This window comes from Ranitomeya variabilis, chromosome 6, assembly GCF_051348905.1.
Source record: "Ranitomeya variabilis isolate aRanVar5 chromosome 6, aRanVar5.hap1, whole genome shotgun sequence".
Classification (NCBI taxonomy): domain Eukaryota; kingdom Metazoa; phylum Chordata; class Amphibia; order Anura; family Dendrobatidae; genus Ranitomeya; species Ranitomeya variabilis.
The window spans coordinates 75,372,197-75,516,375 of NC_135237.1; positions in this window are offsets into that span (position 1 = coordinate 75,372,197).

Genomic DNA, 144,179 nt, shown 5'->3' on the forward strand with positions numbered 1-144,179 from the left:
TGGGGGAAACTGGAGAACCTGGGAGAAAACTATGAAAACATGGGGAGAAGATACAAATTCCTTACAGATCTTGTCCTTGGTGGGATTTGAACCCAGGACTCCAGTGCTGCAAGACTACAGCGCTAACCTAGATCCCTGCGTTGCATTATTCTTGTTTCTCCTCCTGGAAATGTATGGATAAATTGCCATGTGTATTGACGTAGATAGTTTGTATTGTCAGCCATTTTGCACATCATAATTAGTTCCCATTTTTCACGCATCATTTTTTTTACTAACATTCATTAGCTTTAGCCAATGCTACATCCTTCATTCTATAATAGGTATCTTCACCCTAGCTGAACTGCAAGTTCCAATTTTGCTATAAATTCCAAAATTGCAGTCACAAGTTTCTTGAGAGAATGAAAACTATAGTTTTAAAACATCTTAAGATCTCCAGGTTGACCACCTCTTGTATAGTCTCTCATTTTGTTGGACAATGTTATTTTTAATTGAAACAATAGTAGCATTGTATCCAGTTATGCAGTCACAGTAAGGCCCCTGATCTAAGAACATACAATCTATTCTCGGTGTGAAAAGCAATGAGAGGTGAAATGATTTCCCCAAGGAGCTGACACGCAACCTAAACCAGATACAACATTAAAGCCCCTGTCCTAACTTTTCCAATGTTATTTACTTCACAAGCCTTAAGGAAGTCTAAAACAGACCTCTGACCTTGTCCATTACAGCAATACAGGATCTACACTTCAGTACACGAAACCTGACTCTGTCGCCAGAAAGGAGAAGACAAAAAGATTAAATACTGTATTACTGTAACAAAGCTAACTCCAATACTCGGAAAGAAAAGACTGAACTTTGCAGTTGGAATGCGACATATAGAAATCTAGATAAAGTGCTACTTGTATGTAGTTATAAAGAGCGCATTGTCCTGTATTTATGTACGCTGAATGGATGAATGAGTTTTGTTCTTGAACTGCACCTCTATGCAGATAGAAATGACTTAGTGAAATCTGCATTCAGTAATTAACTCTAACTTTATAAATACATTAAATATACAGTGCATTTCATTTAAAGTGAACCTGACAGCAGGATTTACCTCTGTAATGTATTAGGACTTTATCAGCCCCCTGATATAATTGTTAATGATCCCTGTTACTGCAGTTTGTTAAAACAAAAGATGTTTAATGCTGGTGTGCCCGTACCTGGACTAGTCCGGAGCCGCTGTCATTGATTTCAACAGTGCGCTGACATCACACCCACAATGGTTTAATTGAGCAGGAAAAGTAGGGAGCAGGAAAAAGGGACTTGTTCTTTGGCCTGTGTGAACAAACAAAATCTATATAAACATCACACCTTTGGGGGTTTTTATCACAAAAAAAGTATATATTTTATCAAATGCGCGTTAAAAGATTAGGTGCAAATTATCAATAAAAACAAGTGTTTAAGCAGAAAAACGTGTACACTAAGTAAATAGTGTAAATAGGGAACAGGATGCGACAGAGCAAAATTATCCCTAAGTAATCGTCCAGGGCTGCTGTAATCACCTAAATTGTAGGGGACGGTCCATATTAAACCTAAAAGAAACAAGTTATTTCTGGTAACTGATGTTGGCACACTAATAAATGCAATATGATGCCCTCGCACATTGTAGACTGACCCTATGTGTGACTCTTGTATGACACCTGACTCATAGCAAACACTAACAATTATCAATACCAAGTACGTGGTTATGTCCACAAAAACATCAAGTAGTAGATGGGAAAGAGATACATAAAAAATTATAAAGAACAATGAGTTATCTCCTTCCATAAGGTCCATGTTTTTCCTAATAGTCTGAAGGCTCTCTAGAGCCTGTCTAGGGAAGAAGCAAGATAGTCAAGCTGAGGGTGTGGACAGGGAGCACTATTTCCCTCTTGTGGCTGCAGAATCGATGAATGGAATGCATTGTGCATTCCATAGCCTCTGTGCATGTCTCAAGAAGCCGGGACTAGTGACATCACATCCTTGGTGACAGGGGCGCCATCATTTATCAACATAAAGCCTATACTTAAATACAGCTTGTTTTATCAAATGAGCCCTCCTACCTTTTATGGCATGTCTTGTCCCAGCTCCCTGCTCAGCATGCCATATAATATTGGGAATGACGCATCTTTGGTCACCACCTCCTGTTGATGTGTGTTTTCTCGGTTACCGTCTCCATTCTGAAGTGTGATGTAGTGGTGTTCTTGATCACTGCCTGCTGCCTGACATGTCATGTAGTAATGTGGAGTAAGCAGCCAACCCCTGTCATCAAGAAAAGGATGTCACTTCCCCCGGCTTACTAAGACATGTGCAGAGTCTATGGAAAGTACGATGCTTCCAATCCATTGACTCTGCCGCAACAGGAGTGGAACAGCATTCACTATCAGTGCACTCCAGCCTGTTTGTCTTGCAATCATATGGACCTGTAATGTTTGTTTAAGCTTGTGCAAAAGGATATTAAAGTGAAGATGTCATCAGAACATGATCTATTGTTTAAACACTTCTGTGGCTGCAGCATATACATCACATAGGATATAGGAAACACTGGAGCTGGAGCATATACTGTACATCACATACAGTTGTGTTCAAAAGTTTACATACCCCGGCAGACTTTTTGCTTTCTTGGCCTTTTTTCAGAGAATATGAATGATAACACCAAAACGTTTTCTCCACTCATGGTTAGTGGTTGGGTGTAGCCATTTATTGTCAAACTACTACCCGTGATCACGTAACGGGGTCACCGATGGGCAGGATGGGCAGGATATCGGTCACACTTGCCGGAAGCGCAATTTACATGTCGCTGTCAGAGATTGACAGCAGCATTTAACAGGATAACAGCCACGGGTGGATCGCGATTCCACCCGCGGCTGTTAGAGGCACATGTCAGCTGTTCAAAACAGCTGAAATGTGCCAGAAAAGATGAGGGCTCAGTGCCGGAACCCACATCACAGGGAGGGAGTCCGACATTGGCATACTATTACACCCAATGTCAGAAAGGGGTTATTCAATAGATCTTGGAATAATAATAAGTTCCAGAATTGAATGTGTTGAAACATATTTTCCTTTGCTGAGATAATCCTATAAATTTGCCCCTGCTGTATACTGTGTTATGGCTCATAAGAAAATTCAAACCTTCATTCATAAAAAAGAATTATTTCCATGAATAGTAGAATATGTTGTTTAGACATGCTTTCACACCATCAGGTAAAAAAGGGTCCGCTATAGGGTTGATCTCACATTGGTGGTTAAATTATGGTGATGAATAACCGCAACTATGCATTCTAGAGAAACTTTCTATCATTGTGTTCAACTGAGGCAAACACTTTGAATAATATTTGCCTTTAAAAAGTCTAACCAGCCCAGATGATTGAGGGATATTATGACTCACGTACAAGACACAGCGGTCATCGACAGAACCTTCACAGTTCCTTGCTACAGATGAGTACAGCTTCTAGATGTTGCCATATGGGTTCCTTCAGTTTCTTTTTGTGGAGAATTATCTTTCCAAGAAAATATTGTGCAATAACTATAGGGGATAGTTCAGGAGACTCTTTGCGTGGAACAAGACAACAGGACACAGTTTTATAAGTGGTAAAGTTTATATTATCACACGGTGATTCAAGCAGGTGCAGAGAGAAACTCAAGTCCACAACACTTGGTGCAAATAATAAACGCAGCTTGGCAGTCAATAGGAAACTTCAGAGGTAGATGCAAACAAACAGAAAGTCTATGAAGCACAGTTATTCTTTAGGAAACTTGACACAAATAGATCCTTGACTTAGTCCAGACACAGATAGATATGCTATTAGGCAGTTCAAATCATATCTTAGCTCAACCAGGGAGGCCTGGTTAATAGTCTCAGGTTTTCCAGAGCAGAAACAGCTTACATGTCCAGCAAATGCAGATGGAAGTAACACGAGCAGCAGATGAAGGAGGATTACTGAACACTGGTGTATGCAGCAGGAACTCAGAGCGGCAGGATCTCCAACACAGGTTCACAGGAGCAGGTGCAGGTGCAAGGCCAGGGAGTAATCAGGAGCTGGATGCAAAGCAGAATAATCTAGCACAGACTGAAGGCTGGGGTGGAGCTTTATAGCAGGAAGACAAGTGCACATGAGACCAAAGACGCCATGTTGGAAAAGGGCAGTAATGCACAAAAGGTAAAAAATGTTCAGAGTCCTGACATATTGCTAAGATTGGTAAGATAGAAAGTTACATTAATTGCAGTGTTCAATTGATCTCAATTTTAATTCAGTTTGTATGAAAGCCCAGCTCAAAATGGGCACATAAGACCTCCGTAGATACGTTCTAAGATTTTGTCTCTAGAGACAGAGGTGCATATTATTAAGAGAGGAATGTAATATTCAATTCTACATCTGTTACATACCTGTCCCGGGTATCCCGGAATCTGCTTCCTTCCCTTGCAAGTTGCTCGGTGTGGATCAATGACATCATCTCCCAAAACCTTTGTAAGGACTCCTAAGACTCCTAGTCCTATATTAGGTGTGCTCCATCTGTGCTATTTGTGTTTGTGCTGACATTCATCCCTGATGGGTTCCTCTTCATCCATCCTACTGATCCTGCGATTACTGGTGAGCCTTTACAGTCCTCAATGCCCTTGTGACTTCTTGCATTGATGCCCAGGGTCCATGTGCCCACACAGGTCTGAGGCTTAGAGGATCCACCTGACCTGGTGAGCCCTAACAGCATCAGCATATGAGCCATAAAACCATCAAACACTAGCGCACAATCATTTTAGCAGGCAGAAAAGCTCATTTATTTGCCATATTCATTAGTATACTGTTTACTGACAGCACAGAACCTTGAGTATGTACAGGAAATGCTTTGTATCCTATCGTATTTTATTATGCTTATAGTACTTGTACCGTTATGTTCTTGTCCATACTTTCCCTTATTTTAGACATTGCAACAAAAGATGATGATGAATCTTCATAAATGAGGAATAATAATAATTTTCGCCATTTTAAAGCATGTTGACTATATCATGCCTATACTTGATAACATTGTTCAAAACACAGCCCAATGTGTGATTAGTAAAAAGAAACAGACTGTGACGTTCCTAAGAAAATTCACATCAAAGACAGTGTCTAACTGAAACATATGCAGAACATACCAGCTGTAAGATCAATGCTCTCAGCGGTCCACATTCTGCAAGCTGTCTATCGTCAAATTACCAGGCACAAAACATGAAACTGGGGTATAGCTTGAAATTAAGCTCCTAAACTAAAAATTACCATCTGTATTTCTATGGTTTAACATCTTGCTTTAGAAATAAAACCAAAAATATGTCAGTGTAATGTAAGAAACTGACCATGGTACTCGGGGCCAGGCTTTGACCGTTGTACTCAAAGAACATTTATGACAGAGGTTCTTGGAGAGTGGAACATGATTAATATAATCTGACAATGCAGTTTTCTTATGACCCTCAAATGCCATGAGATAGCTTTACTACTTGGCATAAAGTTTATGTCGCGATCATTAGTACCCCTGTTGTCCCTCAGGGTCCATCTTTTATATAGTTACACCCTTTACCTCTTTTGGAAGTTTGTAGTATGTTACTCATACATCTCACTCAGGGCAAGTTACCTAGAAGAAGAGTTGCCATTTTGAATTCAAGGGACGGACACACCAAATGTTGATTTAAACTAGATTGCTTTTTTGTTCATTTTTTACTCCACTTTAAAGAGTGACAATAAAACATTCAAAACTGATGAGAAACTGCATTTTCCAGGGAAAAAATGTTAAGAAACATTTTTCCTATATCATGACTTGTATGTATAGGCAAAATTTAAAAAGAATGTAAAAATATATAATTTAAGTCAACCAAAATTTATTTTTTTAAATTAAAATATAACTCTGAAACGCTTCAACGGATCCTGGTGATTCTGAGATTTCTCATGACATATTGTACTTTATGATAGTGGTGAAAAATTTTCAATATGACTTGCGTTTATTTGTGAAAAAAATGGAAATTTTGTGAAAATTTTGAAAATGTGGCAATTTTCTAAATGTTAGTTTTTCTACCCTTAAATTAGGGAGTCATATCACACAAAATAGCTAATAAATAACATTTCCCGCATGTGTGCTTTACATGAGCACAATCTTGGAAACATATTTTTTTTTGTTAGGAAGTTATAAGAGTTAAAAGTTGACCAGCAATTTTTCATTTTTACAAAATTTGCAAAACCATTTTTTTTAGGGACCACCTCACACTTGAAGTGACTTTGAGGGGCCTTTATGACAGAAAATGTCCAAAAGTGACACCATTCTAAAAACTTCACCCCTAAAGGTACTCAAAACCACATTCAAGAAGTTTATTAACCCTTCAGGTACTTCACAGGAATTTTTGGAATATTTGAAAAAATTGAACATTTAACTTTTTTGTTTACAAAAAATTTACTTTAGATCCAATTTGTTTTATTTTACCAAGGGTAACAGGAGAAATTGGACCCCAAAAGTTGTTGTGCATTTTTTTCCTGGGTATGCCGATACCCCATATGTGGGGGTAAACCACTGTTTTGGGTGCATGGCAGAGCTTGGAAGAGAAAGAGTTCCTTTTGACTTTTTCAATGCAAAATTGGCTGGAATTGAGATCGGACGTCAGGTCGCATTTGGAGAGCCCCTGATGTGCCTAAACAGTGGAAACCCCCCCACAAGTGACACCATTTTGGAATGTAGACCCCCTAAGGAACTTATCTAGATGTTTGGTGAGCACTTTAAAACCCCAAGTGCTTCACAGAAGTTTATAATGTAGAGCCGTAAAAATAAAAAATCATAATTTTTTCACAAAAATTATCTTTTCACCCCCAAATTTTTTATTTTCCAAACAGTAACAGGAGAAATTGGACTCCAAAAGTTGTTATGCAATTTGTCCTGAGTACATTAATACCCCAATCAAATTAAGACTCTCAAAATAGATATATTTTCTTTTTTGGGGGGGCTGCATCACCACTATGCCCAAAAAGTTGACGTTCACGCCGGTATTGGTCCCTGCAACTCCGCCAGCGTCTATTGACATCATTCATCATTGCAAAGAAACACAAGAATTGCTTTAACTATCAAGCACATAACTCCACAGGTACAGGGTTTGCAATCGCACAAGGGCCCTGCAGCCTAGAGGAAAATAAAAGTCCCTTTGTCCTATATAAAAGGACTATTGCTATTAAATGTAACACATATTTGGGTGTCATGTTGCTGATTTCATATCCGCAAACAAGAGTTTAACAGTGACCTCACTAATAACCACATCACATGTGATGTGTTCATGGTAATTTTTCTCATGAAGGCAATTTTTAAGATATTTTGGTAAAGGAAGGTACTCACAAATTTCTTGCTGCACCTCATGAGGTCACTCATCAAAATCGGGGAACATGTGGTGACAGATTGCCCTCCATGCTGCGTCTTTACGTGCACGGTCCGCATAATGTGCGTCGCGTTAGTCCCATAATTCTGGTCTATCATGGACCAGAGCTATCAGCATCTCTACATTTATATTTTTTATCGCATTGCACTCGGCCGTATTATGCTGTAGTGTGACTCCGTCCTTAGGCTACTTTTACACTTGCGTTTTATGCTGTACGTCGTTGTGCAGCAAAATGATGTATCGATGGACATGCTGAAAATAGGGAAAAACATGTGTGACGCATCCAGTGTAATGACGGATGCGTCGTCCACAAATTCCAGGAAAAAAAATGTCCGGGGATGAGAGAGAGATTTTTTTTTCCCCAGATTTGAAAATCCTTCTGGGCATGCTCAGAAGGGAAAAATGTGATCCGTCGCGGGATTCCTGTGTGTGACGGTCAGCGACGGATCCTGCGTCCATAGGCTTCCATTATAGCCAACGACGGGCAGCGTAGGATGCGTCGCTGACCGATTTTCCGACGTGCAGAAAAAACGTTCCTATGCACGTTTTCTCCACACGACGGACCACTATTTTCCGATGGATCCAGAACACGACGGATGAAACGGATGGCCATCTGTCGCTAATACAAGTCTATGGGAAAATGCAGGATCCTGCAAATTTATTTGCAGGATCCTGCATTCTCAAAAATCGACGGATTGTTATGGAAGCTGAAAAACACAAGTGTGAAAGTAGCCTTAGTATGATGCCTCAGCTTCAGTTTCAGAATCAAGACTACAGGTTTCTCATTCGTTAAACTGTGCACACAGGCCTTGACAAGCACTCTCTTCCACCAATACGAGGTGTCATAGAGATGTTTAATGCTGTCTGTATGCCAAGCCAGGTGGTGCCTGTCCTGGAGATTCGAGCTTGAACTCAATCACCAGCCATTGCTCGCCCATTAATAAGCATATCCGAGCAGTCTGATACTCGTGTGATAACCGAGTATCACCGAGCATGTTTGCTCATCCTTATAGATAGATCTATCACTCTTAATTCAACGAGAATGGTTTCTGTTTTGCTATTTTTGCAAGAAAGAAAATCAACATCTAGCTTGACCTGTTCTATGAATGTCCAAGATGATTGAAAAACTGCTTGAACACTCCATCATTATGCCAAGATATCTTCACACATGCAAGAAGGCAATTGCCTATTGATCTGTGCTCCCAACAACATTTTCTACATTTCTAATTGACTTTGCTGACATTTAGCACAGAATGGCAATAAGAAGCACTGGGTAATTTGATAATGAATAGACAAACGATAGAAGATGCATGATGCATACGGGATATTAGCTAAATAAATGATACTTAGCAATAGCTAAAATCTCTGCACTCGTATAAGCCTATTCTGCAGAATCCATAGTAGCATCACTCTGCTCTAGACAACATTCAAGTCTGAGCATAATAAATCAATATTACATAGTGTAGTCTGCACTGAAACAACTGAAATACAGGTATTATATAGTATTTTTCCATACACTTATAAGCACACATTTTACAGTAAATGTAGTTTATAATTGCAAAGGTAATGTCATCAACAGGTCTTCATTGTTCACTGTGAATGCAACCTAATAAGACATTGATATTTATGCATTAAAGAGAATCTGTCAGCAGGTTTTTGCTATGTAATCTGAAGAGAGCAGGATATAGAGGCTGAAACACGTAATTTAGGGATGTGTCACTTGTCAAAGTGCAGTGCTGTTGTTTACTAACTGTTAAAGATTTATCACTACGAAATTAGCATTGCCAGACTAGTCCAGCAACTAAGCACCTTTCTACCTATGTAGAAAACTTTGTACATGGAGAGCCTGATATGGGCGGGGGCAGCTTTCTCAGCTCTGCTTCATTCTAAATCTAAAAGCTCTGATTGTGTCAGAACAGCTGCACCCAGTAATCTAAATGATACATCATTGGATTCAGCTTCTCTTCGCCTACATAATGTTGCTGTAATGACATCTAAAGTGTCACTAGCGCTGTCCAGGGGGCACTATCAGGCAGCAGGAGCACAGTGCACAAGGACCTTAAACTAGTGTAGTGAGCACAGGACCTGGCACTAAGCGATCACATGACCAGGGGACGGAGCCACCACATGTGAGTGCAGGGAAGGACACTGAGCATGCAGAGCACAGGGCAAAGACAGTAAATGTGGTCAAGGAGAGCCGAGAGTCAGAAGCCAGACGAACATGCAGTACCTAGGGACAAGACAAAGAGTAAACCGGGACAAGCCAAGGGGGTCAGATAACCAAGAGAGACAGAGCAGTACAAAAGCGGAATTCAGAGGCAGAAGTCAGGAGACAAACCGAATCATACACAGCAAGGCACACAAGCACAGAGGTACACGTTTAAGGACAAGTCACCTGGGTCAGCAACCACTAACCGAGTATATGGAAGTATCACCGACACTAAATGCAGGTACTGCCAACATTAAATAACCACCCCAAATCCAAAGAGAGGCAGACTGAATTAACCCTGGCCTGACCAGGATGGAGGCGGAACCATCTTGTCCAGAGTCATGACAGTACCCCCTCTCAACGGGGGGGCCACTGGACCACCAGGTTTCCCAGGAAACCGGGCATGAAAGGAGTGCACCAGACGATCGGCATGAACCGATCGGGCAGGAACCCAGGATCGGTCTTCAGGTCCATACCCTTTCCAATTCACAAGATACTGGAGGGAACAGTGGACCAACCGGGAAGTGCCTCGAAGTGGCAAGGCAAGGCAAAATCTGCTCTAACGACTGATTGGTCCATTCGGTCTGACAATTGGTCTCTGGATGGTAAGCAGACGAGAAAGACAACTCAAAACCTAATCTTTTACAGAATGCCCTCCAAAAACTTGGACACAAACTGCATGCCACAGTCAGACACCACATTCAAGGGCACACCATTCAAACGAACCAAATGTTGAACGAACAACCTAGACAAGGTCTCGGCAGAGGGTAGTGCCACTAAGGGTACAAAGTGTGCTTGCTTGGAAAACCTGTCCACCACCACCCAGATGACAGTCTTACCCTAGCAGGGAGGAAGATTGGTGATAAAGTCCATGGACAGATTTGTCCATGGTCTATCAGGAACTGGCAAAGGCAACAATTCCCTGGCCGGGGCGGTTATGAGAGCTCTTAGTGTGGGGACAAACTTCACAGGCTGAGGCAGACCAGTTCTTAACCTCAGCCACCTTCTGTGTCAAGTCAGTGAGGGGCTTGACCACCTCAGAGAACCCTTTAATAAACTTCTGGTAGTAATTGGCAAAATCCCAAGAAGCGCTGAAGGCCCTTCAGGTCTTGGGGTTGAACCCAATCAACAATGGCCTGCACCTTTTTGGGATCCATACGAAAGCCCTCACTAGAGATAATGAACCCCAAGAAAGGAAATTCCTGGGCAAAAATGAGCATTTCTCTAGCTTGGTGAAAAGTTGGCTCTCCCTGAGTCTCTGAAGAACCGCCCGAAGGTGACCAATATGTGATTGCTTATTAAGTGAATAAACCAGAATGTCATCCAAGTATATAACTAGAAACCTCCCAATACAATCAGAGAACACATGATTGATGATGTTTTGGAAAACCGCAGGGGCATTGGTCAGACCAAACGGCATAACTAAATTTTCAAACAGCCCTTCTGAGGTGAGAAACGCAGATTTCCACTCATCCCCCTCCCACACCCAGGAGAGGTTGTATGCCCCCCGCAAATCCAATTTTGAAAACCATTTGGCCCCTGGCAATTGGTTACATAATATAGAAAAACACGGCACTCTGAGGTTATGGTGTTGTTGGTGCCCAAGTCAGGTATACAACCCGTCAATATATAATAACGAACTTGGCACTCAGGATATGCAAAAATAGAGATTCCTTTTATTGTGCATCCATCCTGACCTTCATCAGAACATTCTTTAACATAAACTGGATGTTTAGGAATGCTCTGTATGAGCAATTGAGCATCTGTATAGTGGGAGCCTGCTGTAGTAGGTATGTGCTGGAAGGCTGCTGGATACCGCAAGGCAAGAGGAGCACTTCAGACAGGGGCAACAGTTGCAGGCGAAAAGCGCTATATGTCCTGGTTAGTGTTGAGCATTCCGATACTGCAAATATCGGGTATCGGCCGATATTCACTGTATCGGAATTCCGATACCGAGTTCTGATATTTTTGTGATATCGGAAATCGGAATCGGAAGCTCCTGGGATCCATATTCATGTAAAAAGTAAAGAATAAAAATAAAAAATATGGATATACTCACCCCTCCGACGGCCCCTGGCTCTCAGCGGTGCAACCGGCAGCCTCCGTTCCTAAGAATGCAGTGAGTGTAGGACCTGCGATGACGTCGCGGTGTTGTGATTGGTCGCGTGACCACTCATGTGACCGCTCACGTGACCACAACGTCATCGAAGGTCCTTCACTCTCTGCATTCTTAGGAACGGAGGCAGACGCTTGCAGCGGTGACAGCCAGGGCTCGTCCGAGGGTGAGTATATCCATATTTTTTATTTTTATTCTTTATTTTTTACATGAATATGGATCCCAGGGCCTGAAGGAGAGTTTCCTCTCCTTCAGACCCTGGGAACCATCCAGCATCACTTCCGATATTTGTGTCCCATTGACTTGTATTGGTATCGGGTATCGGTATCTGCGATATCCGATATTTTTTGGATATCGGCCGATCCAATCCGATACCGATACTTTCAAATATCGGAAGGTATCGCTCAACACTAGTCCTGGTCCATAGTGCAGAGATACCTGCTCGACGAGTCATGACAGTTGCCTCAGATGAGGTAGCAAAATCCTGCTGATAGATTCCCTTTAAGTATGCGAAATGAATACTTGTTACTCATGTATTTTAAAGGTAGTAGCCTATAGGTTCTTGTGTCTAAAGGCCCCCCTACACATTAAACTGAAGTCAGTCAAGCTGGTTGATATGAGCGACATCAATTGTCAATCTAAAATGTTTGTGCACCTTAAGGCTCTCCCTTGACACCTGGACAGTTGATGTCAATTGGTCGGGAGTTTTTGAATTTTAACATCCAACCCTTTTGTTATTCAGTAGATGAGCGAGTGCCAATGCATTTCCTTCCCCCTATCTCCCCTTTGAAAACAGTTGAACGTTCACTCAAGCAGAACATTTATGTGTATGGGGAATTTGGGAGTGAGCTGATTGTGAAATGAGAGCTTGGCCACCAGCTATCATATGTAAATGGTGGGTTTTAGCTTGTTCATTAAGGGAACCTGTCACTTGATTCATTCTGCTCAAACCTCGGGCATCATGAATCAGAGCCTGGCAGCCCAATTACAGCCAGATCTATTTTTCTCTGAAACAAACCAGCATTTTAAAAAAATATACTATTTAATAATCTGTACAGGGTCTTTGCAGACACCAGATTAGTTTAACGCCACTCCAAGATGCCTCTTCCCAGCACTGCTAGAGGTGATTGGTAGGGATAGACCTGCCAATCACCTGCAGCAGCGCTGGAAGAAGCCAATGATGGACAGAGCCAGACTAGTATTATATAGTATTTGCCCATATAATCTTTTTATTATAACTGTGTATTTGGTGATACTCTTTTTATATTGATAACTAATAAATATTTGATATATTTTATATGGGTAGTCTGGTACTCCTCGTCACCGGCTATGTTCCCCAGGCAGATATTTAAAGTCAATATTTTTTCTGTCCGCTGACATCAAACCCACGAGTTAGTAATGAAGGGGTGTCTATCTGATGCCCCCATTACTAACCCTGTAGTTAAATGTAATTGGAGCGCCCACAGACGCAGGGCCGCGGGGTACTCGGTACCGGGCCTCTCTGTCTCGGTTCTGGGGTTGTCACGGTGGCTAGACCCGGTCCGTGACCCTGCTAAGGGGCGTCCAATGAAAGGGGTGATGATGGTGCGTGGTGCAAGGCGCGATGAATAACGAGGACACAGGGTTGCAGTCTCTTTACCTCTTTACTGAAGGCTTCGGGATCCGCAATCCAGAGCACTGCTAACAAGGCTGGCTGAGACCGGCCAGTCCAAAGGCACATCCAGAGTTCCCTTTGCAGGTGGAAATCAGTGCCTACCTACTAGCGCCTGTGTGTTGTAGTACTTCCCTGCTGAGCACCACGGGATAGTCCTCACAACTGTTGTGTCTGTTTCTGATGTTCTTTCTCTCTCCGTCCCCCAGATGATATGGCTAGGACGCACCCGTATGACGGGGTAGGCCTGGAGTTATTTTATAGGGACCCTAGAGACGCCCCTCTCCCACAATTGCCTCCGTTGTCTGCTTAGGTGATTTAGGTGAGACAGCCAACCTATAATTAACTGTCCTGCCGCTGTTTGAAGTAATGCTTAGAGCCCAATACTTCCTCGGTGTTCCGGCCACCGGTTACGCGCCTCAGTAGGATGTTGCCACGATCTCAGGGGCACGACTCCTACTGTTTCTATTCTCCTTTGTGCTGTGATCTCGTTTCTCACTTCTCCACAATAAACCTTGCTTCGTGTCCTTTCTTAAGATGCCGCCGCAACAGGTGCAGGCGCGGCTCTGTAACGATCTGTCCTTTTCGCTAGGCCACTGTCAGGATCCCACCCCTGACAGAGACCCCCCTGAACCTTCCCAGGAACTCCCTCTCTCACAGGATGTTGCCTGGGCAAAACCCAGTCAGCTTCTCCCTAACTTCCTATCTAACCACCAGTTTTACGAAAGTGTGAGGAGTGGCCTAATACATAGAACCCTTTGCTCCCCGTGGTGGCCAGAGTGTGAAGTGTAATGTGTGACTGTGATACCTGGTCAGGTGAACTCCTTTAGTGCAATCAGATATAACATCACTCCCCTTAGTGGCAGAGCGACATTACTGCAACAACCAGGACTCTGGGCCACTGCATAATAAAGACAGAAAGAGAGTGAAATCCCTTAATTGAAATAAATAAACAGACTTCTTTATTTGAAATAAAAACTCCCCAGTCTATTTTATCCATTTTTTTCACCAAAAATTAAAATAGAAAAGTGCATACTCACCTTTTCGCCAATAATCCATTAATGGCTATGTCCCATCTGGATGGTTTAGAGAGCAGTCACATCAGTGACGTAACCTCTCTCCATGCCAGCTGACACTGAGCAGAGCATGAGAACACTGCTGCATGTAACCTGCGTTGATGTCATTAATGCTACCACTGGTCAAAAGCGGGCATCTGATCCATTACTGACCCATGGGCTTGATGTCAGCCGATAATACAGCTGACAACAAACCCACAACTATTGCCCCACTTGCTATCACACCAGGGCAAGTAGGAAGAGCTGGCCAAAGCACCAAAATTGGAACATCAAATGGATGCGCCTTTTCTGAGATGCTGCAGGCAGCTATTTTTAAAAAAAATGGCATGGGGATCTCTTCTATTTTTGATAACCAGCCAAGACGAAGCTGACAGCTGGGGGCTGCAGCCCGCAGCTGACGGTTTTGCCTGAGCTGGTTATCAAAAATAGAAGAGACCGCATATTTTTTTTACACAGTGTGCACAAGTAAATCACAGCCATGCGAATACTTGACATGGCTGTGATTGAGCTGGAAGTGCCCACACAGTAAAACTTGTTGATTAGCTGCAGCCTTTCAACAAGCTTTGTTTGGGCTACCAAACCCAAACAGTAACCCAGATTTCCTAAATAAGTCCTTTTCAGGGCACATGCACGGACACTAGGTGTTCGGCATGGACCCCAAACTTTACTGTTTGTGTTCGCCCATTCCTTAATACAGTCAGTGTTTTTTAAGCAGATTATCACTACATAACAAGATGCCTCTTACCTCCTAGTCCAACCCCACTCCCAGCACTGATTAGCAGCTCTCTGTCACTACACATTGTATACAGAAAGCTGTGGTATGGGCAGGGTTATATACAACTTAACTACTGAGCTGTGCTAGATCTGCAGCATGATGGAAATCTAGCATTACAGTTCACCTAGGATACAGGAGAAACCAAATGATGAGTAGAGTATGTGATTACATTTAAAGGGAACCTGTCACTTGAGACAAACATTTTTTTTTCTATTATTTATTTTATTTTTGGAGGTCAATATATGATGTTCAAAACATTTTCATTGAACTTTAATCAAGGTCTGTAAACCATGAAGTAAAACAAGTATATTTTACTGTTTGGTAACAAATAAGAAATTCTCATTAGACGATTTCATTGTAAAAATGTTAATGGTAATTCACAAATAAGAATCTTTCCAATATTAATAATGGAAATAAAAATACTAACGGTAAATTGAATAGCAATTTGCCTGATACTTGATATGGATTTAGTCTAGACAAAACACAACTAAGGCTACTTTCACACTGGCGTTAACTGCATTACGTCGCAATGCGTCGTTTTGCCAAAAAAACGCATCCTGCAAAAGCGCTTGCAGGATGCGTTTTTTCTGCATTGACTAACATTAGCGACGCATTTGCGACGCAATGACACACGTCGCAACCGTCGTGCGACGGTTGCGCCGTGCTGTGGCGGACCGTCGGGAGCAAAAAACGTTACATGTATTTACATGCAATATTTGACATTTTTAATTAAAGTAATAAAAAAATTGTTCTTACAGTTTTTATAAATAGTTAAACCAAAGAAAAGGAATATTACACCGGTCATTTATGATATAAAAGAGGACTGGATTAAATTATTTTGGGGAACCCGATATCATGCTTTGCTTGTGGGACTCAGGCTGCACTTGCTGTCAGACTAGAATAATAAAATAGCACCATTTTAGGTCTCGTTCAGACATTCAAATTTTTGCGTACAGGAAAATCTGATCGAATATTGTGATCAGAGTTTGATCGGAGTGTAGTACAAATGTCTTCAGATTTTCTCAGACTTTGAGAAATTTAAAAAAAAAAGTCTCCACCGTCTCCAATCTGTCAGTGGGTGAAAATCGTACCACATTCGGAGGTAATCTGAGTGCTTTAGGATTTTTTCACGGACCCATTGACTTGCATTGCCGATTATGATCCGACCCTCGCATCAAAATTGGACATGTTTTTCTGCTGACCACTCGATCCGAGGAAAAAATCTGACATATGAATTTCCTCATAGACTATGATAGGTCGCAGTGGTACGTAAAAATTGGATGTCTGAATGAGGCCTTAAGGAAATAGAGTAAAATGCTGTTCTGTGCAATAAATGCAACAAATACTGTAAACAAAAAATCTCTTGTACTGTATGGCTATGTGCACATGCCCTGCATTTTACCTGCGGATTCACCACGGATTACCTGCGGATTTTGTGCTTTTTTAATGCGGATTTCACCTGCGTTTCCAATTATGGAACAGGTATAAAACGCGCTGAATTTTCCGCAGTATGTGCACTGCAGATTTTGTTTTCGATAGGTATACGTGGTACTGTACACCACATGGAAAACTGCTGCGGATCCGCAGGGCCAAATCCGCTGCGGATCCGCAGCCAAATCCGCAACGTGTGCACAATCCCTATATCTGTATTGGAATAATGTAAACTGGGCCCCATGCCATATATGTACCTATACTTATGAGTGCCATAAATCTACCTACATTCATTCTTCAACACTGCCTGGTCACCAACAATTAGAAAGCCATTAGCAATTCATTTTGAGTGATGCCACAAAAAGCTGCTGAGACATTAAAGGGGTGGTCTGAAACTAACATTTATTTTAATCCTAAATGTCTAGGATTCATGCTCTCAAGTAGTGATGAGTGAATTTGTTTGGAAAATGATCGCCACACATAAATTCAGCATGAATATGGCACATTCGGATTCATGATCGGAAACACGATTATAGTGTTATAAAATCGGGAAAAATCGGAAACGTTCGGTAAAAAGTGCAGGAAAATATTTGCGCTGCCACTAAAGTATTTTCAGCACTTTTCCTATGATAATGGTGGTGTATCATGAGCGTGAGGCACGTGTTTGATGAGGGGAGGGAGTTTGCAGAGCTCAGAGCCTTGATGAGCTTTTAAACATTAATTTTTGCTTTCTATCATTATGTGTGCACATTGCGACTAGCCAATCAAGGTGCAGGAAACATCCACAATGGCTAGTGTCATTGGCTGCTGAAATCTCATGTCCCTCTCCATATAAGAAGCGGACATTTTGTTTTAGCGCCATTTTGACACTGTAACAGCGCAGAGAGGTTGCTCTGTCCTGATGCTTGCAGTGTAAGCAGCTAGATTTTTAGGTACTTAGCTAGGCGGTTGTTTCTTACTCAGATAGTTCAGCTAGGTAATGTCCAGTGTGGCTGTGAAATTGACCTTACAGCATTTTTTTTTGCCATTACTGAGGTACACAGACAAAGACAGCAGGACACATGTCATACAAGTGTGTTGTGCACTGCTTCTATTGTGCCCCATGCACAAATATAGTGTTCTAAATCTTATTTTTTGACTAGCTAAATGTGAAACAGCATGCCATATCCCACTTTGTCATTTAGTGCTGTGGTGACATTGTTCTGTGATTTGAGCTGTTGAGCATGAAGAAATATTTTTTTGGTGCAGTTGCTAGCGTGATTCACCATGCCATATCTCACCTTGCTATTTAGTGATGGTGAAATTCCACAGTGTGCATAGCTCATGCACATTAAAAAATAAATCTGTTGCTAAACATGATACAGGCCGACATACTGCACATTGTAATTTTGTGGCTGTGATATTAAGCTGTCTGCAGCCCTCACGCACATAAAAAAATATATTTTTTTCTGTTTCAAAACGTATTACAGCCCATCGTATTCAACTTTGTAATTTTGTGGTGTGATATGAAACTGTCTGCAGACCTAACGCACATTGAAAAAAAATTATAATTTTTTCAGTTGCAAAATGTGATACAACCTGCCATCTCCCACATTTTGTTAGGTTGAAATTAAGCTGCCTCCAGACCTCAAGCACACAGCAAAAAACATTTTTCTGTTTCTAAACGTGATACAGCCTGCTATATCCCATGTTGTAATTTACTGGTGGTGAAATTGTTGTGTGTGCAGAGGAAAAACAACAATTTTGGGGTTTTACAAACGTGATTGTTATGATCCGGTGAAATTGGAGCCGCATGAGACTTTCTCAGGAGAAGGTGGAACCTGTACTGACCGCAAACCCTAAACTGACACTGCAACTAGAAGTAGCCGTGGGGTGTACCTAACACATCCTAGACACCTCGACACAGCCGGAGGACTAAATACCCCTATAGATGGAAATGGGAATTCTATCTTGCCTCAGAGCAGAACCCCAAAGAATAGGCAGCCCCCCACAAATATTGACTGTGAGTATTAGAGGAAAGACACACGCAGGCAGAAATCAGGATTTAGCAAAAGAGGCCACGCTAGCTAAATAGGAAAGGATAGGACAGAATACTAAGCGGTCAGTATTAAAACCCTAAAAATATCCACAGCAGATAATACAAAAATTCCACCATCTAACTAAAGACATGGAATGTACTGTATATCTGCATCTCCTGAGAATCCAACTTGACTGAAATATCCAAACACAGTCTAAGCTGGACAAGAAAAAACTTTGAATAGTACTGAATTGTAAAGCACACAGCATGTGTGCTGTAAAAACAAAAACCAGACACTTATCTTTGTTGATTTGGCAGCAGGGCAGGAGGAACCAGACAGAGATGCAAAACCTCCAAGAACAATGGACAACTGGCAAGGGCTAATGAATCCTGCACACCTAAATACCCCAGTCAGAGCTGCAATTAGCAGGGACACCTGCCCAGGATTGCAACCCAGGGACAACTGCACTACCACCAACAACCACCGGAGGGAACCCAAGAGCAGGATTCACAACACGTGATACAGCAGGCTAAATCCAAATTTGAAATTGTTTGGAACATTTCTTCTAGGATATACTGGCGTCACCCACACTAAAAAACATTATTCTGTTACTAACGTCGTACAGTAGGGGACATGTCACTTTCAAATTGTTTGTAGCATCTAATCTGTTATAGAGGCATGATCCACAGGCCCCAAAAAATTCTTCTGTTACTAACGTCATACAGTAGGGGACATCTCACTTTCAAATTGTTTGCAGCATCTATTCTGTGATAGAGGCCTGATCCACAGCCCCCCAAAATTCTTTTCTTACTAATGTCATACAGTAGGGGACATCTTACTTTCAAATGGTTTGTAGCATCTAGTCTGTTATAAAAACCTAATCCACTGGTAACAGAAAAATTCTTCTGTTACTAATGTCGTACAGTAGGAGACATCTCACTTTCAAATTATTTGTAGCATCAAGTCTGTTATAGAGGCCGATCCACAGGCCCCCCAAAAATTCTTGTGTTACTAGTGTCATTCAGAAGGGGAGAGCTCATTTTAAAATTGGACATACTTAGCGATCACTTCCGCCTTTGTGCGTTCCATTATTTGGAGCGCACCATGGTCTTGGTATATCCGGAAGTGACGAGGGTAAGATGGCGTCATTGGTTCCGGTGTTCTAGCGCTCTGTGTTTGGAAGCGCGATTATCTTTTACAGGTAAATGGTCGGAAGTGACGCGCACATAATGATGTCGCAACTTCCGGTAAGTATGTGCTCCAGTTACTGGAGCGCATCTACCGGATGGGAACGCTTGTGCTTGCACGTGTTGTAAGTACTTAACACCCCCCTCTTTTTATCCATATGGGGAACAGCCGCAGATATTAATGGTTGGGATAGTATACAATGTCACACACTATGGGCAGACCTTAAATCTCGGACGCAGTTTAAAGGGAGATTACTTTGAGACGGCATTAAGGATTCACTTTAGACTGCAAATACACACAGTCATCTTGACCCATGGGCACCTAGCCACTGCAGGACCCTATGATACATACGGACTTTTTGCTGGACTTTTATGCCTATTGGCACCTATTTCTGCATGAACTCCCCTGATGATTCTCCATTATTGGAGTTGAAATGCGTAGCGAGAAGAGAAACATCGGGTATCTACATTTTATGGTGGTGGTCCATATGAGGGTCCACTTGGGGCCTGTCCTTCTTAGGACAGGCGTCTTACAGAGGCATACAGGGAAGATAGCATAAACAACCCTACACCTCATTTATACCCGTGGACCTGTACTCTCCAACATGAGAGACTAAGAAGCAAAACTACCACATTGATTTGTTCGTCTACTATTGGTGAGACCGATCCAATTTTAATTTTCGAGCACTGGTTCACTTTGTCTTTGTTTGTGTTGTTGTTGGGTGTCCAAGATTTGTAATATATTACTAAAAGTTATGTTTTAATATTTGGATATCCTCCATAGCTATATTCTACTGTTAATCCATAGGGTATTTGTATGGTGTAGCTCCTGCACACTATTGCTCTCTATAGAGGTAAAAAGTGCAATAATTTGACAACTACATGTATGAATCTTCACATGCGCAATCAACATCCCTTACTCTGGGAATCCCACTGTCCTAAAATGAGGACCAATGAACCTCAACAACCATCAGCGCCCCATCAATTGCATTTGCTGCTTCTTCCTCCTCCTCGCGATCCACCAATAGCTGTTAATTAGTAAAATGCAGCTGTCAATTTCTGACAGCTGCATTTAACTCACGCTTACCGGAAGAGAATCACTAATCTCGCTCATCAGTGACCCCGAAACATGATCGCGGGTCACCTATGGGTCAGCACGACAACCAGAGTTCTCCAGCAGACCTCTACGGTTGTCATAACCAAATTGCGATGAGCACCGCCCCGTCGTCGGCATTCATAGCAAGTGAGCATTTCTGCTACATACAGGCGATCTGATCATCGCCTGTGTGTAGCAGAGGCGATCGAAGTACTGCAGCTTCTAGTCTCCCTTGGAGACTATTGAAGTATGCAAAAAGTAAAAAAAGTTTTTAAAAATATAAAAAAAATAAAAAAAATATAAAAGTTCAAATCACCCCCCTTTCGCCCCATTATAAAGCAATAAAAAAATTCAAATATGCACATATCTAGTATTGCCACATTCAGAATCTCCCAATCTATCAATATAAAAAATAATTAACTCAATTGCTAAACAGTGTAACAAGAAAAAAATTCAAAATTTTAGAATTACAGTTTTTTTGTCGCCACTACATTGCAATAAAATGCAATAACGGACAATCAAAATATCTTATTTACACCAAAATGGTGTCAATAAAAACATCAACTCACCGCACAAAAAATAAGCCATCACCTAGCCCCAGATCACAAAAAATAGAGATGCTACAGGTCTCAGAAAATGGCACAATTTTGGGGGGATTTTTTTCACCACTGTGAAAGGTCAACTCACTTAGCTGTTCCTCGAGGTAGACACAGGACCACATTTGGTTAAAGTCTCTTGGTGGGTTATTACTTCATAAACCAAAAACCCAAACTGGTAACAGCAAAACAGCCTTTTTGGCTCAAAAGAAAGCAAACAGTTCATACACTGTCCTGCCCAGTACTTTTGGGACATCACATATGGCAGCTATCTCAGTATGGAGGCTTTCTGTCCTCCACACAACACTACAGAGAAAAAAAAACTGGCTGGACATTTAAAGCCTCTTTCACACTTCCATCTTTTAGAATCAGTCACAATCCGTCAAAGTGTTGAAAAGACGGATCCTGTGCAGATTGTAAAAAACGGATGCACTGGATTCTGTTTTTTGATGGATCCGTCGATAAAGCAGCTGCAGGAAAAATGGGTTAAATAAGGCTACTTTCACACTAGCGTCGTCTGGCGGCCGTCACAATGCGTCGGCGCAACGTATCGACGGATGCGTCAAAAATAATGAAAACCGGATGCAACGCATACAGTATTTCGACGGATCCGTCGCAAATCCGCCAGACGGTTCCGTCCAAATACTGTATCCGTTGCATCCGTTGTGTCCGTTTTTAAATGTGATTGACTACTGTAAAATAGGGAAAACTATATACTGACTGTTTTTACATCCCATCTTTGAAAGGGTTTACAGAAAGTGGCAGAGATGGAGGGAGTGCTTGTGAGGATTGCAAATGTGGTAACTGATGTGATTTTTGAGACAAATCGGCTGGATATCATAGTTCGGGAGAAGGAGGAAGCAGCAAGACGGAGGATGCTTCTGCAGCGACGTCGTAGACTATGGATTCATCCAATAAATGCACTGCGGATGACCCGGGGCGTCTACTCTACTCTGTACATGGAGTTGCGTCAGAACCCAGACAAATTTTTTAATTATGTCCGGATGAGGCAGGAGCATTTTGATTTGTTGCTGGAACAAGTTGGGGATGTCATCAGAAGGCAGGACACACGCATGAGGTCTTCCATCGCACCGGCGGAGCGGCTGATGGTGACACTGCGGTAAGCGTTTTTGTTTTGTTTTGTTTTTTATATCATTGCTCATATGTAATGTCATGTACACATGTTTTAACCTATAGAAAACAACATCAGCAGTGAAAATGCTGCAGAAAATACTGCATTGAAACTTTGCATTGCATTTTCTGCAGCATGTTAATTTTTTTATTGTTTGTGGCCATTCCAGTGTTTTAACACCTGCTCCACAATAGGAATGCACAGATGTTAAAATGCTGGTTGTAATGTGCATCACAAAAGAGCAAAAATGTCCTATGTGCCATTTTTTTGAAACAAAAAAAAAAAGTGATATTTGTGGAAATTGCTTAAAAATGTTATGTTGGTCTTTGCAATTTTTACTAACCTTTTTATTTGTTTTTCACAGATTCCTGGCTACAGGTGAATCCCTTACGTCACTACAGTACCAGTTCCAGCTTGGAATTTCTACAATTTCCGGAATTGTCAAAGAGACCTGTTTGGCTATCTGGGATAACTTGCACCAGGAGTACATACCGCAACCAACAAGGGACATCTGGCTGCAGAGTGCAGAACTTTTTGAGAAACTTTGCCATTTCCCAAATTGTGTGGGTGCTGTAGATGGGAAACACATCAGAATAGCAAAACCGGCAGGATTAGGCTCAGAGTACTACAACTATAAGAACTACTTTTCTATCGTACTCATGGCTATTGCAGGTGCCAACTGCAAATTCCTGGCTGTGGACATTGGAGCCTATGGCCGGTCCAACGACTCCCAAGTATTCAAAAATTCACCGATGGGCCTTTGTTTGTATGGAGATATGTATGAGTTTCCACCAGCTAGACCACTCCCGGGAACAACTGGACCAGCTATGCCATATTTATGTGTTGGTGATGAGGCTTTCCAGTTATTGCTACACCTCCTAAAACCATATGCAAGCAGAGACTTGACCAGAACAAAAAGAATATTCAATTACCGCTTAACAAGAGCAAGAAGAGTGGTGGAGTGTGCATTTGGCATTCTCACTGCAAAGTGGAGCGTGCTGCTCACCACCATAAGACTGCACACACACACAGTGGATGAGGTTGTCAAGGCCTGTGTGGTCCTGCACAACTATGTACTTTCCAAAGAGCCTGTTTCCATCGACGGTGAGGACTCTGAGACCACGTTGTGGGATTACCACAGCAGCACTATTCATTCCACAGGTTCTGTTGTTACCAGAATGAGGGACCACTTTGCTGAGTATTTTGTGTCACCTTTAGGCAGAGTGCCATGGCAAGACAACATAGTGTGATTTATTTTATTTATAGACTTTTATTTCTTGTCTCGGTGATTTCAGTTTCTGTACAAAGTGGTTTTATTGACACCAAGTTTTATTAATTATTTTCCAAAAGTGTGGTATTCTTGGTAATAAACCAAATATGTTATACCTTTCAACATGTGGTGTGTAATTTTTTTTAACTTTTTTTGGTTACCATACCAGCGTATTTACCTAAATGATTGCACTGAAACAAATACTTGACTTTAAACCAAAATTAAGTTTATTTAAAATTTTTGAAATTTTTTTTTTATCAAAACATTAATACTTTTTTTCATAAAACTTTGTGTAAAATCTTTTTTTTTTTTTTTTTGTTTCTACATTTTTTAAAAAAAGATTACATATTAAAAAAATAAATTTATTTTTCTATGTAACACTTATTTAGTGTTAACTTTTTTTCTTCAATTTTTTTGGTAAAATATTACATAACACAAACAATTTTTTGTTAACATAACAAACCAAAAAAAAAATCACAGGTCGGTAAACTGTGGGGAGGAGATACTAGCGGAGGGGCTGGAAGGTTGGACCACGTCGATAGGTGGTGAAAGCCTACTGGGTTGTGGTGTAGTGGAGGGGGGTGAAAAAGCAGGAGGCTGAGCAGGGGAGGGTGTTGTTGGGGTAGGTGGAATACTAAACGGGGAAGGAAAGCTTGACGAGGAAAACATTGGGGAAGACATTGTGATTTGGGGCCGGGATGGGAATTGGGACTGGGCTTGGTTTTGGGACTGGGTTTGGTATTGGGACTGGGGTTGGTATTGGGACAGGGGTTGGTATTGGGACTGGGGTAGGTATTGGGACTGGGGTAGGTATTGGGACTGGGGTAGGTATTGGGACTGGGGTGGGAATTGGGACTGGGGTGGGAATTGGGACTGGGGTGGGAATTGGGACTGGGGTGGGAAAGTTGTAGTGGTTGTGTGGGGAGGTGTGGGAGTTTGGGTTTTACATAGTTACATAGTTACATAGTTATTAAGGTTGAAGGAAGACTGTAAGTCCATCTAGTTCAACCCATAGCCTAACCTAACATGCCCTAACATGTTGATCCAGGTGAAGGCAAAAAAACCCCATGTGGCAAAGAGTAACTCCACCATGGGGAAAAAAATTCCTTCCCGACTCCACATACGGCAATCAGACTAGTTCCCTGGATCAACGCCTTATCAAGGAATCTAGTGTATATACCCTGTAACATTATACTTTTCCAGAAAGGTATCCAGTCCCCTCTTAAATTTAATTAATGAATCACTCATTACAACATCATACGGCAGAGAGTTCCATAGTCTCACTGCTCTTACAGTAAAGAATCCGCGTCTGTTATTATGCTTAAACCTTCTTTCCTCCAGACGTAGAGGATGCCCCCTTGTCCCTGTCTCAGGTCTATGATTAAAAAGATCATCAGAAAGGTCTTTGTACTGTTCTCTCATATATTTATACATTAAAATAAGATCACCCCTTAGTCTTCGTTTTTCCAAACTAAATAGCCCCAAGTGTAATAACCTATCTTGGTATTGCAGACCCCCCAGTCCTCTAATAACCTTGGTCGCTCTTCTCTGCACCCGCTCCAGTTCAGCTATGTCTTTCTTATACACCGGAGACCAGAACTGTGCACAGTATTCTAAGTGTGGTCGAACTAGTGACTTGTATAGAGGTAAAATTATGTTCTCCTCATGAGCATCTATGCCTCTTTTAATACATCCCATTATTTTATTTGCCTTTGTAGCAGCTGCCTGACACTGGCCACTGAATATGAGTTTGTCATCCACCCATACACCCAGGTCTTTTTCATTGACGGTTTTGCCTAGAGTTTTAGAATTAAGCACATAGTTATACATCTTATTACTTCTACCCAAGTGCATGACCTTACATTTATCCCCATTAAAGCTCATTTGCCATTTATCAGCCCAAGCTTCTAGTTTACATAAATCATCCTGTAATATAAAATTGTCCTCCCCTGTATTGATTACCCTGCAGAGTTTAGTGTCATCTGCAAATATTGAAATTCTACTCTGAATGCCCCCTACAAGGTCATTAATAAATATGTTAAAAAGAAGAGGGCCCAATACTGACCCCTGTGGTACCCCACTGCTAACCGTGACCCAGTCCGAGTGTGCTCCATTAATAACCACCCTTTGTTTCCTATCCCTGAGCCAGCTCTCAACCCACTTACACATATTTTCCCCCTATCCCCATTACTCTCATTGTATGTAACAACCTTTTGTGTGGCACCGTATCAAAAGCTTTGGAAAAGTCCATATATACTACGTCCACTGGGTTCCCTTGGTCCAGTCCGGAACTTACCTCTTCATAGAAGCTGATCAAATTAGTCTGACATGAACGGTCCCTAGTAAACCCGTGCTGATACTGGGTCATGAGGTTATTCCTCTTCAGATACTCCAGCATAGCATCCCTTAGAATGCCCTCCAGGATTTTACCCACAGTAGAGGTTAAGCTTACTGGCCTATAATTACCGAGTTCAGTTTTTGCCCCTTTTTTGAATATTGGCACCACATTTGCTATACGCCAGTCCTGTGGTACAGACCCTGTTATTATGGACTCTTTATAAAAATAATGGTCTATCAATGACTGTACTTAGTTCTGCAGTACTCGGGGGTGTATCCCATCCGGGCCCGGAGATTTGTCAATTTTAGTGATTTTTAGACGCCGCTGTACTTCCTGCTGGGTTAAGCAGGTAACATTTAATGGGGAATTTTTATCACTAGTCATTTTGTCTGCCATGGGATTTTCTTTTGTAAATACTGATGAAAAAAAGTCATTTAGCATATTGGCTTTTTCCTCATCCTCATCCACCATTTCCCCCAGATTATTTTTAAGGGGGCCAACACTGTCATTTTTTAGTTTCTTACTATTTATATAGTTAAAGAATATTTTGGGATTATTTTTACTCTCTCTGGCAATGAGTCTCTCTGTCTCAATCTTTGCTGCCTTGATTTGCTTTTTACAGAATTTATTTAATTTTCTGTATTTATTTAATGCCTCCTCACTACCTACTTCCTTTAATTCTCTAAATGCTTTCTTTTTGTCCCTTATTGCGCCCCTTACAGCTCTATTTAGTATTCAGTAATTTATTATTTTTTCCCCCTCCCCTTATCTCCACCCACAGGGACTCTACCTTTTCATTAAATACACCTATATTATCACGCAGGATGGGTTTTAAGGAAGATTTTACATATAGACACACCCCTCCCCCTCGCTTATCTGTACGGTCATTTCTGAACAGGCTATAGCCCTGCAAGTTAACAGCCCAGTCATGGTCTCATCCAGCCACGTCTCAGATATCCCCACCATGTCATAATTATGCTCCAACAACATTAGTTCTAATTCGTCCATTTTTGTTGGCGAGGCTTCTGGCATTAGTATACATGCACTTGATGTTACTCTCTGTACCTCTATTCTTTTTTAAATTACTAACTGTTCTAACCCCACCCCCCATGCCACCGCCACCCTCAACTTCCTTATTTGTGCCCAGGTCTCTATCTGCACTATCTTCCCCTCCTATAAAATGAATACCCTCCCCCCCAATCCCTATTTTAAACACTCCTCCAACCTTCTAACCATTTTCTCCCCCAGCACAGCTGCACCTTCCCCATTGAGGTGCAGCCCGTCCCTAGCGTAGAGCCTGTAGCCAACTGAGAAGTCGGCCCAGTTCTGCAGGAACCCAAACCCCTCCTTCCTACACCAATTCTTGAGCCACTTATTAACCTCCCTAATCTCCCGTTGCCTCTCTGGCGTGGCGTGGCACGTGGTACAGGCAGTATTTCGGAAAATACCACGTTGGAGGTCCTTGCTTTCAGCTTGCAGCCTAATTCCCTGAAATCATCTTTAAGGACCTTCCACCTACCTCTAACTTTGTCATTTGTGCCAATGTGCACCATGACCGCTGGGTCCTCACCAGCCCCTCCCAGTAATCTGTCCACCCGATCAGCGATGTGTCGGACTCGAGCGCCAGGTAGGCAGCACACCGTCCGACGATCCCTGTCTTTGTGACAGATTGCCCTATCTGTTCCCCTAATAATTGAGTCCCCCACTACCAGCACCTGTCTGGCCTGCCCTGCTCTCCTTTTTCCCTCCTTACTGGAGCAGTCACTCCTCCGGCTTTCAGAGGACATGCCTGGCTGCAGCAGTGCTACCCCTGTACTGGCACCCTCCTCATCTGCCAACTTAGCAAACTTATTGGGGTGTGCCAGATCAGGACTAGCCTCCCTGGCACTCTTCCCTCTACCCCGCCTTCTATCTGTCACCCAGCTAACTGCCACACTGTCCTGCAGCTCCATCCTACCATCCCCCTCCTCATCTATCCCATTGAGCGTCTGCTCTGTGAGCAGAAGACTCCTCTCCATATTGTCTATGGATCTCAGTGTTGCCAGCTGCACATTTAGATCCAGTATCTGGGTTTCCAAATGCACAATGCACAATGTGCTCACATCTCGCACAGCAGTATGCACCCTCGACCGGCTGGTCAAGGACTACATACATGTGGCAAGATGTACACTGGATGGCATTAACAATTGTGGAGCACATTTCCTAATGGGGATTGCACCACACAGAAACGTTAATTAAAAATAAATACAAAGTATTAAATAAACCAAAAAAAAAAAAAAAACAGAAGCAATTCCTCCCTTGGAAACTCCCTGATTCCAAAGTCACTGAATCACAAGTCACACACTTACCGCCGTTCACACTTACGCTCAGGTCACACTCAGCTCGCTCACACTCGCTGTGCTGAAGATTTATAGATTTTTTTTTTTCTCTCTCTATCTCCCCTCAACAGCAATCCACCTTGCTGTTCAGATGCACTTCCAAAAAGGTTTGGGTCATGACCCGCAGTAGAGCAGCATGGCAGTCGTACATTACCTGCATCTGCTGGTCAAGAGAAAGCTTTTCCATGCTCCTGAGTAGGGTTGAGCGAAACGGGTCGATCATTTTCAAAAGTCGCCGACTTTTGGCTAAGTCGGCGTCTCATGAAACCCGATCCGACCCCTGTGCTTGTCGGCCATGCGGTACGCGACTTTCGCGCCAAAGTCGCGTTTCAATGACGCGAAAAGCGCCATTTCTCAGCCAATGAAGGTGAACGCAGAGTGTGGGCAGCGTGATGACATAGATCCTGGTCCCCACCATCTTAGAGAAGGGCATTGCAGTGATTGGCTTGCTGTCTGCGGCGTCACAGGGGCTATAAAGGGGCGTTCCCGCCGACCGCCATCTTACTGCTGCTGATCTGAGCTTAGGGACAGGTTGCTGCCGCTTCATCAGAAGCAGGGAGAGCGTTAGGCAGGGTCCACTAACCACCAAACCGCTTGTGCTGCAGCGATTTCCACTGTCCAACACCACCTTCGGTGTGCAGGAACAGTGGAAGCTATTTTTTTTTTTTTTTCCCCTCAGCGCTGTAGCTCATTGGGCTGCCCTAGAAGGCTCCGTGATAGCTGTATTGCTGTGTGTACGCCACTGTGGAAACCAACTGCTTTTTTCAAAGCACATATCCTCTTGTTCCTTCCTTTCTGCACAGCTATCTTTTTTGTTTGTCCACACTTTTTATTTAATTTGTGCATCAGTCCACTCCTATTGCTGCCTGCCATACCTGGCTTACATTACTGCAGGGAGATAGTAATTGTAGGACAGTTTTTTTTTTTTTTTTGATTTTTTTTTGGGGGAGATTAAGATTGGCATTTCTGCTACAGTGCCATCCCTGTGTGTGCCATCTCTCACTGAGTGGGCCATAGAAAGCCTATTTATTTTTTCCGTGATTTGTGTTCTAAAATCTACCTCAACACAGAAACACTACATCAATCAGTGGGAGAAAAATATTGGCCTCAGTCAGGGCTTGTGTGCCACTGCTGTGTGTGCGCTATCTCTCATTCAGTGGGCTATAGCAAGCCTATATTTTTTTTTTTTTTTTTTTTTTAATATTATTTGGTTTCAAAAGTCTCCCTGAAAAAAAAAAAAAACCTAAAAAAACAGTGGGAGAGTAATATTGCCCTTTCAGCTTGTGTGCCAGTCTTGACTCCTGGGTGTGCCACCTCTCTCCCTCTCATTCAGTGGGCCATAGAAAGCCTATTTATTTTTTTTTTTAAATATTATTGGGTTTCTAAAGTCTCCCTGAAAAAAACAAAAAATACATAAAAAAACAGTGGGAGAGTAATATTGCCCTTTCAGCTTGTGTGCCAGTCTTGACTCCTGGGTGTGCCACCTCTCTCCCTTTCATTCAGTGGGCCATAGAAAGCCTATTTATTTTTTTTTTTAAATATTATTGGGTTTCTAAAGTCTCCCTGAAAAAACAAAAAAAACCTAAAAAAACAGTGGGAGAGTAATATTGCCCTTTCAGCTTGTGTGCCAGTCTTGACTCCTGGGTGTGCCACCTCTCTCCCTCTCATTCAGTGGGCCATAGAAAGCCTATTTATTTTTTTTTTTAAATATTATTGGGTTTCTAAAGTCTCCCTGAAAAAAACAAAAAATACATAAAAAAACAGTGGGAGAGTAATATTGCCCTTTCAGCTTGTGTGCCAGTCTTGACTCCTGGGTGTGCCACCTCTCTCCCTCTCATTCAGTGGGCCATAGAAAGCCTTTTTTTTTTTTGGTTTTTTTAATATTATTTGGTTTCTAAAGTCTCCCTGAAAAAAACAAAAAAAAACATAAAAAACAGTGGGAGAGTAATATTGCCCTTTCAGCTTGTGCGCCAGTCTTGACTCCTGGTTGTGCCACCTCTCTCTCTCTAATTGTGGGCCATAGAAAGCCTTTTTTTTTTTTTAAAATATTATTGGGTTTCTAAAGTCTCCCTGAAAAAACAAAAAATACATAAAAAAACAGTGGGAGAGTAATATTGCCCTTTCAGCTTGTGTGCCAGTCTTGACTCCTGGGTGTGCCACCTCTCTCCCTTTCATTCAGTGGGCCATAGAAAGCCTATTTATTTTTTCCGTGATTTGTGTTCTAAATTCTACCTCAACACAAAAACACTACATCAATCAGTGGGAGAAAAATATTGGCCTCAGTCAGGGCTTGTGTGCCACTGCTGTGTGTGCTATCTCTCATTCAGTGGGCTATAGCAAGCCTATTTTTTTTTTTTTTTTTTTTTTTTTAATATTATTTGGTTTCTAAAGTCTCCCTGAAAAAAAAAAAAAACCTAAAAAAACAGTGGGAGAGTAATATTGCCCTTTCAGCTTGTGTGCCAGTCTTGACTCCTGGGTGTGCCACCTCTCTCCCTCTCATTCAGTGGGCCATAGAAAGCCTATTTATTTTTTTTTTTAAATATTATTGGGTTTCTAAAGTCTCCCTGAAAAAACAAAAAATACATAAAAAAACAGTGGGAGAGTAATATTGCCCTTTCAGCTTGTGTGCCAGTCTTGACTCCTGGGTGTGCCACCTCTCTCCCTTTCATTCAGTGGGCCATAGAAAGCCTATTTTTTTTTTTTTAATATTATTTGGTTTCTAATTCTCCCTGAAAAAAAAAAAAAAACCTAAAAAAACAGTGGGAGAGTAATATTGCCCTTTCAGCTTGTGTGCCAGTCTTGACTCCTGGGTGTGTCACCTCTCTCCCTCTCATTCAGTGGGCCATAGAAAGCCTATTTATTTTTTTTTTTAAATATTATTGGGTTTCTAAAGTCTCCCTGAAAAAACAAAAAATACATAAAAAAACAGTGGGAGAGTAATATTGCCCTTTCAGCTTGTGTGCCAGTCTTGACTCCTGGGTGTGCCACCTCTCTCCCTCTCATTCAGTGGGCCATAGAAAGCCTTTTTTTTTTTTGGTTTTTTTAATATTATTTGGTTTCTAAAGTCTCCCTGAAAAAAACAAAAAAAACATAAAAAACAGTGGGAGAGTAATATTGCCCTTTCAGCTTGTGCGCCAGTCTTGACTCCTGGTTGTGCCACCTCTCTCTCTCTAATTGTGGGCCATAGAAAGCCTTTTTTTTTTTTTTTTTTAATATTATTTGGTTTCTAAAGTCTCCCTGAGAAAAAAAAATAAATAAATTAGGTGGGAGATTAATATTGACATTAGTGCTTGAGTGACAGTCCTGCGTGTGTGTCATCTCTGTGATTTTGTGCCACAGAAAACAGAGTGTGTAACATTGTGCCTGATTTTCCTTGTGGTCTCACCAACCTGTTAAGGGATATTGAAATCATACTGAAGTTATAGCTCACCGTGTAAGTTGTTTGATAGCAACAAATAAAGTTACTTTGGTTAAGATTTTAAAACAATGAGGAAGTCTGGTGCAAGAGGTCGTCGTGGGCGTTCATTGTCAGCTGGTAATGATGGTAGTGGTAGTGGAGCATCAGGTGGTCGTGGGGATAAAAATATTCCACCTAAGTCTGGAGCTGTGGAGCCAGTTTCGTCGTCAGGCTACACAAGGCCTCGAACGCTCTCTTTTCTGGGAGTAGGAAAACCGCTTTTAAAGGCGGAGCAGCAACAGCAAGTTTTGGCTTACATTGCAGACTCAGCCTCTAGCTCTTTTGCCTCCTCTTCCGAAACTGGTAAATGTAAAAGCAGCGCGTCGCTTGTGGATGTTCACGGTCAGGGACAAGTCGCTTCCTTGTCCTCCTCAGCAAAAACTACAACAAGAGAGAAGGATGCAGCAGGCGACACAACGGGTCACTCCATGGAGCTCTTTACACATACCGTCCCTGGCTTAGAAAGTGAAACATTTAACAGGCCATGCCCATTACAAGTATATTCTGACATGGAGTGCACTGATGCACAGCCACAGCCAGAGTACTATGCTGCTCCTTTGACTCAGACCACCACATTGCCCTCTCAGGGTACAGATCCACAATCAGACCCTGATGAGACTATGTTGCCCCGCCACGAACGCTATACCACCGACCGACACAGTGACACAGACGAAGTTGCACACGAGCTCGAAGAGGAGGTAATAGATGACCCAGTTATTGACCCCGATTGGCAGCCATTGGGGGAACAGGGTGCAGGCGGCAGTAGTTCAGAAGCGGAGGTGGAGGAGGGGCCGCAGCAGGCATCAACATCGCAACAGGTTCCATCTGCCGGGCCCGTATCTGGACCAAAACGCGTGTCAAAGCCAAAACCTGTTGGAGCACAGCGTTGCCATCCGGTTAAAGCTCAGTCTGCAATCCCTGAAAAGGGATCAGAGTCTAGGAAGAGTGCAGTCTGGCATTTTTTTAAACAACATCCAACTGATCAGCGCAAAGTCATCTGTCAAAAATGTTCAACTAGCTTAAGCAGAGGTCAGAATCTGAAAAGTCTAAATACTAGTTGCATGCATAGACACTTAACCACCATGCATTCTCAAGCCTGGACTAACTACCAAACGTCCCTCAAGGTTGTAGCACCCTCGGCCAATGAAGCTAGTCAGCAACGCAACATCCCTTCCGTCACTGTAAGGCCACCATTTTCCGCACCACCGGCAGTATCTGTGCAGGTTTCTTTGCCAGCCAAAAGCAGTCAGGGTCAGGGAATCACCAGTTTTGTAGGAGGAAATATTGCATGTAGGGCACCGGCGGAAACAATACCGTCTCCAACCGTCTCTCAGTCTGCCATGTCCACCGGCACACCCGAAAGTTCCACGATCTACAGCTCTCCAGTCCAGCTCACCCTACATGAGACTCTGGTTAGAAAAAGGAAGTACTTATCCTCGCATCCGCGTACACAGGGTTTTAACGCCCACATAGCTAGACTAATCTCGTTAGAGATGATGCCCTACCGGTTAGTTGAAAGCGAAGCTTTCAAAGCCCTGATGGAGTACGCTGAACCACGATACGAGCTACCCAGTCGACACTTTTTTTCCAGAAAAGCCATCCCAGCCCTGCACCAGCATGTTAAACAGCGCATCGTCCATGCACTCAGGCAATCTGTGAGTACAAAGGTGCACCTGACTACAGATGCATGGACCAGTAGGCATGGCCAGGGACGTTATGTGTCCATCACGGCACACTGGGTGAATGTGGTGGATGCAGGGTCCACAGGCGACATCAATTTAGGGACAGTTGTGCCTAGCCCACGGTCTAGGAAACAGTTGGCTGTAGGCGTTCGCACCCCCTCCTCCTCCTCCTCGTCCTCCTGCAGAAGCTACAGCTCTTCCACAGAACGCAGTCGGCCAACCACTCCATCGGCAGATGACACTGTTGCACACCAGTTGTCCCATTATGGGCCAGCTACTGCCAAGCGTCAGCAGGCTGTATTGGCTATGAAGTGTTTGGGCGACAACAGACACACCGCGGAAGTTCTGTCCGAGTTCTTGCAACAAGAAACGCAGTCGTGGCTGGGCACAGTAGATCTTGAGGCAGGCAAGGTAGTGAGTGATAACGGAAGGAATTTCATGGCTGCCATCTCCCTTTCCCAACTGAAACACATTCCTTGCCTGGCTCACACCTTAAACCTGGTGGTGCAGTGCTTATTGAAAACTTATCCTGGGTTCTCCGACCTGCTCCTCAAAGTGCGTGCACTTTGCTCACATATCCGACGTTCGCCTGTACACGCCAGCCGTATGCAGACCTATCAGCGGTCTTTGAACCTTCCCCAGCATCGCCTAATCATAGACGTTGCAACAAGGTGGAACTCAACACTGCACATGCTTCAGAGACTGTGCGAACAGAGGCGTGCTGTTATTTATTTGTGGGAGGATACACGGGCAGGCAGTAGGATGGCAGACATGGAGTTGTCAGGTGTGCAGTGGTCGAAGATACAAGACATGTGTCAAGTCCTTCAGTGTTTTGAGGAATGCACACGGCTGGTTAGTGCAGACAACGCCGTAATAAGCATGAGCATCCCCCTAATGCGTCTGCTGATGCAAAGTTTGACGCACATAAAGGAGCAGGCGTCTGCACCAGAGGAAGAGGGAAGCCTTGATGACAGTCAGCCATTGTCTGGTCAGGGCAGTGTACAGGACGAGGTAGCGGGCGAAGAGGAGGTGGAGGACGAGGAGGATGATGGGGATGAGTATATTTTTAATGCGGAAACTTTCACGGGGGCACAGGAAATTGGTTGCGTGTCACGGCCGGGTTCTGGTTTTTTGAGGGACACAAGTGACGTAGATTTGCCTGCAACTGCCCCTCAACCAATCACAACCGGAGATTTGACAAGTGGAACTTTGGCCCACATGGCGGATTATGCCTTACGTATCCTACAAAGGGACACACGCATTACGAAAATGATGAACGATGACGATTACTGGTTGGCCTGCCTCCTTGATCCACGCTATAAAGGCAAATTGCAAAATATTATGCCACATGAGAACTTGGAACTAATATTAGCAACCAAACAATCAACTCTTGTTGACCGTTTGCTTCAGGCATTCCCAGCACACAGCGCACGTGATCGTTCTCACACGAGCTCCAGGGGGCAGCAGACTAGGAGTGTTAGGGGTGCACACATCAGAAGTGGCGTTGGACAGAGGGGTTTTCTGACCAGGTTGTGGAGTGATTTTGCTATGACCGCAGACAGGACAGGTACTGCTGCATCAATTGAAAGTGACAGGAGACAACATTTGTCCAGTATGGTTACTAACTATTTTTCATCCCTTATCGATGTTCTCCCTCAACCGTCATTCCCATTTGATTACTGGGCCTCCAAATTAGACACCTGGCCAGAATTGGCAGAATATGCATTGCAGGAGCTTGCTTGCCCGGCAGCAAGTGTCCTATCAGAAAGAGTATTCAGTGCTGCAGGGTCAATATTAACCGAAAAAAGGACTCGTCTGGCTACCCAAAATGTTGACGATCTAACATTCATTAAAATGAACCACAACTGGATTTCAAAATCTTTTGCCCCACCTTGCCCGGCCGACACCTAGCTTTCCTATGAAAAGCTCTTGCCTGTGAATTACTTTTCTAATGTCTAATTTGCTGCTGCAGATTGTACAGCATACGACATGTTTACACCTCCCTAAATGGCCAAACTCCCCACACGGGGCCGTGGTATCGCGACTTGGCGCAAGCACCCGTGAGACTGCTGTTTGTCTGAAGAGGTGGGTGTGCTCGCTTTTGGTTGACGGCATTGCTACTGGGTCCCTCATAGTACAATGTAGTGTCTCTGGCGGTGGTGGTGCGCACCCAACGTCAGACACACCGTTGTAACATGAGTGGCCCTGGGGCGGTCCCGCCGGCCTCAAGAGAGTTCCCCCCTACCCCAGCTCAAACTGGGCTCTACTACGTGCAAAATTATGTCGCACAGCTCCACCAATCTTTAGTCTATTCGCTGACATCATTCAATGTCTGGCACTGACAATACAAATTTGTAGACATCTATGATGCAACTTAAAGTAGTCTGTGTCTGTGTCCTATATTGGCACCATTAAATAGTTACTGCCAAATTACTATGTCAGAAACACAGCAGATGAGCCCACCCCTGTACCTAAGTATGCCATCTTTTTTTTTGTTTTGGTTGTTTTGCGAGACATTAACATCTATTTATATTTTGGGAGTACTGGGACAGACACTCCTTGCACTACTCCTCCACTCAGCACCAAGCTGCCTGCCCGTGTATCCATGTAACCGCTGTAAAACTGCCATGAGCCTATTGTTTGTTATTTTAGGCCTTTGATAGCCTGTCTGCGGTCCCTACTCCTCCACTGACCACCAAGCTGCCTGCCCGTGTATCCATGTAACCGCTGTAAAACTGCCATGAGCCTATTGTTTGTTATTTTAGGCCTTTGAAGCCTTTCTGCGCTCCCTCCTTCCACTAGTCCTCCACTGACCAGACCACTGCTGCCCGTGTACCCCTGGAACCAATTTTAAAGTGCCTACAGCCAGCCCATTTTATTGTGTTAGGCCTTCGAAGCCTGTCTGCGGTCCCTCCTTCCACTAGGCCTCCACTGACCAGACCACTGCTGCCCGTGTACCCCTGGAACCAATTTTAAAGTGCCTACAGCCAGCCCATTTTATTGTGTTAGGCCTTCGAAGCCTGTCTGCGGTCCATACTTCCACTAGTCCTCCACTGACCAGACCACTGCTGCCCGTGTACCCCTGGAACCAATTTTAAAGTGCCTACAGCCAGCCCATTTTATTGTGTTAGGCCTTCGAAGCCTGTCTGCGGTCCCTCCTTCCACTAGGCCTCCACTGACCAGACCACTGCTGCCCGTGTACCCCTGGAACCAATTTTAAAGTGCCTACAGCCAGCCCATTTTATTGTGTTAGGCCTTCGAAGCCTGTCTGCGGTCCATACTTCCACTAGGCCTCCACTGACCAGACCACTGCTGCCCGTGTACCCCTGGAACCAATTTTAAAGTGCCTACAGCCAGCCCATTTTATTGTGTTAGGCCTTCGAAGCCTGTCTGCGGTCCCTCCTTCCACTAGGCCTCCACTGACCAGACCACTGCTGCCCGTGTACCCCTGGAACCAATTTTAAAGTGCCTACAGCCAGCCCATTTTATTGTGTTAGGCCTTCGAAGCCTGTCTGCGGTCCCTCCTTCCACTAGGCCTCCACTGACCAGACCACTGCTGCCCGTGTACCCCTGGAACCAATTTTAAAGTGCCTACAGCCAGCCCATTTTATTGTGTTAGGCCTTCGAAGCCTGTCTGCGGTCCATACTTTAAATACTCCTCCACTCACCACCAAGCTGCCTGCCCGTGTATCCATGTAACCGCTGTAAAACTGCCATGAGCCTATTGTTTGTTATGTTAGGCCTTTGATAGCCTGTCTGCGGTCCTTACTTTAAATACTCCTCCACTCACCACCTAGCTGCCTGTGTATCCATGTAACCGATGTAAAACTGCCATGACTGCCTACTGTTTGTTATTTTAGGCCTTTGATAGCCTGTCTGCGGCCCCTACTTGCAATACTCCTCCACTGACCACAATGCTGCCTGGAGTGCCTGCCTGTGTATCCATGTAACCGCTGTAAAACTGCCATGAGCCTATTGTTTGTTATGTTAGGCCTTTGAAGCCTTTCTGCGCTCCCTCCTTCCACTAGTCCTCCACTGACCAGACCACTGCTGCCCGTGTACCCCTGGAACCAATTTTAAAGTGCCTACAGCCAGCCCATTTTATTGTGTTAGGCCTTCGAAGCCTGTCTGCGGTCCATACTTCCACTAGTCCTCCACTGACCAGACCACTGCTGCCCGTGTACCCCTGGAACCAATTTTAAAGTGCCTACAGTCAGCCCATTTTATTGTGTTAGGCCTTCGAAGCCTGTCTGCGGTCCATACTTCCACTAGGCCTCCACTGACCAGACCACTGCTGCCCGTGTACCCCTGGAACCAATTTTAAAGTGCCTACAGCCAGCCCATTTTATTGTGTTAGGCCTTCGAAGCCTGTCTGCGGTCCATACTTCCACTAGTCCTCCACTGACCAGACCACTGCTGCCCGTGTACCCCTGGAACCAATTTTAAAGTGCCTACAGCCAGCCCATTTTATTGTGTTAGGCCTTCGAAGCCTGTCTGCGGTCCCTCCTTCCACTAGGCCTCCACTGACCAGACCACTGCTGCCCGTGTACCCCTGGAACCAATTTTAAAGTGCCTACAGCCAGCCCATTTTATTGTGTTAGGCCTTCGAAGCCTGTCTGCGGTCCATACTTCCACTAGGCCTCCACTGACCAGACCACTGCTGCCCGTGTACCCCTGGAACCAATTTTAAAGTGCCTACAGCCAGCCCATTTTATTGTGTTAGGCCTTCGAAGCCTGTCTGCGGTCCATACTTTAAATACTCCTCCACTCACCACCAAGCTGCCTGCCCGTGTATCTATGTAACCGCTGTAAAACTGCCATGAGCCTATTGTTTGTTATGTTAGGCCTTTGATAGCCTGTCTGCGGTCCTTACTTTAAATACTCCTCCACTCACCACCTAGCTGCCTGTGTATCCATGTAACCGATGTAAAACTGCCATGACTGCCTACTGTTTGTTATTTTAGGCCTTTGATAGCCTGTCTGCGGCCCCTACTTGCAATACTCCTCCACTGACCACAATGCTGCCTGGAGTGCCTGCCTGTGTATCCATGTAACCGATGTAAAACTGCCATGACTGCCTACTGTTTGTTATTTTAGGCCTTTGATAGCCTGTCTGCGGCCCCTACTTGCAATACTCCTCCACTGAGCACAATGCTGCCTGGAGTGCCTGCCTGTGTATCCATGTAACCGATGTAAAACTGCCATGACTGCCTACTGTTTGTTATTTTAGGCCTTTGATAGCCTGTCTGCAGCCCCTACTTGCAATACTCCTCCACTGACCACACCAATGCTGCCCGTGTACCCCTGGAACCTATTTAAAAGTTCATAGAGCCTAGTTATATATTTTATTTACTATTAATAAGGCCATGATGGACTACGCTGTACCACGCTACAAGCTAACCAGTCGACACTTCTTTTGCGAGAAAAGCCATCCCAACCCTCCACCAGCATGTAGAAGACCGCATTGTCCATGCACTCTGGCAATCTGTGAGTACAAAGGTGCACCTGACAACAGACGCATGGACCTGTAGGCATGGCCACGGAAGATTACGTGTCCATTACGGCGCAATGGGTTAATGTGGTGGATGCATGGTCCACAGGGGACAGCCTACTAAGTCTGTCTGCAGTCCCTAATTCAAATTGTCCTCCACTGTCTAAATCGGAACTTCCACCTTCTGGCTTTCGGCCTATAGTATCAGAAATTAAACTGCATTTGGCCTTCAACTTTGGTTAGGGCCTACTAACGGCTTCTGCCCCTCCCTGGTGTTGCCCTCAACTAAATAAAGCTGAGCTTCAACCTTCCGGCTCTCATTATGTGGTTTTAAAAAAAAAAATGGTGGTTAGGGCCTACTAACGGCTTCTGCCCCTCCCTGGTGTTGCCCTCAACTAAATAAAGCTGAGCTTCAACCTTCCGGCTCTCATTAAGTGGTTTTTAAAAAAAAATGGTGGTTAGGGCCTACTAACGGCTTCTGCCCCTCCCTGGTGTTGTCCTCAACTAAATAAAGCTGAGCTTCAACCTTCCGGCTCTCATTAAGTGGTTTTAAAAAAAAAAAAATTGGTGGTTAGGGCCTACTAACGGCTTCTGCCCCTCCCTGGTGTTGTCCTCAACTAAATAAAGCTGAGCTTCAACCTTCCGGCTCTCATTATGTGGTTTTAAAAAAAAAAATGGTGGTTAGGGCCTACTAACGGCTTCTGCCCCTCCCTGGTGTTGTCCTCAACTAAATAAAGCTGAGCTTCAACCTTCCGGCTCTCATTAAGTGGTTTTTAAAAAAAAATGGTGGTTAGGGCCTACTAACGGCTTCTGCCCCTCCCTGGTGTTGTCCTCAACTAAATAAAGCTGAGCTTCAACCTTCCGGCTCTCATTAAGTGGTTTTAAAAAAAAAAAAATTGGTGGTTAGGGCCTACTAACGGCTTCTGCCCCTCCCTGGTGTTGTCCTCAACTAAATAAAGCTGAGCTTCAACCTTCCGGCTCTCATTATGTGGTTTAAAAAAAAAAAATGGTGGTTAGGGCCTACTAACGGCTTCTGCCCCTCCCTGGTGTTGTCCTCAACTAAATAAAGCTGAGCTTCAACCTTCCGGCTCTCATTAAGTGGTTTTAAAAAAAAAATGGTGGTTAGGGCCTACTAACGGCTTCTGCCCCTCCCTGGTGTTGTCCTCAACTAAATAAAGCTGAGCTTCAACCTTCCGGCTCTCATTATGTGGTTTAAAAAAAAAAAATGGTGGTTAGGGCCTACTAACGGCTTCTGCCCCTCCCTGGTGTTGTCCTCAACTAAATAAAGCTGAGCTTCAACCTTCCGGCTCTCATTAAGTGGTTTTAAAAAAAAAATGGTGGTTAGGGCCTACTAACGGCTTCTGCCCCTCCCTGGTGTTGTCCTCAACTAAATAAAGCTGAGCTTCAACCTTCCGGCTCTCATTAAGTGGTTTTAAAAAAAAAAAAAATGGTGGTTAGGGCCTACTAACGGCTTCTGCCCCTCCCTGGTGTTGTCCTCAACTAAATAAAGCTGAGCTTCAACCTTCCGGCTCTCATTAAGTGGTTTTAAAAAAAAAATGGTGGTTAGGGCCTACTAACGGCTTCTGCCCCTCCCTGGTGTTGTCCTCAACTAAATAAAGCTGAGCTTCAACCTTCCGGCTCTCATTATGTGGTTTTAAAAAAAAAAAAAATGGTGGTTAGGGCCTACTAACGGCTTCTGCCCCTCCCTGGTGTTGTCCTCAACTAAATAAAGCTGAGCTTCAACCTTCCGGCTCTCATTAAGTGGTTTTAAAAAAAAAATGGTGGTTAGGGCCTACTAACGGCTTCTGCCCCTCCCTGGTGTTGTCCTCAACTAAATAAAGCTGAGCTTCAACCTTCCGGCTCTCATTAAGTGGTTTTAAAAAAAAAATGGTGGTTAGGGCCTACTAACGGCTTCTGCCCCTCCCTGGTGTTGTCCTCAACTAAATAAAGCTGAGCTTCAACCTTCCGGCTCTCATTATGTGGTTTTAAAAAAAAAATGGTGGTTAGGGCCTACTAACGGCTTCTGCCCCTCCCTGGTGTTGTCCTCAACTAAATAAAGCTGAGCTTCAACCTTCCGGCTCTCATTAAGTGGTTTTAAAAAAAAAAAAAATGGTGGTTAGGGCCTACTAACGGCTTCTGCCCCTCCCTGGTGTTGCCCTCAACTAAATAAAGCTGAGCTTCAACCTTCTGCTCCAAATTACCATTTTAAAAAATGCAATAGGCTTTTCCGGCCTACTAAAGGTGTCTGCCCCTCCCTGGTGTTGTCCTCAACTGAACAAAGCTGAGCTTCCACATTCTGGCTTTCGCCCTATACTATCAGATATTAAACTGCATTTGGCCTACTAGTGTGGTTAGGCCCTTGAAACAGTGTCTGCTGCTCTTGGGTTTGCTACTCCACTGAACAAAGCAATGCCGCCTGTTTAGTCCTGTTACCAATTTTGAACTGCATGTAGCCTACTTTATTCTTTGGCCCTATATCTGTTTCCTCCTCATCCTGCCCATTGCCCAGCCACTGCTAAATGAGTCTGCTGGTACATTGACCTAGACCACTACATTCCCCTTGTACTCTACACAGCCAGAATCTGTCCCTGCTGAAAGTAAGGTTCCCCTTCCCGCATGTTATACCACCTTACACAGGGACAAAGAGGAAGGTGCAGATGAAAGTGCAGGTTCCTTCATCAGGTGGGGGGGCATACTCGTTGGCGACGTCACTGGCACAGGGCCCCTCAGAGTACGCAAAAGTGTCGCTGCTGGTGGGAGGCGCCCCCGCCATGCAAACACACCGCCGTACTTTGAGGGGCCCTGTGCCAGTGGCAATGCGAACGAGTGGGCCCCCCCTGCTTGCTCAGGATCACAGCACTTGCAACTTTTAAATACTTACCTTTCCCTGCAACACCGCCGTGACGTAGTCCGCATTTCCTGGGCCCACGAAAAACTTGAGCCAGCCCTACTCCCCCCACAACTTTCCCCCAATTCCCTATGCCCAACTATTATTATACAGTTAATTAAGATTGGCAAGCTTCAGAAACAAGAATGGATGTTTTTGGCATTAAAATGGGCACTGTAGGTGTTTTCCTGGCCTCCACTCACTGCCGACTATGCTTCCCCATTGACTTGCATTGGGTTTCGTGTTTCGGTCGATCCCCGACTTTTAGCGATAATCGGCCGACTGCACTCGACTCGACTCTGGACAAAATCGGGTTTCCCAAAACCCTACTCGATCTTAAAAAAATGAAAGTCGCTCAACCCTACTCCTGAGCATGGATTGAAAAAAAAGGTTTGGTGGAGCTTGACTTGCATCTGAATGCAGCCTATCCAGGCGACTGCTGGTTTCACTGATGCGTGCTTGCACCATGCTGAAACCAGCAGTCACTTGCTCTCCCAAAATTTTGAAAGAGCTTTGGAAGGATGCATGCAGATGCAAGAACTCAGGAGCATAGCTCCTTTCCTGACCCCTCTGTCGCTGCCGCCACAAACCTAATGGTGGTCTAGAGGTGGCAGGATCAGAGGGGTGGGGTAAAGGGAACGCTATGTCTTGACCAGCAGCTTCAAGTAACGCAGGCTGCGATGCTGCTCCACTGCTGGTGGCGGTGGCGGTGGAGGTGGATGGGGCAGTGGTACCTGAAGGGCCAGGCGAGGGGTCAGAGGGGTGGGGTCTACCAACGTGGCCCTCAGTGGCGGACTCCTGAGAGATCACTCCAGAGGGATCCAAGGTCGATGCAGGCGCCCAATGGCTGCAGATGGTGCTGTGAAATAGTAAAAAAATTTAATATATTGAGAGGAAAAAGCCCTGACTGAAACCAAAAAAGTTAGACAGGTAAACATGGTGATTTATTCAATGGGATGTTGAATACTTACGTTCTACTAAGCATGGTTTCCCTGAGGAAGGACAGGGCTGGGCCATATTTGTAACGGGTCCTTCTCCTTCCTGCTGAGCCACTCGGGGCCTGCATCTCTTGGTTAAACTCCCTCCTGAAGCGATGCCTGAGTGACCACCACCAATTGCTAACCCTTTCACCTGTAAAGATAAAAAAAAAACATGGGATAAGTACAACACATTCCGACCTGCTCCAGAAATTACTGAAATTTGACTACTTACGCTCTAGAGTCTGCTGCCTTGAATCTAGGTCCTCCCAGTTGCTGATGACATTATGACAGACTTCCAACCAGAGCCAACGTGTGACAAACTTGTCTGAATGCCTGCGGTCAGTCATGTTCCACAGCGGCTCCCGCTCGCGGACCTCCTCGATGAGAAGGTCCACATCGAGTCCAGGTTCGTCATCGGAGTCGGGAGCACGCTGTGAAACCTGTGAAAAGAGAAAAAAAATAAAAAAATATTAGTACACTGAACCTAAAAAGTACCAAGCTCCCCAAAAAAAAACAACTCACTGCTGGCCGACGGCGGCGGCGATAACGACGAGCTGCTGGGAGGAACTTCATGTGCAGCAGACTAAAAGAAAAAAAAAGAATTATGTTGGATGTAGGCATATATTGTATGTGTACTGTGATGTATGATGAACTGTTTTGTATGTGTTGGGTGCACTGTTATGTGTGAAGCGACTTTTTCGGCACAACTTACACTCTGTGCGCCCGCTCCTGGCATTTCTCCACCCATCTCGTCTCCTTCAGAGAGGCCCTCGGCTGGTTCAGCTTCCTGTGAAAACATAATGCATATAGTGGGTTACAGAAATTGAAACTAGAACACCAAAAACACCAAAAAATAAAATGTACCTCAATATGCTGACGCTGTGGAGGAGGGCTCCCAGAAGAAGACATTTTTATTTTTTTATTTTTTTTTTATTGCCGGCTCAGTGGTCCCTGGTGTATCTGAAAAAACAAAACACTTGTAGGCTACTATTCAAATGATATTCCAAGGTTTGTGGTCTGTAATACTTACATCCGGAAACTGGCTGGATGGCTCACAGTGGTCCCTGGTGTCTTTTTGGCTCGGTGGTCCCTGGTGTCTTTTTGGCTCGGTGGTCCCTGGTGTATCTGCAAAAATAAAACACTTGTAAGCTACTATACATCAGGAAACTGTCTTGATGGCTGTCTGGACGCTGGCTGTTTGGACGCTGGCTTGCTGGATGATGGCTTGCTGGATAATGGCTTCTTGCTTCTTGCTGGCACATTTGGGGTTGAAGGCCCAGGCCAGGTTTATATAGATTTGGGGGTGTCTGGCCAATTGGCTATAAAATCCTGTTTCTTAGCATGCTCAGTGTAAAAAAAGTATTGCAGCGCTGCATTCCGTCATATGACGTGTCACGACGTATACTGCGTCCATAGGCTTTCATTATAGCCAACGACGCATGCCGCAGGATGCGTCGCGACACGTTTTCCCGCCGCAGACAAAAAACGTTACAATCAATGATTTTTCCAGACGACGGGTCTCCAAATTCCGACGCATCCAGTGGACGACGGACACGACGCGTGACAATCCGTCGCGATGCGTTGTCAATACAAGTCTATGGGGAAAAAACGCATCCTGCGGGAGATTTTGCAGGATGCGTTTTTTTCACAAAAAGACGCTTTTTGACGTCCGACAAACAGCGCTAGTGTGAAAGTAGCCTTAAAGGAATAGAAATCCTTCCAGGCATGCTCAGTGTAAAAAAACGGAATCTGTTGCTGGATTCCGTCATTTGACGGACAGCATCGGATCCTGCGCCCATAGGCTTCCATTCTATCCAACGACGGACACCGCAGGATCCATCGCTGTATGTTTTTTTGACGCAGACAAAAAATGTTACATTGAACATTTTTTCCAGACGACAGTCCGCCAAAACACGACGGATCCGTCACACGACGGATCCGTCGCAAGCCTATGGGAAAAAAACAAATCATTCGGGCACATTTGCAGGATCCGTTTTTTTCCCAAAACGACACATTGCAACGGATCTGAAAAGACGGAAGTGTGAAAAAGGCCTAACTCCCTCCACCCACACTCTTGAGGTGGAGATATGGTGGAAGGGGTCCTGCCCATCTCTGACCTACCCACCATGGAAGCCAGGCCCTTATAGTAACTGGATTGCTCTCAGCACATATCATGCTGAAGAAAACACGTATGGCTTTCACATCACGCAGGAAAGCAAGCTTTGCGACATATATCTCCCCTCACGTACTGCCCCAGTGACCCTGTCACAACACTTAAGTAAAAAAGAACCTAGACATCTTTGGTATCTATCAACTCGCAATGATCTGTAGAATCATAATGGCAAGTCAGTTTTAGCATTTAGTGAACATGTTAAAAAAAAAATCTGTGGAACTGCACTTTTTTTGCAATTTCACCGCGCTTGGAATTTTTTTCCCATTTTCCAGTTCACGATATGTTAAAAAAAAATTGTGTTGTTCAAAAGTACAACTTGTCCCACAAAAAACAAGCCCTCACATGACCAAATTGACAGAAAATTAAAAAGGTTATGGCTCTGGGAAGAAGGGGAGCAAAAACGCAAAAACAAAAATATCTCTGGCTGTGAAGGGGTAAAACAAAAAACTGCTTTTTTTTCCAGCACACATGTAACAACAAAGACACAGTCCCTTTTCAATGAAGGCGAAGGAATGCAAAAGTCTCACACAGAAAGAAATTCAGGTCCTGAGATTGACAAGGCCACGGTTAGGTGGATTCATAATTGGATTAGGCTACTTTCACACATCAGGCACAATCCGGCGAATTTTGAAAAAAACGGATCCTACAAAAGTAGTTTTTTTTCTCATTGAGTTATATTAGTGTCGGATTGGGATGGATGACCTCACGTTTCATTTGTTTTTTGCCGGATCCATTGAAAATTAGTTTTCCGACGGCCGTAGGAAACGTACATAGGAACGATTTTTCTGTCCGGCAAAAAAATGCACAGCGACGGTTCCAGCGAGAAACGGATGAAACGTGAGGTGGAATGATGAATCCGGTGACCGATTCCGAATTTTCATGCATTTTTCCATTCAAATCATCTCTCTCTCTCTTTTCCCTGGAACAGGAAGTCCAAACTCTATCCCCGGGTTAAAAAAAAAAAAAAAGGATCCTGCAAAAAAAATGGATCCGTTGCATTTTTTCAAAATTCGCCAGATTTTGCCTGATGGCAAAAAACTGACATTAGAGAGTAGCCTTAGTGATTGTACTCAAATTGTGGTAACAAATGATTGCACATCTAATTGTAAGAGTGTTGTTCCACATTTTTATAAATGATTTACATAAGGGAACTGAAGGTAAACTGTGCAAGTTTGCAAACAATGCAAAGCTAGGAGGGGTAGCTAACATTTAAAAAGATGTCAAACGAAGGATTCAGAAGGATCTTTCTTCGCAAGAAAAACGAAAATTACATCTACAGAATAGGAGTAATAGAACTAAGCAACAGCATGTGTGAAAAAAGACTTGGGTATACTAATAGATCACATGAGTCAACAGTGTGATGCAGCAGCAAAAAAGCAAACAGTTCTAGGATGTATTAACCCCTTAGTGACCAAGCCAATTTTGACCTTAACGACCAAGCCAATTTTTACAATTTTGACCACTGTCACTTTATAAGGTTATAGCTCTGGAACACTTCAACGGATTCCACTGATTCTGGGTTAATTATTTTTGTGACATATTGTAGTTCATGTAATTGGTTAAATTTATTCGCTATGACTTGCGTTTTATTATTTTAAAATCAGAGAGTCATGTCACACAAAATAGTTAATAAGTAACATTTCCCACACGTCAACTTTACATCGGCACAATTTTGGAAACATAGCTTTTTTTGTTAGGACGTTATAAGACTTAAAAGTTGACCAGTGATTTCTCATTTTGACAACAAAATTTACAAAACCATATTTTTGGGACAACCTCACATGTGAAGTGAGTTTGGAGGTCAATATGACAGAAAACACCCAAAAGTGACACCATTCTAAAATTGCACCCCTTAAGGTGTGCAAAACCGCATTCAAGAAGTTTATGAACCCTTCAGGTGCTTCACGAGAACTAAAGCAATGTGGAAGGAAAAAATGAACATTTTACTTTTTTCACCAAAAATTTACCTTAGACTCAAATGTTTTTATTTTCACAAGGGTATCAGGAGAAAATGGACCACTAAATTTGCTATGCAATTTCTCCTGAGTACACCAATACCTGATATGTGGGGGAAAACCACTGTCTGGGCGCACGGCAGGATTCAAAAGGGAGGGAGCACCGTTTGACTTTTTGAATGCAAAATTGGCTGGAATCAATGGCAGGCACAATGTTGCATTTGGAGACCCCCTGATGTACCTAAACAGTGAAAAAAAAACTATTTTAACTCTAACTCTCACACAGCCCTAACCTGAACCCTAACCCCAACACACCCCTAACCCTAATCTCAACCCTAACCCTAATCCCAATCCTAACCCTAATGATAACCATAGTCTTAACCACCACCCTAACCCCAACGCCCCCTAACCCAACAGCACCCAAACCCCAACATCACAACCGAAACCCCTAAATAACCCTAACCCCAACAAAAACCTAACCCTAGCCCCAACCTCAACCCTATCCCTAGCCCCAACCCTAACCCTAGGCCCAACCCTAGCCATAGCCCAACCCTAACCCTAGCTATAACCCTAATCACAACCCTAGCCCCAACCCTAACCCTAGCCCAACCTTAACCCTAGCTCTAAATCCAACTCTAACCCTAGTCCCAACCCTAACCCTAGCGCTAACCCCAACCATAACCCTAACTGCAAAGAATAGAAAATAATACTTTTTTTATTTTATTATTTTTACCTAAGGGGGTGATAATGGGGGTTTGATTTACTATTTTTTTAATTTTGATAACTGAGGGTCTATCACAGTGATCAAAATGAACCAATAGGAAAAATCTACTATTGTTGCTGGGTACGGGGGATGAAGAAGGAGGGTCTGGGGATAACATAGGTACCGCGAGTGCTCGGGGATCCCAATTTCTCTCTCCTCTGATATTCTAGATCGTATCAGATATCAGAGGAAGAGAAATGAATGGAAAATCTGACTTTTTTTGCGATTGCCGTTATTTGTTGAATAACGGTGATCACGAGACTGGGAATGGTAAAAACCTACCCGAATCATGTTCTCTGGGGTCTCAGCTACAGCCGGTAGCCGAGACCCCGGAGATTTTTTCGACGCTGGTGGGCACTATACCCTTGTTTCTCAGTGCCGTTAAAAAGTGGCACTGAGGAATTAGGCCCTTTAACTGCCACCGTTAAAAAGCGTATCAGCAGTAGTGTTGAGCGATACCTTCCGATATTTGAAAGTATCGGTATCGGATTGGATCGGCCGATATCCAAAAAATATTGGATATCGCCGATACCGATACCCGATACCAATACAAGTCAATGGGACACAAATATCGGAAGTGATCCTGGATGGTTCCCAGGGTCTGAAGGAGAGGAAACTCTCCTTCAGGCCCTGAGATCCATATTTATGTAAAAAATAAAGAATAAAAATAAAAAATATGGATATACTCACCCTCGGACGAGCCCTGGCTGTCACCGCTGCAAGCGTCTGCCTCCGTTCCTAAGAATGCAGAGTGAAGGACCTTCGATGACGTCGCGGCTTGTGATTGGTCACGTGACCACTCATGTGACCGCTCACGCGACCAATCACAAGCCGCGACGTCATCGCAGGTCCTACACTCACTGCATTCTTAGGAACGGAGGCTGCCGGTTGCACCACTGAGGTCCAGGGGCCATCCGAGGGTGAGTATATCCATATTTTTTATTTTTATTCTTTATTTTTTACATGAATATGGATCCCAGGGCCTGAAGGAGAGTCTCCTCTCCTCCAGACCCTGGGAACCATACGCACCGCACACTCCTGGGAGCTTATAGGAACTTCCGATTCTGATTTCCGATATCACAAAAATATCGGAACTCGGTATCGGAATTCCGATACAGCGAATATCGGCCGATACCCGATATTTGCAGTATCGGAATGCTCAACACTAATCAGCAGTCATTAAAGGGTTAAGAGAAGCAGAGAGTCTAGATCGTGTGAAGTAATTATCCCCCTCTACTCCTCCTTGTTCAGGCCTAATCTGGAATACTGTGTCCAGTTCTGGGAATCACATTTTAAAAAAGACACCTGAAAAGAAGGAAACCGCTGACCAGAGTCCAGAGTAACTCTGCTGCCTCATTATATTCAATTGATTCCTCAGGAGTATCATCTGAATCATGTCACTGAGAGATTTAGATGGAAACCACAAAGTACCGTAAGTGCTCAGCGTAGAGCGCTGGATAAATATGATTCCATACATTATGTAAAATGTTCCAAGTAAAAGCTTCAACTCAATCAACAAAAATAGCAAGTCCCCACTCAGGTCTCTCACCTATCAATGGAAATATACAGGTCTTCCACGTTACTGGTAGTACAAAGTCTCTGGAAAAGGGCTATGGCTCCTCGCCCCCAAAAGAAATCCAGCAAATTCTGCACTCCCAAATCTAAATGCTCCCTCCCTTCTGATCACCACAATATACCTAAACCACATTCAACTTCCACATATTTGGCATTTCTGTAGTGATCAGAGCTCCCTCTCTGTTAAATATTATTCTCATAGGAAAGATGGGGAACATATTTTGATATGGACAAATAGACAATCTCTTTGTAACTTTTCACTTCTTTTATGTTTTGCTGCAATGATGCATTTTGATGGACAATCCAAAAAATCCCCAAATTTTTTACAAGAAACATCGTGACATTTTATTTAAAGTATTGCATCTCTTAAAGAGTCCTTAATAAATAAATGTACTAGATACCGTAAGTATATTTAACAGTCTCCAGAAGCACAAGCTGGGCAATAATGTACTGGGCTCTACAACGGCAGTTTGCATTTTCCTCAGTAACATACATTGCTGCCTGTTTCTGGAAAACAGCCATTGAGTCAAATTATCACTAGAGCTGTAGATAAATTCCCAAATAAGTATAATTTCCAGAAATGTGGTTACTTGAGGTGGGTATTATGCGCTTCTATCACTTAGGGGCTTTGTATATGGAGTCTGTAACTATTCTAGGAAAATCTGCTCTCCAGGAGGCAAATAGAACTCCATCCCTGTTGCCGTGTGGCTAAACAGCACTGTACAGCCACCTATGGGGTATTTCAGCAAAACTTTTGTTGATATTTTGACCCATTTCCTCTTGTGAAAATGTAAAATCTGGGGCTAAAACAAAATTTTTGTGATTAAAATGTATTTATTTTTTCTTCACTGCCCAATCATAGAAAATTCTGTGGCACACCCGTGGTGTTAATATGATCCCTGCACAGCTAGATTAATTTATCAAGAGAGGCAGTTTGTAAAATAGGGTTATTCATGAGGAGCTCTGCTGTTCTGGCACCTCTGGGGCTCTCCCAGTGTGTCATGGCACTCGCAAACCATAATAGTAAAATCTGCTCTATAAAAGGACGCGCCTCACCTTCTGAGCTTTGCATTGTGCCGAAAAAGTATTTCCTGTTTATATGTTGGGTAACGGCGCAATCAGGAGAAATTTTTGCAACTAATGAGGTCCATTTTTCCTATTAGCCCGTAGAAAAATTAAAAACTTGCGGCTAAAACAAAATTTTTGTGGTAAAAATAAAATGATTTTTTCTTCACTGGAATATAGGCTGAACTGGATGGACAAATGTCTTTTTTCGGCCTTACTAACTATGTTACTATGTTACTATGTTCACTGCCCAATGGTATAAAACTCTGTGACGCACATGTGGTGTCAATTCGAACACTGCACCCCTAGATGACTTCATTGGGTAGTGTAGTTTGTAAAATGAGGTCATATATGGTGGGGTTCTACACTTAAGGGGCTCTGCCAAAGTGACATTGCACTCTCAAGCCATTCCAGCAAAATCTGAACTCCAATATGGTGTCTCTTCCCTTCTGAGCTTTGCACTGTGCCTCAAAGTAGTTTTTAACCACATATGGGGTTTAGGTGTTCTCATTAGAAATTGCACAACATATTTTAGGTTCCATTTTCTCTGGCTATCCTTGTGAAAAAGAAAACAATTGGGACTAAAACAACAGTTTTTTGGGGGAACAAATTCACAGAAATTCCTTGAAGTGTCTGCTTTCTAAAACTGTGTCACTTGTGGTGGTTTTCCTCTGTTTAGGCACATCAAGGAGTCTCCAAACGCGACATGACACCCGCACACAATTTCATGAATGATTATGTTCCAAAACATCAATTCTACCTTTCTGAGCTATGCCGTGCGCTCAAACAGTAGTTTTCCTCCACATATGGGGTATAATCTTTCTTTTCTTTATTTATTTTTTTATATAGCGCTAACATATTCCGCAGTGCTTTACAGTTTGCACACATTATCATTGCTGTCCCCGATGGGGCTCTCAATCTAAATTCCCTATCACTATGTCTTTGGAATGTGGGAGGAAACCGGAGTACCAGGAGGAAACCCACACAAACATGGGGAGAACATACAAACTTCTTGCAGATGTTGTCCATGATGGGACTTGAAACCAGGTCTCCAGCGCTGCAAGGCTATTGACTGAGCCACCGTGCCACCCAAGAGAATACTTAGGAGAAATTGCACAACAATTTGTATAGTGCAATTTCTCCTGTTGCCCTGATAAAAAAATTGGTACTAAAATAACATTTTTGTGCAAAAATGTGATTTTTAATTTTCACAGCTCAATGCTACAAACTTCTGTGAAGCACCAGGAGGGTCAAAGAGCTCACCACACATCTAGATCCTTGAGGGGTCTATTTTCCAAAATGGGGTCACCTGTTTGGGGTTTCCACTGTTTAGGCACATCAGGGGCTCTGCAAGCAAACATGGCATTTGCTAATGATTCCAGCAAATTTTGCATTTAAAAAGTCAAATAGCACTCCTTCCCTTCCGAGCTCTGCTGTGCGCCAAAACAGTACTTTTTCCTCACATATTGAACATCCATGTACTCAGGAGAAATTTCACAACAATTTGCATGCCGCAATTTCTCCTATTACTCTTGTGAAAATAAAATAAATGGGGCTAAAATAAAATTTTTGTGGGAAAAATTTGATTTTTTATTTTCACAGCTTAATGTTATAAACTTTGGTGAGCACCTTGAAAGCTCAACACACATCAAGATACTTTCCTTGAGGGGTCTAGTTTTCAAAATGGGGTCACTTGTGGGAGGTTTCCATTGTTTAGGCACATCAGGGCTCTCCAAACACGACATGGCGTTTGCTAATGATTCCAGCCAATTTTGCGTTCAAAAAGTCAAACGGTGATCATTCCCTTCCGAGCCCTGCCATGCACCCAAACAGTAGTTTCCCCACACATATTGGATATCTGTGTACTGAGGAGAAATTGCACAACAAATTGTATGGTGTATTTTCTCCTGTTAGCGTTATGTAAAGGCAAAATTTGGGGCTTAAAGAACATTTTTGTGGAAAAAATGTGATTTTTTTTATTCTCACAGCTCTACATTATAAGCTTCTGTGAAGCACCTCGGGGTTTGTGAGTGGTTTTGAACTGTTTAAGAACTTCAGGGGTTCTCCAAACATCCGCCCTCAATTCCAGCCATTTTTTTAGTTAAAAAAATCAAACGAGGAGTCCTTTCATGCAATCAAATAGTAGTTTTCTCCCCATACTCAGGAGAAATTCCATAACAGTAAATTTTTTGTGATAAAAAGTATAATGTTTTTCCTTCCACATTGCATTAATTCCTGTGAAGCACCTGAAGGCTTAATAAGCTTCTTGAATTTGGTTTTGAGGATTCCGAGGCATGCAGTTTTTAGAATGGTGTCACTTTGGGGTATTTTATTACATACAGTTAGGTCCATATATATTTGGACAGAGACAACATTTTTCTTATTTTGGTTATAGACATTACCACAATGAATTTTAAACAAAACAATTCAGATGCAGTTGAAGTTCAGACTTTCAGCTTTCATTTCATTTCAGCTTTGAGGCCTGCTTTGGTTTACATGTACTCCTCAGTCTTTTTGTCTGTACTGTTGTTGGGGAAGAACTTATGACTCAGTCTTTATGACTATTGGTCGATGGCTGTTGCTGGGAAGAGTGTGGATTCTGCCTGACATGGTAATGTGATCCTGGAAGGGAGATCCCCTCACAAAGTAACGTGATTATGATGTCAGTACTAGTGTTGAGCGATACCGTCCGATACTTGAAAGTATCGGTATCGGAAAGTATCGGCCGATACCGGCAAAGTATCGGATCCAATCCGATACCGATACCCGATACCAATACAAGTCAATGGGACTCAAGTATCGGACGGTATTCCTGATGGTTCTCAGGGTCTGAAGGAGAGGAAACTCTCCTTCAGGCCCTGGGATCCATATAAATGTGTAAAAGAAAGAATTAAAATAAAAAATATCGCTATACTCACCCTCCGACGCAGCCTGGACCTCAGCGAGGGAACCGGCAGCGTTGTTTGTTTAAAATTCGCGCTTTTACTTGGTTACGTGAAGTCCCGGCTTGTGATTGGTCAGGGCGGCCATGTTGCCGGGACGCGGACCAATCACAGCAAGCCGTGACGAAATTACGTCACGGCTTGCTGTGATTGGTCCGCGTCCCGGCAACATGGCCGCCATTAACCAATCACAAGCCGGGACGTCACGGGAGGCTGGACACGCGCCCATTTTAAAAAGCGCGCGTGTCCAGCCTCCAGTGACGTCCCGGCTTATGATTGGTCACGGCGCCATGTTGCCGGGACGCGGACCAATCACAGCAAGCCGTGACGAAATTACGTCACGGCTTGCTGTGATTGGTCCGCGTCCCGGCAACATGGCCGCCATTAACCAATCACAAGCCGTGACGTCACGGGAGGCTGGACACGCGCGCTTTTTAAAATGGGCGCGTGTCCAGCCTCCCGTGACGTCCCGGCTTGTGATTGGTTGCGCCGCGGTCAACCAATCACAAGCCGGGAGGCTGGACACGCGCGCATTTTAAAATTTTAAAATGGGCGCGTGTCCAGCCTCCCGGCTTGTGATTGGTTGATCGCGGCGCAACCAATCACAAGCCGGGACGTCACGGGAGGCTGGACACGCGCCCATTTTAAAATGCGCGCGTGTCCAGCCTCCCGTGACGTCACGGCTTGTGATTGGTTGCGTCTCCCATGTGACTGCGACGCAACCAATCACAAAGCCGGGACGTAATTTTAAAATCCTTAAGGACCTGAAATTACGTCACGGCTTGCTGTGATTGGTTGCGTCTCCCATGTGACTGCGACGCAACCAATCACAACGCCGGAACGTAATTTTAAAATCCTGAAGGACCTGAAATTACGTCACGGCTTGCTGTGATTGGTTGCGTCCCGGTCACATGGGCGGCACGCAACCAATCACAAGCCGGGACTCACGTAAAGGAAAGAAAAGCGCGAATTTTAAACAAAGAACGCTGCCGCTTCCCTCGGTAAGGTGCAGGCTGCGTCGGAGAGGTGAGTATAGCAATATTTTTTATTTTAATTCTCTCTTTTACACATTTTTACATTAATGTTGTTTCGATACCGATACCCGATATCACAAAAATATCGGATCTCGGTATCGGATTTCCGATACAGCAAGTATCGGCCGATACCCGATACTTGCAGTATCGGAATGCTCAACACTAGTCAGTACAGGTCCTTTAGTCCTAAATCCTAGTTTTTTGCTTCAGAAACAACTAACACGTGTTGGTACAATGAGACCAAACCGCCGCGAAATTCCACCAATAATGAAGCACAATGCACAGCGACCAATCTACGAGAGTGTATTCGGTTTCTGCAATGAGGCAACAATGGTGTCCTATAAAGCCAAGAAAGAAAAATCTGTGATATTACTGAGCACAATGCATCACGATGAAAGTATTGACACCAATGACAGGAAACAAAAACCTGAAATTATACTTCATTATAATAAGACAAAAGGAGGTGTCGACAAGATGGACGAAATGATTACTGAATATTCGTGTAAAAGGCAGACTAAACGTTGGCCTGTTGCCCTTTTTTCCAATATCCTTGATGTGTCATCCCTCAATAGCTATATTGTTTATTGTCAAACTAATCCAGAATTCCATGCCAACAGGAAGGACAATAGACGTATATTTTTGACAGAACTTTGTTATGAACTTTTGATGCCTACTATGCTAGAGAGAAGCAGCACAAAATGCTTATCAAGGCAAATTACAGAGGCAATGATCCAATGTGGAATATGCTTTCAGGAACAGCCAGAGCAAAGAGAAAAAAAAAGAAAGCGCTGCTATATTTGTCCAGCAAAAAAAGAAAGAAAATCGGAGCGTTTCTGTTCTACTTGCGGACAAAATGTATGCAGGGAACATTCTGAAGAAAAAATAATATGCAAGAATTGTCGGGGGAATATGTAAAGTGGAAAATAAATATTCCTGCACCAAGTTTGCTACAGACTTTATGTAAAAACTTTTTATAAGAAAAAATATATCCATCATAAAAAATTGTACTGAGTGAATATATTGGGCGTGCCCGTTTAGTTACATTTTTGTTGTTTTATGTACATAATTTTTTTTTGGAATTATACACATCTTAGGCTATGTTCCAAGTAGCGCTGGGGTTCACCAGAATGGGATCCATAATGGATCTGACCTCCTGGTAACTCCAGCTAAGGCTGATGGAATGCCGGGATTCCACCAGCCTTAGCTGAGGTCACCAGGAGGTCAGATCCATTACGGATCCCCTCCTGGTGGACCCCAGCGCTAGTGGGAATGCATCCTTACTTTGCAAATTTAAAATAAACTTTGAAAAGTATTTTTATTTGAGTTATTCCATGTTATTTGCACACAGGCCTAAAAGGCCCCAGGTACGTGAATATGGGGTAGTCACAAAAAAAGCGTTGCTATACGAAATGCCTATAACATAAAAATATACGAACAACTGGAAATTACTAACAACTATATAGCTGAGGAATACCTAGAGTTTCAAAATTGTAACTAAAGTAGTTTTACAGAAAATAATAAAAAAGTAACCTGACAGGCCTGCGAGGCCCCAGGTACACGTTCTACCAGCCTTAGCCGGGGTCACCAGGAGGTCAGATCCATTACGAAATCCCGTCCAGGCGGACCCCAGAGCTAGTGGGAATGCATGCTTACTTTCAAATAACTTTGAAAAAAAAAATGTTTTGAGTTATTCCATGTTATTTGAAAACAGGCCTCAAAGGCCCCAGGTACGTAATAGTGTAGATTTCTATGGTCATGCATTCTAGGGTTAACATGTGCCACCCTGTTTTTAAAGGGACCAAAAGTAATTGGACAATTGACTCCAAGGCTATTTCATGGACAGGTGTGGGTAATCCCTTCGTTATGTCATTCTCAATTAAGCAGATAAAAGGTCTGGAGTTGATTTGAAGTGTGGTGCTTGCATTTGGAAGGTTTTGCTGTGAAGTAAACATGCGGTCAAAGGAGCTCTCCATGCAGGTGAAACAAGCCATCCTTAAGCTGCGAAAACAGAAAAAACCCATCCGAGAAATTGCTACAATATTAGGAGTGGCAAAATCTACAGTTTGGTACATCCTGAGAAAGAAAGAAAGCACTGGTGAACTCATCAATGCAAAAAGACCTGAGCGCCCAAGGAAGACAACAGTGGTGGATGATCGCAGAATAATCTCCATGGTGAAGAGAAACCCCTTCACAACAGCCAACCAAGTGAACAACACTCTCCAGGAGGTAGGCGTATCAATATCCAAATCTACCATAAAGAGAAGACTGCATGAAAGTAAATACAGAGGGTTCACTGCACGGTGCAAGCCACTCATAAGCATCAAGAAGAAAAAGTCTAGACTGGAATTTGCTAAAAAACATCTAAAAAAGCCAGCACAGTTCTGGAAGAACATTTTTTGGACAGATGAAACCAAGATCAACCTCTACCAGAATGATGGAAAGAGAAAAGTATGGCGAAGGCGTGGTACAGCTCATGATCCAAAGCATATCACATCATCTGTAAAACACGGCGGAGGCAGTGTGATGGCTTGGGCATGCATGGCTGCCAGTGGCGCTGGGTCACTAGTGTTTATTGATGATGTGACACAGGACAAAAGCAGCCGAATGAATTCTGAGGTATTCAGAGCCGCCATACTGTGTGCTCAGATCCAGCCAAATGCAGATAAACTGATTGGTCGTCGTTTCATACTACAGATGGACAATGACCCAAAACATAAAGCCAAAGCAACCCAGGAGTTTATTAAAGCAAAGAAGTGGAATATTCCTGAATGGCCAAGTCAGTCACCTGATCTCAACCCAATTGAGCATGCATTTCACTTGTTAAAGACTAAACTTCAGACAGAAAGGCCCACAAACAGACAGCAACTGAAAACCACCGCAGTGAAGGCCTGGCAGAGCATCAAAAAGGAGGAAACACAGCGTCTGGTGATGTCCATGAGTTCAAGACTTCAGGCAGTCATTGCCAACAAAGGGTTTTCAAACAAGCACTAAAAATAAACATTTTATTTAAAATTATTGAATCTGTCCAATTACTTTTGGTCCCTTTAAAAACAGGGTGGCACATGTTAAGAAGCTGAAACTTCTAAACCCTTCATCCAATTTTAATGTGGATACCCTTAAATGAAAGCTGAAAGTCTGAACTTCAACTGCATCTGAATTGTTTTTGTTTAAAATTCATTGTGGTAATGTCTATAACCAAAATAAGAAAAATGTTGTCTCTGTCCAAATATATATGGACCTAACTGTATAGGCCCCCATAAAGTCATTTCAAATGTGATGTGGCCCCTAAAAAATGGTTTTGAAAATGTTGTTGCATTTTGTCACGTTTTAACCCTTCTAACTTCCTACCTAAAAAAATATGTTTCAAAAATTGTGCTAATGTAAAGTAGACATGTGTGGAATGTTATTTTTTAACTATTTTGTTTGTGACATAACTCTCTGGTGTAAGGGCATACAAATTAAAAGATTGAAAATTGCAAAATTTTCTACATTTTTGCCAAATTTCCACTTTTTTTGCAAATAAACCTAAGACATATCAAACAAATTTTACCAATATCATGAACTACAATATGACTAAAAAAAAAAAAACAATCTTAAAATCAGTGGAATCTGTCAAAGCATTCCAGAATTACCATATAAATTGACACTGGTTAGAATTGTAAAATTTGGCCTGTTATGAAGGTGAAAACAGGTTCGAGGGTGAAGAAGTTAAAAAATAAAAAATAATTAAAAATATATACATACTATGAGGGATTGACTCTGTGGCAGACGTTAGTTCACACACGGGACTTAGTTCCTTGATTCAAACAAACAGGTGATTTATTAAAATGTTCAGCAGTATCAAACTAAAACAGCCTCTTCCAGGTAAATGGTATATTAGAGCAAAACCAAAAATAGCCAGTCCATATAACACATGGCTCAGCCTCAGACTCCAGCAGGGTTTGAGCAGCACAAGCAAATGCCTCCTCACCTTGAAAAACACAGAGACAAAATGAGAAAGCCCCAGTTGCCTTATATCAGACCATCCAAAACCTAGACTGGAGGTGAGAAGCTGATCCCACCCAGCTCTTCCAGCTGCTCATAAAACTTGGACCCATAATACAGGCCCATTAAAACACCTCTGAGCAATAAGTGTTCTGGAGCCTGCTTTTCTGAGTCCTACATCAGTGAAGCTTGGCACCTCGGGAACACATACCTCTCATCCATAACCTGTCCAGCTGCCACCTTACAATACATATTTGGTACTGCTGCGTTTAGTAATGTCAAAGTATAACATAAATTAATCCAATCAGTGAATGGCGTAATGAGAAAAAAAAAATCAAAATCCCAGAATTATGTATGCAATAAAAAGAGATCAAGACATCATATCTACTCTTAAATGGTATCAATAAAAATATTACCTCTGGGTGCAATAAATAAACTTTCACCTAACCCCAGATACTGAAAAATTAAAATGTTATGAGTCTCTGAAAATGGCGACAAAAATCCGCCATAATTTTTTTACAAATTTCAGAATTTTTTTTAATCTAAAAGAACCTACACATGTTTGGTATCTGCGTACTCGTACTGACCTTGGGAATCATATTACCTGGTCAATTTTACTGTATAGTGAACATGGTAATTAATAAACCTCATAAAACAATTGTGGCATTGCACTTTGTTTGCAGTTTCCTAGCACTAGACTTTATTTTCCCATTTTCCTGTACACTACAGTATATAGTAAAATGAATGGTGGGCTTCAAAAGTACATCTTGCCCAGCAAAAACAAGCCTTCATATGGCTATAAGGGCATAAAAGTAAAACACGTATAGATCTTAGAAGAAGAGTAGAAAAAAAACCTGAAAATTGCTGGGTACTGAAGGAGTTCAAGTATATCAGATATTAGATCATGATATTAAATTTATAAACATTTAGAATTCAAATAAATGCTCTAAACCACCTCTTTAAGGAATCAGCTTCTCAGCAGCTGTACTTCAGACTTGCACGACATGCGTGCTGACCCCCACCGGACCCATTAATTGCTTCTTGACATATTGGGAGTGCCATTCGCCTCATCCTCCTAGGACACCAAAATACCTTGTCCCGGCCCTGTCTAAATATGTATGTGTATATAGATTTTCTGTTCTATGCATACAGTTCATCGTTTGCAGTAAGTCACAGAGGTCAGGGGAAATGTATAAGATCAGTAACAATATCCATATCACAAAACAATAATCCTTCCTTGAAAATCTTTCCATCCAAACCATTTTTACTGCAAATTGCCAGAATGAAAACAGTATGCATGCTACAGAAAAATAAAAAGAACGATTCATGAATTGCACAGTACTTCTGGACTTCAGTGTGACATCTGAACATGAACCTGGTATAAATTGATGTAATGTAATTAAATCCAACTGCTCGCATTATATTACAGTATTTCAATCATGGGCTCTTCTGACAGGTGCGCCGGGTACTTATTCTAAATTACTGAAGATAAATGATGGTTTGTGCAGTAGGCAGTGCATTCGTTCGTTTTGTCTTCTTCAAATGTGTTCCTTCTAGTGATCTATAATCGTTATGACCAATTAAAGCACAGAACTAGCTTACAGTTTCAAGAGAGACTCATAAAATATCTTCTGCAAGAAATTGCGTTTTATATTGTAAATAGAAACATAAATAACTAATCTGCTCTGTAAAACAATTACCTGCTGTATTAGAAGATTAAAGATTTTTTTTTTCAAAAGTTGTAAGTCAGCAAGTTCTAAAGGTACGGAGGAAAGTTATCCCATGCATCCATGCTGCGCAATTATGCTATTTGTACTCTGGGTCAATTGACGCCACTCTTTCTGGTGTCTGTCCGTAATTTGAGCTTTTTTTGGCAGCTTTTTGGCCCCCCTGAAGGTGTCGTTTATGCGTTTGGTTTTGTCTCCCATTGAATTCAATGGGGTTCAGGTGTGTTTGATGAACTTTTCAGCGAACATGTCTGGTGAACAACGGGCCATTTGCTGAAATCAAAACAAACCAAACCTTGAGAGGTCCAATCTTCTCTAGTTGGTATGACTCCCCACTTGGATCCTGAAAGTTCACTGCTCTCCGTAGGAGAATATAAGTCTCAATATGGGGACCATTGCCTAATTTCAATATACACATTTGAGCTTCCTTTCACCGTTGATAACTGTTCACTAAGGTCTTTCTGATATAATTCCTTCTCATTCAGTCTGCTTTAAGTGGAGCTCCTACATCCCCTGAGATAAGTTCTGTACCACTTAAGTGGTCTCCCTGACCAGGGTTCCAATCTTTCAAATGTCTTGTTATGTTTCCTTGGTCCTTTGAATGTATTTTCTGATGTCCTATGGTCCTCCCTCTTTGCACACTATAACATGTCAGCCTGCCAACTGTCAGACCTTAGGTATTTCTCAAATTTTATAAAGGTGTCCAAGGTATATTGTTATAGGCACTTCATCCATACATATTACACATTAAGATCCAAGTAAAGGGTCAACCACTGAAGAGATCCTTATAAAACATGATTTTATTCAATTAAATTTAAAACATAATAAAAAAGCAGAAAAAAATGTTACAATAGGGGACACTAAGATCAGTCTAAAAAAAGGGGTGTGCAAAGAAGCCAATATAATAAATTAGTTGTAATAATGCACCGATTAATGGAAAAGATAAATAATAACACATTTTGTTAATAATTGAATCTTTACATAATCATTGCCATTTCTTGTTCCTAATGATGGTATATTCAGAAGCTGCCTTCATATTTTATACATAAAAGGATAAATCCAAATTATTGGCAGTCCTGAATTGACCTGCTATATAATGTCATCCTAAGGAGGTAATAATCTATCCACAGATGAACTGCTAGATATTATATTTAATGCATACCTCCTCCTCTAGAAAAAAATAAATAAAATAAGTCACATGATCCAATTACGCCTGCTAGCAAATGCTGCCTCTACCTTGCAATTAAATGTTCACATCGGCTGGTATGGTATAAACTATGGTGCCCGGCAAGGTATAAGCAGATAAACATATTCAATTAAAGTGCAAAAGTGCTGTGCATATTATACCTGATACTCAAAAATTAGTAGTGGCTCTGCTGCCTGAGGTCTGCTTAGCGTCCCCTCATCCCGACGCGCGTTTCGCCACCAGCTTCTTCGGGGGGCCAATTAAGTGGTCTCTCTGACCAGGGTTCCAATCTTTCAACTGTATTGTTATGTTTCCTTGGTCCTTTGAATGTATTATCTGATGTCCTATGGTCCTCTCTCTTTGCACACTATGACATGTCAGCCTGCCAACTGTCAGACCTTAGGTATTTCTCTACAGAACACTGGGCTCTATCTGACTCACTATCAGGAAGTCTTCTGTCTTCCCACATAGCCCCTCCCCTTCTGGGCTAGTCCCAACTGTTAACTCTGTCTATTACCCAACTAAGTGCATGCAAATTACTAAACAGACAAAATCACAACATATATCTTCATGGAGGAGGGTGGTCAGCATGTCCACTTCCTTACAAATGAAAAACACACTACAAGAATATCAAAATTATCACTTTGCTAAAAATTGAATACAGTGATCATTTATTGGTCTGATAGCAATACATCAAATATTCATCAGAAGCAATCAAAGGCAAAATTCCAGTTGCTAAATACAAACAGACCTCAATGGTCTTAGGGAAAGAGGCCCTGAACCATCCCTAAGACTGTGGCCCTAACTATCCCTTCTCCCAAAGGTACCTGTGAAGGTGAGGAGGTTTTTAAGCCACCAGCCTTACTGTTCTCCTGTTGTTCCCTGAGCTGTCTGCTCCCCCTTTGCCAGGAGGCTTGGGACCAGGGCCGGACTGGGACTAAAATTCAGCCCTGGCATTTGAAGTTATACAAGCCCACTTATCACATAGTGACTGTATAAAATCTTTGTACACGTGTAGGCAGGGCCGGTTTTACGCAAAGTGGGGCCCTAGGCAAAGTTTAAAATGGGGACCCAAATGCTAACATATTGCACATCACACAAAAGCATTTTGGTTGTATTTACATGCGCTGATCTCAGGCCGCTAAATGAGTTTGATCGACAATACTGAAGTTGTTCAATGCTTGTTTCCCGACCTCTTTACACCAACTGAGGAATAATGATGGGACAGAATGATCACTAATAGATCACTAACAGATCACCATACAGTATCAATGTTATCAGCACAGTTTACGCTGGCGATGTGCTGCTGAGAACAATGATTTTTGTTCCAGCAAAAACAATCTGAATATGCAGCATTTTACTTGTTTAGTAAAATACACCCCATAGTCATCCATATATTATAATGTGCACCACAGTCCTCCATATAGTACAATACACTCCCTATAGTCCTCCATATATTAAAATACACTGCTCAGTCCTCCATATAGCATAATACACTCCTCATAGTGCTCCATATAGTATAATGCACAGCCATAGTCATCCATGTAGTACAATTCACTTCCCATAGTATAATGCACCCCATAGTTCTTCATATAGTATAACGTATTCCCCATAGTCCTCAATACAGTATAATGCAGCCCACATATAGTATAATGCAGCCACCCCAGAGTATAATACAGCCACCCCATAGAATATAATGCAGCCCCCCTCATAGTTTAATGCAGCCCCCTCATATAGTATGATGCAATCACCCCTCAAAGAATATAAATATAATACAGCCCCCGATAGAATATAATGTAGCCCTGAATAGAATATAATACAGCCCACCTCCCCACAGAATATAATGCAGCCGCATCAAAGAGTATGATGCAATCATTCCTCATAAAATCTAATACAGCCCCCATAGAATATAATACAGCCCACCTCCCCATAATATATAATGTAGCCCCCATAGAATATACTGCAGCCCCCCATAGTATATAACACAGTCTCCCCCATAGAATATAACACAGCCTCCCCCATAGAATATAATATACCCCAATAGTATATAACACAGCCACATAGTATATAACACGGCCTTCCTCATAGAATATAATATACCCCCATAGTATATAGCAAAGCCTGCATAGCATATAGCACAACCCGCATAGTATATAGCAAAGCCCGCATAGTATATAGCACAAGCTGCATAGTATATAGCACAACCCGCATAGCATATAGCACAACCCGCATAGCATATAGCACAACCTGCATAGCAGATAACACAGCTCACATAGTAGTATACAGCACAGCCCATACAGTAGTATATAGCACAGCCCACCCAATACTGTACAGCACAGCCCACATAGTAGTATACAGCACAACCCACATAGTAGTATATAGCACAGCCCACACAGTAGTATACAGCACTGCCCACACAGTAGTATACAGCACAGCCCACACAGTAGTATACAGCACAGCCCACACAGTATTATATAGCACAGCCAACATAGTAGTATATAGAACTGCCCACACAGTAGTATATAGCATAGCCCACATAGTAGTATACAGCACAGCTCACATAATAGTATATAGAAAGCCCACACAGTAGTATACAGCACAGATCACATAGTAGTATGTTGTGAATTGAACTTTTTGGCTCCCTCTTGTGGTCACTAGCAACATGACACTTTGATTTTCTTTCCCCAGCTTGGTACCCACCTGGTTCGTTAGTCCAGGGGTGTTGCTATTTAAACTCCCTGGATTCTCAGTCTGGTGCCTGGCATCATTGTAATCAGTTACTTTCTGTTTGCTCCTGTCTGCTGGTCCTGGTTCTTTGCAAAATAAGCTAAGTCCTGCTTCCTTATTTTTTGGTTATTTGCATTGCTCTTATTTTTGTCCAGCTTGTACTAAATGTGATTCCTGATATTGCTGGAAGCTCTAGGGGGCTGATATTCTCCCCCCGTGCCGTTAGACGGTTCGGGGGTTCTTGAATATTCAGCGTGGAAATTTTGATAGGGTTTTTGCTGACCGTATAAGTCATCTTCCTATATTCTGCTATTAGTCAGTGGGCCTCTCTTTGCTAAAACCTAGTTCATTCTTACGTTTGTCTTTTCTTCTTACCTCACCGTTATTATTTGTTGGGGGCTTGTATCCAACTTTTGGGGTCTTTTCTCTGGAGGCAAGAAAGGTCTATTGTTTCCCTTTAGGGTTAGTTAGTTCTCCGGCTGGCGCGAGACGTCTAGAACCAACGTAGGTACGTTCCCCGGCTACTGCTATTTGTTGTGCTAGGATCAGTTATATGGTCAGCCTAGTTACCACTGCCCTATGAGCTGGTTTTTTGTGTGTGCAGACTTGGTAATAACCTCTGAGACCCTCTGCCATTGGGGTCATAACAGTAGTATACAGCACAGCCCACACAGTAGTATATAGCACAGCCCACATAGTAGTATATAGCACAGCCCACATAGTAGTATATAGCACAGCCCATATAGTAGTATATAGCACAGCCCACATAGTAGTATATAGCACTGCCCACACAGTAGTATATAGCACAGCCCACATAGTAGTATACAGCACAGCCCACATAGCAGTATACAGCACAGCCCACACAGTAGTATATAGCACAGCCCACGCAGTATATAGCACTGCCCACACAGTAGTATATAGCACAGCCCACATAGTAGTATACAGCACAGCCCACACAGTAGTATATAGCACAGTTCACATAGTAGTATATAGCACAGCCTACACAGTAGTATATAGCACAGCCCACACAGTAGTATATAGCACTGCCCACACAGTAGTATATAGCACAGTCCACATAGTAGTACACAGCACAGCCCACGCAGCAGTATACAGCACAGCCCGCATCTCTCATCCCCCCAAAAAAATGGCCCCACAGTCCAGTAAAACAAACAAAAAAAACACACTCCTCCCCTCTCCTCGTGCCCGCGTTGCTCCCGGCTCCTGTCTTGGCGGGTGTACGCACAATCACTGTGTCCTAGGCAGTGCAGCGGCAGCCGTGTCAGAGTGTCAGAGGCAGAGCGGGGAATGATGGGAGAGGGAGCATCAGCAGACGGCGCGCAGCGGCCCACTACTGGCACCGGCCCTTCTGGCATTTGCCAGAACTGCCCAATGGCCAGTCTGGCCCTGCTTGGGAAAGAAATGCTAGTGCATTAACATGTAAAACAGATAGGGATAACAGAAAGCAACAGACATACAATGTTAGAATCTGTTTAGTTTGTTACTATCCGCCATTTTCTTGTGGAGTTCTGGCTGTTGGTCTTTTTCCTCTGGTGCTGGGTTTGTCTTTGGTCAGGTGTTTGTTTCACTCTTTATTAACCAGCACCTGCCTCCCACTCCTTGCTGGACAACAGTGTTAATCTGCTTGAGCTCTAGCTTGGTGCTTTACTTAGTGTTCTGTGTGTGTTATTTGTGCAGTGCTGGTACCTCTGGTTCTGCTTGCCTTAGTTTCTGTTTTCTATTGGTTTCTGCAGCCTTCTCTGTGTTTTCTACTAGGAGGTGACCCATTTTTTGCACCCAGTCCTTAGTTCTTTTAGGGTACCCCTTCCCCTTATCTATAGGTTTTCGCTTGAGATTAACCTAGGATCGTCGGTGGGTCTATTCACAAGGAATGGATTCACAAGGATTCAGATATTTTTGGGGTTTGCTAATTATTATAGAAAATTCATAATGAATTTTTCTGTTATCACAAAACCCCTTACTGATCTTACTAAGAAGGGTTCCAATACTGTCCAATGGTCCCCGGAGGCTGTTAAGGCTTTTGAGCAACTCAAGGAGAGGTTTAGCTCTGCTCCTGTTTTGATCCAGACAGATGAGACTAAGCCCTTTCTGGTAGAGGTGGACACCTCATCAGTAGGAGTGGGGGCTGTTCTGTCCCAGGAGGGGGAGGATGGGGTGCATCCCTGTGCTTTCTTTTCTAAAAACTTTTCAGAGGCGGAGCTCAACTACGATGTTGGGAACCGAGAATTGCTGGCTATTAAGCTTGCATTTGATCATTGGCGACATTTTTTGGAGGGCGCTAGACATCCTATACCAGTCTTTACTGATCATAAGAACCTGATCTACCTTGATGCTGCTAAACGTTTGAATACCCGTCAAGCTAGGTGACCATTGTTTTTTGCCTGGTTCCATTTCTCTGTGACATACGGTACATCCCTGGGACAAAAAATGTTAAAGCTGATGCTTTGTCTCGAAGTTTCTCCCCAGTGGTTAATACTGAAAAGGAAGAATCTATTCTGAAGAGAGGGGTGGTCGTGGCAGTATTAGGTTCTGAGTTTGAAAATAGCATTCTTAAAGCCCAGGATGCGGCACCAACTAACACTCTGTATGGGAAATTATTTGTGCCTAAAGCCCTGAGGAGAGCTTTGTTTATGGAATGTCATGAGTCTTGTTTGGTGAGTCATCCACGGATTGCCAAAACAAGAAAGTTGATCAGTCGGAGTTTCTGGTGGCCGTGGTGGCTAAGAGAAATTGTCAAGTGGGTGCATCAGTGCACCGTGTGCGCTAGATCTAAGGCTTTTAATGCTCTGGTTGCTTTGCCCGTTAGAGATGCCTAGTTCTCCATGGACACATCTTGCAATGGATTTTATCATGACCTGCCGATCTCTAAGGGTTTTTCTGTTATCTGGGTCATTGTGGACCGGTTTAGTAAGATGTGTCATCTGGTCCCATTCAATAAATTACCCTGCGCTAAAACACTTGCCAGGGCATTTGTGAAAGAGATTGTCAGATTCCATGGTGTTCCCACGGATATTGTCTCCGATATGGGACCACAGTTTGTGGCTCACTTTTGGCGTGCCTTTGTGACAGACTTAAGGTTCATTTGTCATTTTCGTCGGGCTATCATCCGCAGTCCAATGGACAGACCGAGAGGAAGAACCAGGACGTTGAGCAGTTTTTGAGATGTTTTGTAGCGGACAATCAGGAGATGTGGTCGGAATAACTACCATTAGCTGAGTTTGCTCTCAATAATCATACGTCTTCTTTGGCTGGGTGTTCTCCTTTCTTTTGTTGTACTGGGAAGAATCCATTTTTCAGTCCTTTTTATAGGATTGGGGCGGCGGTGCCCGAGGAGGAGAGTTTTTCTGGAAATTTGGAAAGGGTTTGGACCAGTGTGCGCCATAACCTTAAACAGGCTAAGAGGAGGTCTAAGAAATGTTTTGACTAGAGTAAAAGGGAGGCGAGGTTTGTTGTTGGGGGACATGGTTTGGTTGTCCTCTAGGTATCTGCATTTGAAGATCCCTTCTAATAAGTTGGGGCCGAGGTTTGGAGGACCTTTCAAAGTGGTTCACATTGTCAATTCGGCAGTGGTGAGATTAGACATTCCTTCATCCTGGAAAATTAGTTCAGTTTTTCATGTATCTTTGCTGAAGAAGGTTGACACGCCAGATAAGGTGGCTATGCCGTCTGCCGCTCCAACTGATGAGAACTGCGAGTTTGAGATTTCACGCATTCTTGATTCCAGGTGGCATAGAGGAGGGTTACAGTATCTTGTGTCCTGGAAGGGTTTCGGTCCCGAGGACAATTCCTGGGTGAAAGCTGTGGACGTCTCAGCCTCAAGGTTAATTAAGGCTTTTCACAGGAGATTTCCGAATAAGGCCCGGCCTAGAGGAATTGGGGGATCCTCGTTAAAGGAGAGGTACTGTTAGAATCTGTTTAGTTTGTTACTATCCTCCATTTTCTTATGGAGTTCTGGCTGCTAGTCTTTTTCCTCTGGTGCTGGGTTTGTCTTGGGTCAGGTGTTTGTTTCACTCTTTATTAACCAGTACCTGCCTCCAAGTCCTTGCTGGAGAACAGTGTTAATCTGCTTGAGCTCTAGCTTGGCGCTTTGCTTAGTGTTCTGTGTGTGTTATTTGTGCAGTGCTGGTACCTCTGGTTCTGCTTGCCTTAAGGTACCGTCACACTAAGCGACGCTGCAGCGATAGCGACAGCAATGCCGATCGCTGCAGCGTCGCTGTGTGGTCGCTGGAGAGCTGTCACACAGACCGCTCTCCAGCGACCAGCGATGCCGAGGTCCCCGGGTAACCAGGGTAAACATCGGGTTGCTAAGCGCAGGGCCGCGCTTAGTAACCCGATGTTTACCCTGGTTACCAGCTTAAAAGTAAAAAAAACAAACAGTACATGCTCACCTGCGCGTCTCCCAGCGTCTGCTTCCTGACACTGACTGAGCTCCGGCCCTAACAGCACAGCGGTGACGTCACCGCTGTGCTTTCACTTTCACTTTAGGGCCGGATCTCAGTCAGAGCAGGAAGCAGACGCTGGGAGACGCGCAGGTGAGCATGTACTGTTTGTTTTTTTTACTTTTACGCTGGTAACCAGGGTAAACATCGGGTTACTAAGCGCGGCCCTGCGCTTAGTAACCCGATGTTTACCCTGGTTACCAGTGTAAAACATCGCTGGTATCGTTGCTTTTGGTGTCAAACACAACGATACACGGCGATCGGACGACCAAATAAAGTTCTGGACTTTATTCAGCGACCAGCGACATCACAGCAGGATCCTGATCGCTGCTGCGTGTCAAACTAAACGATATCGCTAGCGAGGACGCTGCAACGTCACGGATCGCTAGCGATATCGTTTAGTGTGACGGTACCTTTAGTTTCTGTTTTCTATTGGTTTCAGCAACCTTCTCTGTGTTTTCTACTAGGAGGTTCCCCTTATCTATAGGTCTTCAATTGAGATTAACCTAGGATCGTCGGTGGGTCTATTGGCAAGGAATGGGTCACCCACTCCACCGTAGGGTTTCAGCCTAGTCATAGTGCAGGGTCAGTTTTCCCCCTTCTACCTTAGTACTGTGTTGCAGATCCGTAACATACAAAAGCATTCACCAAAGGTAGAGAGGTATAGAGGGAGGGATGGGAATGTACCAACCAAATGGGAATAAGACAATGAGGAAAGCAGACACCCCAAAACAGCATGCAACAATCTCCAGTAGCAACAACGATCTCTAATTCAGGACAGCCTCTCTAAGGAGAAAGGAAGCAAGGCTTTCACTGGCATGGAAGAGCAAGTCTGAGCAGATTTTATATGGACAGGAAATGACCAGAACAGGAACAGCTGTGAGATGGACCTGCAAGTTTCAAACCAGCACAGAAATGGTCGTTAACTTCTTGAGCACTAAAGGAAACTAAATACCTTTAATATGAAGCACAAACACATTGGCTAAATGGAAGATTTGAGATTCACAATACACAGTGACTTAATAACCTATGATCTCCCAAAAGGAAGTGACCTGCTCATGACAGATATATGGTGAAGTTATGCAAAATACTAATGAACATCCTAACACACATCTATCGTCCATGGGCCTAGCACATACATAAAGCTTGTATAAGGTGCCAGTCACACAGATGCAGATAGTAAACCAAGCTGACTAACAGTCAATTAGCCACATCCATCTTATATAATTGAGACCTGTCCTCATCTTGTAGTGAACTGGTATTTTAACCGTTTATTTGCAATTATGCTTTTTTTTTTCAATGATATGTTGTGGATTTAAAGTCCTTTTCACTGAATTGCTTTTTATTTTACTTACAAGACTATGAAGATCCTTGACATGGGTTGTATTTGAGCCAAAATATCAACTCATGCCTCATGTCATTTTTTATCTTCTTAGGATGCAGCCAAGTCAAGTAATGTTGGTGGACATACAAGACAACTGATAATCTCCCTCGATCTGGGGCTCCACGCAAGATCTCACTCTGTAGGGTCAAAATGATCACAAGAACGGTGAGCAAAAATCTCAGAACCACACGGAGGGACCTAGTGAATTAACTGCATACAGCTGGGACCACCGTAACAAAGGCTACCATCAGTGACACACTACGCCACCAGGGACTCAGATCCTGCAGTGCCAGACGTGTCCCCCTGCTTAAGCCAGTGCATGTCTGGAGATGTCTGAAGTTTGCTAAAAAGCATTTGGATTATCCAGAAGAGTATTGGGAGAATGTCATATGGTCTGATGAAACCAAAGTAGAGCTGTTTGGTAGAAACAAAACTCCTCGTGTTTGGAGGAGACAGAATGCTGAGTTGCATCCAAAGAACACCATACCTACTGTGAAGCATGGGGGTTGCAAAATCATGCTTTGGGGCTGTTTCTCTGCAAAGGTACCAGGAAGACTGATCCATGTACATGAAAGAATGAATGGGGCCATGTATCGTGAGCTTTTGAGTGCAAACCTCCTTCCATCAGCAAGGGCATTGAAGATGAAACGTGGATGTGTCATTAAGCTTGATAATGATCCCAAGCACACCACCTGGGCAATGAAGGAGTGGCTTCGTAAGAAGCATATAAAGGTTCTGGAGTGGTCTAGCCAGTCTCCAGATCTCAACCCCATAGAAAACCTTTGGAGGGAGTTGAAAGTCCATGTTGCCTAGCAACAGGCCCAAAACATCACTACTCAAGAGGAGATCTGCATGGAGGAATGGGCCAATATACCACCGACAGTGTGTGCCAACCTTGTGAAGGCTTGCAGAAAACATTTGACCTCTGTCATTGCCAACAAAGGATATATAACAAAATATTGAGATTAACTTTTGCTAATGACCAAATACTTATTTGCCACCATAATTTGCAAAATAAATCTTGCCAAATTAGACAATGTGATTTTCTGGATTTTTTTCTCATTCTGACTCTCATAGTTGTGGTCTACCTATGATGTCAAATACAGGCCGCTCTCATCTTTTTAAGTGGGAGAACTTGCACAATTGGTGGCTGACGAAATACATTTTTTCCCCATTTTTTCACAGATAGCTCCGTAGGGCTCATTCTCTTTCACCTTCACCAAGACTGTATCTTACCATTCTCCTCCCACTCTCTCCCAGATTGATCCCCAGGATTTCTGAGAAGGCTAGGATAATTTTATTGCAATGCTGTTGCTTTCTTTTTAGGAGTACGTGAGTTGCCAAAAATACTACATGATAAAAACTTTATGATACCGTATGTATTACCTGTTATTGTTGCTCACCTGTCCCAGCTCTATTGCTGGGCCTTGCTTCATAACTGTTTCCATTTCTGCTAGGCCTTGTTGGGTTACTGTGGTAGCCTGGTAAACAGCACCGACATAGTTAACAAAGGACTTTTCAGGCAAGCTCAGCCAGCCATGTTCTCTCTGAGCATTGAGACAGCATTGCTCTCTCAGCAACCATGTGCTTGTTAGGAGTTGTTTCATCTTTCACTTAGCTATATCTTTAGCCTGGTACCTAATTATCTTCTCCTACTCCTGACTACCATTCAATTACCAACATTTTTTTCCAAGCTCAGTCCAGTTAACTAGATGTAGTCCACACCTATCTTTGCAATCAAGTTTCCAGATTACCACTTTTTGTAACTGTTTTCTACACTGTTTATACCTCAGTCACTGTCATCAAGGTAATGCATCACTGCAAGTTAGATTCTAGTTTGCCTATATATTTTTGCGAATTCTATGCAAAACTCATCTCTGCATGCAAGAACCAGTTTAAATGAATTAATTGCTATTCTGCATTTAACTATTTCCTTGGTATAAGTTTCTGGTTGCATATATCGTTGCTATTAACCATTATCTATACATCTCCTGTGTACCCTTGCATCTGGCTCTGCTTCACTTGGTGTTTCCTGCTCCGCTTGTCTGTCTGCCTGTGAGACCGCTCTGCTGCTCCATCACCTCCAGACAATGTTATTAATCCTAAGCTATATCTTACAGAATCTAGCTTATCAAGTGAACCTTTATAAATATTTTTTTGCTCCATCTCTTTTAGTTATACAGCCACAAGAATTTCCAAATATGTTATTTTTCTTTAAAATGTTAATTTATTTCATTCGCAATTTTTGACACACATAACAGTATTTTGACTACACTGATGAATAATAAATTGTTTTTGTTAGAATCCCTATAATTAAATTCCCATTGGAACAATTTACTTTGTTTCAATCCTATGTTTTGATCTCCTCATGATCTACAAATACAAACCAAAGAGGATTTTGTAGGTGGGGCTCTACACAACGCACTGGTTATAGAGGGGATATGAGTTCAGGAAATTGTATCCTTATTTTAAAGCAAACAAGCAAAGCACTAAAGAAATAAAAGATAAGAAAGTGTTCAGACAGCTCTGATCACTAAGATTGATGTTCTTATTGCAGAGATGAAAAGGTTTTTTACTTGGATGTTACAGCTTGTTCTTAATTATATTTCATATGATGCAACCTTTATATTATTTTCAATCAGCGCAACTTGGTTTCAAGGGAACAAGTGCAATGAACTATGAAAATTGACATTTTGGACTATCCAGATAAGACTTTATTTTACCATGACATTAAACAATGTCAGGATTTTGGATGAAGGTTTCTGTTTCCAAAAATCTTGCTAGGACTAGACTTAGACATAGAATTGTTCCACATAACAATCCAAACTGACTGAGATGTCCAGGAAGACAATGACAAGAACACATAGGCAGCATGAATAAACATTGGAGTTGATGGAAGCTGACTCCAACAGTGACATTTAGACATTGACGTGTCTGATATAATATTTAATTAATTTGGAATATTATTTAGCATCCTAGCTATTATTATTCTTTATTCATAAAGCCTGAATAGCTCAAATGTTCAAACTATAGAAAGAAGAAACTGTATTAATAGTAATGCATATACAGTAAAGTCAATTTGTAACACACTTAGGGTATATAAACTTTTTCAACCAATGCTCCAATGTACTGTATCTATACTATAAAAAAAAGTCAACAGCGTTAAAAAACAGACTTGGTTACAAATGTCAGACTCAGTTCACATTAGTGTTCTAAGTTCCATCTTTATGTTTTGGTAATAGAAACAGAAAAACTGAACTTTTGCAGGAAAAAGATCATTCACATGGGACACACAAATGGAGTCCAATGGACTGCACTGACTGACAGCAGCTCATCCTTAGGGCCGGCTGTCAATCAGTGTCGGGGTGACACAGAGCAGTGACTGAAATTATTTTGGCACGCCCCTATGACAGGAAGGCAAATGCTGCCTTGGGGAATAAAGTTCTTTTCCTCCTGGCAGAGGGTCTCTCAGTGCCGGCGCCACAAGGTGACAGAATGCTATTAACCTGCAGATTAACCACATATCTGCAAGTTAATAGTGTTATTTTACATGACAGGATCCTTTGAACTAGAGCACTATGCTGAGTGACGTTGGATGTATTGGCCACAGCAGCCTCGTTATATTGAATAACAGTATATATATATATATATATATATATATATATATATATATATATATATATATTTTGTATTTGTGAATGTTCAAAAAGACATTAATATTTTATTATAACCATAATAAAGGATATCAACATTCATTTTATAAAAAAAAACAATAACATGGAAAGGCTGAGAAGGGTAAGTAGTAGGGAGAAAAGGGATGGAGATAGGTGTAGGGGAAGAGGAAGAGGGGGTGGGGGATGTCCTGTTTAAAATGTGTGGAACAAATGTTATCTTTGCTTAGTAGGTATCAAGTTAGGGTGATTAAAGCACACAATAAAATACAGCATTAATATAACGTTAATTACAGATCAATATGCATACATAGCATAGCCACCAGAAAGGAGCGGCAGTTTGAAAGTTCAAAAACTGCAAAAAAGAGCTCCTCCACATCACCCTCAGCAACACTGCATCTTCTCAAGGCCACCCGGCTGAGTGTTGACAATTAGTGATGAGTAGTGTTGAGCGATACCGTCCGATACTTGAAAGTATCGGTATCGGAAAGTATCGGCCGATACCGGCAAAGTATCGGATCCAATCCGATACCGATACCCGATACCAATACAAGTCAATGGGACTCAAGTATCGGACGGTATTCCTGATGGTTCCCAGGGTCTGAAGGAGAGGAAACTCTCCTTCAGGCCCTGGGATCCATATTAATGTCTAAAAGAAAGAATTAAAATAAAAAATATTGCTATACTCACCTCTCCGACGCAGCCTGCACCTTACCGAGGGAACCGGCAGCGTTGTTTGCTTAAAATTCGCGCTTTTCCTTCCTTACGTGAAGTCCCGGCTTGTGATTGGTCGCGTGCCGCCCATGTGGCCGCGACGCGACCAATCACAGCAAGCCGTGACGTAATTTTAGGTCCTTCAGGATTTTAAAATTACGTTCTGGCTTGTGATTGGTCGCGTCGCGGTCACATGGGCGACGCGACCAATCACAAGCCGTGACGTCACGGGAGGCTGGACACGCGCACATTTTAAAATGCGCACGTGTCCAGCCTCCCGTGAGGTCACGGCTTGTGATTGGTCGCGTCGCCCATGTGACCGCGACGCGACCAATCACAAGCCAGAACGTAATTTTAAAATCCTGAAGGACCTAAAATTACGTCACGGCTTGCTGTGATTGGTCGCGTCGCGGCCACATGGGCGGCACGCGACCAATCACAAGCCGGGACTTCACGTAAGGAAGGAAAAGCGCGAATTTTAAGCAAACAACGCTGCCGGTTCCCTCGCTGAGGTCCAGGCTGCGTCGGAGAGGTGAGCATAGCAATATTTTTTTATTTTAATTCTCTCTTTTACACATTTTTACATTAATGTTGTTTCGATACCGATACCCGATACCACAAAAGTATCGGATCTCGGTATCGGAATTCCGATACCCGCAAGTATCGGCCGATACCCGATACTTGCGGTATTGGAATGCTCAACACTAGTGATGAGCGAATATACTCGGTACTCGAGATTTCCCGAGCACGCTCAGGTGTCCTCCGAGTATTTTTTAGTGCTCGGAGATTTAGTTTTTCTTGCCGCAGCTGAATGATTTACACTTGTTAGCCAGCATAAGTACATGTGGGGACTCCCTAGCAACCAGGCAACCCCCACATGTACTTATGCTCATCACTATTGACAATACCAAAAATGTCCCCGTGACACCTCATTAAAATACCACTTCCCCCATGCATGTCACAGTGACCTGTCACGTGCAGTTGCAGCACCGTAATCCCGCGCATGTGCACTCACACGCTTATATATGCCTTATCCGCACTTCTATGGGCAGTGTCTTCATCCTGTTTCTGCTTTGGCCCCTTTGAGTCAATGTGCAGTAGCAGAAACTTGACAGCGCCTGCGCAGAAGATCGATGAAAACACTGCCCATAGAAGGGTGGATAAGGCACCCATAACTGCTCATGTGCAATGCGCATGCGTGGGATTGTGGCACCGCAACTGACCTGTGACGTGCATGATAGGGGGTGGTATTTCAATGAAGAGGGGAGGCAAGGGTTTCTTCAAGGCACTGCATGCATCGGAGCCTAAAAGAAATCATTAACATAAAACATTAAAAGTTTGTTTCTCAACATCGGGACCGCAGCTATGATGCATACAGGTAAAACTGGTTTAACCATTCTATTACCTGTATGCCCATAGTAATAGCTTAAAAGCGTCCCAGGTGTGACAGATTCCCTTTCATTTCAAACACATAAGACTATTTGCAAAGCGGTTTCATTTTTTTAAAATAATTTTAGAACAACAGAAAAATTATTGCAAAGCATGTCATAATATTTAGTATTATTGTTCTACAGTTAAATTATTTGCTAATTTTTTTTGTATATGGATTAACACTTATCCTTTCAAATATTTGTTCTAGAGAATATAAGCAAATCCCCAATACCATGAGACTTCTTCCAAGTTTTTAGCTAGAAATATTTATAAAATCCTATTTTTCTCTTTTACCTGAGATTGGGGCATTAAATATTAATATTAAGTATAAATATTTTTTTCTTTGCATACTGGCTGCAGATCTATTTACTGAAGTATCCTGAAAACAGAGTAACTAGGGGAACAGATAGGGCAATCTGTCACAAAGACAGGGATCGTCGAACGGTGTGCTGCCTACCTGGCGCTCGGGTCCGACACATCGCTGATCGGGTGGACAGATTACTGGGAGGGGCTGGTGAGGACCCAGCAGTCATTGTGCACATTGGCACAAATGACAAAGTTAGAGGTAGGTGGAAGGTCCTTAAAGATGATTTCAGGGAATTAGGTTGCAAGCTGAAAGCAAGGACCTCCAACGTGGTATTTTCCGAAATACTGCCTGTACCACGTGCCACGCCAGAGAGGCAACGGGAGATTAGGGAGGTTAATAAGTGGCTCAAGAATTGGTGTAGGAAGGAGGGGTTTGGGTTCCTGCAGAACTGGGCCGACTTCTCAGTTGGCTACAGGCTCTACGCTAGGGACGGGCTGCACCTCAATGGGGAAGGTGCAGCTGTGCTGGGGGAGAAAATGGCTAGAAGGTTGGAGGAGTGTTTAAACTAGGGATTGGGGGGGAGGGTATTCATTTTATAGGAGGGGAAGATAGTGCAGATAGAGACCTGGGCACAAATAAGGAAGTTGGGGGTGGTGGTGGCATGGGGGGTGGGGTTAGAACAGTTAGTAATTTAAGAAAGAATAGAGGTACAGAGAGGAACATCAAGTGCATGTATACTAATGCCAGAAGCCTCGCCAACAAAATGGATGAATTAGAACTAATGTTGTTGGAACATAATTATGATATGGTGGGGATATCTGAAACATGGCTGGATGAGAGCCATGACTGGGCTGTTAACTTGCAGGGCTATAGCCTTTTCAGAAATGACCGTACAGATAAGCGAGGGGGTGGGGTGTGTCTGTATGTAAAATCGACCTTAAAACCCATCCCGCGTGATAATATAGGTGAATCTAATGAAAATGTAGAGTCCCTGTGGGTGGAGAAAAGGGGAGGGGGAAAAAATAATAAATTACTGATAGGGGTTTGTTATAAATCTCCAAAAATAATGGAAGCAATGGAGAATATCCTCGTAAAGCAAATAGATGAAGCTGCGACTCAAGGAGAAGTCATTATTATGGGGGACTTCAACTACTCTGAAACAGATTGGGGAACAGAAACCTGCAGTCCCAGTAAAGGTAATCGGTTTTTGACAACTATGAGAGACAATTACCTTTCACAACTGGTTCAGGACCCAACAAGAAGGGGGGCACTGCTCAAATTTGGACTCATCAGACCAAAGCACAGATTTTCACTTGTCTAATGTCCATTCCTTGTGTTCTTTAGCCCAAACAAGTCTCTTCTGCTTGTTGCCTGTCCTTAGCAGTGGTGTCCTAGCAGCTATTTTACCATGAAGGCCTGCTGCACAAAGTCTCCTCTTAACAGTTGTTGAAGAGATGTGTCTGCTGCTAGAACTCTGTGTGGCATTGACCTGGTCTCTAATCTGAGCTGCTGTTATCCTACGATTTCTGAGGCTCGTGACTCGGATAAACTTATCCTCAGAAGCAGAGGTGACTCTTGGTCTTCCTTTCCTGGGGCGGTCCTCATGTGAGCCAGTTTCTTTGTAGCGCTTGATGGTTTTTGCCACTGCACTTGGGGACACTTTCAAAGTTTTCCCAATTTTTCCGGCTGACTGACCATAATTTCTTAACCCCTTCCCGACCTGTGATGCCACGTTGGCCTCATGAAAGTCAGTGCCAATCCAACCTGTGACGCCTATGTGGCATCATGGAGGGATCGCGTCCCTGCAGATTGGGTGAAAGGGTTCACTCCAATTTCACCTGATCTGCAGGGACAGGGGGAGTGGTACTTCAGCCCAGGGCAGGTGGCTTTGCCCCCACGTGGCTACGATCGCTCTGATTGGCTGTTGAAAGTGCAACAGCCAATCAGAGCAATTTGTAATATTTCACCTATGAAACTTGGTGAAATATTACAATCCAGCCATGGCCGATGCTGTAATATCATCGGCCATGGCTGGAAATTGCGATCTGACCCCTCTATGGACTGACAGCGGCGATCTGCCTCCGCTGTCAGTCTTTCCACCCCTCCGTTCTGTGCTCCACTGCCCTCCTCTCCCCTCCGCCTGCACCTGGCCTCCCCTCCGTGCCCCCGCTGTCCGATCCCACCTCCATACATACCAAGTCCTGGTGTCCCTCCCGATGTCCGTCCGTCTTCAGCGATGGGCGCCGCCATCTTCCAAAATGGCAGGCGCATGCGCAGTGCCGGCCGGCAGATTCGTTCCAGGTACATTTTGATCACTGTGATAGGTTATACCACAGTGATCAAAATAAAAAAAATAGTAAATTGTAAAATAGTAAATAAAGCCCCCCCTTATCACCCCTATAGGTAGGGAAAATAATGAAATAAATTAAATATATTTATTTTTATTTTTCCACTAGGTTAGGGTTAGAACTAGGGTTAGGGTTAGGGCTAGGGCTAGGGTTAGGGTTATGGTTAGGGCTAGGGTTAGGGTTAAAAATTGGGATTGGGTTGCAATTAGGGTTAGGGTTGCAATTAGGGTTAGGGTTAGAATTAGGCTATGTGCACACGGTGCGAATTTGGCTGTGGATCCGCAGCGGATTGGCCGCTGGGGATTCGTGGCAGTTTTCCATCACGTTTACAGTACCATGTAAACCTATGGAAAACCAAATCCGCTGTGACCATGGTGCGGAAAATACCGTGTGGAAATGTATGTATTTCCCGCAGCATGTCAATTCTTTGTGTGGAATCCGCAGCGTTTTACACCTGTTCCTCAATAAGAATCCAATCAAAAACACTGGAAATCCGCTGTAAATCCGCAAGTAAAACACAGTGCATTTTATCTGCGGATTTTTAAAAAACAGTGCGGAAAAATCCACACGAATCCGCAACGTGGGCACATAGCCTTAGGGTTAGGGCTGGAACTAGAGTTAGGGTTGGAATTAGGGTTAGGGTTGGAATTAGGGTTAAGATTAGGGTTAGGGGTGTGTTGAGGTTAGGGTTAGGCTTGTGGTCAGGGTTATGGTTAGGGTTGGGATTAGGGATGGATGTGTGTTGGGGTTAGGGTTGTGGTTATGGTTCGGATTAGGGTTAGGGGTGTGCTGGGGTTAGGGTTGTGGTTAGGGTGTGTTGGGGTTAGGTTTGTGATTACGATTATGGTTAGAGTTGGGATTAGGGGTGTGTTGGGGTTAGCATAGGCACATCAGGGGGTCTCCAATCACGACATGGTGCCACCATTGATTCCAGCCAATCTTGCATTCAAAAAGTCAAATGGTGCTCCCTCCCTTCCGAGCCCCGACGTGCGTCCAAACAGTGGTTTACCCAAACATATGGGGCATAAGCGTACTCAGGAAAATTTGTACAACAATTTTGGAGGTCTAATTTCTCCTGTTACCCTTGGAAAAAGAAAAAATTGGTGGCTAAAAAATTATTTTTGTGGGGAAAAAATTATTTTTTATTTTCACGGCTCTGCGTTATAAAATTCTGTGAAGCACTTGGGGGTTCACAGTGCTCACCACATATCTAGATAAGTTCCTTGGGGGGGTCTAGTTTCCAAAATGGGGTCACTTGTGGGGGGTTTCTACTGTTTAGGTACATCAGGGGCTCCGCAAACGCAACGTGACACCCGCAGACCATTCCATCAAAGTCTGCATTTCAAAACGTCACTACCTCCTTTCCGAGCCCCAATGTGTGCCCAAACAGTGGTTTACCCCCACATATTGGACATCAGGGTACTCAGGACAAACTGGACAACAAATATTGGGGTTCAGTTTCTTCTGCTACCCTTGTGAAAATAAAAAATTGCGGGCTAAAAATCATTTTTGAGGAAAAAAAAATGATTTTTTATTTTTACATCTCTTTGTTATAAACTTTTGTGAAGCACTTTGGGGTTCAAAGTGCTCACCACACATCTAGATAAGTTCCTTGGGGGGTCTAGTTTCCAAAATGGGGTCACTTGTCAGGGGTTTCTGCTGTTTAGGCACATCAGGGGCTCTGCAAATGTAACATGACACCCGCAGACCATTCCACCAAAGTCTGCATTTCAAAACATTACTACTTCCCTTCCGAGCTCTGCCATGCACCCAAATAGTGGTTTACCCCCACATATGGGGTATCAGCGTACTCAGGACAAACTGGACAACAACTTTTGGGGTCCAATATCTCCTGTTACCCTTGTGAAAATAAAAAATTGCGGGGTAAAAAATAATTTTTGAGGAAAGAAAAAATGATTTTTTATTTTCACGGCTCTGCGTTATAAACTTCTGTGAAGCATTTGGGGGTTCAAAGTGCTCATCACACATCTAGATAAGTTCCTTGGGGGGTCTAGTTTCCAAAATGGTATCACTTGTGGGGGAGTTCAAATGTTTAGACACACAGGGGCTCTCCAAACGTGACATGGTGACCGCTAATGATTTTTCATTCAAAAAGTCAAATAGCGCTCCTTCCCTTCCGAGCCTTGCCGTGTGCCCAAACAGTGGTTTACCTCCACATGTGAGGTATCGGTGTACTCAGGAGAGCCCAACACATTTTAAGATCCATTTTATCCTGTAGCCCATGAGAAAATTAAGAAATTGAGGCTAAAAAAATGTTTTTGTGAAAAAAAAGTACTTTTTCATTTTTACGGATCAATTTGTGAAGCACTTGGGGGTTGAAAGTGCTCACTATGCATCTAGATAAGTTCCTTGGGGGGTCTAGTTTCCAAAATGGGGTCACTTGTGGGGGAGCTCCAATGTTTAGGCACACAGGGGCTCTCCAAACACAACATGGTGTCCGATAACGATTGGAGCTAATTTTTGATTAAAAAAGTCAAATGGCGCTCTTTCCCTTCCGAACCTTGCCGTGTGCCCAAACAGTGGTTTACCCCCACATATGAGGTATCGGTGTACTCAGGAGAAATTGCCCAACAAATTTTACGATCTACTTTATCCTGTTACCCATGTGAAAATGAAAAAATTGAGGCTAAAAAAATTTTTTTGTGAAAAAAAGTACTTTTTCATTTTTACGGATCAATTTGTGAAGCACCTGGGAGTTGAAAGTTCTCACTATGCATGTAGATAAGTTCCTTGGGGGGTCTAGTTTCCAAAATGGGGTCATTTGTGGGGGAGCTCCAATCTTAAGGCACACAGGGGCTCTGCAAACGCAACATGGTGTCTGCTATAGATTGGAGCCAATTTTTCATTCAAAAAGTCAAATGGTGCTCCTTCCCTACCGAGCCCTGTTGTGCACCCAAACAGTGATTCCCCCCCACATATAGGGTATCGGCGTACTCAGGACAAATTGTACAACAACTGTCGTGGTCCAGTTTCTCATTTTACCCTTGGGAAAATAAAAAAATTGTTGCTAAAATTTCATTTTTGTGACTAAAAAGTTAAATGTTCATTTTTTCCTTCCATGTTGCTTCTGCTGCTGTGAAACACCAGAAGGGTTAATAAACTTCTTGAATGTGGTTTTGAGTATCTTAGGGTGAAGTTTTTAAAATTGTGTCACTTTTGGTTATTTTCAGCCATATAGACCCCTCAAACTGACTTCAAATGTGAGGTGGTCCCTAAAAAAATGGTTTTGTAAATTTTGTTGTAAAAATGAGAAATCGCTGGTCAAATTTAGATACTGCTGACCTGGTGTCAAGAGACTCTGAGCCCCTCACCCAGACTCACATGCCCCAGAGCAGCAGAGTTATCTGCCACTATGGACGGTAAGCCACTCCACGAGTAGCTATCGTTGTGTCCACTGTATGATTCTGCTCAGTTACAACCCCACCCCATCTGAATATGTTTGCCCTTCTGTATTTTATTTTGCAAAGCTGGTGCAGGCAATGAAATATTTTGTGAGCTACTACTAAAAGTGTGCATGGGTAAGGTGAAGAGCTGAATCTGATGGTGCAGCAGATGTTGTGGGCAGAGATTTCTTTAAATAGTGTGAGGAATAAAGACTGTGGATTGAGCAGAGATGTAGGATAGGAGGGATAACTCCTGTGATCAGACTTTGTATCTCTATTACTAGAGACAGATCAAAGCCTACCAATAAAGAATGGACAGTACTCTCTGGCATATTTATAGGGGTGAGCATTGTCGGACTAGCCCAGCAGGGCTCTCCCCCTTGCTTCTGTATGTTTGGAGCAGAGACACTTTGGCTGAACTTTGAAGAGCATCATTTAAAGGGAACCCGTCACCAGGTTTGGCCCATAAGAGATACAGCTTTCACCTTTCAGGGCTGATATACAGCATTCTATAAAGTTGTATATCTGCCGCCAACTCGACCTGCAAGAGAATAAAAATAACTTTTATAATACTCACCTGCGGGGTGGTCCGGTCTGAGGGGTGTCACTTGTCTTGGTCCGGCTCCTCTCTTCTTATTGTGATGCCGTCTTGTTCGTGTGGATGACGCGTCTCCTCGGCACCACGCTCCTGCACAGTCATAATTCTCTGCCCTGTTGAGGGCAGAGCAAAGTACTGCAGTGCGCAGGTGCAGGGAAAGGTCAAAGAGCCCCGGCGCATGCGCACTGCAGTACTTTGCTCTGCTCTTGTCATGGTGCGCTGTGCCAAGGAGACTGTGTGGATGACAAAGGGACACATGTACACACACACTTACTGGGGTTGAGCTATGGACCCTCAATCTGTTATGACGCTATACAGTAGGTGATATCGAAACAGAACTTTTAAAAAATTGTCTATAATGATGGAGAATTTCTATACTAATATAGCCATAACTGGTTAAGAGCCCCCTCCCATCCAGTATCTCCATCAATAAGGGCTCTTTCACACTTCAGATTTTTTGGTAAGTGTGGCATCCATAATTTTTTCAGATAGATCACAAGCCAATTAAAGTGAGTATGCTTTCTCATCTGTCTTTTTTTGGAAAGCATATCCTACTTTGATTTGTGTTGCCAATAACCATAATAATTGCGTGCACATTTTGCTGTGCATTTTACCGTATGCATTGCAAAGGGTTAAATCGCACTAAAAATAGTCACAAGGAATTGAAGCAAAGTGGAATTTCCATAGTGCACTGTACGTAATTACATGAAACGCTGTGTGTAACGGAAATCCAGAGGTTGTGCTATAACTTTGTGTAAGTGCTGATTCCATGTGCAGTCCACCATGAGACCGAGGTATACTAGGTGAGAATCCTTCCCATCCTGATAGAATCAGTTTGCTGCTGTCATTTTAACCTGTTTTGGTTATGAAGTATGAGAGGAGCACATGTTATTTTTGCTCTCTATCTATTCATTTATGCAGAATTATGTAGTTTGTATTGTACTATACTGGGTCCAATTATTTTTATTTCTAATGATTAGAAGTCGATAATGTTTGACTTCTTGAGCCCTTGGTTATCTTGGCCACAACGTCTGACTGACTGGAAGTCAGTGGTAATGGTCACAAGCTCTCAATGGGAGTATATAGACTTACATTGAGTTGTGACTTCCGGCTCCCCCAGCAAACAATGGAGCAATCTGGCAGGTCACAAACTACAGGAGGCCATTCAGAATGGTGCTGATAAAAGATGAACACAACGGCTGGTAAGTCAGTGACTAAAGGCCCCGTCTCACATAGCGAGATCGCTAGCGAGATCGCTGCTGAGTCACAAGTTTTGTGACGCAACAGCGACCTCCATAGCGATCTCGCTATGTGTGACACGTACCAGCGATCAGGCCCCTGCTGCGAGATCGCTGGTCGTGTCGGAATGGCCTGGACCTTTTTTTGGTCGTTGAGGCCCCGCTGACATCGCTGAATCGGTGTGTGTGACACCGATCCAGCGATGTCTTCACTGGTAACCAGGGTAAACATCGGGTTACTAAGCGCAGGGCCGCGCTTAGTAACCCGATGTTTACCCTGGTTACCAGCGTAAATGTAAAAAAAAACAAACAGTACATACTCGCCTTTCGGTGTCCAGGTCCCTTGCCGTCTGCTTCCTGCTCTCACTGACTCCCGGCCGTACAGTGAGAAGTGAGAGCACAGCAGTGACGTCACCGCTGCGCTCTGCTCTCAGTGTACGGCGGCTCAGTCAGAGCAGGAAGCAGACGGCAAGGGACCTGGACACCGAAAGGCGAGTATGTACTGTTTGTTTTTTTTGGTAACCAGGGTAAACATCGGGTTACTAAGCGCGGCCCTGCGCTTAGTAACCCGATGTTTACCCTGGTTACCCGGGTGCTGCAGGGGGACTTCGGCATCGTTGAAGACAGTTTCAACGATGCCGAAGTCGTTCCCCTGATCGTTGGTCGCTGGGGAGAGCTGTCTGTGTGACAGCTCCCCAGCGACCACACAGCGACTTACCAACGATCACGGCCAGGTCGTATCGCTGGTCGTGATCGTTGGTAAATCGCTTAGTGAGACGGGGCCTTAAGGGTACTGTCACACAGTGCCATTTTCATCGCTACGACGGTACGATTCGTGACGTTCTAGCGATATCCATACGATATCGCAGTGTCTGACACGCAGCAGCGATCAGGGACCCTGCTGAGAATCGTACGTCGTAGCAGATCGTATGGAACTTTCTTTCGTCGCTTGATCACCTTTGATAGCTTTCCGGCTATGGCGCTTACACAGTGGAGAGAAGCAGAACGCCGGGGGACAGACACCGGAATGTAAGTATGTACTGTTTGTTTTTTTTACGTTTACGCTGGTAACCAGGGTAAACATCGGGTTACTAAGCGCGGCCCTGCGCTTAGTAACCCGATGTTTACCCTGGTTACCCGGGGACTTCGGCATCGCTCCAGCGCCGTGATTGCACAGTGTGACCGCAGTCTACGACGCTGGAGCGATAATCATACGACGCTGTGACGTCACGAATCGTGCCATCGTAGCGATCAAAATTGCACTGTGTGACAGTACCCTAAGTGCAGGGAACTCAGATTTTCAGCACCACAACAACGCTGCAATAAAATAAATTAGTGGAGTGGAGCTTTAAAGCAAAATATCAGGGACCTGGATTTCATGACTGACAAGTTAGAGTGCAACCGTGGATGAATCTGATTTGTATAAAAACCTCTTTATCATTTTATCTTGCATCTTTGCCATTGAAAATGTTGTCTTTGTCATTACAAGCAGAAATGTGTGTTAAGTCAGACTTGGCAGAGAATTTTGCAGATTTTTTTTGCAGATTCCAAATTGAAAAAAAACTAAGAGTAATAGCACTGCCAGCTCATACAATGTGTGTGTGTTCTTAAGATGTCCCTGTAATTACTTCTTCAAAACACAGACTGGTGTAAATGATGTAAAATACTTGTTTGGGGTGCCAGTGTTTTATGCCTGCACCTGTCGCCTCCAGTAATTATCTACTACTTATATTCATCTTTATTAAATGCAATATGTGGCTGTGTCATGGATATGTACAAACCACAAATAAAGAGGATGCATTCATATATATATATCGCTATATATCTTCTTTTCCCTTTTGTGTGAGAACAAAAGTATCACGATTCATTGTGTTATTTCATGGCAGCTCTGGTTCTGCTATAATTTAAATGTGGCTTTTTTTTCCTTTTTGGGCCATCAAGGGATAATGTCAGTTTCCTTGCTGGCACTTGCTTTGTTGCTGGTCAGCTGATGTGAGTGGTAACCACTCCCTCCATCCTTTAACTAGTCACATTACACATCAGCTGACTGTTGGTAATAGAGTTATTCTATGAAGACCAGCCTAGAAGTTTGGAGCTCTCTGGTGCTAGCAGTTTATCTGCTACTTCTTTGGAGTTCAGTTTCCTGATTCCGTGTCCTATGCTGTGTGGAGCATGGCAGTGGAGGCTGGAGCTAAGTTTCTTGCTCCCTTTCCTTGTCTGTCTCATGATTGTCACTACCCCATTTGTCTATACCATCTGCAGTGGTAAGGCTGGCATCCTTTCCAACCAGTGCACTAACCAGGGAATAGTGAGATGGCAGCTAGGGACTAGGCACATGATGGTGGCGGGGGGAAGGACCCGCATAGGGCGTTAGGGGAGCTTAGGGATAGGCACAAGTTGTGGTAAGGAGCAGGGCCAGTTTTGTACAAATTGGGGACCTGGGCAAAATTCAAAGTGGGGCCCTCAATCCTGAAGTATTTCACCAACAACACTGTTAGGCACCTTCACACGTCCATGTGCCATCTATGTTTTTCCAATATGGATGCTGGAAATGAAATTACATAGCTTCTCACATACTTTCCATGTTAAACACAGACAGCACACGTACGGCATACGGATGGCATGTTTACATGGACCTATAGACTTGTATTGGCCCTTGTCATCTGTGCTGCTGGGAAAACACAGACATGAGTGCAGCACTGTAGGTTAAATAGTGTACACATGGCATTTGTGAAAAATATGACACACGGTTGTGTGAAGGGGCCGTACAGTCACATAATAGAAAACATTAGCAGAATTGCCATCTTTTTCTACATCCTACCTCACAAACAGCAGAATAAAAAGTGATAAAAAAGTCACCCCAAACTACTCTGCTAAGTCCCTTCTGGCTCCGAGGCCGGTGGTCCGGGGTCCCTGATGGTTATTATTCACTTTGCTGCTATAATATAAGGTGCAGCTGTAGCGCCCCCACTGCCGCAGGGCCGAGGGGTACCCGGTACCGGGCCTCTGAGTCTCTGCTCTGGGGTTGTCACGGTGGCTAGGCCCGGTCCGTGACCCTGCTGAGGGGCGTACAGGGATAGATATGATGGATGTGGTGGTGGTGCGGTGCAGTAAATAACGAGGACACCAGGTTGCAGTCTCTTTACCTCTTTACTGAAGATCTCTCGGTCCTCAATCCGGAATACGGTTAACCAGGCTGCGCGAGTCCGGCCGGTCCAATGGCACCTCCAGAGTTCTCTTTGCAGGTGGAAATCTGTGCCTTCCTGCTAGCGCTATGTGTTGTGGTCCTTCCCTGCTGTGCTTACGGAAAGTCCCCACAACTGTTGTGTCTGTTTCTTAAGTTACCTCACAACTCGATTAGATGATGTTCTGCTAATCTTCCGTCCCTCCCTGATGTTACGGTTAGGACGGCACCCGTATGACGGGTAGGCTCGGAGCTCTTCCGGGACCCTAGAGTCGCCCCTCTCCACAAGTTGCCCCCTATGTCTTCGTAGGTGATTTAGGTGAGACAGCCCGCCTATGACTGACTGTCCTGCCGTTGGTTTGAAGTATTGCTTGAAGCTAGGTGTATGAATACTTCCTCGGCGTTCCGGCCGCCGGTTGTGCGCCTCAGTAGGATGTTGCCTCGGTCTCACAGCACGACTCCTACTGGTATTCTCCTTGTTGCTTTGATCTCGTTTCTCACTCAGCACAATCTATCTCGCTTCTAATCCTTCCTTGGGCACCGCCGCTATGCTGAGCAGGCACGGTCCCGTGACGTTCTCTCAAGTTGCCAGACCTCTGTCAGGATCCCACCCCCGACAGGGGCCCTACCGAATCTTCCCCCACAACACCCTCTGCCACAAGGTGTTGCCTGGTTCCAACCACAGCGGAGCCACAGTACTGCAACGACCAGGACTCTGGGGCGCTGCACAGCCACAAGACCACTGCAGCCCAGTGCTGAGACTGGCGGAGACCCCCGGAGCCACAAGACCACTGCAGCCCAGTGCTAAGACTGGCAGATACCCACAGAGCCACAAGACCACTGCAGCCCAGTGCTGAGATGGCAGAACAAATACCGTGAGCACTACTGTAAGAGGTGACAAGGTAGGTTCCCAAACCGTATAATAGTGAAAATATGAAACCTGGCACTCAACCTAATGCTACGAGAAATTTATTTTCAACTGTAGTACAGAAAAACGTTTCGGTCACCTCCTGAGACTAGCAGTGGATACCGCTTCTTGGGAAGATGCACACGCGCTCTTCATCTGCAATAAGATTATCTATAGCAGTAAGCTACCCTCCTAATTTAATCATTAAGGATGCTGATACATCAGCGTAAACTAAAGCGTGCATAGAAAACTACCTCACTACAATAGTACGTAACTGACGAAGGTCCAGGTGACCGTAACATTTTTCTGTACTACAGTTGGAAATAAATTTCTCACAGCATTAAGTTGTGTGCCAGGTTTCATATTTTCACTGAGACTGGCAGAGACCCCCTGAGTATCGGTGCTGGAGCCGCGGGGGATTTCTCATTTCATGCTAATTATTTTTACATTCTCAGGAAACCCCTGTAGAGTCTGTTCACACCCACCATTTTTGCTGCGAATTGATCTACAGTGTTGGCAGGAAATATTCTGCGTTTTTGCAGCTTTTTCACTTGCATTTTTGTTTCCTAATCATTTGGGGGGAAAAACGCCACAGAAATGCAGAAAGATGACAGCAACAGATTTATTTTAAAAAAGTGTCTTCTGGCCGCTGTCCGTGTCTGGCCGCAGTACTGGGACAGCGCGGAATAGTATAGTAGACTGCACTATTCCATCCAATAGTATTTTAAGCCCTGTTCACACTGCACTTTTGCGGTGCATCCTGGGGCTCTGCCTGAATCCCCCTAAAAAAGAATTCACACGGGGCCACAGACTGCACTGACACAAGCAGATGTCAAATTAATTTCTTTTTTTTCTGAAATTGACTGATTTATTTTCTTCGGGTATCTGCACATGGTCAGGAATTGGCAGCATTTTGGCAGGAGACTCCTCTGTGATCACTGAACCGCGTGGATTCACTGTGTCCAATACAGTGTACGGGGAAGATTTATCTCGCGTCTCTGCAAGATAAATAGACATGCTGCGTTTTCAGAAGATGAGCCGCATGTCCGTCTCTGCGGGTGAGCTGCGGGCATCTGTGGACGTATAGTGGGCTCGGGGTTTCTTGAAATCCCATCCACTATGCTGTAACATCTGGACGCTGCACAAGTACACAGCTTCCAACCTGCAGCGATTACTGACCGTGTGCACCTACCCTCAGAGTCTGTTTCTGTTTTTTTGTCTAAAAGTGTCCACTTTTCTGTGGCTGTTGGAACACATGGACACGTTCAGAAAAAAAAACGTCACATGTGGAATTCATGTGAACTACATTCCTGTCATTACAATCTATGGTTCTATAGGGGATTCAGGCAGAACCCACCGAGTGCAGTAAAGAAAGACAGTGAAGAAAGACAGTGTGAACAGGCCCTAATGTAAAACACAGGCATTAGACATAAACTGCTGATCCCTATTATGGCGACACTACGATTGCAGCACTATATATGCAGCACATACTGTATATACTATACATGTATACACATTATATATACTTTATAAATATAGAAACATACACTACATATCGTATATACAGTATACAGACACATACAGTGTGTACAAGCACATATATAAAGTATATACACACACAGAAACATTCAGTTTATATACAGTATCTCTATACATTTACTGTACACTTTATACATATATTTCACAATATACTGCACAAATGCAGTACACATATATAATATACACAGACACACATACTATATACTGTATGTACATGCATAAATATACACACACAAATGCACCACAGATATACACAATCATACTATATACTATATATATGCACTCACATACTATATACACATATACAGACATGCACACTGTATACTACCCATGTACACACAGATATACCTATATATGTATACAGTGATGTAGGAGCAGCCATGAGGAGGTGACACACACACAGGGCTGCAGACATCGTCCTGCCCCAGTTCTGACCTCTGCTGTGAGACCGCTCTCCCCCTCACTCTCAACTTCTAAGGACTGCAGAGGATGCACAGGGTTATTCACTGTAAGTAATACTGTACATCCTCTGGGTACTTCATAAAGGGGCTGCAGACACAGGGGGCCCCCTTTGTGGTTGGGGGCCACAGGCAGCTGCCTTGTTTGCCTGTCCCAAATGCCGGCCCTGATTAGGAGGTGCCCCATCCCTCGCTCCCACTGTTAGAACCTTCCTCTCTCTTTTTCCATCCCATTGTTGGTGTTTGTTGTGTCGTTCACTGGACTTACCCGTGTTTGTTGTGACAAAAAGGATCAGGCATTTGAACTCAGAACATAAGGCCAGGGTCATACAGCCATCAATTCTCTCATGTGAGAGAATCAGGCAGATTGTGCAGATACTCTCAGATCAAAGTCTGTCAGCCTTTGATCCGAGTTTCAGTTCAATGTTCTCTGTTTCTCTTGCATGAGAGAATCACAGCCCAGGAGAGGAGGAGATGGAGAACTTAATTTCTCCAACTTTTCCATTGTCTGTGTTCCAGTATATTAGACTGCCCTCGAATAACATTCGAGTGTAGTCCGATGTTTCACACGGACCCATAGACTTGTATGGGTGCATATGAACCAAGTCTCACTGCCAATCACAGGCTGCTGTAATTTTTTCTCAGCATAAGAAGCAAAAATCGCAGATCTGAGCTGCCCCATAGAATAAAGACAAAAAAAAAAAGGAGAAGCCAGCACTGCTTAAGGTCAGGACACAATACATAAGGTGCACATGCACATACTAAATTCTATCTGTATTTCAAATATGAGACATTTAGCAAACAATTGACCAATTCTTTGAGCTACCCCGCCACTTCACGGCATTCTCATAATGGGGCAGTCCTACTCTACGTATTTTATTTACATTGTGCCATTACGGCCTCCTAAATGTATTAAGAGTAGTGTTGAGCATTCCGATACTGCAAGTATCGGGTATCGGCCGATACTTGCTGTATCGGAATTCCGATACCGAGATCCGATATTTTTGTGATATCGGGTATCGGTATCGAAACAACATTAATGTAAAAATGTGTAAAAGAGAGAATTAAAATAAAAAATATTGCTATACTCACCTCTCCGACGCAGCCTGCACCTTACCGAGGGAAGCGGCAGCGTTCTTTGTTTAAAATTCGCGCTTTTCTTTCCTTTACGTGAGTCCCGGCTTGTGATTGGTTGCGTGCCGCCCATGTGACCGGGACGCAACCAATCACAGCAAGCCGTGACGTAATTTCAGGTCCTTCAGGATTTTAAAATTACGTTCCGGCGTTGTGATTGGTTGCGTCGCAGTCACATGGGCGACGCAACCAATCACAGCAAGCCGTGACGTAATTTCAGGTCCTTAAGGATTTTAAAATTACGTCCCGGCTTTGTGATTGGTTGCGTCGCAGTCACATGGGAGACGCAACCAATCACAAGCCGTGACGTCACGGGAGGCTGGACACGCGCGCATTTTAAAATGGGCGCGTGTCCAGCCTCCCGTGACGTCCCGGCTTGTGATTGGTTGCGCCGCGATCAACCAATCACAAGCCGGGAGGCTGGACACGCGCGCATTTTAAAATTTTAAAATGCGCGCGTGTCCAGCCTCCCGGCTTGTGATTGGTTGACCGCGGCGCACAAAATGAGTGAGGATGAACTAAACCAAACAAGGGGAAACTGCCAATGTTGTCAAAACATCAATTATTGCATAATAAGTTTGGTCGAATTTGCAGGATGTGTCTCACATTCCCATGTATCACCTCTCAGCTGATGTATTATACAAGCCTCCCGGCTTGTGATTGGTTGACCGCGGCGCAACCAATCACAAGCCGGGACGTCACGGGAGGCTGGACACGCGCCCATTTTAAAAAGCGCGCATGTCCAGCCTCCCGTGACGTCACGGCTTGTGATTGGTTAATGGCGGCCATGTTGCCGGGACGCGGACCAATCACAGCAAGCCGTGACGTAATTTCGTCACGGCTTGCTGTGATTGGTCCGCGTCCCGGCAACATGGCCGCCCTGACCAATCACAAGCCGGGACTTCACGTAACCAAGTAAAAGCGCGAATTTTAAACAAACAACGCTGCCGGTTCCCTCGCTGAGGTCCAGGCTGCGTCGGACAGGTGAGTATAGCGATATTTTTTATTTTAATTCTTTCTTTTACACATTTATATGGATCCCAGGGCCTGAAGGAGAGTTTCCTCTCCTTCAGACCCTGGGAACCATCAGGAATACCGTCCGATACTTGAGTCCCATTGACTTGTATTGGTATCGGGTATCGGTATCGGATTGGATCCGATACTTTGCCGGTATCGGCCGATACTTTCCGATACCGATACTTTCAAGTATCGGACGGTATCGCTCAACACTAATTAAGAGTGAGAGAAAAAAAAGGAAAGACCACATTAAATAAGATTACCATAACATGCAAGCTGTACCTGGAGCATTTCAGAATCACTCCCTTGGTGTTGCGAAAGGCAAGCGCAGGTAAAAGCCGTCAGGTCCTGTGCAGACATTTCAGATCTGGCCTCCACACTGCCAAACCAGCACCAAAGTTAAAGGGTGAGAAGTGGCGGGGTAGCTCAAAGAATTGATCAATTGTTTGCTAAATGTCTCATATTTGAAATACAGATAGAATTTAGTATGTGCATGTGCACCTTATGTATTGTGTCCTGACCTTAAGCAGTGCTGGCTTCTCCTTTTTTTTGTCTTTACATTGGTAAGTGGCTGACCACCACTGTTGCCGCACATGCTGGGTTAGGTACGCCTTTCTTTCTGTGTTCATTGTGATTGATAGGCTGCTGTTCACACACACAGCAGCCCTGCCCTGCCTCAGGCTCTAGTTAATTGTGCACCTGTGTCTCAGCCTGTTTCACCCTTTAACTTTGGTGCTGGTTTGGCAGTGTGGAGGCCAGATCATTCTGAGTCAGTAGGCTCCTACACACAAGAAATTGTCAGCTGTTAACGTCTATACAAGCGTTGCGTTGCCTACCTTAGTCTAATGTGTATGGGGGCTTTAATATTCCACACTCTTTTTAGGAAGTGAAGAGAGATGAACTGTTTTGGGGCAGATGAAGCGACAGTGAAACGTGCATCGGGCATAAGCACGTAAGGAGTTGTGGTTTGTTTGATCCAATCTTACTATGTCTACTGTTTAATATTTTTTTTCCATGTGTGACTTCTTTTATATGGATCCAACAGGACTCCGACTCACCCATCATATGGTTATGAGGGAGACATAGTAATTTATGCCAGAGTATGCAACATATTATATGTAGCACTCCTTTTTCGCTTTGCATACTTTCTATAACCGCTTGTACTTGTATTGGATATCTGTATAGATCGCAATACTAGTTTATTATTAGTTCAATTAATTTTCTATGAATTACTAATTTATGTGCTAAGAACTTGTATTATATATAAATAGTTATAGATATTGTATATATATATATATATATATCTGCTAGTCATGATGATTTTCACTGATTGATTGTCAATATGTTGTAAATTATGACAATATATTAATAAAAAAGGCTTAAAATATATATTTATATATACAGTTTAAAAATGTATGTTAATAATAAAGCTACATGTTTCTAAACTATTTAAGATATGTGTAGTTATTCTTTATATGTTTAATAATTTTATTATTGACTCCAATATGTACACTTGATTTACCCATGGCTCAGTGGTTTTGACCAGTTTTGTAGGTTTTCAGTTCCTATTCCCGCCAAAGGTATTGTCGTGTATTCTGTTTTACTGGATATTGTAGATGAGATCCATATATTACTACTACCCAAAAATGATTTGCTCCTCCCTAGTTTCGTCTACATTTTCTCTAGGTGTCCCATGAGTCTGTGCTTGCTTATCACCTTGGAAATAACAATACTATGTGACTGATCACAAGGAAGTTTTGGTGGCTATAGTTCAGGACTATGGGGAATATCTGCTTGCCTGTGAAACTTGTTCCCAAGCCAAGACACCCTGAACCCATCCTGCTGGTTTTCTCCAGTCCTTGCTCACCCCTAAAAGTCCTTGCACCTACCTCTCTATGGACTTCATTACTGAACTCTCACTCTCAGACGTGAACATGGTTTTCTGGGTGGCAAGTTGACAGGTTCACTAAACTGTGTCATTTTGCCCCTCTGTCTGGGTTGCCTACTATGTTTATATGGTATTACGTAAAATATAGCTTCCATCTGGGGGACCCAGTTTATTTCTAAATTTTCAAGGACATTCTGTATAAAGAACAATATTAAGTTATCTTTTATTTCTGGATATCACCCAGAGACCAATGGTCAGACAGAACGTATCAATCAAACGCTTGAGAAATATCTTCAACATCTTAAGTGTTAAATCTCAGACAATCAGATTGATAGGGTTGGACACCTTGTTAGACAAATTTTGCTATTATTATCATATTAGGCCTGTTATTTGGGGCACTGACTCAGAAAATTGTACTGGATAGACCACCTTGTCTGTCAAAGTGGCTACACAAAGTATCTTTGCTTTTTATGGCATTAGGATAGCAGAGCCTAGCATGAACATTGGGCAAGAAAAGATTGGCCTTTGAGGGAATGTATGATGGGTTGGAGGACAAAATGTAATCAATGAACCTTTGGTTGCATGAGACAGACTGCCACTAATACATATAAAGCTCGTCCTGATGAAACAATTTGTATAGCCAATGAAAAAAGATGGTTTGTGCATTGAATACATAAGGCATAAGTTACATGAAAACTAATGGCAGGAATTTTCAATGGTCCACAGATAAGACAACTTATAAATGACCCACATTTCATGGCATGAATGAATGAAATTCAGGTGATGGTCTTCATGTGTTCTTGTGAAAAATGTTCATGGCAACAAGAAGGCAGACAAATGCACACAATTAGTAGAGCATGTGCTTTTTCATTTCAACTGACTTGGCTGTAACGCGAGTATTAAAGTCCATTATCTGCACAGTCACTTAGATCACTTTCTATACAACCTTGGTGACTTGAGTGAAGAACAAGGTGAAACATTTCAAATAAGGTAAAAAATGAAGCCAGATTTCAAGGAAGAAGAAGATGGGATGCACACTTGATGGCAAACTATTGTTGGAATCTTATGCAGGATTGCCCTTCCAAAATCCCACTCTTGGAAGTCTTACATAAGGAGCTTCCTATATGTCTTATATATCGAATGACTGCAAAAGTTTGTATCATAAATCTGTTCTTTTGGTATGAAATAAATAGATTGCCATGTAGCACACTTTTATTTTAATTTTGAATATGTTTCCTTACATGCTTAAAACATATTAATTTAAACACTACATTAAAATATACAGATTTTTTTATGGGCAAGCAGACTGTGGAGTGGTATATGGCAAATGTTCCGCATCTTCAAAACTAGAGCTGAAAGGGAAAACTGGTGCCATTTTTGGAATCAACAAATCAAATATACTCAGAAACAGCTCTAAAATTACAGTAGATGCACCAAAATGTGTGTTGGCCAATTAGTTTTTCTGTAATCTTGGGTTTTATCCTTGTTCTGGTTTCTTTATGACCAGACATTTAACTGCAACTGTCAAAGTGTAAATACTGCAAATGCTTTATTTTTGCACATATTAGTCAAATTTTACATTCATACACACCACACCAATTCAGCTCCCTTTAGCAGGCCCTGCCTTTGTATTAGACACAATGTCATATTTTTTTTAGCTGAGAACAATAAATGAAGCTTTACTCCTTTAATAGAGATAAAATGTACTATTAAAACCAATTGCATCCAAAAGATGTACGGTATGTCACTTTCTCTTAACGTTAATGTTAGAGCTATGCTATTACCTAGACATTTCAAGTAAGACCTTTTTTCATGGTAATCAGAACGTAAAAAAAAAATAATAATTTTTCAGATGTCCATATGCTATTAAAAAAATACTGCTGTTTTAAAATTGTTGAAAAATCCCATGTCGATATTTTAAAAGAAATTGCTTGATATTTGCTTGAATGCAGTGATTTTTAAGAGATTTTCAAGTTACTCAATTTATTCCTATTGATAGCGATATTACAGTGACTTTATGTAGGAAAAAACCTCCGGTAGCCCTAGCCTTAAAGAGTCATACTAAAATGAGAAGAGTAAATAAAAGCTGTACTTGCCTATGTAAAGACAAGTTTATTCATTTAATTGTATGTATTCTTTAGCCAATGTTTTGTTTTCTGGTAAATATTGTAAATTGCATATTGTGAACATCATTCATTGATGCATTGAACATATACACCTATGTACGTAGCAATCATGAACATTGTTTAAGCATTGCCAGCTGTTTTCCTGTAGAGCTAAGAGGATGCACAGCTGCAGTCAATAATTGGGGTCAGGGGAATAGCCCGTGTATGGGTTGTTTGTTATAAAACAGTATGCTTAATTAGTTTTCAGCATGGAACATTTTTAGGATTACGCAAGAGGATTATTGAGAATGAACTCCATGGAGAAAGGAAATCTAGATTTTTTGTTTATTTTTATTTTTTTGCGGATGTATTAATCTTTATTTTTTAAAGTCCATATACCACTTCTGCCAACTCATATAAATTTCAGATAATGTGAACAGTGCTTTAAAGATGTGTTGACTGCATGACTTTTATCATTGACTCAAAAGTGTTGGAATAAAGTTGGAAAATTACACTATTCTATTACTGGTGATATTCCATTCTGGGAAACAGCTAATTTACATACTTTTTTCCCACAGACTCTTCTAATAAGACTTCACAAACTATTGGTCTCCTAAATGAAACCTATTGTAATGTGGCTCTGTCAGTGGTCACCTGGCAGCTCTAAAAACAGGCTTAAGGTACCTTCACACTAAGCGACGCTGCAGCGATACAGACAACGATGCCGATCGCTGCAGAGTCGCTGTTTGGTCGCTGGAGAGCTGTCACACAGACAGCTCTCCAGCGTCCAACGATGCCGAGGTCCCCGGGTAACCAGGGTAAACATCGGGTTGCTAAGCGCAGGGCCGCGCTTAGTAACCCGATGTTTACCCTGGTTACCAGTGTAAAATGTAAAAAAACAAACAGTACATACTTACCTTCGCGTTCCCCGGCGTCCGCTTCCTGCACTGACTGTGAGTGCCGGACCTAACAGCAGAGCGGTGACGTCACCGCTGTGCTGTGTTTTCACTTTACGGCCGGCGCTCAGTCAGTGCAGGAAGCGGACGCCGGGGGACGCAAAGGTGAGTATGTACTGTTTGTTTTTTTACATTCTACACTGGTAACCAGGGTAAACATCGGGTTACTAAGCGCGGCCCTGCTGTTGTAAAACATCGCTGGTATCGTTGCTTTTGCTGTCAAACACAACGATACACGGCGATCTGACGACCAAATAAAGTTCCAGACTTTAACCAACGACCAGCAATATCACAGCAGGATCCTGATCGCTGCTGCCTGTCAAACTCAACGATATCGCTAGCCAGGACGCTGCAACGTCACGGATCGCTAGCGATATTGCTTAGCGTGAAGGTACCTTTAGCGCAAGCCACTATGTTTACCATATCCCAGGGGTTGTCCTAGCCTTCACACTTTAATCCCTGTTCAATGATCTGGACTTACACAGGGGCTCCTGGGCTGGGGCCATGGGGATAGCTGCTGGTAAGTGATGCAGGCTGGCAGGAATGGTCAGGTAGTCAAGTGAGAACCAGGAGGGCAGAGAATGTACAAAAGTAAGAGACATGGCATGTGTCATGCAGCTGCAGTGCAGTACAGCGCAACCTTCACCAGGGGGAGCTTTATCGGGAAGCGAGACTGCACACACTGAGCAGCTGAACAGATGCCACCTAGTGGCAAGAGAGTAGTCAGAAAAAGCCGAGTCAGGGCGCAAGATAACACGTCAGTACAAAAAGGAGTAAAACAGAAAGGATAGTCAGGACGTAGCAAGAGATCAGTAAACCGGGACGAGCAAAATACGGTACAAAAGGGAAAAATCCAAACAGAGTCAATAGCCAAGCCAGGAGATCAGAATCAGGGAATCAAGCAGAACAGACAAACGCAGGGAAAGGGCAGACAGAGGGAGATAACAAACACAGGACAAGTCAGGGTACACAGCAGGACAAACCAAGGGTTTCCAGAGTCAGGTTCACAAGCCGAAGACAGAACTATAGCTGACACCACCCTCAGGATACCTGGGAGCTAAATAGCAAACCCAAGCCCAGAATGAGGCAGAGCAAGTTAACCCTAGATATGATCCACCCAGAGAAAGAGCAGACAGGACTAAACTTCGGAATGGATCATGACAGTACCCTCCTCTCAAGGGGGGGCCACCAGACCCCCAGGTTTTCCAGGATAACGTGCATGAAATGCCCGGACCAGTCGATTAGCATGGACAGATCGTGCCGGAACCCAAGATCGATCCTCAGGACCATAACCCTTCCAATGGACCACGTACTGAATAGAACTACGGACCATGCAAGAATCTACAATCTGTTCCACTTCATACTCAGTCTAACCATCCACAGAGACAGGAGGCGGAGGGGATGGAGGCCCAGCAGAGGATGGTTAAAATGACTTAAGAAGGGACTTATGGAACACATTGGGAATCCGAAGCGTTGGAGGAAGTCGTAAGCGAAAGGCAACTGGATTGATCACCTCAATGATCTCATAAGGACCAATAAACCTGGGACCTAGCTTAGCCGAAGGAACCTTGAGACGAATGTTCCTGGTAGACAACCACACTTTATCTCCCACCAGGAACATAGGTCCCACAGACCGTCGCTTATCTGCAAAAAGTTTATGTTTGCCCTGAGCCTCTCCGATGTTCTTCTGGACCTCCCTCCACACCTCCCCCAATCATTGCACTGCTGTATCAGCCCCTGGACATCCTGAATCCAGCCTAGAAAATTCACCAAAATGAGGGTGAAAACCGTAGTTACAGAAGAACGGGGAGGTGCCCATGGACTGGTTAACCCGATTGTTAAATGCAATCTCAGCCAGGGGCAACGAAGAACACCAATCATCCTGCCGAGACGTAGCAAGACACCTCAAAATCTGTTCAAGAGACTGATTGGTCCTCTCCGTCTGACCGTTAGTCTCAGAATGGTAAGCACAGGAGAACGTCAAACAAACACCCAATTTTTTACAAAAAGCCCTCCAAAATTTGGACACAAATTGTACCCCTCTATCAGAAACCACATTCAAAAGCACACCATGCAACCATACAACATGCTCAATAAACAGCTTAGATAATGTTTCAGCATTAGGCAATCCTGCCAGAGGTACAAAATGCGCCTGTTTACTGAATCTGTCAACCACTACCCAGATTACAGTTTTGCCATTAGAAGAAGGGAGGTCAGTGATAAAATCCATGGACAAATGAGTCCAAGGTCTATCCGGAATTGGCAATGGCACCAATTCCCCGGCCGGCCGGTTATGGGAGCTCTTAGCATGGGCACAGGTATCACAAGCAGACACAAACACAGTGACATCCGAGGTCATGGAGGACCACCAAAACAGCCTAGCGATGGCTTTCCGGGAGGCAGAGATCCCCGGGTGTCCACTGAGAGCAGAATCGTGGAACTCCTGGAGAACCCTCAATCGGTACTGAACTGGGACAAAAAGCTTATTGTCAGGCAAAGAGGGAGGAGCAAGAGACTGAGCCTTTCGAATCTCCTGCTCCAATTCAGAGGATACCCCTGCAACAACCACCCTATGCTGAAGAATGGAGGAAGGAGGTTCGGGGGGTGATATCGGATCAAAACTGCGAGATAAGGCATCAGCCTTGACATTCTTGGAACCAGGCCGAAAAGTGATAGAAAAATGAAAACGAGAGAAAAAAAGCAACCATCCAGCCTGTCTAGGAGTTAACCGTTTGGCAGTTTCAATATAAGACAAGTTCTTGTGGTCAGTAATCACCGTGATCCGATGAACTGCCCCCTCCAAAAAATGCCTCCATACTTCAAAAGCCAATTTTATAGCCAATAACTCCCGGTTCCCAACATCATAGTTCCTCTCAGCAGAAGAAAACTTCCGGGAGAAAAAGGCACATGGTCTTGAATTGGTCAAAGTAACGGGTCCCTGAGACAACACCGCCCCTACTCCCACCTCTGATGCGTCCACCTCCACAATGAATGGTTCAGATGGATCGGGCTGAACTAATACAGGAGCAGTCATAAAACGCTTTTTTAATGTAATAAATGCTTCAACTGCCAAGGATGACCAAACTTTGAGATCAGCCCCCTTGCGAGTGAGATCGGTGAGTGGCTTGACTACCTGAGAAAACCCCTTGATGAATTTTCGATAATAATTGGCGAAACCCAGAAAACGCTGCAACCCCTTGAGGTCTCTGGGTTGCACCCAATCAACAATGGCCTGTACCTTTCCGGGATCCATCCGAAACCCATTGGCAGAAAGGATGATCCCCAGAAAAGAAAGCTCCTGGACACAAAACAAACATTTCTCGGGTTTAGCGAACAGAGAATTTCCCCGTAACCTGTGAAGAACAGCACGTAAATGACCAATGTGGGATTCCTTGTCAGGCGAGAAAACAAGGACATCATCCAGGTATACAACCAAAAAGCGCCCGATAAAATCAGAAAATACATCATTCATGAAATTTTGAGACACCGCGGGTGCGTTAGTGAGACCGAAGGGCATGACCAAGTTCTCAAACAGACCCTCGGAGGTGAGAAATGCCGTTTTCCACTCATCCCCCTCCTGAATACGAATAAGGTTATATGCCCCCCTAAGATCCAGTTTGGAAAACCACATAGCCCCAGACAATTGGTTATAGAGATCAGGAATGAGTGGGAGAGGGTAGGTATTTCTCACCGTAATTTTATTTAGTTCCCGGAAATCGAGGCATGGACGTAAACCACCATCTTTCTTCTTGACAAAAAAAAATCCTGCAGCCACAGGTGAGACAGAGGGACGGATGTGACCTTTGCGAAGACTTTCAGAGATATAATTTTTCATGGCAATACGTTCCGGGCCAGAAAGATTGTACAAACGGGCTTTGGGCAATTTAGCACCCGGAATAAGATTGATGGTACAATCATAAGAACGATGGGGTGGTAAGACCTCAGCCTCTTTTTCGGAGAACACGTCCCCAAAGTCCTTTAGGTACTCCGGAATACCCTCCGGACTAATGGTGGACACAAACACAGCAGAAAGACAACCATTGGAACAATTAGGACCCCATTTAACAATATCACGAGATCCCCAGTCTATAACAGGATTATGCCTCTGCAGCCAGGGGAACCCCAACACCAGTCCCGCAGGAAGATTACTCATAACATAACATGAAATTCGTTCCTGGTGCAAGGACCCCACCTTGAGGAGGAACTCCTCAGAGACAAATTTAAGGACATTTTGAGCCAACGGTGTTTTATCAATGGCAACGATATGGATGGGAGCCTCTAGCCTAACTGTCCCTAACTTTAACTTGGACACCAGACTAGAGTCAATGAAGTTCATGGAAGATCCACAGTCCACAAACGCTGAAGTGGATGCAAAACCACCTCCAGAACACAGTTCCATCTCTAACAAAACTTTTTGAAATGACGAAAATGGTACCTTAGAGTCTGGATGGCCTCCAAGACCATCACCCAGACTCAGCAGCTTGTTACTCGATGGACAAGAGGGGCAGTCCTTCTTCCAATGTCCCGGATCTCCACAATAAAAACATAATTTCCCATCACGTCGCCGTTTCCTTTCCTTCTCCTTGAAATTGGTGGCACCAATTTCCATTGTCTCCTTGAATGACATCGCCTCAGACTTGGCAGGAAAAACAGGAATCTCATGCTGGAAAATTCTTCTCTCCCATAACCTCCGGTCCATACGAATGGCCTGGGTCATGGCCTCTACCAGGGAACTGGGTGGTGTATGAAGGGCCAGCGCGTCCTTGAGATGATCTGCAAGTCCTCTCTCAAACAGGCGCCTCAGAGCAGAGTCACCCCAAGACACCTCAACGGACCACCGCCTAAACTCAGAACAATACTGTTCAGCAGTGAGTTCATTCTGGGAGAGACTCATGATCATGTCCTCTGCTACCCTGACCCGGTCTGGTTCGTCATAAATCAGTCCCAAAGCCTCAAAGAATCTGTCCACAGACAAACGTTCAGGGGCAGAAGCAGGTAAAGAGAAGGCCCATGACTGAGGTCCCTCCCGCAGTAAGGAAATGATTATCCCCACCTGCTGACTCTCATCTCCAGGAGATCTGGGTCTAAGAGAAAAAAAAAGCTTGCAACTCTCCTTAAAAGTAAAAAATCTCTCGCTCTCCCCAGAGAAGGTATCTGGAAGCTTGACTGTAGGTTCAGGAGAGTGCAAAGAGACATCAACAGTGTCAGAATGCTTACAGTCAGTCTGCAAAGATTTAACTGTGTCAGAAAACTCCCTTTGCAGGTGGTTATGAGACGAAGACAAGGCCCTCTGTTCCACAAACAGGTCTTGTATCATAACTGTCAAACTATCCATTTGATCCGGCAAGGTATGGAGCGGTTCCATAGCAAACAGAGCAGGGAGAAAAAAAAATATGCAGTAATCTCTTCAAATGTGTGGTCAGCTATAATGTCATGCAGCTGCAGTGCAATACAGCGCAACCTTCACCAGGGGGAGCTTTATCGGGAAGCGAGACTGCACACACTGAGCAGCTGAACAGATGCCACCTAGTGGCAAGAGAGTAGTCAGAAAAAGCCAAGTCAGGGCGCAAGATAACACGTCAGTACAAAAAGGAGTAAAACAGAAAGGATAGTCAGGACGTAGCAAGAGATCAGTAAACTGGGACGAGCAAAATACGGTACAAAAGGGAAAAATCCAAACAGAGTCAATAGCCAAGCCAGTAGATCAGAATCAGGGAATCAAGCAGAACAGACAAATGCAGGGAAAGGGCAGACAGAGGGAGATAACAAACACAGGACAAGTCAGGGTACACAGCAGGACAAACCAAGGGTTTCCAGAGTCAGGTTCACAAGCCGAAGACAGAACTATAGCTGACACCACCCTCAGGATACCTGGGAGCTAAATAGCAAACCCGAGCCCAGAATGAGGCAGAGCAAGTTAACCCTAGACATGATCCACCCAGAGAAAGAGCAGACAGGACTAAACTCCGGAATGGATCATGACAGCATGACATGGTATGACACCTGAAACGCGTTGGTTGTTAATCCCAAGTTGTGGTGCACAGGATCCATGTCCTTTTTAATGTATCAATGTACTGAATAAAAATATTTTCATATTTTTTTTTATAAAAAGTTATTTTCCTTCTTGATTTCTTCGCCAGAGGCTCTTTTCTCCCACCTTCTTCCCATTTGCTGATGTCCAAGACTGAGATGGCTCCCGGCGATGTTACTTCATCTAGCAAGGTGCTGCAAGACATGGTGAGCTGATGTTTTCCCTACAATTTTGCCTCCTGGTCATTTCTGCTGTCTCACTGCCACAATATTGACATGGGTAGCAGCAGGGACTGGCTTGCAAATTTAAGCCAGGGGGAAATGCACATAGTATCACGCAACAAGTAGCAGTCCATTCTTAAAGGTAACCTGTCATCTTATTCATACTAACTTAACCACGAGTAGCATGAATCAGACCCTGGCTGCATTATTACTCTCTAAACAATAACCAATAAGCATTTTAAGTACATGGGGTCGAGAAGACACTCGTGTTAACCCCTTCCTATTAATACCCAAAAATCCTGGGTTAAAGGGACAACTCCAAAGAACATATAAAACCAGAAGACGGAGTAAACCAGTCTCACAGAACATAGTAAAATATTGAAAATACTTTATTATTACAGAAAATTAGAAAAAAGTGTACACATATTTCAAATAAACAAAGTCATAGCAAATACAAATACAAAAAGGAGGTTCTAGGAGAAGACTCGCAGAAAGACTGAGGAGTCTCTAGGAAAGCTAGTACATCCGAGGTGAGTTACATGGGACTAGTAAATATTGCATTAGTGCCGACATATGGGGGTAAAATCCTCCATTGTTGCCCACAAATCAAACAAACACAGCAGTAATTCCCATGTGCTTACCCATAATATAGACGGATGGCTCCTAGAGGCGCTTCAGCTGCCCCTGACGCGCGTTTCGCCGCCTAGCTTTTTCAAAAGGGGTTTAATCACTGGTGGATCCCACTGATATAAATACCTCTCATACCGGAACTGCACCTGATCATCGGCGCACGTGTGCCTGGGACCATATTTCACTCTCCCCGCAGCCGTCATTACCGCGCCTGCATGTGGGCGGAAATCCGCCATGTGACGTCAAAGTGACATGCGTGCACAGTATCAGCTGATAGCTATAGAGGAGGAAGAAATTGCCCAGGACCCAGAGCGCACGCGCGCACCAATCGGTGGCCATTTTCTTGGAGATCAAAGTTGCGGCCATTGTATAGGAGATAATATGAACAAACAAAAACGAGACCCAGCCAAAAAGCCGGATCGCATAACAGATGAACCTTCATAGTGGTATGTTCAACAACCACAGTGCCAATATATATAAATGTGCAAATCAATATAATTATAAATATATATATATATATAAATCCGTAATAACAACTATTATAAAGGTGTATATATACATACTTAATGATAAAGTGATAATAGTGCATATCAGTGCTAAACAAAGATTAGTATAAAAACAGTAAAAGGCATATAGACAATATAAAAAAGTGTGCCATAAAGAGAACATCTTTTGCTTTTAATAGGACAACAAGACCATTTTAGTAAACTCCAGACTGGCCGCAGGATCAACATCCGTAGAAGAGGCTGTGCAGATAGTATGCTGTAGACATGAGTCACTGAAACAAATAAACAATGATTAAAACAAAAATAAAAAATAAAATACTAATGGTGGGCTTCTTTTAATTCATATTTAAGGGAGGAGGAAGAAGAACAGTCACATGAAAAACGCACAAGCACATCCTAATCAAGGGTGCGTATATGTTTATTTCTCATAGAGAACGAAAGAGTGGTGGATTTTAATAGGATCAGTCTATCCCAAGGAGATGAGAGATCTAGGGTAGGAGGAAAACTTGCACAGCAGGAGAGCTATAAAAAGGGGGCAAAGCTTAATTTTTCATTAAGCCCTTTAGGTGTCATGGTGTCCAGTGTAACTATCCACCTACATTCACATCGTGCTAAAAGTTGATTTAAATTTCCACCCCTAATGCCTCCATGAATCCTATCAATACCTCTCACCTTCAAACCACTGGGATCAGACCCGTGGTACCTCAAAAAATGTCTCGGTAAGGTCTTTAGTGCAGCTATATCGAATGTTTCCATATCAGATTTTTCCCCGGCAGCCAAGATATCCCGCACATGTTCGCGCGTCCTTACTTTCAATTCCCTTGAAGTGAGACCGATATATATAAGGGAGCAGGGACAGGTAGCATAATATACTACATGTGTTGTATTGCATGAAATATATTCCCTGATCTTATATTCCCTGCTCCCATCAGATGATCTAAAGGTCTCACTTCTCAGGATATTGGGGCACGCGACACACGTCCCGCAGGGGAAACAACCCACCTTAGGACCTCTGCTGGTAAAAAAAGACTTTTGTTTAGACACATAGTGACTCTTCACCAGACAGTCTCCAAGGTTTTTTCCTCTGCGTTGTGTCATAAGTGGACGTGGGGATAACTGGGCCGCCAAAGTTCCATCCGTAAGTAACACCGACCAGTGTTTATTTAGGATCCCACGGATCCGATCCCAGCGGCAATTGGAGGTAGAGATAAATCTAGTCTCCAAATTTCCCTCCCTATCTCGTTTTTTGGGGTGCATTAGCAAATCTTCCCTCCGCTTCAATTTAGCCTGTCTATACCCCGCCTTAATACACCGGCCACTATATCCCCTAGCTTTAAACCTATCAGTCAAAGCCGCTGACTGCTCCTCGAAGCGAGCTTCAGTTGAGCAGACCCGCCTGTTCCTCAAAAACTGGCCAACTAGGATGGCCTTGATGGTAGAGTAGTTATGGGCTGATGAAGCATGGAGCAACGAATTGACGGATGTTTCTTTACGAAATAAGTCCGTTTCAATCGACCCATCTTCCAAAACAATTAACGAAATATCTAAAAAGTCAACTCTTTTTCGATTCCAAGTATAAGTAAACTTAAGATTAAATAAATTCTCATTCAGGTCCTGCATAAACTTGGATAGGCTGGTTTCGTCACCGTTCCAGATCATCAGAACGTCATCAATGTAACGAAACCAGCCCACCACTGGGTCCGCGGCATGAGCTCCGTCGCCCTGGAAAATAGTTCTCTCCCAAAAACCCAAAAATAAATTTGCATACGACGGAGCACATGCCGCGCCCATCGCAGTACCTTGTACCTGTAAAAAAAACCTATCCTTAAAAACGAAAAAATTATGACTCAAAATAAATTTCAACAAATCCAAAATAAATTCTACGAGGTGGCCATCCCAGTTCGCCATTTCGAGGAAGAAGCGGGCCGCCAAGAGGCCGTCTTCGTGCCTAATTGAGGTGTACAAAGACTCTATGTCAATAGTAACCAATAGCATCCCTGCCTCGAGGAACAAACCGTTGACCTTGGTAAGAACATCGGATGTGTCTCTGACATAGGAGGGAAGCGTTTCAACCAATGGTTTCAAATAATGGTCGATGAATTTACATGTGTTCTCACACAACCCTCCTATGCCAGAGACAATTGGCCGACCGGGGGGGTTCAGCATGTCCTTGTGCACCTTCGGCAAAAGGTAGAAGGTGGCAATCTTGGGGAATTTGGGTAACAGTCCATCAAGGACCTTCTTTGGAACAATGCCAGATTCACTTGCATAGGATAGAATAGACTCTAATTCTCTAGTATAGGGCAAGATGGGGTTCTGACTGAGGTAAGGCTCGATAAATTGATTTATTTTTTAGCTGACGAAAGGCCTCTTTCTCATATTTCTCAGTTGGCCAGATGACCACGTTCCCTCCCTTGTCCGCTGGTTTAATAACCACTGATTCCAGTGACTGTAAGTCTCTCAAGGCTTTCCTCTGTATGTTGGTAAAATTATCATTACAAATATAATTAGGTATTTTCTTCAAATCTTCAATTACAAGTTTACAAAAGATCTCCACTTGAGGGCAAAGGGACAAGGGAGGGAACGTGAGTGATCTAGACACAACCGATGTGGGGAAATTACCTGGAATCTCAGATTGCTGTTCCCTTAATAGGCCCTCCAGTGCTTCAAGAGCTTCCCGTTCCACGTCATTAGAGGGACTTTGATTTAAATCTCTTTGACTGTGTAGTTTTTTTAAGATCAATTTGCGACAAAAAAGGTGCGTATCTTTTAGAGCTGTGAAAAAATCAAATTTGTTAGAGGGTACAAAATTTAGGCCCAGTTTCAATAGATTCACTTGTGTTTCTGAGAGGGAATGAGATGATAAATTAATTACCTCTAAGTGTGTACCTTTCACTTTACGATCATACACTGGCGAGGGTGAGACTTTCCTTTTGTTATACTGTCTCTTAGCGGTCCTCCCAGGTTGGATTTTTCTGACCCCCTCTCCATTTTCTGGTCTAGATTGATCGGATACCACACTAGACTCCTCCATTGATGTTAATGATGACATAGAGCCTGTCATTGATTGAGACTTAGAACGTAGTCTCTTAATATTTTTCTTCCAGCGGTATACTCTATTCTCTTGATAATCTAAATGATCCCGCTGTAATTTCTTTGTTTTAACAGCTCCAATTTCCTGTTCCCATTTGGAAAAGTCTCTCTCTAGATCCACATTAAGTTGTTCTAGGGCCTCAGATGTGAGTTCATCCTTTATAGTGCCCTGTATGTCATCAATCTCTTTTTCAATATCACCTAATTTTGTCTCATCTGCCCTCATCAGAAGCTCTATGAAGCCCCGGGAGCATTTAGTGGCCAGGTCTTCCCAATCTCGTTTAAAGATGTCATCATCAACTACAAATGACGGGAAAATCTGAATTCTCAAGCCTCTTGGTATCAGGTCTCGGGCCAAATATTGCCCCAACGATGCCCTATTCCACCACAATTTCGTTCGTCTATGTAAAAGTGACTTCAATCTCACAATCCTCTCCTTAGAATTACCACCATTAGTAATTAAAATGCCTGCAGAATCCTCCTTAAAAACCTCCTGTAACCGAGAAAGCCACGTTTGGTCTCGGGTGCGGAAATCCATTCGCTTAGGATTGGAATCTGTGAATGACACAGAAAAATCAATATCTAAACAATAACCAATAAGCGTTTTAAGTACATGGGGTCGAGAAGACACTCGTGTTAACCCCTTCCTATTAATACCCAAAAATCCTGGGTTAAAGGGACAACTCCAAAGAACATATAAAACCAGAAGACGGAGTAAACCAGTCTCACAGAACATAGTAAAATATTGAAAATACTTTATTATTACAGAAAATTAGAAAAAAGTGTACACATATTTCAAATAAACAAAGTCATAGCAAATACAAATACAAAAAGGAGGTTCTAGGAGAAGACTCGCAGAAAGACTGAGGAGTCTCTAGGAAAGCTAGTACATCCGAGGTGAGTTACATGGGACTAGTAAATATTGCATTAGTGCCGACATATGGGGGTAAAATCCTCCATTGTTGCCCACAAATCAAACAAACACAGCAGTAATTCCCATGTGCTTACCCATAATATAGACGGATGGCTCCTAGAGGCTCACTCACCTCGGATGTACTAGCTTTCCTAGAGACTCCTCAGTCTTTCTGCGAGTCTTCTCCTAGAACCTCCTTTTTGTATTTGTATTTGCTATGACTTTGTTTATTTGAAATATGTGTACACTTTTTTCTAATTTTCTGTAATAATAAAGTATTTTCAATATTTTACTATGTTCTGTGAGACTGGTTTACTCCGTCTTCTGGTTTTATATCTGCATTATTACTCTGTAGCTTTCAGAAAAAAATATACTTTCAAAAGCCAACTTGGGACTGTGCATCTTGGATGATGAGTCAAAGGGGCAGGTTTCCGGGCAGCTTCTACCCACCTCCTCTGGAATGAAAGGACTCTTCCTATGTGTGTGTATAGAGATTTGCCATTCAAAGGGATGAAAGTGCAAAGAACCCACTGGGGACCCTTCTCTTGGACTACTTAACTTCACAAAGCAGGCAACACAACAGGGTACTGAAGATCCACCCATATTCATTTGACTAGAGGCAGAAGTGTAATACCTGACCTCTGCCACTATGTTTCATAGAGCTATTCTGTTTTGTACCACAATTGATCACAACTGACCATCTCCGACACAGAGAACAGTTGATCAGTGGGTGTGCTCAGTGTCTTACCCCATTGATCTGATATTGATAGTCTATCCAGAGGATAGGTCATTAATACAAACTATTGGACATCCTCTTTAAGCTTATCGCTACATGGTGCATCAGGAGAAGAGACACCACTAGCCTGCAGTGAGCTAGAACAGAGACAGGTAAGAAGCATCAATTAACCAAATTCCCATGGATATAGAAGATAAGTGAAAGATTACACATGCTAGCCAGGGTTACTGAATGCTGATTCTCTAACTGTCGCCACACATAACATCTGTAGGTCCATTGTCATGATCTCCATGGCCAGAGAACTAGCATAAGCCTCTATAGGAACAAGCTCTTGGAAGATGTAACTGTACTGACCATGAACTAAACCTACCGCATCATCTAGAAGTAGCCAGGTAGCATGTCCTACTTTTTATCCCTATATGCCCAGCGCCGGCCGGAGAACTAAATAATGCTAGCAGAGGGAAATATAAGACCTGACTCACCTCTAGAGAAATGCCCAAAAGGAGACAGAAGCCCCCCACATATATTGGCGGTGATATGAGATGAAACAACAAACGCAGCAGGAAAATAGTTTTAGCAAATTTGAGGTCCGCTTTCTAGATAGCAGAAGACAGAAAGCATACTTTCATGGTCAGTAGAAAACCCTAACAAAACACATCCAGAAATTACTTTAGGACTCTGGCATTAACTCATAATACCAGAGTGGCAATTCCTGATCAACAAGAGCTTTCCAGACACAGTAACGAAACTGCAGCTGTGAACTGGAACCAAAATACAAAAACAAAACATGGACGAATGTCCAACTTATCTAGTAGATGTCTGGGAGCAGGAACAAGCACAGAGAGGCTTCTGATAACATTGTTGACCGGCAAGCATCTAACAGAGAAGCCAGGTTATATAGCGACACCCAGATCTAATCAGAACAGGTGAACAGGGAAGATGATGTCACAAGTTCAATTCCACCAGTAGCCACCGGGGGAGCCCAGAATCCAAATTCACAACAGTACCCCCCCCTCAAGGAGGGGGCACCGAACCCTCACCAGAACCACCAGGGCGATCAGGATGGGCCCTATGAAAGGCACGAACCAGATCAGAGGCATGAACATCAGATGCAGTGACCCAAGAATTATCCTCCTGGCCGTATCCCTTCCACTTGACCAGATACTGGAGTCTCCGTCTGGAAACACGGGAGTCTAGGATTTTTTCCACAACGTACTCCAACTCACCCTCAACCAACACCGGAGCAGGAGGCTCAACGGAAGGCACAACCGGTGCCTCATACCTGCGCAATAACGACCGATGAAAAACGTTATGAATAGAAAAGGATGCAGGGAGGTCCAAACGGAAGGAAACAGGGTTAAGAATCTCCAATATTTTATACGGACCGATGAACCGAGGCTTAAACTTAGGAGATGAGACCCTCATAGGGACAAAACGAGAAGACAACCACACCAAATCTCCAACACAAAGCCGAGGACCAACACGACGGTGACGGTTGGCAAAAAGCTGAGTCTTCTCCTGGGACAACTTTAAATTGTCCATCACCTGCCCCCAGATATGATGCAATCTCTCCACCACCGCATCCACTCCAGGACAATCCGAGGATTCCATCTGACCGGAGGAAAATCGAGGATGGAACCCCGAATTACAGAAAAACGGGGAAACCAAGGTGGCAGAGCTGGCCCGATTATTGAGGGCGAACTCCGCCAATGGCAAAAAAGCAACCCAATCATCCTGGTCAGCAGACACAAAACACCTCAGATATGTCTCCAGGGTCTGATTAGTCCGCTCGGTCTGGCCATTAGTCTGAGGGTGAAAAGCAGACGAAAAAGACAAATCTATGCCCATCCTAGCACAAAATGCCCGCCAAAATCTAGACACAAATTGGGTTCCTCTGTCAGAAACGATATTCTCAGGAATACCATGCAAACGAACAACATTTTGAAAAAACAGGGGCACCAACTCGGAAGAAGAAGGCAATTTGGGCAGGGGAACCAAATGAACCATCTTAGAAAAACGGTCACACACCACCCAGATGACAGACATCTTCTGAGAAACAGGCAGATCTGAAATAAAATCCATCGAGATGTGTGTCCAAGGCCTCTTAGGAATAGGCAAGGGCAACAATAATCCACTAGCCCGAGAACAACAAGGCTTGGCCCGAGCACAAACGTCACAAGACTGCACAAAGCCTCGCACATCTCGTGACAGGGAAGGCCACCAGAAGGATCTTGCCACCAAATCCCTGGTACCAAAAATTCCAGGATGACCTGCCAACGCAGAAGAATGCACCTCAGAGATGACTTTACTGGTCCAATCATCAGGAACAAACAGCCTATCAGGCGGACAACGATCCGGTCTATCCGCCTGAAACTCCTGCAAGGCCCGCCGCAGGTCTGGAGAAACAGCTGACAAGATAACTCCCTCCTTAAGAATACCTGTGGGGTCAGAGTTGCCAGGTGAATCAGGCTCAAAACTCCTAGAAAGGGCATCCGCCTTAACATTCTTAGAACCTGGTAGGTACGATACCACAAAATTAAACCGAGAAAAAAATAATGACCAGCGCGCCTGTCTAGGATTCAGGCGCCTGGCGGTCTCAAGATAAATCAAATTTTTGTGGTCAGTCAATACCACCACCTGATGTCTGGCCCCCTCGAGCCAATGGCGCCACTCCTCAAACGCCCACTTCATGGCCAAAAGCTCCCGATTCCCAACATCATAATTCCGCTCAGCGGGCGAAAATTTACGGGAAAAGAAGGCACAAGGCCTCATCACGGCGCAGTCAGAACTTTTCTGCGACAACACTGCCCCAGCTCCGATCTCAGAAGCGTCGACCTCAACCTGAAAAGGAAGAGTCACATCAGGCTGACGCAACACAGGGGCAGAAGAAAAACGGCGCTTAAGCTCCTGAAAGGCCTCCACAGCATCAGGGGACCAATTAGCAACATCAGCACCCTGTCTAGTCAAATCGGTCAATGGCTTAACGACATCCGAAAAACCAGAAATAAATCGACGATAAAAGTTGGCAAAGCCCAAAAATTTCTGAAGACTTTTAAGAGAAGAGGGCTGCGTCCAATCACAAATAGCTTGAACCTTGACAGGATCCATCTCAATGGAAGAGGGAGAAAAAATATATCCCAAAAAGGAAATTCTCTGAACCCCAAAAACGCACTTAGAACCCTTGACACACAGAGAATTAGACCGCAAAACCTGAAAAACCCTCTTAACTTGCCGGACATGAGAGTCCCCGTCATCCGAAAAAATCAGAATATCATCCAGATACACTATCATAAATTTATCCAAAAAATCGCGGAAAATATCATGCATAAAGGACTGGAAGACTGAAGGGGCATTAGAAAGACCAAAAGGCATCACCAAATACTCAAAGTGGCCCTCGGGCGTATTAAATGCGGTTTTCCACTCATCCCCCTGCCTGATCCGCACCAAATTATACGCCCCACGGAGATCAATCTTAGAGAACCACTTGGCCCCCTTTATGCGAGCAAACAAATCAGTCAGCAACGGCAATGGGTATTGATATTTAACCGTGATTTTATTCAAAAGCCGATAATCAATACATGGTCTCAAAGAGCCGTCTTTTTTTGACACAAAGAAAAAACCGGCTCCTAAGGGAGATGACGATGGACGAATATGTCCCTTTTCCAAGGACTCCTTTATATATTCTCGCATAGCAGTATGTTCAGGCACAGACAGATTAAATAAACGACCCTTTGGGTATTTACTACCCGGAATTAAATCTATAGCACAATCGCACTCACGGTGCGGAGGTAGTGAACCCAGCTTGGGTTCTTCAAAGACGTCACGATAATCAGACAGGAACTCAGGGATTTCAGAGGGAATAGATGATGAAATGGACACCAAAGGTACGTCCCCATGAGTCCCCTTACATCCCCAGCTCAACACAGACATAGCTCTCCAGTCAAGGACTGGGTTGTGAGACTGCAGCCATGGCAATCCCAGCACCAAATCCTCATGTAGATTATACAGCACTAGAAAACGAATAGTCTCCTGGTGATCCGGATTAATACACATAGTCACTTGTGTCCAGTATTGTGGTTTATTATTAGCCAATGGGGTGGAGTCAATCCCCTTCAGAGGAATAAGAGTTTCCAAAGGCTCTAAATCATACCCACAACGATTGGCAAAGGACCAATCCATAAGACTCAAAGCGGCGCCAGAGTCGATATAGGCGTCAGTAGTAATAGATGACAAAGAGCAAATCAGGGTCACAGACAAAATAAATTTAGACTGTAAAGTGCCAATGGAAACGGATTTATCAAGCTTTTTAGTACGCTTAGAGCACGCTGATATAACATGAGTAGAATCCCCACAATAGAAACACAACCCATTTTTCCGTCTAAAATTCTGCCGCTCGCTTCTGGACAGAATTCTATCACACTGCATGCTTTCTGGCGTCTTCTCAGTGGACACCGCCAGATGGTGCACAGGTTTGCGCTCCCGCAGACGCCTATCGATCTGAATGGCCATTGTCATGGACTCATTCAGACCCGCAGGCACAGGGAACCCCACCATAACATCCTTAATGGCATCAGAGAGACCCTCTCTGAAAGTAGCCGTCAAGGCACACTCATTCCACTGAGTAAGCACAGACCATTTACGGAATCTTTGGCAGTAAATTTCAGCTTCATCTTGCCCCTGCGATAGGGACATCAAAGTTTTTTCTGCCTGAAGTTCCAAATGAGGTTCCTCATACAGCAAGCCCAAGGCCAAAAAAAACGCATCCACATTGCGCAACGCAGGATCCCCTGGTGCCAATGCAAAAGCCCAGTCTTGAGGGTCGCCGCGGAGCAAGGAAATCACAATCCCAACCTGCTGTGCAGAGTCTCCAGCAGAACGAGATTTCAGGGACAAAAATAGCTTACAATTATTTCTAAAATTCTGAAAGCTAGATCTATTCCCTGAGAAGAATTCCGGCAAAGGAATTCTCGGCTCAGATACCGGAGCATGAATAATAAAATCTTGCAAATTTTGTACTTTCGTGGTGAGATTATTCAAACCTGCAGTTACACTCTGAAGATCCATTATTAACAGGTGAACACAAAGCCATTCAAAGATTATAAGGAGAGAGAAAAAAAAGAAAGACTGCAGCATAGACAGACTGGCAAGTGATCCAATTAAGAGCACAGAGGAAAAAAAAAAAAAAAAAAACTCTCAGCAGACTTCTTATTTCTCTCCTTTCTCAGCCAAGGATTTTAACCCTTTAGTGGGCCGGTCAAACTGTCATGATCTCCATGGCCAGAGAACTAGCATAAGCCTCTATAGGAACAAGCTCTTGGAAGATGTAACTGTACTGACCATGAACTAAACCTACCGCATCATCTAGAAGTAGCCAGGTAGCATGTCCTACTTTTTATCCCTATATGCCCAGCGCCGGCCGGAGAACTAAATAATGCTAGCAGAGGGAAATATAAGACCTGACTCACCTCTAGAGAAATGCCCAAAAGGAGACAGAAGCCCCCCACATATATTGGCGGTGATATGAGATGAAACAACAAACGCAGCAGGAAAATAGTTTTAGCAAATTTGAGGTCCGCTTTCTAGATAGCAGAAGACAGAAAGCATACTTTCATGGTCAGTAGAAAACCCTAACAAAACACATCCAGAAATTACTTTAGGACTCTGGCATTAACTCATAATACCAGAGTGGCAATTCCTGATCAACAAGAGCTTTCCAGACACAGTAACGAAACTGCAGCTGTGAACTGGAACCAAAATACAAAAACAAAACATGGACGAATGTCCAACTTATCTAGTAGATGTCTGGGAGCAGGAACAAGCACAGAGAGGCTTCTGATAACATTGTTGACCGGCAAGCATCTAACAGAGAAGCCAGGTTATATAGCGACACCCAGATCTAATCAGAACAGGTGAACAGGGAAGATGATGTCACAAGTTCAATTCCACCAGTAGCCACCGGGGGAGCCCAGAATCCAAATTCACAACAGTCCATAGCAGCAAACTGTAATATTGTTTATATTTTAAACGGCTATTTAACCAGATTAATGAAATATGAAATCTGGTTAGCAGCAACCTGATTGTTATAACCGTTTTGAGAATAGGAGCCACTTGTATCTAATACATGTGAATTATTGATACTTCTATAGATAAGCAAACATAGGACTGTTAATTGAGATGATCAGATCAGTCCACAGCTAATCGAATTCAAATCAAATTTCCTGAAATTGGCAGTTCACAGAGAATTCAAAAAATTTGCGATTGAATTTGAGCGGATTCCGCAAAATGCCCAGAACCATTTCGCACACTGCTAAAGAGTGTCTAATGGCAGCCCATCAAGAGGGACTACCACAGCCAAGCTTAAAAGATGGGTCTCTCTCTTCTCTCTATCTCTTAACTCTCTTGTCTCTGCTCTCACTCTTCTCGCTCTCTTCTCTCTCTCCTCTCTTTCTTCTCTTCTCTATTTTTCTCTCTCCCCTAATGCTATATTAGCAATAAAACAAATTGGATACAGTATTGAGGAATGACAAAGTGTTCTACACATCGTTCCAATGCCATTGCACTACAATAAATTTGCAGCAAAATAAATTTTTGGAAAAAATTCTCCAAAACTGTTATTCTAATTTCAAAGTGTTCCATCATCTTTAGCTCTTAGCTCTGAAGTGCAGATATTATTTTTGAGGATAGTACACATTTAATGTGCTTTCAGAGTATTTCGCACAGCAGCAATACTTCCTAATTTCACTCAAGGGAAGATTCTTGTTTAATGGTAACCTAAATCATTCCCTAAAAAAAACTCAATTTGTCAAGCTATTTGTTATTGTTATCTAAACCAGTCCGCTTTCCTCATTAAATCGAATTAAATCAATACTTTACTTCCAGTTTGTGAATTCCTTTGCAGACTATCTTTCTATCTTATTCTTGACATTAAATGAAGCCGTCAGATATTCCAGAAATAAATTGAAGGTTCTTTGATATTTTATTCATTTGCATTTTTTTCATTGCATTAATTACCTTCCTCACACAGTGTTAAGTGTTTTTATTAAATAAACCTTTCATCTCCAAAGGGATCATTTTATTAATTTAGTAGTTCTCAACATTTGGGGTTGTGACACCTACTGACACAGATTCCACATGATTTATTTTCTATATCTGAAACTTAATCTTGTTTGTGTTCTAGATTTAAACCAAATCTCCGGAGACCTCAGTTTTTAAATTCAAGCTTCTGTTCAAGAATTATAAGTACGGAGTTCTATGCTACACTTATTAGGTAATTTGTATTTTGGATGATTAATTTTATTGTTGAACTACAGGGCTGTTGATCAATCCGAAGGTTAATAAACCTGAATATTTAAAAAAGACAAAAGTAAGGTTTTGTCTTTCTTAAGAGAATATATCTACCTGATTATAGAGCAACTATTAGAACTCATTCAGATGCCCATGCAAATCTGTCCAAGCAGGGACCACTAATGCACAGACTGATCACAGGTTTCCTGACCAGGCCATGACAGCTTCATGTATTCCTATGAGGTTGTCACTGAAATTCACTGACATCTGCATGAGCAGAATTATTATACAACTAAATTAAAAACTTAAAATATTCCCTTCTTAATTGTTTATTTTAGCTGTCAAAGTGAGAATAACAACCAAACAACTCAAAATGTACAAAAATACATTTCTAACTTTCTTTAACCCCTTAGTGACAGAGACAATTTTGTACTTAATGATCGAGCCAATTTTTATAATTCTGACCACTTGTCACTTTATGAGGTTATAGCTCTGGAATGCTTCAACGGATCCCACTGATTCTGAGATTGTTTTTTTTGGAACATATTGTATTTCATGTTAGTGGTAATATTTCTTCACTATAAATTGCGTTTATTTATGAAAAAAAAGAAAATTGGCAAAAATGTAGAAAATTTTGCAATTTTCAAACTTTTAATTTTGGTGCCCTTAACCCCTCCATAACTTTTTTTTTTATCAATATGGCCATGTGAGGGCTTGTTTTATGTGGAACAAGTTGTACTTTTGAACAACATCATTGTATTTAGCATATCATGTACTGGAAAACAGGAAAAAAATTCCATGTGCTGTTAAATTGCAAAAAAAAGTGCAATCCCACAGTTGTTTATTGTTTTGATTTTTTACTATGTTCACTAAATGCTAAAACTGACCTACTATTATGATTCTCCAGGTCATTACGAGTTCATAGACACCAAACATGTATAGGCTCTATTTTATCTAAGGTTTATTAGGTTAATCCTTTTCTTCTTGATAGATTGGGCGATTCTCAACGCGGCTATACCAAATATGCATACGTTTGATTTTTTTCTTGCTTTATTTTGAATGGGGCGAAACTTGAAGTTTTATATTTTTAAAAACATTTTTTTTACTTTTAGCATGCTTCAATAGTCTCCATGGGAGACTAGAAGCTGCCATAAACCGATCGGCTCTGCTACACACAGGCAATGATCAGATCGCCTGTATGTAGCAGAATTACTCACTTACTACGACCACCGGCCAGAAGGAAAAATGAATATGAACCTTAGCCCCAACCCTGACCCTAATGGAAAAATGAAAAAAAAAATACTTTTATTTTATTATTTTTACCTAAGGGGGTGATAAAGGGGGGTTTGATTTACTATTTTTTTTACTTTGATCACTGTGATAAGGTCTATCACAGTGATCAAAATGAACCAATAGGAAAAAATCTCTTATTGTTGCTGGCTGCCAGCCAGCAGATCTCGAAGGGCGCACTGCACATGCACCAACCATTTTCTTCCCGGAAGATGCTGAGGGCCAGGGAACAGAGCCGGAGCGACCAGGGGGATGCCGGAGGTACCTGGGGGCTGGGTTTATCCCATTTCTCTCTCCTTTGATGTGCTAGATCATATCAGAGGAGAGAGAAATAAATGGGAAATCTGACCATTTTTGCGGTCGCCGTTATTCGATGAATAACGGTGATTGCAACACTGGGAATGGTAAAAACCGACCCGAATCACATTCTCCAGTAGCCTAGACCCCATAGATTTTCTGATGCTGGGGGTGCTATAACCTTATTTCTCAGGCCTTTAAAAAGAGGCACTGAGGAATAAGTACCCTTAACTGCCGCTGTTAAAAGGCATATCGGCGATCGTTAAGGGGTTAAAAAAATATCAGTGACCAAGGTTGTCACCCTTCTTTTCAACAACAGTTATCATACTTCCATGCATCGAGTCTGTCAGTTTTTTACTCTATTTACGATCAACTTTTTGGGCAGCACCAACCACAGACTCCCAGACACTGTTCAGAGATGTGACTGTTTTCCTTCACTGTAAATCTCCCGTTTAAGAAAGGCCCACAAGTTCTCAATAGAGTTTAGGTCAGGTGAGGAAGGGGCTGTGTCATTATTCTGTCATCTTTAAGGGCTTTACTAGCAGTCAAGCAGTGGAGACTTGAAGCCATGTTACAGAGAATTGCCCTGCATAAAAATCTTTTTTTTTCTTGAAAGCTGCACAAATTTTCCTGTACCACTGTTTTAAAAAAAGTGTCTTCTAGAAAATAACAGTAGGTTTGGGAGTTGATTTTGAGTCCATCTTCAACCTGAAAAGGTCAAATTAGCTTATCTTTAGTAATGCCAGCCTATAGCAGTACCATACCTCCACCTTGCTGGTGTCAAAGTGAAGGTCTATGCACGTTAATGATTCAGCCACGAGCCCATCCATCTGTTCCATCAAGAGTCACTCTCATCTCATCAGTCCATAAAACTTTAGAAAAACTCATCTTCAGGTATTTCTTGGCCCAGTTTTGACATTTCAATTTCAGGGTCTTGTTCACTGGTGGTCGGGTGCGCACAGTGTAGTTATGCTAATGACACGAATGCCTTTATTAAAGTTTTCTGAAAATAGTCTAAAGTAACCCGATGTTTACCCTGGTTACCAGTGAAGACATCGCTGGATCGGTGTCACACACACCGATCCAGCGATGTCAGCGGGAGATCCAGCGATGAAATAAAGTTCTGGACTTTCAGCAACGACCAGCGATCTCACAGCGGGATCCTGATCGCTGCTGCGTGTCAAACACAACGATATCACTATCCAGGACGCTGCAACTTCACGGATCGCTATCGTTATCGTTGTAAAGTCGCTTAGTGTGAAGGTACCTTAAGGCCGATCTTATACACAGTGACTAGTTGGTCTGTTTCATTGACTGATTTGACAATTAGGTCAGGTATAGGGAAATATTTCCAATTTTTCTAGCTTACTTATGCCTATGGAAATTTTTTATCTTGATCCAAAATCTATAAGATTATGTTACAGAGCATTCCAGGTAAATAATAATCTCTATCATCCTTTTCTCTAGAGATGTGTCTTCTTATGGTGTCCAATTTTGAGCTCTTAAATCTTAATTCATTCTGTATTTGGAAGAGCTGGTGAAAGCATCATGGTTGAGGACCGATTGTAGCCAGCGCTCCTGCATGAATGACATAGTTCTATTTCCATATACCAGTTTAGGTATAGCAATGACATCTTCTGAAAATATAATGGAAAATAAACCTAATATAAATGAATACTGGATATTTATACAGTACATACTATTTTGATGTATAGTATAACTTTTGTTAACATTTTTCTATTTAGTATATAAAAGAGGGATTTTTTTTTACATCGGAGAGGCAGACATTTTTTTTTACTTGCAACATTGTCTGCATTTGCTGCTAAAGGGCAATTCTAATTGGAGCCTATAAACGCATGGTATATAGAGTATTTCCATGAGAACAAAACCCAAGAAAATATCTGGCATGTAAAGAGTAGCCATGCAAAGATTAAAGGGATTGTCTCATCAGAGTTAACCTTCAAAATGAGTCCTTATGGCTGGTCAGCTGATTTCCCAGCATCTTGGTTAGAGCAACCTTTGCTAATGGTGATCGGTGCCCTTGTTATAAGCAATAGCCCCCCAATGAAAGGCTTTGAAGAGAGGCTTAGGATGAAGGCTCTTTTATAGTCTTTGCCCATGTAGTAATAAGTCAATATGTTTTTAGAAAGAAGAAAATCTGTCAGTCAAAAACAATCTAAACATAGTTTGCTATTGCTGTGGCCATTAGTCTGTTTGAAATCTTAACATATAGTGTGCACTACCATGGAGAGATCCCTGAAGACCAAGTAAACTTCATTTGTCAGCGACCTACTATGATGACATGAAATTTTCTTGTGGAAACAATTCCAGGGGTGGACATACCATTGGTGAAACCTATGCAACCACACAGGGGTTCAAGAGGAAAGGGGGCCCACATCCATCGTTAAAGCAGGAAGAATTGTGCATCATGATGATACTATTAGGCTGCACAGGGTCCATATTTTGTTCTTGTACATGGACCTCTTCTGTCTCTGTCTGCTCCTGGACCATTCCTACTATGCCACCCCACTCTGACCTACCTTGCAGACAGCTCGAGTTTGGCAGAAATGGAACTACTTGTACAGATTAGATTTTTAAAATAAGTTAACTTGGAAGCCCCGTTTATTAAATATAATAATATACCCTCACTGGCATATGCATACAACTATTTTAAGCAATGTAACATACTTCTTAACATAAAAGTACTTATTGGCTAGAGACATATCTGACAAATATTGAAAAAAGTCTTTGGCAAACATTTGCTAATTTACATTGTCTCTGGAAGTTAAATATAATGTGACGTGACACATTTTTCTTGTTTTGTTTTGTTTTTTTAAGGGTACTGTTACACAGTGCAATTTTCGTCGCTACGACGGCACGATCCGTGACGTCGCAGCGTCGTATGATTATCGCTCCAGCGTCGTAGACTGCGGTCACACTTTGCAATCACGGCGCTGGAGCGATGCCGAAGTCCCCGGGTAACCAGGGTAAACATCGGGTAACTAAGCGCAGGGCCACGCTTAGTAACCCGATGTTTACCCTGGTTACCAGCATAAACGTTAAAAAAACAAACAGTACATACTTACATTCCGGTGTCTGTCCCCCGGCGTTCTGCTTCTCTGCACTGTGTAAGCACCATAGCCGGAAAGCAGAGCGGTGACGTCACCGCGTCACCGCTGTGCTCGCTTTCTGGCCGGCAGGCGCTCACACAGTGCAGAGAAGCTGAGACGCCAGAGGACAGACACCGGAATGTAAGTATGTACTGTTTGTTTTTTTTACGTTTACGCTGGTAACCAGGGTAAACATTGGGTTACTAAGCGTGGCCCTGCGCTTAGTTACCCGATGTTTACCCTGGTTACAAGCGAACACATCGCTGGATCGCTGTCACACACAACGATCCAGCGATGTCAGCGGGTGATCAAGCGACGAAAGAAAGTTCCAAACGATCTGCTACGACGTACGATTCTCAGCGTGATGTCTGATCGCAGTAGCGTGTCAGACACAGCGATATCGTAACGATATCGCTAGAACGTCACGAATCGTGCCGTCGTAGCGATCAAAATTGCACTGTGTGACAGTACCCTAACTCAAAATATTTCATCTTTACAATTCCCTTTGCAGGTTAATTATTACATTTATTCCCATGCACTGACAATTTAACAAATTCTAGAAAAACAGAAACATTTGCACATGTACAGTGCATTTTGTAAAGATGATAAGTCGGAGCAAACATAAAACATAAAATTTATAATGTACAGACATTTCCATTTATGTGTGAATTCTGCTTCAAGTGCTGTATGCAGTATTTTTAGAATTGGATATTGCCTGGGAACACAAATGAGTGACGGGGATCATAATCTCTCTGTGTGTTATCATAGATCATGCACAAAGCACAAAGCCCCTTTGATCCCTTAAAATACCCAACTCGCCGTACAAGGAAATTAAATCCCAGAGCTCATATTCTCATCAAGTTTCTGATGTTTTAGAGTTCTGATTGTAATAATCTATGGGTGTGTAAACTGGAATGGAAATATTACATACAATCCTAATTTAGAGTACAAAGGTATAATGAGCCACAATGATTTATAGCAATTATTTTTGTGAAGAATTAGTGTTACAATGCCAAGCCTTGGGATTATAGATCCCACAACATATGCTTGTTTTATTGTATCAAAACATACCTTTCCTCTAGAGCTTGTAACTTATAATTATTAATCATGTAACATAATAAGGTTTCTATGAAAGATATTCTCTTTAGAGTCGCAATTTCAATATTTTACCACTAGAGGTTTTTTTTTTTTAAATGCTGACAGAAAGCAGGGTGATCAGAAGGTGAACAGATGGCATAAGTTTATATATATATATATATATATATATATATATATATATATATATATATATATATATATATATACTATTATATAGAGAGCATTTTTCATCTGATTTGAACATCACTAATCAGTGAATTGTATGGTGATGTACTGGGGACACTAATTTCATGAGTTTCAGAAAAGTACGGTAGGCTAGAATCTAATAATGTAGAACCCAAAAATTAGTATCAAAAACCAACAAATGCCCAGAAACGTATTAAAGGACAAACAACTCCAGGAATATTAACAACCACAGGTGGATAAACCACACTACAACTGAGTATAATCCTTAATATAATATTTTATTTTATTAAAGAACAATTAAAAATAAAGATGAAATACACATTAAAATGAGAAAAACTGGATAACCAATAAACAGGACACAAAGAGTGCCCGGCACATAACGCCTAAAGCAGCAGAGTAGAAATTCAATGCCCCATAAAGTGCTAACAATGATATAATCACACAGCAATGTCAATACCAAAGTGTGAAAGCTTCAGTGATCACACCTTTCAAACAGTGCCTGGTGTCAAAGACATCCACATGGTATTTAATATGTGCGATAGCCAAGCTCAACACAAAGGATCAACATGCTGCTGAGTAATATATAGGGCAAACATATACCATAAATCAATAACATTATCCCACACTAGAACCAGTGTATAATGTGAAAATGCAAAAAGACAGGCATGAGCCCAAGACATAGAAATGTAACTAGAAGAGGCATGATATACTCACTAAATGTAATAAAGGCAGAGTGCCGGTGCCACGTTGGTCCCTGCCGCCCCAACGCACGTTTCGTAGAGACTTCCTCAGGAGGCGTGCATTGGGGGGAGGGTTTCGACCATTTATACCATGTCCAGCCAATCACAGCATAGAACTAAACCTAATTAAAAACAAATAACATATGTGCGCAGGCTGCCCGTACTGATGTCTGATAATGCCCGGTAACAGCGGCGCATGCGCAGCCGCCACAGCAACCACGGGACCATCCAGGAAGCGGCCGTGGAACGCAAGCAAGCAGGGCCATCATGGAGACGGCTCTGCATGCCGCGCGCCGCGCGCCGCCCACCAGATGATCCGGCGCCATGGAAGCAGCGCATGCGCACACCGGACACCAAGGAATCGAAGGAAGAAAATAGACACAGAAGTGAATGTACCGTGGCACAGAGAAATCATGGCACTGAACAAGAATGAAGGTGACTGTGTGCATATGATACTAGTGCGTATAAAAAAGTGATGTAAACCCACTTAATTAAAACGCAATGTGATATAAAACATTTGACAATATTAATAAGATAAACAAAATACACAAAAAACAATGAGTGCCATAGCAATACATAGAGGTAAAAGCCTCATAATTATAACAGTCAATCTGTGATATTTAAACAAGTAAGTTATATACATAACAAAGACAACAATTATGATAATATAACACATGAACAGTGATTATCAATATTAAATACAAAAAATAAGGAGACCATGTGCATATAAAACTAATATGCATAAATGGATAATATCACCTAATACATAGAAGCTAAAGTGCTGTGCAATATCATAGAATATAAAAGTAAGCATTAGTGCAAAACAATAAATAAAGCTAGAGGCCAATATGGAGGAAAAACCTTGCAATCAACCAATAACACAATAATAAAAATGAATAAAAGCACATTAAACAGAAAACGTGATTAGTGTTTCCGATTGAAGAGTGGCAGACTTCCTTCGATGAGAATCTCATAAATCTTCACGAGCACTGATATAAGTTCAATATAAAGGGCAGAATGCGCACGGCAAAGAGAAAAAACTAGAATATAGAGAAAAGGACATGAGTAAAGAATAAAAACATAACCAATGCTAAAAAACAATTATGTAAAATGAATGACCAACAACCCCCACCCCCTAAAAAACGTGAATGATGTCACTATAGAAATGAACCGAAACCAAACCCCTCATTAAGGCCACCCGGGGTAACGGTCTTAAGTCGATATATCCAGTTTATTTTTAATTGTTCTTTAATAAAATTAAATATTATATTAAGGATTATACTCAGTTGTAGTGTGGTTTATCCACCTGTGGTTGTTAATGTAGAACCCAGTGTAGAAATCAATTATGTCCATTTGTCAGGTTTTAACAAACAATTAAAGTTGCATTCTGTAGTGCTAAACCATGTAAATATGAAATCTATGAAATATAAATATCATTACTGCTACAGACAATAAGAAAAAATAGAGATACTTAGCACATAATTTGGCCAATTCTTTTGGGCCCAGCTGCCATGACAAGGTTTGCTGGGAACCTATGTGTCTAGTGTGAATACCTCTCTTAGGCTACCTACCCATAAATTCAGGCTTTAGCTTCAGAAAGCTATTCACAGTAGACACGTAGGTTCCCAGCAAACCGGAGAATGCCTTGTCGTTGGCTGCTGGGCAATACACAATACAATATACGTATTGTATAATTATTTACAAAAATACACTCAAAATCATCACGAAAATAGAACTCTGGCTCCTTGTTCTACCAAAAGTAATAACAATACATGGTGCACAAGCTATATATAGTATCTCACAAAAGTGAGTTCACCCCTCACATTTTTGTAAATATTTTATTACCGGTATATATTTTCATGGGACAATACTGAATATATGACACTTTGATACAATGCAAAGTAGTCAGTGTGCAGCTTGTATAAATAACAGTTTAAATTATTTATTATTTTGAGATATTTAGACACACACAGTCATTAATGACTAATCTGCTGGCAACAAAAGTGAGTACACCCATAAGTGAGAATGACCAAATTGTGCCAGAAGTGTGAATATTTTCTGTAGCCACCATTATTTTCAAGCACTCTATTAACTATCTTGGGCATGAAGTTCACTAGAGCTTCACTGGTTACCTCTGGAATCTTCTTCCCATCCTACATGACGAGATTGTGACGTTTGTGTATGTTAGAGATCTTGAGCATTTAAGGATGCCCCACAGATGCTCACTAGGGTGTTGGTCTGGAGACACACTTGTCCAGTCCAGCGCCTTTACCCTCAATTTCTTTAGCAAGTAAGTGGTCGTCTTGGAGGAGTGTTTGGGTCATTATCATATTTGAATACTGCCCTGCAGCTCAGTTTCTGAAGGGAGGGGATCATGGTCTGCTTCAGTACATCACAGTACATGTTGACATTTATTCTTCGCTCAATGAACTGTAGCTTCCCACAGACGGCAGCACTCATGCAGCCCCAAACCATTACACTCCCACCACCATGCTTGACTGTAGGCAAGAAACACTTGTCTTTGTACTCCTCACCTGGTTGCCACCACACACACTTGACACAATCTGCAACAAATAAGTTTATCTTGGTCTCATCAGACCTCAGGACATGGCTCCAGTAATCCATGTCTTTAGTCTGCTTGTTTTCTTCAAAACTAATTGCAGGTTTTCTTGTGCATCATCTGTAAAAGAGGCTTCCTTTTGGGATGACGGCAACAATTTTTTTTTCAGATCCTCAGAGAGTTCTTTGCCATGAGATGCCAAGTCGAACTTCCAGTGACCAGTATGAGAGAGTGTGAGAGTGATTAAAACACCAAATTTACCACACCTTCTCCCCATTCACACCTGAGACCTGTAACACTAAACAGTCACATGATACTGGGGAGAGAAAATAGCTATATGGGTACAATTTGGCCATTTTTACTAAGGGGTGTACTCACTATTGTTGCCAGCGATTTAGACATTATTGCCAGTGTGTTGAGTTATTGAGAGGACACCAAATTTACACTGTTATACTAGCTGAACACTTACTACTTTACATTGTAACAAAGTGTCATTTCTTCAGTGTCGTCCTATGAAAAGATATAAAAAAAATGTACAAAAATGTGAGGGGTTTATTCACTGTCATCAGATAATGTATCAAAGACTGAATTGAAAAATAAAGAATTATAATAGAAAAACCAAATAATAGGTTTCCACGCAATAGAATACAATAGCAACAATTGACAATTTATGCGCACCCGAACAACAGCTTAAAGCAATTGCCATTTTTTTAAAAGTCTTAAAGCAATAAATGTGTTAAAATACTAAAAGAACCAATACTCACTTATTCATTCCCCCACAACTCCAGCACTGGAGACCATGGTGAGGTTAAATAATCAGATAATCAATACTGTACATCATTGTACTGTAGGCTCTTATCAGGGAGCTGCTGTGACTATCCTGCAGAGAGTCATGTCACCTATTGCAGCAACTTTTATATAGATATCTTAAAAAAAGTTCATTATGCAGAGAGAAAATATAAGTCTATGGATGAATAAAGGGCACTTTAATTTATTATGTATTATTGTCATATAGTCATGCGATAACGTGTCGGAAGGCATAACAAAATGTTCTAACATTTTGTAAACACACAGACAGAAAAGTCCATAATAGCAATTATTTAACATGTAATATCCATCCCTTCATTGCTATTATTAACCCCTTCATGACCTTGGGATTTTCCATTTTTCCATGTTCGTTTTTCTCTCCCCTCCTTCCCAGAGCCATAACTTTTTTATTTTTCCATCAATATGGCCATGTGAGGGCTTATTTTTTGCGGGACGAGTTGTACTTTTGAACCACATCATTGGTTTTAGCATGTCATGTACTAGAAAACGGGAAAAAAATTCCAAGTGCGGTGAAATTGCAAAAAAAAGTGCAATCCCACACTTGTTTTTTGTTTGGCTTTTTTGCTAGGTTCACTAAATGCTAAAACTGACCTGATATTATGATTCTCCAGGTCATTACGAGTTCAAAAGAAAGATAGACACCTAACATGACTAGGTTATTTTTTATCTAAGTGATGAAAAAAAATTCCAAACTTTGCTAAAAAAAAAAATAAAAAAAATTGTGCCATTTTCCAACACCCATAGCGTCTCCATTTTTTGGGATCTGGAGTTCGTTGAGAGCTTATCTTTTGCGTTCTAAGCTGACGTTTTTATTGATACCACTTGTGTGCAGATACGTTCTTTTGATCGCCCGTCATTGCATTTTAATGCAATGTCGCGGCGACCAAAAAAAACGTAATTCTGGCGTTTTGAATTTTTTTCTCGCTACGCCGTTTAGCGATCAGGTTAATGCTTTTTTATTGATAGATCGGGCGATTCTGAAAGCGGCGATACCAAATATGTGTAGGTTTGACTTTTTTTATTGTTTTATTTTGAATGGGGCGAAAGGGGGGTGATTTAAACTTTTATATTTTTTATTTTTTTCACATTTTTTTAACTTTTTTTTAACTTTTGCCATGCTTCAATAGCCTCCATGGGAGGCTAGAAGCTGGCACAACTGGATCGGCTCTGCTACATAGCAGCAATCATCAGATCGATGAGGGTGAGGGTGGCGCTCACAGCTAACGGGGATCAGTAACCATAGAGGTCTCAAGGACCTCTATGGTTACAGTGCAGAAGCATCGCTGACCCCCGATCATGTGACGGGGGTCGGCGATGCGCGCATTTCCAGCCGCGCGGTCGGAAGCGGTAGTAAAATGCTGCTGTCTACGTTTGACAGCGGCATTTAACTAGTTAATAGCGGCTGGTGAATCGCGATTTCACCCACCGCTATTGTGGGCACATGTCAGCTGTTCAAAACAGCTGACATGTCCCGGCTTTGATGCGGGCTCACCGTCGGAGCCCGAATCAAAGCGGGGCTTCTGACCTCGGACATACTATCCCGTCTGAGGTCAGAAAAGGGTTAAAGTTCATTCACAGCACTTGATGTGTTTAACATACCCTGTAAGTGTATGTGCACATTTTAAGTTTTTGTAGCAGGAATTTCTACATCAAACATATGTCTCTAAGCAACAAATATGCTGCATAAAAAAACCGTTTTTGTATTGTCTTTTCATTTTTTCATAGCTTTTTCCCAGTCGTTAGAATGGCTGAAAAATGTTGCAAAAGAGCTGAAAGAATTGACATGCTGCAAATTCTAAACTGCTGCAAATCTACAAGTAAAAAATAAGCAACAGTACAATTCTGCATTTTTAACTGAAAGAAAGGGACAAAAACGTGACGTTTGCACGTACCCAAAAAGAGTATTCTGCTATCAAAGCAACTATTAGGAGAACTATTAGTTTCGCCTTTTATATACCACACTAGAGCACAGGCTGCAAACAATTAGATGTACAAGAAACAAACGTACAATATGGCCCCACTGTCTACACATGGTGCACTCTTATGGTCCTAAATTATAGAAATATAGGGATTAATTTGTCAAAACTGTAAAGATGGTGTAAAAGCTTTGAAAAATTGCAAAATATGTTGCAACTTTTGGTGTATTTACGCGCCACTTTGGACCAGCACCACCACAATATGAAGAGCTGGGAAGGAGCCAGGGTGGGACGAAGCATGGCTCCATTCCGCTGTCACTACATAAAAATCTGCTGGCATTTCTATGACAAAAATGAATCTGATGCCACATATTCTGTCAAGACTGGCATAGCGCAAGCTTGTGCTATGCCAGTCTTGATGAGTCGGCTCCATACTCTCCAAGATCTCTTGAACTAGCCCTTTGTTCCATAGACAGCTCTCACAACTGTCACGATTCGACAACTCACTGTGCCCTGGACGCAGCGAGTTACAGCTCAGCCACCTTACATAATCAGGGTTGTTGCGAGCTGTCAGTATTGTGAGTGACAGTTCAGCCATCCAATCTGGGACAGGGGCGAGCTGACCTGTCAGTATTGTGAGTGACAGTCCAAGGCCGGTGTCACACTTGCGAGTGCAATGCGAGAAACTCGTGCGACTCTCTCGCATCAATTCCCGGCACTGGCGCCGGCACTCGGGACCAGAGTTTGCGGCTGCATGCATTTCTATGCAGCTGAATGCTCTGGTCCGAACCGCCTGCGGCAGTGCCAGGAATTGATGCGAGACACTTGGCTGAGTTGCTCGCATTGCACTCGCAAGTGTGACACCGGCCAACAGTCAATCAAGGAAGGGGCATGCTGGGTTTCTTCTATGTGTCACTTGTTCTGGGTGATTATTGTTCTGGGTGATTACTTGGCATTTAGCTGGCTGTCAGTGTCTTATTATTACCAGTCATAGTTTTAGCTTGGCGGTGTGTGCCTTGTTTTGCAGCGCTCTGTTTCTGATCTTTTGCTGCCCAACCTTGGAATGTACCTTTGACCATCTATTTGCCTCGTCTCTTTGTCTTAATCTGCTACCTTCCTAGAATTCTGACCTTGGACTGTGACCAGACTACACATTTGTCTTACCCCTCTATTTATGATGACCTCTCTTGGTATCTGACTCCAGGCCTCTTGACTTAGCGTCACATTTGTATATATGTGTATACATCAAATCAATAATTTTTAAATGCAAGCAAAAAAAAAAGATTACATTTTCTTATATTTTAATATCAGGCAAAACTCAGCATAGTCTGCTGTATTGCTCACAGTTATACAACTAATTGTAAAGAACTTATGCTAAGACCAGATATGTATCCCAATATAAATGCAAAAAAATATAACAATAACAGAAAACCTTAAAATTGAAACCATATCAAAAATGTTAACGTTTTCTTTCATCGGAGATATACCCTTTGTGTCACTGATGTATTTTAATATGTTTGGGTAGTGCATGCTGTACACATTAATATATCTCAAAATGCAGCATAACCTTTTTAAGCATTCTGAAAATATACATTATCATCCACATGAGAATCGCATCCTTTTCTTTACACATGGATGAATAAAAGATTTTCTAAATGGTAATTGTTGCCAGCAATTTTTTCCCATAACATAGCAGCGATGTATAAAACGTGACCGAGTAAATAGTATTGACTGACAATTAAGCTCTGTAATCTTTTCAAATAATAGCGAGGACACATCATTTAACATTAGTTAACACATGCAGATTATTTTTGCCCCAGGGCCTTGCATTACTAGTAATCTTGTATGCTTTTCATGATAAAGTATCCTCGGGTATTAGAGCAAACAAATGATTTTGAAACTGTTCTGCACGCAATTAATCATTAGCTCCTTCAATATGTTCTATAATGGAAAACCATTTCACACTGCTTGTGATTTCTGATGCACTGAGATATGTGTCGTTATCATGTCTGGCAGTTTTCTCCTCATGCAGCTTTCACTAATTTGATTTTAGTTTTGAAGGCGAGCAAAAACTTAATGTGACACCACTTTGATGACGGACTACAAGAAAATCTCTTATTAATAGTGATGAGCGAATATACTCGTTACTCGAGATTTCTCGAGCATGCTCAGGGTCCTCCGAGTATTTTTTAGTGCTCAGAGATTTCGTTTTTCTTGCCGCAGCTGAATCTATCTACCTATCTTAGCCAGCTTGATTACTTGTGGGGATTCCCTAGCTACCAGGCAACCCCCACATGTACTTATGCTGGCTAACAGATGTAAATCATTCAGTCAAGACAAACTAAATCTCCGAGCACTAAAAAATACTCGGAGGACCCTGAGCATGCTCGAGAAATCTCGAGTAACGAGTATATTCGCTCATCACTACTTATTAAGTGTATTTTTAAATGTGGAAAAACATATTTTCTGTTTAATTATTGTATGATAATATTACAAAAAAACATGATCAATTAAAGTGCAGTTTATTCATCCATAGACTTACTATGCAATCACCATTTTTATGTATGCAATATGGCTTTTCATTTAGCATACATAAAGATGCCTCAGGGGTCGAGATGAGCAGATCGCTTGAAACTTGGAGTTGCCATCTTTGTCAAATTTTTCCTCAAAATTTGATCCACAAATCTCAATACTGCAAATCCTCTTATTGCCTGGAAAATACGTGTTTAACACTATATATAAGGTCTTCTAGGACTGTATTGAACCCCTTTTGGACTCTTTAATGCAAACACAGCCTTGTTAATGTCCTCAAACTATCTGGCTAGAGAAAAATGAATGGTAACCATTTATAGGCAACAGCAGTATTCAGGTATATATAAATATATACAGATTAAAGTTGTGTGAAAAATTGTTTGACCCCCTCCAGATTTCCTATTCTTTTGCATGTTTGTCACACTTAAATGTTTCAGCTCGCCAAACAAATTTAAATATTGACAAAGATAACACAAGTAAACACAAAATAGTTTTTAAATGAAGGTCTTTATTATTAAGGGTAAATGTAATCCAAACCTACAGGGCCATATGTGAAAAAGTGATTCCCCCCACCCTTAAAACATAAATTAATTGTGGTTTATCACATCTTTGGGAAGCTGAGTTCAAATTCCTTAGCCACATGCAGGCCTGGTTACTGCTACACCTGTTCTCAATAATAAAATCACTTAAATATGACCTGCCTGACAAAGTGAAGTAGACCAAAAGATCCTCAACAGCTAGACATCATGCCTCAATGCAAACAAATTCTAGAACAAATGAGAAACAAAGTAATTGAGATCTATCAGTCTGGAAAAGATTATAAAGCCATTTTCACGCTTTGGGACTCCATCGAAACACAGTGAGAGCCATTATCCACAAACGGCGAAAACATGGAACAATGGTGAGCCTTCACAGGAGTGGCCGGCGGTCCAAAATTACCCCAAGAGCGCAGTGATGACTCACCCAAGAGGTCACAAAAGTCCCCACAAAAACATTCAAAGAACTGAAGGCCTCACTTGCATCAGTTAACGTCAGTGGGCAAAAATGGCCTGCATAGCAGAGTTCCAAGACAAAAACCACTGCTGAGAAGTAAGAACATAAAGGGTCATTTCAGTTTTGCTAGAAAACATCCTGATGATCCCCAAGACTTTTGGGAGAATACTCTGTGGACTGACAAGACAAAAGTTGAACTTTTTGGAAGGTGTATGTTCCATTACATCTGGCATAGTAACACAGCGCTTCATAAAAGGAACATCATGCCAACAGGTGATGATAGTGTGATGGTCTTGGGCTGTTTTGCTGCTTCAGGACCTGGTGTGGAAAATGAAATCATGAATTCTGCTATCTACCAAAAAAATCCTGAAGAAGAATGTCCAGCCATCTGTTCCTGACCTCAAGCTGAAGCGCACTTGGGTTAGGCAGCAGAATAATGATCCAAAACACACGAGCAAGTCCACCTCTGTATTCCTTAAGAAAAATAAAATTAAAACTGGAGTGGCCTAATCAAAGTCCTGACCTTAATTCGAGTGAGATGCTGTGGCATGATCTTAAAAGGCGGTTCATGCTCGGAAACCTTCCAATGTAGCTAAATTACAACGATTCTGCAAAGATGAAACAGACAAAATTCCTCCAAAGCGTTGTAAACGTCTCATTGCCAGTTTTTGCAAAAGCTTGATTGCAGTTGTTCCTGTTAAGGTAGGCCCAACCAGTTATTAGGTTTAGTTCAGAGTGCAGAGTTCGCATCTCGGCTTCAGGAAAATGGCCGCCGCAATCTCCATCTGCGCACGCGCGGCATCCCGCGGCCATTTTTCTGAAGCCGCGGCCAGCAGAGCGCCGCTTCTGCTCACGCGCGGCCAAAGGAAGATGGCCGCGCCCACCGATCACCAATGAAATACAGCACATCGCGATCTTTTCACTCCCCTGTGACGTGGATTTGGGACCTTGGGCATGCGCACACCACTACGCCACCAACGGAAAACTAAGCAAGATCTGGGGGAAGACACCACGCCCTTTTGACCAGACCAGCCTGATTGACAGGTGAAAACGGCTACTTTGGTAACGTATTTCGGCAGCATAGGTGGGGAATCGGGGTCCACAAAATACACTATTGCAATGCACAGCTCAGGCCCTATTTAACAGTATTTTTATCTCATACGGAAAAAACGGGGTGACAGGTGCCCTTTAAATCTGCCTTGGACAAATAGCTTGCCCCAGACCAACACTTACTTTTATTTTGCTTTGCAATCACAGCTATGCCTATGACTGCAATGGACTCCCGTGGCCTCAATGTGCTTCTGTGCGCATCCTGAGCGACACATAGCGACCCTCGCATATAACAACGGTCACTGCCTCACAATATATATATACAGTTAAATCCATATATATTTGGACAGAGACAACATTTTTCTCATTTTGGTTATAGACATTACCACAATTAATTTTAAACAAAACAATTCAGATGCAGTTGAAGTTCAGACTTTTAGCTTTCATTTGAGGGTATCCATATTAAAATTGGATGAAGAGTTTAGGAGTTTCAGCTCCTTAACCTGTGCCACCCTGTTTTTAAAGGGACCAAAAGTAATTGGACAATTGACTCCAAGGCTATTTCATGAACAGGTGTGGGCAATCCCTTCGTTATGTCATTCTCAATTAAGCAGATAAAAGACCGGGAGTTGATTTGAGGTGTGGTGCTTGCATTTGGAAGGTTTTCCTATGAAGTAAACATGTGGTCAAAAGCGCTCTCCATGCAGGTGAAACAAGCCATCTTAAGCTCTGAAAACAGAAAAAACCCATCCGAGAAATTGCTACAATATTAGGAGTGGCAAAGTCTACAGTTTGGTACATCCTGAGAAAGAAAGAAAGCACTGGTGAACTCATCAATGCAAAAAGACCTGGGCGCCCACGGAAGACAACAGTGGTGGATGATCACAGAATAATCTCCATGGTGAAGAGAAACCCCTTCACAACAGCCAACCAAGTGAACAATACTCTCCAGGAGGTAGGGGTATCAATATCCAAATCTACCATAAAGAGAAGACTGCATGAAAGTAAATACAGAGGGTTCACTGCACGGTGCAAGCCACTCATAAGTGTCAAGAATAAAAAGGCTAGACTGGACTTTGCTAAAAAACATCTAAAAAAGCCAGCACAGTTCTGGAAGAACATTCTATGGACAGATGAAACCAAGATCAACCTCTACCAGAATGATGGAAAGAGAAAAGTATGTTGAAGGCGTGGTACAGCTCATGATCCAAAGCATACCACATCATCTGTAAAACACGGCGGAGGCAGTGTGATGGCTTGGGCATGCATGGCTGCCAGTGGCACTGGGTCACTAGTGTTTATTGATGATGTGACACAGGACAGAAGCAGCAGAATGAATTCTGAGGTATTCAGAGCCATACTGTGTGCACAGATCCAGCCAAATGCAGCCAAACTGATTGGTCGTCGTTTCATACTACAGATGGACAATGGCCCAAAACATAAAGCCAAAGCAACCCAGGAGTTTATTAAAGCAAAGAAGTGGAATATTATTGAATGGCCAAGTCAGTCACCTGATCTCAACCCAATTGAGCATGCATTTCACTTGTTAAAGACTAAACTTCAGACAGAAAGGCCCACAAACAAACAGCAACTGAAAACCACCGCAGTCAAGGCCTGGCAGAGCATCAAAAAGGAGGAAACACAGCGTCTGGTGATGTCCATGAGTTCAAGACTTCAGGCAGTCATTCCCAACGAAGGGTTTTCAGCCAAGTATTAAAAATGAACATTTTATTTAAAATTATTGAATCTGTCCAATTACTTTTGGTTTCTTTAAAAACAGGGTCGCACATGTTAAGGAGCTGAAACTCTTAAACCCTTCATCCGATTTTAATGTGGATACCCTCAAATGAAAGCTGAAAGTCTGAACTTCAACAGCATCTGAATTGTTTTGTTTAAAATTCATTGTGGTAATGTCTATAACCAAAATGAGAAAAATGTTGTCTCTGTCCAAATATATATGGACCTAACTGTACATACAGTCATTGCCGATAGTGTTGACACTCTTCAAATTGTTTTTCAAAAAATGATGTATTTCTTCCAGAAAATTATTTCAATTATACATGATTTGTTATACACATCTTTATTTTCTTTGTGCGTATTGGAACACAAAAAAAATGAGAAAAAAGGGTAAATTGGACATTATAACTGCAATCAATCGCTTACTATAACCATCAATAAGCTTCTTACACACCTCTCAACTGGAATTTTGGACTACTCTTCTTTTGCAAACTGCTCCTGGTCTCTCATATGTGAAGACGCCTTCTTCCAACAGCAATTTTACAGGTGTTCAATGTGATTTATAGCCAGACTCATTGCTGGCCACTTCAGAACTCTCCAGCTCTTTTTTCCATCCATTTCTGGGTGCTTCTTGAAGTATGTTTTGGGTCTTTGTCCTGTTGGAAGACCCATGACCTAGAACGCAAATCCAGCTTTCTGACACTGGGCACAAAATTGCGATCCAAAATCCTTTGGTAATCTTCAGGTTTCATGATGTCTTGCACACAGTCAAGGCACCTAGTGCCTGAGGCAACAAAACAACCGCAAAACATCTTTGAATCTTTCCACCATATTTGAATGTAGGTAGTGTGTTCTTTTCTTTGTAGGCCTCAGTCTCTTTTCAGTAAACAGTACAATGATGTGCTTTACCAAAAAGCTCTAGCTTGGTCTCATCTGTCAACAAAACACATTCCCAGAAAGATTTTAACGTACATACATTTTGGCAAACTGCAGTCTAGCTTTTTATGTCTCTGTGTCAGCAGTGGGTAGACATGAGTGTGTAACACAGGTACCCGTGACACAGACGCACAGAGCAAGGGTTAAACAATTATTTACTTTATCTAAACAGGAATAACCTCCTCACAGAGAGAAAACAATGGGAAATACAGTTAAAAGGCTGAGGGTCAAACAGGGTAAAAGTTATTCAGAGTAGCAGTCTATCAGTTTCACTTATTGTGACTCAGTCATCCATTTCGCTCTCAAATTCCGATAGCTGTTTGGTTACCAGCTGAGGCTGGTGCTGAGTCTTCAGGCTTCCCCACCTAACAAATGGTCCTACTTCTGGCAGCAGTGGGCGGTTGCCGATTTTGCTTGCTGACCCCCTAGTCCATTATGCTGCTCCTGCAGCCAGGAGTCTTTTACCACAATCTCCCGCTTGGCATGCTCTGTAATCGGGAGTCCTGCACAACACTCTCCCGCTTGGTGTGCTCTGCCCTTATTCCTTCTCACTAGCGTGCGGACTTATGCTACCTGCGGCGTGCAGCAGGTCCCTGCTCTCGTTTCCCTCTGGGGGGGACTCAGCTCTCTTCCAGTGCAACAACCCCTTCACTTCCTCTCACTGACCATGCCCCCTCTCTGCAGGTCATGGATCCCCTCCATCCTCAATTTCCTTTCCCCTGCAACAAAATGTGCAGCCCCAGCACTTCTGGAACCGGTGCCCTGTCAGTACCCACAGCCCGGTCTTCTTTCTTACAAAAGAATATTTCAATGTTTGGTTCAGATTACAATCGCCAAGTTTGTAATATTCGCTACTTTATTCGTAGACAAGCAGATGGGCGGACCTGGGAAACCTGACAACTAGCAAGCATGCAGTGCAAACTAAACTAACAACATTTCTCAGGCACCTCTATATTGGAGGAGAAGCCATAAATAGAAGGTGTCACCCAGCTATAGGCTGGGAATACCTTAAGTTGATATGGACAGTCCCTTTAAGAGTTATGGAGTGCACATGACCTAAGCATAGAGCCTGGTCCTACAACTGAACCTTGGGGGACACAGACACATAAGGGGTGAGATAAGGAGGTGGTGTGTGAGTGGGTGACACTGGATGTCCTGAATGTTAGGTACGAGGAGATCCAACAAAGGGTCAAGTTTGCAATGTCAACAGATCAGAAAGTCTGTAGTAAGAGGGAATGATCCACTGTGTCAAAGGTAGATGCCAGGTCCAGGAGGAGGAGGACAAACTTACGTCGCTTTCATTTGGCGGTTAGTAGGTCATTGGTGACTTTAGTCAGGGCAGTTTCAATGGAATGGTGCGGTCTGAAGTCAGATTGTAAGTGGTCAAAGAGGGAGCAAGAGGAGAGGTAGGAGGACAGTTCAAAATGGATGTGTTGTTCCAGTACTTTGGAGGCATATGGGAAAAATTATATGGGGCGATAGCTAGACACAGAGGATGGGTCAAGGGTGGGCTTTTTGAGGATGGATGTGATTGAGGTATGTTTCAATCAGGTGGGATGAAGACTGTGGTAAGGTTTGGAATGAGGTGGGACATTATTGTGTCAAGTTCACAGGTGGTGAAGCAGAGTCTTCAGCTGAGATAAGAGGAGAGGGAGGGGGAGCTAGTGGATGCAGGAGAGAATTGAAAGTACTAAATAGCTGCTTAGGGTTGTGAGACAGCTATGATATGAGGGATGAGAAGATGGTTTGTGTTGCTGCATTGAGCAATTGCACAGCATTTTTGCAACTTCTGTTACTGGATGAGCTACTCCACTCCCTTTTTTTGGCAGCCATACAGCAGGACGCTTTGCAGATGTGTGCCCAACTGACTGTTGGGAACCACAGATGGCTGAGTCTACAGATCTGTTCACACATTGTATGGCATGGGCATCAGAAGTGTACTCCAAATATTCACAGACACAAGAGAAGGAAATCATCTGTACCGATGGCCAATTTTTTTCTCAGCTTGATCCATGGCCGGACGAAGTTGTGTACGAGCATAATCCAAACCCTCATCAACAGAAGTTAACCCCACTGGGTGAAGGTGATCCATTCGTGACAAGACTCAGATACTTGAGGCGCCCGCAGACTGTACTGTGCTGTCAGAGCAGGAAGAGGAGGGTGAAAAAAAAACTTGTTTACCCCCTACAGTTGGGGTGACTGAGTGCCTGTCAGCTGATACGGAAGTGGACATGCCTGCTGTTTTTGACTGATCTTACATACCAAGCACACCTCATCTTTCTCAATCCACATCTCTGCCTGCACCTCTCTCCCAGTCCAGCAGCTTGTCGTGTTCACCGTACTCTAACCTTTGTCAGCACAGCAGCGAGCCCTCTTTTGTGCAGTTGTGCTCACATAAAAGATTCTTTCTTCCTATACATGGCAAAGCTAACAGCTTGAACTTCACCATCTTCAATCTACTAATAATAACCTTTATTTATACACCGCAAACATGTTCTGCTTGGCTTTACAAGTCAGCAGTTCATATAAAACAGTCAAAAGTTACCACGTTTAAGATAATCAGACAAATAAAGCAAAACTAATGAGAGCCCTGCTCTTCAGAGCTTACAATCTACAATAAGGTGAGGGTAACACAAATTACAGGAGCTTATTTACAATGATAGTACAACCATCTTGAGAAAATTGGGGAAGATAAAGGCTGCATGAGCTTTTTGGGTATGGTTGAGTTTGATCACGAATTAAGTTCAGAGAAGTAGAGAGTAGGCTACACATATAAAAAGGAATTTGATTAGGGAATGTGATAGGCCTAAACAGATGTGTTTTTAGGGAGCACCTAAAATATCTAAGTTGTGGTTATACTCCTAATTTCATGGGGGACAAAGGGTAAGAGGTGAGTAATCTAGGTAGGAGATTGAACTGAGCTGGACAAAGTCCAGATCAGGGGTGTTACTGCCTTTGTGTGTCTTAGAGTTTGAAAGTTGTGAGAGGCCACAAAAAGTGGCTAGAGGCTGTGATGCAGTTGGGGAGGTGGGGCTGTTGAAGTCTCCCAGGATAAGGGTTGGCAATTCTGAGGACATGAAGTGTGGCAGCAACACATAAATGTGGTCAAGGAAGTGGGTGGGTGAGCCTGGGAGCAGTATATGACTGCTACTCTGAGGGAGAGGGGATGGAACACCCTGATGGTGTGAACCTAAAATCAGCCTGTATTTATTTGGCTAAAAGCAGGATTATTGTTGGCAGCGAGGAGTGTAAGGTTATTGTGAAGTTAGCAGTGATCATTCTGTGGGATATACACATATTCCATGTGTTCTAATCTGGATGTAGATAAGCCACACGTTCACTATTACTTTTAAGAGAACTAATTATTGTGAATAGCCTGTGGCCTCCTCGGATGATTGTCGCCCAATCGTGTCATTGTCTGGATGATAGGTGTCAGCCGAGAGCTATTCACTACAAAGATCACAGTGCTTGTTTGGGCATGACTCATGGCCTGTGATCTCTGTGATTATTGCATGGCCACTGTAATCTATTGACCACAGAAATGCAGCCTTTCCATCTTGTGGATACAGACGGTTTCTGAAAGCTGATGGCCGTCGCAGTCCCCCAGTACCAATTTCCCAGTCACCATTACTTCTCTAAGAAAGATGTGCCTGTGCCAGCAAGTCGCAGACAACATCACCCGTTCCCTGAAAAATTCTATGTCTGCCAGCAATGACACCTGGACGAGCAAGCATGGACAGGGGAGATACATCTAGATGACTGGGCACTGGGTGACTGGGCACAGCTCTGCACACACAACAGTTTCAACGCTGCTAAATGACAAGGTTGGATATAGCAGGCTGTATCATGTTTAGCAATAGAAAAAAAAATATTTTACTGTGCATGAGGTCTGCAGACAACTTCATATCACTGCCACAAAATGACAACATGGAATTCAGCAGGTTGTACCACGTTTTGCAACAGAAAAATTATTATTTATTTTTAATGTGCGTTAGGTCTGCAAGCAGCTTGATATCACGGCCACAAAATTACAACATGGAATACAGCGGGCTGCATCACGCTAACCACTAAGTGACAAAGTGGGATATGGCATGCTGTTTCACATTTACAGTAGCTATTGAAAAAATAAGATTTAGAACACTATACTCATGCATGGAGCACAATAAAAGCAGTGCATAACACACTTTTATGACATGTGCCCTGCTGTCTTTGTTTGTGGACCTCAGTAATGGCAAAAAAAATAGCTGGAAGGGCGATTTCACAGCCAAACAACAGGACACTACCTAGCTAAACTATCTGAGTAAGAAACAACCACCTAGCTAAGTCCCTAAAATCTAGTTGCTAACACTGCCAGCATCAAGAACAGCCTCTCTGTGCTGCTACAGTGTCAAAATGGTGCTAAAAAAGATCTTTATATGGAGAGGGATAGGTGATTTCAGCAGCCAATGACATAAGCCGTTGTGTCAGGACATTGTGGATGTTTCCGGTGCCCTGATTGGCTAGCTGCAATGTGCACACATAAAGTTAGGGAAGAAAAATGAAAATTACTGCTTACAAGAATGCCGTGCCTCTGGGCTCTGAAAACCCCCTCCCCTCATCAAACACGTGCTCCACGCTTATGATACACCACCATTAGGCTGCAGTCACACTATTAGTATTTGGTCAGTATGTTACATCAGTATTTAGAAGCCTTAACCAGGTGAGGAACAATCAGAGGAAAAGTATCATAGAAACACGTCACCACTTCTGGATTTATCACCTACTCCTGGTTTTGGCTTGCAAATACTAATGAGAAATACTGACCAAATACTGATAGTGTGACTGCAGCCTTATAGTTGCAAAAATGCTGAAAATACTTTTGTGGCAACGCAAATATTTTCCTGCACTTTTTACAGAATGTTACCGATTTTTCCCGATTTTATAAAGTTTTACTCATGTACGAATCAGCCCATTTTTTTAGGCTAAAAGTGCCCCTCTCGGCTTATACTCGAGTCATTGTCCCAGGGGGTCATGGGGGAGGGTGAGCAGCAGGAGTGGCGCCTGTCACATCATAATCACCTGCTCCCAGCACGGTCTCTGCACTTCCCTGCTTCTCTGATGGTCTCCGGCACCCGCAGCTCTTCCTTTGTTCAGCGCTTACGTAGTACTGCTCATTAAAGTAATGAATATGGATGTGACTCCACTCCCATAGGCGTGGAGCGCATATTCATTACTTTACTGAGCGGTGCCATGTGACCGCTGAACACAGGATTAAACTGCTGGTGCCAGAGACCATCTGAGAAGCAGAGACCACGCGAGGATGAGGTGAGCATGATGGAGGAGGATGAGCCATGTGATATTCACCTGTCCCCATTACACTGCCAGGCTCTGTCTTCCGCGTCCTCTGGCTGTGATGTTCAGGTCAGAGGGCGCGATGACGTGGTTAGTTCGCTGCCTCTGCCTGAACAGTCACTGCAGAGACTCGGAAGACACAGCGGTGCGCGACGGTGGAACGGGGACAGGTGAATATTGCAAGTGCTAGTGTCCTGAGCCAGTGGCGACTCTCACACCTGGCCCCCAATGCGCGCCGATGTCCCCACCTGCTCAGGACACTGGCACTAGACCCCCCAGCGACAAGAGGTGAATATGTCTTTTTTTTTTTTTTATCACAGCAGCAGCAGCATATGGGGCATATTATCCTATGGAGCATCTTACGGGGCCATCAACCTTATCAACCTTTGTGCAGCATTATATGGGGCATAATATTATATGGAGCATCTTATGGGGCCATCATCCTTTATGGAGCAGCATATGGGGCATATTATTCTATGGAGCATCTTATGGGGCAATCAACCTTTGTGCAGCATTATATGGGGCATAATATTTCAAGGGTGCCAACTAGGGATGAGCAAATAGCTTCAGATAAGTCCTTAACCAAATAGCTATAGCATTTACTGAATAGCTGCATCAGGATCCCGGATACCTGGAGAAGTCCTGAGGATCAGCTGTTCAGCGATGCAGCTGCATGTGTCGCGGCTGTGTGACAGTCACAACACATGCTTGGAGTGCATGTTTATTGGGCTCACCATGCATGTGTTGTTGTGGGTGTCACACAACTTCAATACATGCAGCTGTTTTAACACACAATACTAGTTCTAACCATAAACCAAACATTAGTCCTAACCTTATCCCTGACATTAACTTTAGACTTATTTGTATTTCCAGTCCCAGCCCTAACCCTACAGTTAGAAATGTTTTGTTTTTTTTGTTTTCATAGAGGACAATTTTAGGTGTCAAGCTCCCGCCACTGCACAGGGGGAATCTCGAACCATGTCCTCTGCGGTCTCCCATTCTTCCCCAGCAGCAGAGGAGCTTGCTCAGCAGAGATGTCGGTCCCAGCATCTTGATCAAGCTGATGCTAAATGTCTGGTTACTGCTGCCGTCCCAGGTTCTGCTATTATAACCAGCATTAATCAGCGGCGAGCAGATGCTTCAGGGACTAAGTCCTGCTTTTTGTCAACTGAGCATGCCCGCGGGACGACCTCTCATTGGAGGTCGGGGGGTCACATGCTCAGGTCCTGAAGCGGTCCTGATTGGACCACGGGGAAGGTCCCAGAAGGACGCAGCTAAAAAAGGTTTGCATGGCCACTCGGCCATGCACTAGTATAAATCCAAAATCATGTATGTGTGTATGCAATCTGATGAAAGCTCTTAATTGATCCTCTTCCCTAGTGTTGTTGACTGAGTGTTGGTGTCTGGAGCTAACTAGCACCAGATTGTGCCATCCAGCACAAGGCACGGCAGTACTGCGTCTACAGCAGAGTCCGTCAGAGCGGCGCCATGCGCAAATAGTGCGCTTTACTGGCCCAAGCTTAGGGAGGTTAGTGGCATCTGCCAAAATGACATTGTACGCACATAGTGCGGTAAATCTTTACTTAGTTTTTCTCTGGCACCACAGTTGTGGCGCCGAACGCTAGTGGGTCTAGAGGGACTCTATCCCCGTGTCCTTGGGGCAGAGTCCTGTGACCAAAACATTACCGTTCACTCTGCAGTATTGCGGCCCTGTGAGGCAACAGGGTTCACCTCCTACATACCGGGTGAAGTTAACCCACGTGTGTTTATGTTATACCGCCATATACTGTCCGTCATTACTAAGCAGTAGGTGTAATCTCTGCACGGTAGATCCCGGGCTGCGAATGCACCTTATACCCTCTTTAATATTATTTGGTGCTTTCCGCCAGTCCTAACAGACAATTTTTCTTAAATTTGAGACAGCTCCCCCAGCATGTCTTTGTCTCTACACTCACAAAATTGCAAGTGCCATGAGAGGCAAGGAGCTATAGGACATCACAATGAAGCCTTTCACACCAGAGATGTTGACTATGCAGCATGCTGTAGTTGATGTGAGTTTGTCATCAGCGGCTGTGCTCATTACAACATCCTGAGTGCTTTGTTTTCTCAGTCGCTGACTATACTGAGTGCAGCAGCCGATGAAAAACCCATCTCAACTGCTCAGCTCTGTGACCCCAACATAGATGTCAAAGAAGCTACTGGCTGCTTTAATCATCTAGGTCGTTGGCCACGGTGAGGGTATTCACTAAGCTCCTATGCTGTGTGAGGCCAAGTTTTGCATCCCCATAGAATTTGCTACTCAGTATAACTGCCACCATCCTTCCTCCCACATCACACATACTAAAATTTTCAAATCTGCAGAATGCCCATTATTTGAACATGGACTTGTAGCTCACAGATGCATGGCATTTCTTCACATGATCAGGAAGCATTTTTATGCACTGTAAGAACATAATGAGACATCTTTAAAACTCTGTAAAACTCTTGCAGAAAGTTCTTAGAAACCCATATAACTTTTCATTATACAATAACTTTCTTTTATTGAGGCTGTAATATTCCTTTAAGTTTATTTTTTACAGGATCCTATGGAATTATACAAGTATCTTCCTACATTAAAAACTTTACATGCACCCCACACACTGCTGCAGAGTGCTGATATGCATTTTCCAAGTCATTAGTTGTGCTCTTAATCTTTGCTTTCTCTGGGGAAATCAAGTCTCCACATATCAAAGGTAAACTTGTCTTTATTAATCTTATGTGCTCTCTTATTTTCTAACTCATGAATGATTGGTTTCAGTAAGTGACCAGAAGGACTGGATTTATGACCGATCCTTGTATAAAAATTTATCTATCACTCTACACAAAAAATGAGTAGCCAGAGTCACAATAGTAAGACTTACAGGATACTTAAATTGCATGTCAAATTTTAATGTTCAGCTGCATTTAAAATAAGAAAATGAAGCAACTTTGCAGAAAAAATTTCCAAGAAAGGATATACTATTTTGTGTTTACTGCGCTTTTGCAGACCTGTGTATCTCCATGAGTACAGGTTACAAACACTCCCTTTCTTGTGTCTCCTACCTTTTTATTAACTATTTTGGAACATTAGCAATAAGTA